The sequence below is a fragment of the Mus caroli genome, unplaced genomic scaffold (genome assembly GCF_978045245.1).
Source record: "Mus caroli unplaced genomic scaffold, Mus_caroli_1 scaffold_4, whole genome shotgun sequence".
Lineage (NCBI taxonomy): Eukaryota > Metazoa > Chordata > Mammalia > Rodentia > Muridae > Mus > Mus caroli.
Genome location: NW_028227259.1, coordinates 19,492,970 through 19,603,838, shown reverse-complemented (window position 1 = coordinate 19,603,838; position 110,869 = coordinate 19,492,970). Strand labels below are relative to the sequence as shown.

The 110,869-nt window shown below is 41.3% G+C and overlaps 2 protein-coding genes, 1 long non-coding RNA gene, 1 other non-coding gene and 1 pseudogene across 8 annotated transcripts; 3 read left to right on the top strand and 2 right to left on the bottom strand.

Moving 5' to 3' along the window:
• The first annotated feature begins 31,298 nt into the window (after nt 1-31,298).
• Nucleotides 31,299-48,361, top strand: Tmem243 (transmembrane protein 243). Its single transcript, XM_021162749.3, has 5 exons — nt 31,299-31,452; nt 31,816-31,994; nt 45,923-45,973; nt 46,945-47,049; nt 47,933-48,361. The coding sequence occupies exons 2-5, from the start codon at nt 31,917-31,919 to the stop codon at nt 48,053-48,055; spliced, it is 357 nt and encodes a 118-aa protein (XP_021018408.1). The 5' UTR covers nt 31,299-31,452; nt 31,816-31,916; the 3' UTR covers nt 48,056-48,361.
• LOC147004971 (U6 spliceosomal RNA) lies at nt 46,605-46,706 on the bottom strand. The gene has a single exon (XR_015047038.1). It is a non-coding gene; the product is annotated as a U6 spliceosomal RNA (small nuclear RNA).
• On the bottom strand, nt 48,287-89,419 carry Dmtf1 (cyclin D binding myb like transcription factor 1). Of its 5 annotated transcripts, XM_021162746.3 has the most exons (19): nt 89,279-89,419; nt 80,991-81,107; nt 79,713-79,840; nt 78,283-78,399; nt 76,798-76,920; nt 70,257-70,351; nt 66,961-67,075; nt 65,924-66,000; nt 62,228-62,385; nt 60,920-60,952; nt 60,015-60,124; nt 58,722-58,950; nt 57,507-57,658; nt 56,084-56,293; nt 53,969-54,054; nt 51,249-51,404; nt 50,558-50,935; nt 49,813-49,957; nt 48,287-49,623 (listed from the first exon to the last, which is right to left on the bottom strand). In XM_021162746.3, the coding sequence occupies exons 4-19, from the start codon at nt 78,389-78,391 to the stop codon at nt 49,514-49,516; spliced, it is 2,286 nt and encodes a 761-aa protein (XP_021018405.1). In that variant the 5' UTR covers nt 78,392-78,399; nt 79,713-79,840; nt 80,991-81,107; nt 89,279-89,419; the 3' UTR covers nt 48,287-49,513. The 5 variants fall into 5 exon arrangements, with proteins under 5 accessions (XP_021018405.1, XP_029333023.1, XP_029333024.1 ...); XM_029477163.2 differs by lacking the exon at nt 80,991-81,107; XM_029477164.2 differs by lacking the exon at nt 80,991-81,107 and having other exon boundaries at nt 62,255-62,385.
• On the top strand, nt 81,224-81,799 carry LOC147004970 (uncharacterized). The gene is made up of 3 exons (XR_015046892.1): nt 81,224-81,239; nt 81,397-81,493; nt 81,648-81,799. It is a non-coding gene; the product is annotated as an uncharacterized LOC147004970 (long non-coding RNA).
• Nucleotides 89,420-96,609: 7,190 nt separating the features above from the next.
• LOC115031250 (U2 spliceosomal RNA) lies at nt 96,610-96,738 on the top strand (annotated as a pseudogene).
• The last annotated feature ends 14,131 nt before the right edge of the window (nt 96,739-110,869 follow it).

The window sequence follows — 110,869 nt, the reverse complement described above, 5'->3', positions numbered from 1 at the left end:
TTGGGTTGGATATCTTTTCTAGTTTTATTTGTGGATCTTCCTATTAAATAGTTTACACTTGGGGGCTCAGTCCTGGGAATCCCTCAGAGAGAATAAAGCAAACTGCTGTGATAGCAGCAACTGCACCGTGGAAGATAAAGAAATACACTTAAAATCTGTTAAAACCCACAAAGATATCAGCGACGATCACAAAACACAAAATGGCAAACTAATGTGAACTGTGCTATGAAGTTAAAATGATTAGCAAAAGTATAGAAATAAGAATGGAGGGGATGAAGGAAGGGGTGAGGAAAATAGAAGGCAGGGGAGGTTGCATGAGATGAGAAGGAACAAGCGGGAAGAATGGGATAAAAGGGAAGCAAGGGGAAGAGATTAGACAGGTGGGAAACAAATGCCAAAAAATTCTAGTAATATAAATTTTCTAACCCAATTAGATAAATGTGAGAAGGGGAATTACAAATCACTCCTAGATTCTCCAGTGCTCCAGGACCTAAGTGGAACCTGACCCCTAGATTAGAACCCACACACAGTCACTGGCACCATACCTCCCAGTCCCTGGGGACCAGCACAGAGCTCACTCCCAGCACCTTGAGACAAAAATGGAGCTTGCTACTCAAGATAGAACCACATTTCCCTTCCTCGGCACCCTCTTCACAGCTGCCTGAGAACTGACATGGATGGAGCCTGTTTCCAGAGCCTTGGCATGGAGTGGCACTCATTCCCAGAGTTTTATTTCAGGTGACATCCCCAGTGCTCTGTCATCCTAACATGAATGTTAGGATGACATTCCTCATGTGGTCAGCTTGCCCCACCTCCCAGAGTTTGTTCATGTGCCTGTATCTGGTACATACATTCTGATTGTTAAACGAGGCCATATTCCCCCCCAAAAGGTTTTCTTTCCTTGCTTGCTTTGTTCCGTGACAAGGGCCAGCCATACTGCCCAGGGTGGCCTCAAACTCACAATCTTTTTGTGTTAAACTCCCAAGTAGCTGGGATTGCTGATGTGTCCACTGCTCCTAATTTCCTTTGAATGCCCCCGATGCTACTTGTGTAGCACATCAGGACACAGAATTGTCAAATATTCATGCTGCTCTTTGTTTTGTTGTGTTTTGTTTTATTACGTATTTTCCTCAATTACATTTCCAATGCTATCCCAAAAGTCCCCCATACCCCCTCCCCCACTTCCCTACCCACCCATTCCCATTCTTTTGGCCCTGGCATTCCCCTGTATTGGGGCATATAAAGTTTGCAAGTCCAATGGGCCTCTCTTTCCAGTGATGGCCGACTAGGCCATCTTTCAATACATATGCAGCTAGAGACAAGAGATCAGGAATTCAAGGCCCATACCTAAACATGATAAAAGCAATCTACAGCAAACCAGTAGCCAACATCAAAGTAAATGGTGAGAAGCTTGAAGCAATCCCACTAAAATCAGGGGCTAGACAAGGCTGTCCACTCTCTCCATACCTATTCAACATTGTACTTGAAGTCCTAGCCAGAGCAATTAGACAACAAAAGGAGATCAAAGGGATACAAATTGGAAAAGATGAAGTCAAAATATCACTTTTTGCAGATGATATGATAGTATATATAAGTGACCCTAAATATTCCACCAGAGAACTCCTAAACCTGATAAACAGCTTCGGTGAAGTAGCTGGATATAAAATTAACTCAAACAAGTCAATGGCCTTTCTCTACACAAAGAATAAACAGGCTGAGAAAGAAATTAGGGAAACAACACCCTTCTCAATAGTCACAAATAATATAAAATATCTTGGCGTGACTCTAACTAAGGAAGTGAAAGATCTGTATAATAAAAACTTCAAGTCTCTGAAGAAAGAAATTAAAGAAGATCTCAGAAGATGGAAAGATCTCCCATGCTCATGAATTGACAGGATCAACATTGTAAAAATGGCTATCTTGCCAAAAGCGATCTACAGATTCAATGCAATCCCCATCAAAATTCCAACTCAATTCTTCAACGAATTAGAAAGTGCAATCTGCAAATTCATCTGGAATAACAAAAAATCTAGGATAGCAAAAACTCTTCTCAAGGATAAAAGAACCTCTGGTAGAATCACCATGCCTGACCTAAAGCTTTACTACAGAGCAATTGTGATAAAAACTGCATGGTACTGGTATAGTGACAGACAAGTAGACCAATGGGATAGAATGGAAGACCCAGAAATAAAGCCACACACCTATGGTCACTTGATCTTCGACAAGGGAGCTAAAACCATCCAGTGGAAGAAAGACAGCATTTTCAACAAATGGTGCTGGCACAACTGGTGGTTATCATGTAGAAGAATGAGAATTGATCCATTCCTATCTCCTTGTTCTAAGGTCAAATCTAAGTGGATCAAGGAACTTCACATAAAACCAGAGACACTGAAACTTATAGAGGAGAAAGTGGGGGAAAGCCTTGAAGATATGCTGCTCTTTGTAATCAGCTTTTGTATGTGTGCCTGTGTTTCCAGAAAACCTAAGCAGCCTGGTCTTTTTCTTTCACTATTTCACCTGTAGGTGGTACCCTAAAGCCTAAAGTTTTCTGTAAGTCTGTTGTGTTAGCACTAGAGGGTGATCCAAGCCCAGACTTGTCACAAATAACCAATGAGCATATTACTCAGCAGGAGCTGGCACAGAACTAAAAGAGTTAGTCCGTCCCTGCAAGTGGGTACTAGAAGGCTCTTCCTGGGGCGATGATGCCTCACTCTTAACCAACGTATTTACAATACTGCTGGAGAAGGCCTAGCTTTTGGCAGCATCACAATAGAGGGAGCAACTGAGGCTCCTATGTCACAAGGGTGGCTATCAGTGCTGTGTCACTCTCTAATGTGATAGCCTACCAAGACCAGTCCAACCTGGTATTCCTACTGCTGAGATGGATTTGTGTCCCATACTGCTATACTTGGCCACAGGGGATGCTATTTCAAATAGAAAACTAGTACACTGATGCCTCATGTCTTCATTTAACATGCGGGCTCTTCTAGAGACTTCATCTGCAGGAAGGCCCAGTGGTAGGGGCTGCTCCGTGCTCGGTCTCAGCAGTCTGGTGATTAATTCCAAGGTAAAGACATGCGCTTACTACCCTTTGCTCTCCCCCAGAAAATGTATCTGTCTTCACCCTGTGCTACCAGAGGTTCGGACAGTGCTTGTGAAAGCAGTCCCTAAGCCACCAAGGCTGATTCTAAACTGTGTTACACACGAATCTCTAGATGTTATTACATCTATGCTATTTTGGCTGGTGATACAATTCTAAACTTCTGCCTGTCTCACTAGGGTAAAGGTAGTCACCCAGTGCTAGAGTAGCTAGCTTGTCAGTCTGGAGGCACTCACTTGTGGGTAGCCCTGCTGCTGGAGGCAGGGAAATGGAGGTAGGGAGCCTGGTGCCTGGTTCCTGTCTTTTCCTGTCACTTTTCATTCATGCCTAATTATATGGTTTGGGTTTTTGACAGTCCTTGAAACTTTGTATTTGAGGTTTCATAGAGGCCTGAATTTAAGATGTATTCCTTCCAGGTTGTATACCTGTCTGACAGAGCCTGAGGGCACTGCCAACCAGAGCCACTTTGAATTCTGGCTTTGAGAGTTTTTCATGTTCTAAACTACCTTTGTGGTAGGAAAGTAGGGCATGGGAAAAGAGGCAACAAGATTTACTACTACTACTAATAATAATAATTTTGAAAGACTGGTTGGCAGAAATACTAGTATCCTCTACCCTGGAGGGCTACATGTAAGGAACAGAACACAGACAAGAACAGTGTGTTTTACACGAGTGTGGGAGAAAGCAAGTGCTATATAAATGATGTATGAGAGGTTGTGAAGCTGGGAGGCCACAGATTTTGAGCCTTAGACCTGTCTAATTCATTCCTATCTTGGGAATGACATTCTTTTTATAAGTAAGATGTCTCTATTTCTGTAATTACACATGTGTCCCTCATCTACTCCTTTGTTCTGGGGACAGAAGAACAGAGGGTATCAGAGTGTACCCCTGGACTCTGACTTGTACCTAGCAAATCCTAATAATGCCCTGGAGGCTAAGGTCCTATCGGGAAGGCATTTTAAGACTATACATTTTTGTTGGTCTTAACTTTCCTTTTCATCAACCAACATCAAGGTTTGGAACAATCTATTTTCATTCTTTCCTTGGAGAAGCTTGCTATTTCTAATTTAAATTTAGAGTGGAGTTGTAGCCCTGCAGGATACCAGCTTAAGTGTAGAAGATGGGAATCTCATTTTATCCACTTCTCCCTGGATTCTGGATTCAGATCCTTCCCTGAAGCCTCATCCCTCACTATGTTCCTTCCTTTGACTGCTAACTTCATTGCATCAAGAGAAAGCACTTTATTCTTTGTGTATAAAATTTTTTCCTCCACACACCTTCCATATGCCTGGCTCACATTGGTACCTTGTGAATATTCCCTGAATAGGAAAAGGCAAGGCCCTTTGAAACTATAGATTTATGAAGTTTCAAATATGAAAATGTTCTCTTTTCTTTGAGAACATAGAAGCACCAGAGAGAAGCAAAAGTAAGAAAGAAATGCACTCAACTGTTCCTATGCAATTACCGAATTCTTGGAAACAAAAAGAAAGATGCTGCAAGGCCATTTCAAAGCAGAGGGAGTAGATCATTCTGATGTCTTTTCTCTCGTGGCTGCCAGATAATTATGCTGCAGAAGTCATTGCAAGGCTCAGATGTGGTGTGACTGTCAATCTCATTCATCTGTGCACTGGCACTAGCTCTATAGGGCTTGTGTTTGGCAGAGTGGGAGATAAAAGATCCACAAAAGCTAAGTGAGAAATAGTCACATTTGAAAGTGATTTTACTTCTCAAGGTGATCTACTGGAGGGTGGAATATAAAAAAGCAATAAGCCCTTGAAAACCAGTTCTACTTCACCAATCATCAAGACAAATCAAACTCTACAGCATCATTATGGTCAGACTGAATAGGCAGCCACCCTAGTCAGTGGTCTAGTGCTGTGAGGAGACACCATGATCATGGCAACTCTTATAAAGGAAAGCATTTAATTGGGGTTCGTTTACAATTTCAGAGGTTTAGTTCTTTATCCTCATGGAAGGAGCATGACAGCACACAGGCAGACATGGAGCTAGAGAGGCAGCTACGAGTTCTACATCTGGTTACACATGCAGCAGGAAGTGAGTACACTGGGCCAGACTTGAGCATTTGACACCCCAAAACCCACTCGCAGTGACTTCCTCCAACAGGACCACACCTTCTAACTCCTGCCAAGTAGTGACTCTTCCTATATGAGGAAGCATTCAAATATTCGAACCACCTCACCAGCTTTATGCTTTATAACCTAACATCCAGAGTTAGCTAAAATGTGGAGCATTGGTCACTCAAACACCAATATAGAAGATTCTGCCAAGAAAGTAATTTGACAAAGTTCTTTTATATCTTAAAAAGGTATACCTTATCCTGATGGTTAATGATTGGCTACAGGATCTAAAATCTCTAAAAAAAACCAAGCATATGAATGTGTCTGTGAAAGATCACCTACATTTAGTTAACCAAGGTTGGGGAGACCCATTGTAGATGTGGGTGTGACTGTTCTGTGGGCTGGAGTTCTAGACCAAACAAAACGGAAAGTAAGCTCAGGAAAGGTCGTCATTGTTCTTTGCTTCCTGAGTGTGGATGGATATGACCTGAAACTCCTGTCATACATCCTGCTTTCCCCACGATGAGGGACTTCCATCTGAACTATGATAAACCCTTTGTCCTCAGGTTGCGTTGATCAGGTATTTTATCACAGCAATAAAGAAAGTGAAAGGCAATTCCACTTGTACAAGTAGATTTAATAAAGTCGTTTTTTCCCAAGATTTTGCTACAAATCTGTTTTTTACATCAAAGCTGGACATAACCTAAATAATAATAATTTACATTTCATTGAGCATTTACTACATCCCAAGCACCTGCCTAATAGTGCATATAAATTAATTCATTTAAGTTCCACAAACAACTAACAGACAAGGTACTGAAGTGCACAGCTAGTAGGTAATCTAGTCACATACCAGGAGTGGGCAGTCAGCACTTCCCCTGGCACCCTCAGCATTAGTTCCTAGCCATTCACTCCACTCCCTAACACTCTGATCTAAACATCCAATGATGGAAAGTGTGTGGGTGTGAGCATGTATGCCAGACGGGGAGAAATATATCCTCGGTGTACAGAAATGACAGGACATAAAGGTATGGCCTATATTCCTTAGGAGTAATGCAGAAGAGGAAAGCAAGAGAACCACTGGGTTGTATGACTCCTAGCATTTTTTATACAAATGTAATCATTGAAAACTATAACGGTGGAAAGACAGTTCACAAAAGAAGAAACACAATGGTCAAGTAAGTACTTTGTGTTCAAGATCCTTAGCCACCAGAAAAACACCAATTAAAAATACTTTGACATTCTATGTCACCTCAGTCAAAATGCTATCATTTGTTAAGAAAGAGGAACCCTTTTTCATGGCTAACAGGAATGTAACCTAGTACATCCATGGTAATCAGTATAGAGTGTTCTAAAAACATTTAAAATCTGGACTACCAGACGACCCAGGTATATCTCCTGGACATACACCCCATGAGTTTATTGCATTATAGCAAGAAAATGCAACCAGTTTAGGAATCTATCAGCCTGTAAATGAATGATAAAGATATGGTAAACATACATAATTGGATTTTATTCAGCTGTAAAGAAAAATGAAATGAAATATGCAAGAAAATGTATAGATCTGTAAATTATATTAAGCAGGGTAACAGACTCAAAAGTCACGTTCTCTTCCATATACAGATTGACTTACAATGTTTATGTGTGCGGATATAAACAGAGGTGAGTGTGGGTGTGAGCAATGGAACTAGAAAGATCACAAGGGGAGGAAATAGAAGGTGGGGAAGACAGCAGAACACAGTCAACACAGAAGTGGAGGCTATGATCAGTGGTGGGTGTATAAATAATTCAGGAAAATGGGGGAGACATGAGAAGGAGAAGCAACAAAAACAAATTGTGTTAGAAAATGTCATAATGGGGCAGATGAAATGACTCCGCTGGTAAAGTTATCTTGACCTCCACACATGTGTATACACACACACACACACACACACACGGGGGGCGGGGAGAGAAAGAAAGTATATGTAATTTTAGAATGTTTCAAAGAAAATGCTACAATAAAACACAGTGTCGTGTATACTAATTTAAAACTTTTAAATGTCAAATGATGATGACTAACTATATATAGTTGTGTTAATAGTATCTTTGAGACTTTTATATTTTTATTTTTTGTATATATATACACATACATATATACATACACACACACATATACTTGAATACACCACACACACATACACACACATATGTCTATACATACATATACATTGCGAATGTGGGTACACTTATGCCAAGGTACCCATGTAAAACTCAGAGGTCCCAGAGACTGAACTTAATCATCAGGCATAGCAGCAAACACCACTACCCACTGAGTCATCTCTCACACACACTGACCCTAAGTCTTTGAAAAAAATAAAAATGTTAAGTCACAACCTTGCCCATCCATAAGAGGTCAAATGTCAGCTGGCTCCTACCAGTATAGCTGTGCAGGTGGGCATGGATTTCAGTATCATCTCAGTTGGTAAAGATCATATACATACACACACACACACACATTGCTGTACATAAACACATAGGAAACAAAAATGTCATGAAACAATATTCAATGTTTGTAAATATGCACTATTGTATTCAGGTCTATGCTCCATTCTTAAACCTCTAGGTGTTAGCTTCTCATTGATTTCGTCATCCTACGTTAATGCATTCTTAAGACAATCCTAAAGGAAAACCAAGGTTCTTGTCATTTATAAAGTATCCGAGAAAGCCGGGAGTGGTGGCGCACGCCTTTAATCCCAGCACTCGGGAGGCAGAGGCAGGCGGATTTCTGAGTTCGAGGCCAGCCTGGTCTACAAAGTGAGTTCCAGGACAGCCAGGGCTATACAGAGAAACCCTGTCTCGAAGAAAAAAACAAAACAAAAACAAAACAAAAAAAAAGTATCCAAGAGAGGGTACCACAATTCTAGCTAGCGCACACCATCCTGAGGGCCTGCCATTGGCGAGCAAGTGAAGGGATGCTGAAGCTGTTTGTGGGAATAGAAAAATGGACCAGGAATTGGCACCTAGCCCAGAGTAGCTAGTCTTACTCTTGCTATCAGAAAGCCCGGCCCTGTTATAGAATGATGGGCTCCACCAGACTCAGTGCCCTGTATAAATAGAAAGTATTGTAAGCCTTAGTTAGTTGGTGAAGTAGGAGAAGATGAATACCCTCAATATAGGAAAGGGGTGGAATGAAGGAAAATGCACTGGGAGAGCTGTGTTTATGGCAGAATGGTGGTGTGACTGTGACCAGGTGTGTTTCACACGTAATCTTTTTCTCCTGTAGATAAATGAATCCCAATGTCTTTTAGTGCAGTGAGGATTTTAAGGAACAAGACTGTTGACGTGCACCTGGCCTGCCAGTATGAAGTTGAATAGTCCTCTGAGGTAGGGATGGGGAGGATTATAGGAAAGATGACTCAGAGAGGGGAAAATATATATATATGGGCTGTCCAGTGAGTACTGCAGCAGCCTTGAGTTTAATTCTCATAGGTTTTATATACGTTATGGTGTCATGGGAAACAAAGTCCCAAGCTAGCAGAAACAATGGCTGATGTGCATTGGATATCTGTTCCCATCTGGAAGCTTCCCTGTTCTTTCACCAAGATTAATAGAATGTTCAGCCCCTCACCTTGAACGTATGTCAGCAGGCCAACAGACCTGAAATCTGCCAGCAGACCCCAACCTGCCTTGGCTCTGTCTGACAGGCAGGCTTCCACAGAATTAGACAAAATGGCTCCTGACATTAAAGACAACAGCTCAAGGTTGCCAACATACCCAGAAAATGTCCCAAGATTTTTGCAACAAGGAACTTTGGCTACAAGGAAATTTTGAGACAAGTGTCCTGAAGAATGATTTACATATGGAGCCACCCCAGCAGGGTAGAGAGGCCAGGGCCTCCTGGTGTTGGAAGCTAACTGTAGCTGAGGTAGAGGAGAGCAGAGAGCAGAGAGCAGAGCATTCCATCAGAGGGCTCACACATTTGAAAGAACTCAGTGGAGACTTTGTGATTTTTTTTTAATATAAAAAGTATGAAATGTTTGTTATGTAAAGAGGTGTAATTTGTGTTGATTATGAAGCATGGCAATAAAACAAATGCATATTTATAACTAAGCTTTAAAAACTAGAACATGAGCAATATCTTTGAGAATCTCACATGTCCCTGAATCTGTCACAGCCCTCCATTTCCAGATGGCACTTTGGACTTTCATGTTAATGTTTCACCTATGTAGATCTACCCTCTATAACAGGAATCTCACAACCACAGCACAGGGCAGCCCTAATCTAATTTGTGATGAGAGTCAGCATATAATAGAGTAAAAAGGCAACTTCAATGTATATGGCATAATACTAATACTTATTTAGATTTTTAGCCCTGCATAAGGAGGTTGTGGATTTAAGAAATGCAAAGCCTTTGTCTTTTGATGCTGCTATCATTGCAAATGATATTCTGAAAAAATTACAGGCCGTGTTGCCTTCATGGCCCTTGTTTACACCTCTCTATTGGGTGTAACAGGACTTGGCTTTATGATCCTTTTTTTTTTTTTTAAGATTTATTTATTATATGTAAATACACTGCAGCTGTCCTCAAACACTCCACAAGAGGGCGTCAGATCACATTATGGATGGTTGTGAGCCACCATGTGGTTGCTGGGACTTGAACTCAGGACCTTCAGAAGAGCAGTCAGTGCTCTTAACCGCTGAGCCATCTCTCCAGCGCCCTTATGATCCTTTTTATGGCATGTCTGTTACCTGTTCTTTGGAAAAGAATCATCAGAGCTTTTACAGATGTCAAAGCTGAGTTACACAAATCAAGCTCCAGAAGAAGTCTTTCCTAGCAGAAGTTGGTAGTCAATGACAGGTAAGATCATCTTGAAAACTTTCTAATTTATAGTGAGATAACCTTCTCAACCTAAGAAAGGCCATGAATACAAGATTACTCATGTGCCAATAAAGGTAAAAGCTGTGTTTTTAGATGGCAACCTAAGACAGGCACAACTTTCTGCTCTGTGACTGTGAAGGTGTGCAGCTCTTACAGATAAAGTCAGGTAAGATTCTCTCAGGGGTAGATCAACCTAAGATAGGGCACAAATGCTAGGATTCATGTACTGATGACGGATAAGGTCCACACCTCTGGAGGGGATGCCTAAGACAGGTACGGTCTTTCTGTGCCAATAGGTGAAACAGCTTTGGCTTATATAGATTAGAAAAGGGGGTGTGGGAGACATGTAGGGAGCACAGCTAGAGATAACTCTCACTGACTTCTTGCTTATGATTACTCCTGAAAGAGTCTACTAACATCTGTCTTCTGTTTTAATTAAGACATGAGTTATATTCTGCCAAGTTCCTCAGTTTACACATATGTCCTTGAGAGACTGTCCAAGCCTGAAGGAAATGGCCTTAGTCAAACATAGATATTATGTACCATAAACTTAAGCATTTGTGGTCATTGTTTCCTGGAATTGGTCATGCTTTCTGTTTCTTGCCTTTAAAAGATACTGAGGAAATACAGTCGCTGCTGGAGTAGTATTGATCAGTAGCCCTCCCATATCTGTCTCTTGCATCTTCTTTCTGCCTTTCCTATAATCATCCTCACTGATCCAGTCATGGTTTTCATGTTGACTGACCAGCAGGCTCTGAGAGCATCTTTACCACATGAACTCTGGGAAGATGTAAACATTCCATCTCTCATAGTTAACAAAGTTTTGATGTTTCACAAAACTTTACTCAGGCTCCTGAAACTTAAGAACCCTCTACCTTATATATCAAAGCTTGTTGTTGGTTGGTTTTCTCATCCTCCACCAACCCTGGGTAATGTCTGATCATCTTGGTCTGTCCTCAGCAAGAATCTATCCCAGTTTATAGCTGTTTGATCTATTTACTCCTGACAATACCACTTGGTGAATTTCTATTCACTGAGTTACATTCTGCTCCTTAGCTGTAAATCCCTACTTCGTACTTCGTAATGCATTCAGAACTGAGACCAGTCTTTCTCTCCCACTGAAGAACCCCATTATTGGTATACTTGATTCAGAATAAAATTTCCTCAGTTTGTGATTGAATAATCTTTCACAAGTCTTTGGGTTGGGAGGGCTAGAGGGGTTAGACATTGAACTCAAGACTGTACGTAGTGTAGGCAGCAGAAATCTACTACTGCTACATCTTCAACCCTTGGTGTATGGTTTTTTTTCACACAGCCACAATCACAGGTTTGGTGTGACAGATCTTTGAGGAGATCACAGTGTCAGAAAACCTGTTAGTGAAAGAAGGTGTTTGCATTAGAGATTTAGAGACTGTGCTTATATTGGTCTTAAAATGGGATGAGAAAATAGCATACTGGTGGTATAGATGGAGTTCCTCCCCTCCTGTATTCTCAGAACTAATAACTTTTCCCCAAATAAAGCTCAGGAACCTATGTTTGCTCTCACTGCAAAGCCACAGGAAGTCGTGCTAAGTAAGATTTTCACTGCTAAGAAGACAACTTAAGGAAACAAGTATGAATATTGCTGAACAGATTACAAAATAATTTCTTTTTAAAATCTCTCTGTGTGTGTGTACATGCGTGTGTGTGTGTGTGTGTGTGTGTGTGTGTGTGTGTGTGTGTAGAGGTCAGAATAGGGAAGCAGCCCCACAGGAGCTGGAGTTACAGGTAGCTGTGAGCCACCTGATACAGTGCTGAGAACTAAACTCTGTAACACATGCCCCTCTCCTGAGGGGGTCTTTGCTAACACCATGGCAGCAGAATGTTAATTCACATGAGGCAAGAAGGAAGCCTGGTTTAACACAGCTCAGTTTCGGGAATTAGTTTAAACTTCAAGCGTCTAACACTGGGATACTTAATTTTAGACATATTTAAACACAGCACAATCTGCACAAAAAATTTCCTGGTGACAAGTACTCAATTTCATGTGTACAACAAAGCTTAAGACCCAACTTCAGCTGGGCGTGGTGGCACACGCCTTTAATCCCAGCACTCGGGAGGCAGAGGCAGGTGGATTTCTGAGTTCGAGGCCAGCCTGGTCTACAAAGTGAGTTCCAGGACAGCCAGGGCTATACAGAGAAACCCTGTCTCGAAAAAAAACAAAACAAAACAAAAAAAAAGACCCAACTTCATCAACACTCCTTAAAGAGCAAGTGCCATCTTCCAGAAAGGTAGGTTCTATAGACTCACTGAGAAAGTGGGAGCAAGATAAACAATGCTTCGGACAAGAGGCTCGGGGAGTTTAACAATGACTAAGATGAACGAACTCAAGATAAAGGTCCGGAGTGCCCTGACCATACAGGCAGGACAGAAGTCACCAGGCTGTTAACCACTTCTACTCCCAGCCTCTGGGTAGAATCCAGGCTATAAATCTTCCCCTGTGGAGAGATAACAAGACATGTTTAACATTCGCAGTTCCCCCAGTGCTTGTCTGTGAGCACAGGAAGCTACAGGCCTCCTACAGTAACCACTGAGCCACCTCTCCAACCCCAGGAAAATCTGTTTGCTTTACTTCCCAATCTTATCATTCTTAAAAATTAATATCTCAACAGTTGTTAGGAAGATGAAACAAATCGACCTCAAAACCTGTTTTGCAATGTCTTATTTATTTTTAACTAAACAATCATTAGTAAAGATGGCAAAATATTGAGTTTTCACTCTGGGTTTCTTTGTTCCTTTGTTTTATTTTTCTGTATTTATATGTGGTGTGCTCTCTCTCTCTCTCTCTCTCTCTCTGTGTGTGTGTGTGTGTGTGGTGTGTGTATGTGGTTGCAGCTGTATGTGTAAGTATGGAGACCAGATATCAACTGGACTTTTCTTCCTCTATTGCTCTCCAACTTAAGTTTTGGAGCAGGATCTCTCACTGAACCTGGAGACCACTCATTCGTTAACCTGGATAGCTTGACCATTGAACCCCAAGGAATCTCTTGCCTCCTAGATGAGATTATAAGCATGTACCATCACACTCACTTATGTATCGATGCTAAGGAACAGAATTCGAGTCCTCGTATTTGAGTATTGAGCACTTTACCAACAGAGCCAGCCTCCCAGGTGCTGCTGTGCTGCATCTTTACACTTAGGAAGTCAAAGCGCTATGATGCCTCTCAGGTCACCTGCAGGCAGCCACAGAGGCTGAGAGCTGGTGACTGCAGCAGCCTGTCATGCTTAGAAGACTGTTTTGGAGCCATCCTTCTTAGTCTGTCCACCCCTTTCTTCAAGCCTTAGGGGTTAGGGATGTGACACATAGATGTCTCACTTATAGATGAGTACTCCACAGACCCCTTAGTCTCTGCCCTTTGACCAGATTGAACATCACAATATGGCAAGCAGTACCATTTACTTCTTTGTATTCATTTATATTTCACTATGAACATTGTTTTTTAAGCAGTAAGGTTGTATTGCCTTGTCATCTTAAAAATAAACAGGTGGCATTATCCTAAGAAAAGATGTGTGATTGCTCCATTGTTGTGTCTATTTAGAGAGTAACAGTGGGAAGGCAAGGCTGTCAGGTTTGGGCTTCACTGTGTTGTGCTGTTCCTTACTGTGCTTCAATATAAAAACATCAAGTTACAATGGAGAAATTGTTTTTGAAAGAGACTTTAAACACCCCTCAACTCAGAGAGGAGGGGAGAGAAGGGGAGAGGAGAGGAGGAGAGAGAAGAAAAGAGAGGACTTATTTAAAAGGTCTACTTAAGAGTCTATTTAGCCATATCTGTGAGCAAGGCAGAAAGAAAGAGGAGACTAAAGGGACCTGGGAAAATGGGGAAGTCCCTCAGCCTGAGAGATACTTTTCCTGGTGGCTGAGAGTCAAAAAACTTGAATACAGTCGATGAAGCCAAGATTGCCTGCAGAGATAATAATGCCTTCTTTCCCAAAGACATTTCAACAACAAATGAACTATGTTTCTATAGACCCAGCTTGTTCCTGCCCTTAAGTTTTATATGCATTCTTCTCTCATCTCTAAATCTTAAACAACATTCCTCACAAAACATCTTACAACTGCATTTACAACTGTAAACTGCATTTACAAACCTCACAAGATTAGCTTGCTTAATTTTCCAACCTTATTGAAATTCTATTCTCTGAGCAAGAAGCCTGCACCCATGTCTTGCTGTGTACTGTCTTCTCTCTCTCTCTCTCTGTCTCTCTCTCTCTCTCTGTCTCTCTCTCTCTGTCTCTCTCTCTGTCTCTCTGTCTCTCTGTCTCTGTCTCTGTCTCTGTCTCTCTCTCTCTCTCCTATGATGAAGTCTAAAGTCTGTACTATCACTTAACCTAATAAACGTAATGACTTTGCTTTACTTTGACTAATCCTGAAATTCTTTTCTGTAGCATAGTTAAGGACTTAGCTTATCCCAAGTGGTGTTCCCCCAGGGGTAACTCACATGTTGGAGTGGCCCACAGCTGCATCTTTTTAGTATGGCTGATAAAGGGAGTGGCTTCAATGAATACATTTTAAAAGTCAGACACTAAATGTCTTTTAATTGCCTTTCATCCATTGAGGCTGTTCTAGTGAGTAGCCATTCAGAGAATAAAACCACAGCTCACCTACTGTGTTCTGTTTTACTGGAACAACTGCCCTGGGAATGGAGGAACTTTCCTTCCTCTGTGATTGTAAAAGAAACAGCTCCGAGAGCTGTTCAGGGTTATAGTTCTTGCTATCCATCTGCCTCAGAGAGAAACTCCAGTAGAGTCTGCAGTATCAGTCTGCAGTAACAGAACAGCACTGAGCCTTAGCTTTGCTAAAAGCCCTGCTGTTTTCTAAGACACCCATGGTGGAGATGCTAGAGAAGGGTTTGCCAAACTCTACACTGTACAGGTTATTTTACAAAGTCGTCCCTCTATTCTCGTAGCATGGTTACACTTTAGATCTGGCTAGGTAATCTATAACCTTTCTTCTTAGAGATAAAGAAACTACCACCCAAGCAGACACTCCCAGATCAAACCACAATGGACTCCCCCAGTTAGTAAGCTGGCAGTGGTAGAGCACTTGCCTAGCTCTAGTCAGGCCCTGGGTAAAAAACAAAATGACTGGTCTGTTTTTTCCAAAGCAGCTATGTTACTTTCCAGGCTGTGCAGGAGGCTCACAGGCCCTGTCTGCCTTCAGTTGTACAGGTTGTTGCAATGCTAATATTTACTGCATCTGTCAGTCAGTTCCCCCAGACTGCATTTTGACTTTTGTATTTTATTTCATGGGGTCCACTGAGCAAGGCTGCCTACATCACAATCAGTGTATAAATGCTTTGAGACAATGTTGCTTTTGGGGGAAGATATAGCAGGTAGGTGAGAGACAGCAGGTCAGCAAATCTCAGGCACTTTTCCAGGTTTGCAAGCCTTGCATCCTTCAACTCCAGTAGCGGAACAGGGTTTGAGTGTGACCCTGCCAGTATCCAGCTGCTTGATATACTTATGTCACCAGGCAAGACTATGTGTGGTCAGATGGAATTGTGGCTTACCTGGTAGAGTCCTTGCCTATCATGTGTGAAGTCCTGGGTTTGATCCTCAGAACTGTCTCGTAAAACTCGAGTGGAAGTGTGTGCACTAAGGAGGAGAGGCAGAAGAATCAGAAATTCAAGGTCATCTTCAGCTACATGGTGAGTTCAAAGACAGCCTGGGCCATTTAAGATCCTGTCTCAAGAAACCAAAACACATCACCACCACCACCACCAATACCACCCATTACCACCCACCACCCACCATCCACCAGCAGCAACAACAACAAAATACAATAATAAACAAAAAGCAGAAGAGAACAGATTTCATGTGGCCAGTTGTTCCTCCCCAACGGAGTTTAACATTTGTCATTGACAGGGTTCTGATTTTTCTTTCACTCTGTCTGTTTCCTTTCCTGGCCTCTTCCTTCCTGTATTCACTTCCGTTTCAGTTTCTAAATACTCTTGCCCTTGACTACTGTGGGCCATTGATGTTACACACATGGATGTCTTTATGAAGACGAGGTACTTAGTGTGAAGTCTGCAAGGGTCCAGAATACAGAAACCCTGTCCCTGTGGAGTTGGGCATGCAGCTGGGATAGACACATGGGATGGGTTTGTAGCAGAATTCCTCTTAGGATTTTGTGTGTGTGTGTGTGTGTGTGTGTGTGTGTGTGTTTTTATTTAAACAATTTTTATTATTTTCTTCATTTACATTTCAAATGCTATCCCGAATGTCCCTTATACCCTCCCCCTGCCCTGCTCCCCAACTCACCCATTCCTGCTTCCTGGCCCCGGCAGTCCCCTGTATTAGGGCATATGATCTTTGCAAGACCAAGGGCCTCTCCTCCCAATGATGGTCAACTAGGCCATCTTCTGCTACATATGCAGCTAGAGACACGGGCTCTGGGGGTACTGGTTAGTTCATATTGTTCTTCCTCCTATAGGGTTGCAGACCCCTTCAGTTCCTTGGGTACTTTCTCTACCTTCTCCATTGGGGGCCCTGTGTTCCATCCAAGAGATGACTGTGAGGATCCACTTCTGTATTTGCCAGGCACTGGCATAGCCTCACAAGAGACAGCTATATCAGGGTCATGTCAGCAAAATCTTGCTGGTGTATGCAATAGTGTCTGTGTTTGGTGGCTGATTATGGGATGGACCCCCAGATGGGGCAGTCTCTGCATGGTCCTTCCTTCTGTCTCAGCTCCGAACTTTGTCTCTGTAACTCCTTACATGGGTATTTTATTCCCCATTCTAGGGCCTCTTAGGATTTTTAGGGAGGCTTCATCATACAAGTGTGGACATGTGTTCATTCATCCTGGGAGTTGCATACTTCTAACAATGACTTGGGCTTTTTGGTGATCAGCACCCATCCTCATGCTGTCTATATACTCACAAAAAGTCATCTGCTTAAAACAAAAGATCCTATATGGCCCAGGAAACTCAGAGACATTTAAAAGCAATATGTTATAAACTGTCTTAGTTAGGGTTTTACTGCTGTGAACAGACACCATGACCCAAGGCAAGTCTTATAAAAAAACAACATTTAATTGGGGCTGGCTTACAGGCTCAAAGGTTCAGTCCATTATCATCAAGGTGGAAGCATGACAGTATCCAGGCAGGCATGGTGCAGGCAGAGCTGAGAGTTCTACATCTTCATCCAAAGGCTGCTAGTGGAAGACTGACTTCCAGGCAACTAGGGTGAGGATCTTATGCCCACACCCACAGCAACCAGGTCACACCTATTCCAACAGGGCCACACCTCCAAATGGTGCCACTCCCTGGTCCAAGAATATACAAACCATCACATAAACTAACAGCACAGACTAAACATGTTTTGTTGTTGTTGTTCGTCAGAATATGCATTCATAGCTTATATATATGAGGGAGTGCAGTAGAGAAAATGCTGACCTGACCACTCCATTATTAGGAGAAGGTTTTAATTGTGATTATAGCCAGAGGCATCTGGAAGAGTCCAGAACAAAGAGAAAGCAAAGTGGACATGGCCAGGTCTAGGGGATCGATCAGGAGAGTGGGAAGGAATAGAGGCAATGACAGGAAATACAGAACAGAGCATATGAAGAGAAAGCAAGGAGATAGAAGGAGACAGAGAGAGGCTAGCAAGAGTGGGGTAGAGAGAAGGTGTGGGTGTGCAGGTCATGAGGACTATAAGGAAGATGGTAGCTGTGCAGCAGAAAGGCCCAAGGTGTTAGTGTGGACTTTGAAATGCTTGCCAGGTATTTGAGTGACACTGAGTGAGCCTGCAGGCCAGCATGGGCTTTGATGTGCTGATATATAGGCCTTATGTCCTTTCTGCCAAGAAAAGGGAAATATGACCCCTTGTGGTAGACAAGAACCAGCCTCACGAGTTCCTGAGAAGTGCTGGCTTTTATCTAAATATTGGAATCCTGCTATAGTTCAGCTTGAACTGAGTATAGCATTTGAAAAGTGAATGAAGAAAATATCTAATTAAAAAAAAAGCAAGTTAACTATAGTGTTAATTATATGCAGGTAGTTTCTTTTTTTTAATTTTCACAAAATTCTACAGGGTAATTAGTATTTGATAGTTTCAGAAAAATAAAAAGTAGATTACTAAAGATATAGAAATGTAATATAGCACTTACCTAACATTAGCACTGCAGAAAAGCTCCTGTCCGCTAAGTAACAGCGGGCAGTATCAAAAGCAACTTGCTGGGGAAAGGTTTGATTTTGCTTACAGTCCACATCAAAATTCATCATCAAAAGTAGTCAGGGCAAAAAAATCACGTTTCACCTACAGGCTGGAGCTGATACAGAGGCCATGGAGGAATGCTGCTTGCTCAGCCTGAATTCTTATAGAACTGAGAGATGGCCATGCCCACAGTGGACTGAGCCCTCCCACATCAATCACTAATTTAGGAAATGTCCTACCTGCTTGCCTACAGCCAGATCTTACGGACATCTTTTCAACTGAGGTTTCCTCCTCTCAGAAGACTCCAGTGGGTGTCAAGTTAACATGAAAATGCTCTAGGACATGTACAATTCACCGTGATTCAGCCTACACCACTGCCTTACCCGAGGAGGACCTGGGATCCACAGTCAATACAAGTCCAGCTTTAACCAGTAGCTCTCTATTTGGGCCACAAGTAAGTGTGTAAGGAGCTTTTAAAAATACTGATGTTTGAGCATTATATCCAGCAATTCTGATTTCATGGGTCTGATGTGTGGCCTTAGGCTATCAAATAGCTTGCCAAATATTTTAGTGTTTAGAATCTTCAGCCATTGCTTCCTACCAAGACAGCTCTGCTATTCCATGAAAATGGGAACACAGATAAAGTCTCACCTGAAATGCACACTTACTTGAATTCATTTCTAAAAGTCTTTTACAAATTGTATGTTTCCTGCCAAGCTGTTGGGGTCCAAGCATGTACGTCTGGAGTACATGTGGTTAAGTATGCAAAGTAGGTAGTGAAAAGAGCAAAGGTGCAGACTGGAGCCGGTGGGGTAACATTAAAGAGATACACAGAGAAGGTTGGAAGATCTGCAATAAAAGGTAATGCAAAGCGCTGCCAAGAGTCTAGATACGAGAAGGCCTAAATACATGTCCCCTGGTGTTGGCATTTATTTTCACTGCAGTCCTCATGGGAGGATACTTATGGGACCATGCACACACCCCTGATTCTGGTCATCTGAGGCAATTACAGAAAGTAAGGAAGTAGATATACTCTACAGTACTGAACATATCTTTTAATAGAGAATTTTACTTTAAAATATTATCAATGTTTGTAGCTGTATTCATAAGAATACTGAAATAAAGATGACTTATTTAACACACACACACACACACCATAAAACTAGAAGCCAGAGGAATGCAATTCACAGTTTTAGACTGGATGACTTCTTTGGGATATTCTTGAAAGTCTCTTATGATTATAAGATGTTGAAATCATGTCCAAGCGTCATGTTCTCACATGAAAATTCTCCTCAGATAGCCTTTTTATTTCACCAAAGAGAACGTGTTTCTGATTGCCCCAGTTTGCTTCTCTTTTGCTGTGATAAAACTTTTTGACCATCACCAACTTGAGGGAGGAAATGGTTATTTGGCTTACACTTCCATAGTCTACCAAAGAGGAAAAGACACAGCAGGAACTCAAATGAACTGGGAAGCAGAAACTGAAACAGAGATCATAGAGGAATACTATTTACAGGCCTGCCTTCTCAGGCTTGCCCCCACCCTGAGGCCTGCACCCACAGGCATGCACCCACAGGCCTGCTTTCTCAGGGTTGCTGGTTGCTCCCTCAGGTCTGGTCCCTCAGACTAGTCCCCCTCAGGTTACTCCTCTTCAGGGCTTCTCCCTCAGGACTGTACCTCCTCAGCCTTGTTCCCTCAGGCCTGCATCCTCAGGCCTGCCCCTCAGGCTAGTCCCCTTCAGGCCTGCCCCTCAGGCCTGCTCCTTCAGACTAGTCCCCCTCAGACTTGTCCTGAAAAGGTCAGCATAGGAACTTTGGGAAGGTCATGAAACACTCTCCCCTCCAGAAGGGAGAGGCTAATTAGCATTTCTCAGACCACAGGGTAGGAACGGACCTGCGGGTGGGGACACATTCCACAGGACTGACCTTTTGCTCACCTTCAGACAAGGGAAGTCCTTGTCACCTCATTCCCTAAAGACCAATCATATTGTGCCTAGTTGCTGATGCTTTGTTCTGCCCCTGGAAACCATATAAAAACTCACCGAACTGGTGCTGGTAGTTGCCACCTCTTCTGGTCTGGGATGACCCCAGTGCACTGGAACAATAAATTCCTCTTGGTTTTTGCATTGATCCTGGCTCTATGTGGTTCACTCAGGGGGTCCCTGGTATGCTAAGGCTCTCCGAAGTCTTACAGCCCCTCAGGCTTGTTCCCTCAGGCTAATCCTCCTCAGGCCTGTTCCCTCAAGATAGTTTACCTCAGGCTAGTCCCCCTTATGCCTGCTCCCTCAGGCTTGTTCCCTCAGGCTAGTCCCCCTTAGGCCTGCTCCCTCTGGCTAGTCCCTCTTTAGGCCTGCCTCCTAAGGCTAGTCCCCCTCAGGCCTGTTCTCTCAGGGTTGCTGGTTGCTCCCTCAAGCCAGCCCTCTTAGGCTCTCCCACCTTAAGCTTCCCCCGCTCCAGACTTGTTCCCTCAGGCTTGCTTATCCAGTCTATTTTTCACACAGTCCAACTCTACCTTCTTAAGGGTGGCACCTCATTCAGTATGTTAGGCCCTCCTACATCAATTAGCAGTTAAGAAAGTGCCTCACAGACATGGCCAAAGGCCAGTCTTACCTGGGCACTTCTTTAGTTGAGGTTCCCCTTTTTCAAGTGGCTCTAGGTTGGTGTCTAGGTTGACAGCTGATGCTAATTTATGACCCTGACACACCTCCTAAGGGTACAGACTTCCCTAGGGATTCCTTGGCTTACGCATTCAGCTCTCCCCTCAGCTTCAAGGAAAAGTTGAAGTCTAATATTTTCCTTGTACTAGGTAGGTGCTGTTTTCAAGGAAGGTTGAGAGGGACAAGATGGCAGTGTAAATAATCAAGAGTTCCACAGAGGATGCAAAGAGAGCACAAAGCATCTGAGGGGACAGCAACTCGGTGAAAGGTTTTTGCTTGTTTCTTTCTGGTTGAAACAACACTTTTAAAAGTCTGGTCACAGAAAATATTTACAGGGTGAGATTTCTATGATAATGAGACGCCATGGAATCTAAAAATATGAGATGGGTAGGCACGTCTCTTATTCTGATGGAAGGAGATGGAAGGAGAGATGGAAAGAGGTTGTTGGGGATCAAGGGAATTCCCATATGATGGCTTCTGTCCTCTTTTGGTCATTAGGTGCCTGAGTCATCTGCTGAATGGAGTGCCCAGAGGGTAAGTAGATGATGTGCCAGTGAGATTCCTGGAAAGAAGCACCTGCAAAGCCTGAATGACTGATTAGGACTGCAGTGACATGGAGATGTTAGAATGTTGCTGGCCCAGACACTTACTGTATCTCAGCTAAGCTTTGGCCATGTGAATAGCCACAGTGAATAGCCACAGTTCAGCTCTGTGGTAGAACTAATATCTTATAAGGAATAGACAAATTCCATTTGGGACCTACTAACTTAGCAGACCACTAGCTCTACTAACCCAGAAACTAAGAATGTCATCAGATACCATCTGAACCCTAGGAGAGAGTTCCCTGTAATTATGTACCCGCCTCTCTGATGTACCTCTCTGATGTATTTTAAACTTGCCTTGATTTATGGCTTTCTTTGTTCTGTAAAACTATAAAACTCTCATGAAACTCCTTGCACAGTGGAACATGGAATTTGGGGGTAACTTATATTCATGCTCCCAAGCCATGGTCCCTCAAATTTGGCTTTAGAATAAATTACCTCTTAAATCACTTTGAGGTAAGGGTTGTTTTTGTTTTTAGGTTTTTTTTGTTTTTGTTTTTGTTTTTGTTTTTCATCACAAAAGCTGTAAAGAGTTGCTTAGGCAATGCAGGAATTCCATATGTCTTTAAGCACACAGTTGAAGCTGGCTGTCTGATTAGGGAATGCTAAACTCTCCATCTTTAATGGATGTCTGGCCACAAATGCTGAGAACAGGGGTTACTGTTATAGGAGACTTTATGCACACACATGCATAAAGCAAATAGAAAAAAAAAAAAACTGGAGACTTGTGGGAAGAGAAAGCACAGTGATAGAACACCGAATCTCAATCAGAAGAAAGTGAAACCGTCGTGGCTCCTTCACGTACCACCAAAGGATGGGAGATAGACTGACATGGGTGGGAGGAAGTGCTGGGAAAGCTACTGCAGACAGGCTGAGATTCTGGGTGTTGACAAAGTTCAAAATGTGCAAAACATACAGCAGAGACACAATGCGGATGAAGAATCAGGATGCAGACCAAGAATCAAGGAGCTGAGGTGGTGGCCATGGCAGCGGCAGCAGCGGTGGTGGTGGTGGTGGTGGCAGTGGTTATGTGTGTGTCTTAGATGGAGGTAGGGGATCGGGGTGGTGATTATGTGACCTTAACCCATTTTGTAACAATGAAGTAAGTGATTTTCAAGCTTTGTATATCTGACTCCTCAGGAGAGTTAGTAACAGCAAATATAATTCATTCGTTTTAAGGTGAGACTGGAATTTCCGTCTGTCTTCTTCATTTGTATTATTGTATTAAGTGGAGTTATGAAAGGACCTTTTCATAATACTCTTCCAGCATATCCCCATCCCCCACCCCCTTTTCTTTCTCCTCCCTTTTTCCTGTTCTCCGTCCCCTTCATTCCCCTAGAGAGTTTCAGTTCTACTTTCTTGCCATCTATGTATCTGCATAAAATCTAGGACCATATTTCCTGAAACTGGCTTAACTCATTTCAGGTATTTACCTTCAGTTGCAGTCATTTGCATTGAAATAGCATAACTTCGTCTTTCTTTACAGCTGAAAATAATTCTTTGTGCTGTACAGGCTACATTTTCTTTACCTGTTCCTCTTTTGATGGGCAGTTCTATTGCCTCCATAACTTAGCTACAGTGATGCAGTAAACGTTGATGGGGAAGAAATTCTACATTTCTCACAAGCTATGACGCTAACATGGCTCATCTGGAGCCACCACACTGAGTGCCAAGACACTGCACATCCTGCCATTGACATCCATGTAATTCTCTCTTTCATCCAACAACACTCTACCACCATGTGCTGAAAGGAGTCGATTTTAAAAGATAACATTTCACCTGACCCCTGACATTATCTGGTAGGGAGGTGGGGGTGGAATGCACCTAAGAATCCATACCTAATCTGTACTGAGCTAATCAAAATTCGTTATGAGAAGGGACGGAGGTGCCACTCTGTGACAGAACCCTGTGCTCGCCAAGCTGGAGGCCCTGGGTTTCCTCCTCAGCACCAAGAACCAGACAGACAACTACAACATTTGCTTATGTGTGTGGCTCTCTGAGTAAGAATGGCCCCTGTAGGCTCATGTATTTGAATGCTTGGTTCTCAATTGATGGCTTACACTGTTTGGAAGATTAGAAAGTGTCGCCCTTTTTGAATAGGTGTGTCCTTGAGGGAGGAGGTGTGTCACAGAGAGTGGGCTTTGAAGTTTTCTTGGGGGGGAGGGCGGGGCTCAGATTTCAAGATAGGGTTTCTCTGTGTAGCCCAAAACTCTGTAGTTCAGGTGAGCCTAGAACTAAGAAATCCAATTACCTCTGCCTCTAGAGTGCTGGGATTAAAGGGCTGCACTATCACCAGCTCTTGTCTTTTAGGTTTTAAAATCCCTGGCAGGCCAGTCCCTTCTGCCTTGTGCCTGTGGGTCAGGATATAGCATTCAGCTACTTCTCCAGCCCCATGTCTGCCTCCATGCCATGATGATATTGGACTAGCTTTCTGAAACTATAAGCAAGTCCCCAATTAAGTGCTTTCTTTTACAAACATTGCCTCTATCATAGGGGGTCTCTTTACAGCAACAGAACAGTGACAAGGCAATGTCAATTGAAGTTGAAATCACATTGAGCTTGGCAACAGTGAGGCACCATAATATAGGTCCACTTACCCCAAATTTAGCACCCCAAAGTGAAAGCCAAATAGGGAAGTGTGGGAGGAGTAGGCATCATGAGAAAACTGGAATTTAAGGGGGAAAATGGTAGCAGCGTTTAGAAAATTGGTGACCCAGAGAAAAAACTATCAGTGAAGCAAGGTCATTGCCTCTGAGTCAACCTTTTCCCCAAGCCCACAGGATCTGGCCTGGACAGCCGCCTTCTTGATCTTCTCCTTTCATAGTCTCCTTTGGGGTCTTGAAGCCTTCTCTCACGAGGCTTTTCCCCTGTCACCTGAAGCCAGTTGGCATCCCTCACACATGCCATCATGCATACACTATCCAGGACTATTATCATAGCCAAATCAGCAGAATCTTTAGCTGCTGGGATGCTTCCAAAAGACTGTCACAGCGGGGCTTTTTGACTGTTTACCCGCCCTCATAAAGAACAACAGTGTGGAGAGAGGGACTTGAGGTCCTCACCTGAGTAACCAGCCATCTCTCCCACACAGTTGTAGATGATTCTGCCCTATTTGCAAATGGACTAGGTAGGGCTACCGAGGGAAAGGTTAGAGGATACATGTGGGGAAGAGGGAGAGGAAGGAGGCTCCATTTTCATAGCCATGGGGAGGCCATCATCAGTGCTGAGTGCAGACCTTTCATTCATTGTGGCTACATCAGGGTCATTTGTGCTCATGTTCGTAACCCCTCATCCACTGTAGAAGCCTAATAAACTCATTGGTTTCCTAGGGACACTTTGGTAGAATTGTAGCTCAGTTTATCACTGGGACATAAGGAGAAAGGGTTAGACATTGAGGATGTCTCACCAGGGAAAGAATTTTAGCAACATCAGATTTGTTAGTGTATTATGTCTTGTGGGGAGCACATCTGGAGTTCACTTTGGCTAGCTTGTGATTAATCATAAATGAGTCTGCCAGTATCTGTTGTTTTTAGTTAACTTTAAATCCTGCCAAACTCCTCTGCTTATGCATATGTCCTCGAGAGACTGTCCAAGCCGGAAGGGAATGGTCTTAGTTGAACATAGATACCGTATACTATAAACTCACCATGTAAGCATTTGTGGTCACTGTTTAACTTCCCAGAATTGGTCATGCTTTCTGTTGCTTGCCTTTGAAAGACACTGAGAAAATACACTTGCTACTGATGTGGTATTGACCAGCAGCCCTCCCATATCTGTTTCTTGCATCTTCTTTCTGCCTTTCCTATAATCATCCTCACTCTGGCAGACTCCAGGAAGTAGTGCCCAGTGTGAAGGCTCGGCTACGGGGACACAGTGAAGGACACTGGTGGAAGTGGAGTGCTCAGGAAAAGTGAAAATGTTGGCAGCGTTGAGTAACCTTCAAGAGTAAAAGACATAAGAAGACATAGAAAAGAGAACGAGGGAGCTTGGAAAAAAGAAAAATACATAGAAAAAATTAGAGAAGAAACATGAAAAAGGGGATATGGAAATGGCTGTATGCTCTTTGTACAAATGCTTAAGAACATGATTCGCTAAAGTAGGGAGCCAGCTTTTTAGGAACATAGCTTTTTAGATTTTGTAGAAAAGGTTTGTCCTTGGTTTTCTTAGGAAGGTATAATAAATTTAGCAACCTGGAAGAAAGTTGGAAAAGACTTCAAATATATTGTGATCTGAATGGACTAGGTAAAGTGCCTGTAGATAATTTTAGTCTTTGACCTTGAACAGGGCTTGGAGAGAGAAGTGGGTTGTGGAGAAGGGAAGTGAAGTAAGTGTCCCCAGAGCCAGGCGTGGATGCTTGCCACCACGATGGAAGTGTGCCTAGTGAGCGCCAATCGCTGGCATCGCCACTGGAGTGCCCACCATCCTCCAGAGGGGCAGGAGATGGAGGCAGCAACAGGAGGCAGAGATGGGAATGGTGTGTGGATGGAGGAGCCAGCCTGGAGCTGGAGGCAGGTTCCAGAGTGGCAACAGAGGCAGTAAAGTACAGAGTGCTACTGTGACCAGTGGACAGTAAAGCAGATTTGCAAGCTGTGGCATAGTGAATTATGATCCAACCCAGCAGGTTAAGAACTAAGAAAAATACAAGTGATGAAGGTTAGAGAATGTAAAAGAATGGTGATGATTTAGAATAAAAGTGCTTCAGATGAAAGATGTTTAAAGTTGGTAAATGTAGGTAAAGATGTCTAAAGTTGGTAAATGCAAGTTATAAATATTGCAGGGTATAAGAAGATGTTTTAAGGCATATAAATGCAAGTTATTAGAGATGTAGGAAATGATTTAAGGTGTAAAAAAGAGGAAGGAAGAAGTGGGAAATGTTTCATATTCTACCCCAAATGTTACTATTATTTCAAAGTTCAGAGTTTAACATTGACCAACAAAGTTCTGATAAGTTAATGGCACATTGGCAGTTTACAATTCATTCACAAGTTTCCCTTTGGTTTTCTTATGAAACGCTTCTCATCATGCTAAAAACATCTCTGTTCAATTTGTGTATCTAGTTCTCTGGATTGACGAAAAATGTTCTGTGCCTTTTAACCCAAACCTATAGCTTTTACTAGGTCTCAAAGGCACGAGTCTACTCTTGTCTAACAAACACTGTTAACTATATTTCTAAAATATGGATTTCAATACAATGTAAATACTAATGTACAACATTTTGTAAACTAAAGTTCGCATAAACTTCAGGAAATCAAGAGTCCTAAGACTTGGGCCCTCCTGTCACAGATCAAATGGATTCTGGATAAGTACACCTGCCTGTTCTTGAAAATGGGGTTTCCCTTTAGTCTTGGGATTTCTTACCTTCCCCAATTCTAGACAATTTTAACTTCTGTTCCTAGTCTGTATTTGTCTTAACAGATTTTCATCTGGCTGACAGACTCCATCCAGGGATCACCTGTGGAGCTGCTGAACTCTGGACTTGCTGAAAGCTAATGTTAACCAGGCCCGCTGATGTGATTGCTCCCTGTCTTTCATCTGGATCAGCTAATCAGATGCTTCTGAGAAATGCCCCATTGCCCAGCCTTTGAGTAGCCTGTCAGTCTTCCTGGGCCCCTTAATGTCATCAGTAAGTAGATACAGAAGAGAGATATGACATCCATTGTCTATAGGCTGAAATGCTAGGTCCAAAAGGGACCCCCCTGCATACACTTTGAAAACAACCCCATGTCCCTTGTCAGGTTTTTTAATGGCTTGTGTATTTTAAGCCTTACGTGTTGATGATTGGACAAATGAATGTTTCTATGTCTGGAGATTTGTTTAATGTAACCTGTGTCAATTGCACTGTTAGTAATTGTATGGGTCCAGATTAAATGTAATTTGCTATAGCTGTAACTTGACTAATTGTGTATCTGACATTGTATAAGGAATTTCTTCATCTTCATTTGTTATACTTACAGTTAATGCTTCCAAACCTTGGGATTTAGAGAGCGTCTTAAACGTGTTGGTTGAAATTCAAAAATCTTTGAGTAGACCTAAGAGACTGGTTTTATTGATCATTGCTGGAATTCTTGTTATAGTATCTATTATAGCCAGTGCTACTACTTCTGTATTAGCTTTAGCACAAGAGTTTTATTGATCATCTTGCCAAAAAAATGTAACAATGCCATGAGCTTACAAGGATAGATGGCTAGAACAAAAGGTAAATGCATTATATGATATAGTGCAGATCATGGGAGAGGAGATACAGGGAACAAAAGTCAAAAGACATAAGGAATGCCATGCTCAATAGCTATGGGTTTGTATTACTCCAAAAATGTATAGTTAGAGTCGGCATAATTAGACCAGACTAAAAAGGCACCTTCAAAGGATTTGGCATACTAATACTTCTTTAGAGTTGTTAATCCTGCATAAGGAGGTTTTACATTTAAGAAATATAAAGCTTTTTGTCTTTTGACACTGCTAGCATTGCAAATGATATTCTGAAAAAACTGCAGGTCGTCCAAGCCTGAAGGGAGTGGCCTTAGTTGGATATAGATACTGTATACTATAAACTCACCATGTAAGCATTTGTGGTCACTGTTTAATTTTCTGTAATTGATCATGCTTTCTGTTGTTTGCCTTTGAAAGACACTGAGAAAATACACTTGCCACTGGGGTGGTATTGACCAGCAGCCCTCCCATATCTGTCTCTTCCATCTTCTTTCTGCCTTTCCTATAATTATTCTCACCTTCCCAGTCATGGTTTTCCCACTCACTGACTGGCTGGCTTCGGAAATATACTCATGTCAAATATTTTAAATATAGTTGAAGTCATATATTTCCATTTATTATCATCTTTACTTTTGTTTGTTTCTTTGGTTTGGTTTGGTTTGGCTTTTCAAGGTAGGGATTCATTATGTAGCACTGTATATCCTGGAACTGAATATGTAGAGCAGGTTGGCCTTGAATCAACAGAAATGCAAATGACTCTGCTTGCCCAATCCCAGACCTATGCAGGCCTTTCACGTTCAGCCTTCGCACGGGAAGGAGTTCCAGCAAGACTAGATAACTTGTCCAAGGTCACACAGCTTGTAGGTGGTGGCTTTGGGTGTTAGGTCAAATGCCATCTATTTTAAAGCTTGTGTCTGTGCATTCTCCTTTTCCTAGATTGTATTTGCTCTGTCTTTTATTTCAGCCTCAAGACAGTGCCCTTGCTTATGGGTTGACCTGGTTCTGATCACAAGCCTAAGAAACACAATCCAAATGACCAGAACATTTAGTCTATAATCCCCCAGTTATAATTTCAAAAGGTGAAGATGAGAAATTTGGAAACATTGAAGGCTGTCTTAGCTAGGGTTTCTATTGCTGTGAATAGTCACCTTTAATTGGGGCTGTCTTACAGTTCAGGAGTTTATTAAATTATAGTCATGTTGTGAAGCATGGTGGCATGCCGGCAGATATGGTATTGGAGAGGTGGCTGAGAGTTCTACATCTAGATTGGCAAGGCAGCAGGAAGAGAGAGTGACACTGGGCCTGGCTTAAGCATCTGCAACCTCAAAGCCACCCCCAGTGACACACTTCCTCCTACAAGGCTACAGTAACTTCTAATAGTAACACTCCCTGTGAAGCCATGGCACCATTTTCATATAAACTACCACAAAGGTCACATTTTGAAAACTGCAGTTCCCAAGGAAAGAGGCTCCTGTATCAGGGAGAGAAATTTTAATTCCGGGAAGAAAGTTGACGGACTTTAGTAACAACAAAAATTTTAGTTTCAAAATACGTTGTTTGGGAGCCTGGAAACATGATTCAGCATTTAAGAGTGCTCACTACTCTTGTAGCAGACCTAAGTTTGGATCCCAGCACCGACGGTTGGATGGCTTTCAGCTGCTTGTGATTCCATATTTAAGGAGATTCACATCCTTCTGGCCTCCTTGGCTGGAAGCACATATGTATAAGCACATGCACGCACATGCGCGCACACAGTTAATAAAATCTTTTGAAATATGTCATTTAACTCTAACTGGCATTAGAGATGTCTGTGAACCACCATGTAGATGCTAGGAAACAAACCTAGGTCCTCGGCAAAAGCAATAAGCATGCTTAACTGATGAGCAGTCTCGCCAGCCCCTGAAATTTTTAGTAGTTTTTGGTGAACCGAAGTAATATTTGCCCGAGGAGCCAGTGAGGTTTCTGGTTTGAAAACAATTATGTACAAATAGAACACGAAGATACTTATTCTGTTCAGTCGACAACGATTTCTGCCCAGTCTGTGACCTATATATGAATATTCTAAATGCTTCCTCCCCACCCCAATCACCACAGCAGCATAGCACAGAGGTGAATATAATTTCCAAATATGTATGTTACCTATTTTACTATAAAACGTTGCCTATATGTTCTCTTATTTCTCAAATAACTATACTTAAAAAAATACTTGTATTTAAAGTCTTTATTTTTTCCCAGAATAATATTTCCAGAACGTTGACCTTTCAGAATTTTAGACTTTATGGATTTTGATTGCCTGTATATCAAATTTGGTATTATGGCATCTTTTGGGGTTGCTGACCAAGGCCCATAATTACTGTGTTATTTTGGTGGATAGTTGCTTAGCACACAGCAGATTCTCAAAGTATTGTTAGTTTTTATTCTATTATTTTGAGACAGGGTCTTGCTACTTAGTCTAGACTGTCCCTAATATTCAAAGGATTACAGCCTAGAGCTTCAAAAACATTTTTGTTGAATGAAACTGAATATAAGTAAGCGAGTTAATTTGTAGGACCTTTTAATATGAATCTTTAAATAGAACATTTTAATAGAAGTGGGTGCTGGCCGGGCGTGGTGGCGCACGCCTTTAATCCCAGCACTTGGGAGGCAGAGACAGGCGGATCTCTGAGTTCGAGGCCAGCCTGGTCTAGAGTGAGTTCCAGGACAGCTGGGCTACACAGAGAAACCCTGTCTCGAAAAACCAAAAAAAAAAAAAAAAAAAAAAAAAAAAAAGAAGTGGGTGCTGGATTATGTAGTATTGCTGTTAAGGTAAAGTCTCGAGTAAATAGCTAATTTGTAAAACACGTGTAATGATTGGACAATGGGAATATGTATAGTACTCAGCGCTGGAAGTTCGTTGTGGGGTTGTTATCCCATCCCTTGTTCTAAACTGTTGCGTGGCACTGGAACCCATGTCTAGATTCTAAGCGTTCGTGGCGGTATCGCTTCAGTTTAGTCTCCTGCACACTAACTCTTTCAGAACTTTCTTGAATCTAGGTATTAGTGTCAGCCCAATCCTATTAGTGTAGTTGTTTGGTTTTTAGCTTTTAGGAAGAACTTCAAATGTAGAGCGACGGTACTTGCGCAGCTTGTCCACTTCCATCCAGCTCTCTAAGCCCCAAGACTCCAAAGAGGCCCAAGATGCGAAGCTCTGGCCTGTGGCAGCAAACGTGTTTAGTCAGCACCTCCACTGGACCAGTCAACGAAATACCTAACTGTTTATGTAAACTAGGACCTCTTATTCTGTGTGTAATACAGAATAAAACACGCATACACAATTGCCTCCGATACTGTAAAGTGTCCACATCCAAATCCTGGAGTGGTCGAAGCAGGTTGACGGTTTTTAAGACGCCAAATTCGAGTCCGTCTTCAGAACCCTGATTTAGCTACTACGTGCAGCTCGCAGTCGCCAATTGCCAAGAGGCGGAGAAACGTTTGGCAGCGGGGACCCGCGCCTTGGTGGGACGACCCGCACCTCTGTAAATAAAGCTCAGCAGCCCAGGCGGCGCCTCTGCCCGTGGGATTGGCTGCCTGAGTCGTGACGCGATCTGGGCGGGCCCGACCGGTTTGCGACGGTGGCCGCAGGTCCCGGACCGGAGAGCCCAGGGAGGACTCGCCGCACGGCGCCGGGGTCCCGCCGGCGTGTGGGGGCCACGGCTCGGGGTCGCGGCCGCTGCCTGGATCCGCCGCGCGCGCGCGCGGCGCGGGACGCCGAGGTCTGGCTTGCGGGCGCAGCCGGGGCTGCGGGGAGCACGGGGACGGGACGCGAGCGGGCGGATGCGGAGCTCTCCGCCGAGCTAGGGTGGTGTGCGGGGGCGCCCGGCCCGCAACTTCACTCCTGCCGCCCCGCCGCGCGGGGGACTCGCGCCAGGCAAACTTTCTCCCCGTGGAGCCCCGGCCGAGATTGGGGGCGGCGGGCGCGGGCGGGGCGGCGGCCAAGCGCTGTTTGTTTCCTTTCACTTCCCGCGGCGGCCGCTGGAGATGAGGACGGCAGGGCTGGGGCGGAGCGGCCGGGGCCCCCGGGAGTGACAGTCGCCCCGTCGGGATTTCCCGCCCTCCCCACCCCCCTCCACCCCCAGGGCCCGGGCCATGCGTGCGCCGTGAGGGGCGGGCGTCCGGACCTCGCGAGCTGATGCGGACTCGCTTTTGAGCGCCTGGGGACGAGCGAAGCAGCCCTAAAATGGAGGACTTTGCTACCAGGACCTACGGGACCAGCGGCCTGGATAACAGACCTCTGTTCGGGGAGACGTCTGCCAAGGTGAGTGCGGGAGTGGGCCCCGGGCCAGAGTGCGAGAATCCCGCCTCCCTCCATCCCGCTGGCTCCTTGCAGCCTGCCTGGAGGGTACTTGGAAGTGAGAAGAACTGGTCCTGGCATCCCGTCTCCCTCTTGGGATGTTTGCCCTGCACTCTGCACCAAGAGCAGTTTGGAGTGGAGAAAAGTTCAGAAAGTTCTGGGCATTAGTTTGTGGGAAGCCCTTACGGAGAGTGCGGAAACCCCACGGTGGAGGGAAAGTCCTGCGAAGGTTGCATAAGCGCACTTTCCAGCTCCACACTTCAGGTGTGCGTCCAGGGCTTTAGTGGTTTCAGGAGTGCACCGAGAGCCCAGGGTTGCTTCTGATGATTGCTTACCTAGAGTTCTTAAGAGGAGGAGGATGTGAAGCAGTTCCATGAAGGTGGATGTTGGCCACAATCCCAGGAGGTGATTAAACAAAGGGTCCCAGCTCTCAAATAGGCAGAGGCACTAACCGTTTTCTAGAAGCTTGGCTAGATAGAGCCTCTGGCCTGCAGTCAACAAAAGCCTTTCTCTGTACTTAGCATTAACTTTCTGAAAGTTGCTACCCCCCCCCCCCCATCCCCCTTGCCTTGGGGACAATCAAGAAACTCTGTACTCAGCATAAAACTTTCTCAGAAGTCAGGGCAAGATTAACCTGCAGCCCCCCCCCCCCGCCCCCACTTGTAAATGACATTGGTGAACGTAGACCCCCTGACCCCTGATAAGAGCAGTAAGCCTTTGAAAAGTTGCTGTGGTTAGTGTAGAGCTGGGTTTCTTACCTTGTGGGAAGAGCCTGTACCACACACAGGGAACTTCTCCACCTGGCAGTCATGGGGAATCCTAAACTTGGAAGCTGCCGGTCTACCATGAAGATTACTTATTATTAAATTCCATATAGATTTTGATTTATCTTGGGGTGCTTTACTAAGACATTTCAAGCCGGGCGGTGGTGGCGCACGCCTTTAATCCCAGCACTCGGGAGGCAGAGGCAGGCGGATTTCTGAGTTCGAGGCTAGCCTGGTCTACAAAGTGAGTTCCAGGACAGCCAGGGCTATACAGAGAAACCCTGTCTTGAAAAACCAAAAAAAAAAAAAAGACATTTCAAGATGGATGTCTAGGTTCTTGTAACTTCACCTAATCTCAGCTCACCATGCTTGGGAGCTCAAGTTCACTAATGTTCCTCCCATTATTTGCAGGCCTTACTGAGCACTCGCTCGTGTGTGTCTATTTGGTGTTAAAGGAAAGCAGTCAGGAATGGGAGATCTGTGCATATCTCTGCATAAAGTGGAGATTCTGCTGGCTACGGCCTGTGTCACAGCACGGAGGGCATGCGTTTTGGGTACAAAGATGAAACTGGTCTCATTTATATGAAAAGTTTGTCCAGCTGTCCACAAATCAGGCTCACCGTCTCTTGCACATAGCTTTCTGAGCACTGATTGAGAGTCTGGGTGATTCAGACTTTTAACTTCATAGGCTCTGGAATACAGCAGCACTGGGCTTCCCAGTGGACTTGTCTGATGCAGACACTGAAGCTGGCTAGGCTGACTGAGATAGCTCACTGTGTTAGTTTCAGAGCTTGGGAGGCTGGGGTAGGAGGGTCACTTGATCATAATGTTTAAGATGAACCTGAGATACATAGTGCAATCTTGACCCCAAATCAAAACCAGGAGCCTTAATAGCAACCCCTCCCCCCCCCCCCCCCCCCGACAATGTGTAGCTATTGAGAAATAATTGATGTTATTGCCTGGCCAAATGCCTACTGCTTGAAAGTTTCCTACAATCATCCTTCATCCATTTGAAACCCATCCAAGGACATCAGTATCCAAATATCTCTCTGTTCATGACACACCTGAGTTCAAGTGTACGACGATTATAATGCGCTGCACTCCTTAGGCAGCTCCAGAACATTGCAGCACTGGTCACATAAGGGAAAAGTTAAGAATAATATATAAGTTTGCTACAACTTGTGAGGTGGACAAGTTACCTTGTGAGGAGGACAGGGCCATTGCATATACATTCCATGGAGTGGAGAAAGGAAAGAGATCCATGGTTTGATGTGGGGCAAGTCATGTTTCCAATAAATTGCAATGCCTAATCTGGAGAAGCATCTGTCTTTGTTTATAGCAAGAGCTTTACGTGTAGGCCTGAGTGGGGCAAGGAAGAGGAATGGAGTCTCAGTAATGATAGGACAGGCTTCAGTGCAGCCATTTCCTGGGATGGGGGGAACGGCTGCTGGAGTGGAGAAGTCAGTTTTGGGGATTCTGAGAAATCAATCTCTGTCTCCTCTCTCTTGCATGTGAGTGGCTCTGGCTTCCTCCTTTTCAGATTCCTGGAAACTAGACCACAGTAGCCACTTAAGTGGAAACTTGGTCATAGTGAGCTACTGTTAAACAAGCAGAGAAAATCTCGACAGGAGAAAGCCCATTCTCTTATGACAAATTCTTGGAGCTTTTAGCGGTCTCGTTTCTCTAGAATAATCAACATGGTATAGGCTCTCAGTTTTAGGGGTGATCTCTTAATTCTTAAGGCTAAGAGCACTGATGCCCAGATAGAGGGGCGTCCTGAGGGTTTGTGTTTCCTCAGTGCCAGGCAACAGGCTGGGCACTCAGTGTTCCTTGTTTGATCGATCGTCAGAGTCCTTTCTAAGACAGATGTTTGTATTTCTGTTGTACGGCTAAGGAAGTGACCTCCACGGTATTACTTTTCCAGCTACACGGCCAGTTCCCTGGCAGTATTTTGCCAGTTCCCTTTTGTGAGCTGAACAGTGGTGTGAATACTGACTTCGTCATGGAGCCCGTGTGGCAGGTTCTCACTTCTCGCCTCTTCCCAGGAAGTTGGGGTGAAGGGTTGCCCTAGCTCAGGTAGTGAGTTTTCACTTTTGAAACTTAAAACCTAGTGGACCTTGAGAAACACCCCGGCGGGCTGATCGCAGTGATTTCCAGATTGATTCAGTTTTTAGTGCTAGGTTTAGAAATAGCTTCCGCAATGGAGCCGCTAAAACAGTTCTTGTTCGAGTGAGGGATGACAGAAGGGATGGTGGTTGTATTTTGTAAGAAACTATACCTCATCGATGCCTTTGAAAATGTTATCAGTCTTGGTCCGAGTGTCAGAATGTTATTTTCACTGTCTTCAACTATTTCTTCCCATCAAGGAGGCAGTAAGAGTGCTGTGAATCTGAGGCCAGCTCTGGCTCCACAGTTCCAGGCCAGTCTGAGATACATCATGAGACCCTGCTTCAAACAAAACTAAAAACCAAAACATTCTTAAGTCCTCTTCCATGGTGCATTTCCTTCGGGTAAAAACCAAGCATGGCAGAGAGCAAAATAATACATGTCTGATGTTTATCTATGGCCATTTTGTAGTGTCTAAAACAGGGTTACCCATGTGTAGACCACAAGTGCAGGGGCTATGTGCTCGCCTAGCAGGCCACACCCTCTGCCCATCCCAACCCCAACCACCTATCCAGTTAACCAAGACTCCCAGAAAAGACTGACGCTTAGCGCTAGAGCACTTGCCGGACCTGGACAAAGCCCTGTGTATTTGATCCCTAGCACCAACACTCCCAAACACTCCCATTCATTCATTCATTCATATTCTCTCTCTCTCTCTCTCTCTTTCTGTGTGTGTGTGCGTGTGCAAAGAAATGTTTGGGCCTTAATGTCATTTAGAATTTCTTTGTAGACCTACAAAAATATTTAGACCCATAAATCCATTGTTTCACAACGGCCGAGCCCATCGCTGCTTGGACAGAGTGTTCAAAGCTGGTGGTTTCTGGTTATGGCATTTGTAGCTGTGTTTGAGAAACACCTTCTCTTGCGGTGAGAGTCTCAGAGGCTCAGTGCGCTGGTTTTCCTCTCTGATGCTAGTTGATGAGGGTGGGTACGTAGTACTTTAACTACTTTGGTAGTGTTTTATGCCCACCACAGGAACATTCCAAGACATGGCACTACAGAGAGATTTCTGGTGAACCCAGGGCTCTTTTCTTTGCTCTTCCACCTCCTTTCCTGCTGTCATGTGAACTAAAATCTGGAGATAGTCCCTCTGTCTAGTCCTTGGTTTTAGAGAAACACCAGTCTCTGCAGAAGAAGGGCGTTCAGTTGCCCAGGCTTGGGTGTCACCATTTCTTGACTTCGTAATTACTTGTTAGGTATCTTAAATCGGTTTCAATTGTCTAGACTGCATGGACCTGGGTGTGAAGAGACCGTGATTCTTTGAGTGGGAGAGAGCAAAGCATTTCCCTACAGCTAATGCAGATGGGCAGAGGACAAATTCCACTTGGTGGGATGCAATGAAAACTGGTTTCTAGACAGATGTGTTCCAAGGATGGTGACTTCGCTCAAAGTATGTAGTTAAATCTGAGAAGAGCATTGACGTCCTGTTACTCATGGTGGAAAGTGAGGCTGGGGAGTTGCTGCTGTGGACTCCAAAGCAGATGGGAAAGGAAAGGGAGGTTTTCTGCAGAGGTCAGTAGGCTCTGAGGCTTTGATACTGGTTCTAAGAGCAGGGTGCTCTTCCCATGTTCCTCAGTACATAAACAAGCGAAGAGAAGCCGCAAAACCAAGAAGTCTCTCATTACGTGCAGTGTCCCGGGCAGGTTGTTTGAACTGGGAGTTTGAATGGAAGAGGAGAAATGTAAGATACTCTTTATGCGATTTTTAGCCCCTTTAAATTTATTTATTTATTTGCTGATTTAAGGACAAAGCTGTGGCTAAGGTCTCTGTGTCTTTGCTGCCTTCTCTTGCTTAGGCCCCCACAAGGCTGCCCCTTAGGGCAGCGGAAGCTTCTAGTTTCTTTTGAAAGCCTAGTTTCTGTGATACCGTGAGCACATCTCTGTCTCCCTCAAAGGTACTACCTCTCCTAGCTTGCCAAATCACGTTCCCTTCTTGTGCCGGAGTTGTGGTTCTAAACAGATAGATGCAGCGACCTCTCCCTTTCTGCTCTCTTAAGTTTTCTTCCTCCTGTCTCAGGATCAGTGGACTTGGGATCCCTATGGATGGGCCTCAGCCAGTCACTGAATGTTTGGAAAGCTCTGCAGAAGACATCTGGAGAGAGTTGAGATGCACTAGTCATACCTTGCTCCGTGCCAGCTCTGTCCAAGGCCACCTTTCTTCACTGGCCTTTGGAGCCCTCCCTTTCTTATTGTGGGGATTGAATTTGGACATCAGGCTGTGTGGCAAGTGCTTTTCACTCATTGAACCGTTTCCTTGGCCTTGTTGCTAAGTGTCTCTCGATTTTTGTGGTCTTCCTGTAGTGCCTCCTCTCCCTGCAGACCTGAATCCTGTTCAGTCAGTCTGACAGCCCTGCTCAGTCTTTGCTTTCTTCCACTGAACCTGGCTGTCAAGGGGGCACGGTCTGTGTACTGTGAGGAACTTGGCTAGATGTGGCTGCTTCTAGAGTATGTCTTTCCTAAGCTCTTGACTCTTCCTGTGGATGGCTTTTAAATATATTCAGGTTTAGCTGTTGTGAGGGATTAACATCACCTAACATGACCTGTATGCTTGGGCGAATCTAAAACTACAGACTGCAAAGGCTTCTGTTGAGAAACTTGGGTCCACTGCTGCCCAAACAGGAAGTGGTGTTTTAAACTCTCAGGGTATTCAATTACTGTGTGTCTTCCTGTTGAGGTATATATAGCAGAGGCCAGTATTAAATGGTTGTATCATACAGTATTGTGTAAAAAACAAACTGAGCCTATCCTCTTGGAAGCTCTTATTCACGTTTACCATTCCCCGGGAAGACTGGACTTGAGCGCAGGTGTCGTAATGCCTACTTCTTATGAACTGAATAATTATTTTTCTTATAGTCATGTGTAGATATTTTAATAATATTTTCAGAACTCAGATTGCTGACAGACTTGAGTGGTCCTTGTGGGAAGTAAAATGAATTAAAAGTTGTTGGCTGCTTTAGAAATTGGGACTAAGCACGGAGGAGTCGGTTCAGCTCCCACTAAGCTCCGAGCAGTCTAATCAGTCCTTAAAGACTTCCATCAGACATGGCCACCATTGAGCAAGAATTCCTGTTGTGAGGACTTTTATTTCCTAATCTGTACGGCAACCTAGGAATCTGTACACAACTGGAAAAGTACATCTTAAAAGTTAAGTGACTTATCCAAACTTAGCAGTCAGTACATGGCAGAAGAGGTTTGTGAGTCAGGTCTGTCATGCTCCTGCCTCAGCATTTGTCCAGTCTGCTGTTGTGAAGCTTCAGTGCACGTCATTGTGTGCTGCTGTGGGTACTGATGAGAGTTGTTTTTCTCCCCTTAAACATGTAGACTGTGTTTGTGCTCTATTTTTACTTTAGTTTCCATAAATGGTGCTTCAGTGAACACAATCTATTTCAGGTACATTTTTATCTGTGAAGAGAATCTGGTAGGATGAATGTACAAAAATATTCATAACCTGAAGATGCTTCCGACTGTGAATATGGTGAAATAACAGGAAATTAACAAATGTCTGAATTAAGTTGATGAAAAAGAAGAGGTCGATTTTGTATTCAGATTCATGTGTGGCGATGGAAAATGTGTCAAATTGTCAGGGGGCAGGTCTCTCTGCATAGCCCTGGCTATTGTCAAACTATGTAGACCAGGCTGGCCTCTGACTCTGCCTCCTGTGTGCTGGGATTAAGGGAATGTGCCACCATGCTGGCCACCTGCAGTCTTGAGACTCCTCTCCATAAATTGTCTCTGTTTATAGTTCTGTTGGGAGTTGTACCAGTGGGTAGAGTTCACAGTTCACTGGAGTCAGCCAGTGAGGCAAGAAGTCTCACTTTCCACCCTTGTCCGGCTGGTTGTCTCTGGTGACCATATAAGGGGAAGATCCCATTTAGGCAGAGGCATACAGCTCAGAAGAAACAAACCCACTGACAGGGTGTGAGTTTTCTTACTTCATTAAGCAAAAGGAAACCTCCCATGTTTCATTTCTTCTCAGGGTTTTTTTTTCCCTCAGGGCTACCTTACCTAGCCATTTCTAGAGCTTGGATGACCTGAAGTTTTCCTCTGTGACTGGAAGAAAAGCCAAGTCATTTTTGAAAATCTATCTCTAACTTATAGCATGAAAATCCTTAAGTTTGGGAAATGGGAAACTAGGAGGATGTGGCTCCAGTTCTTACTGCCTCACTTAAAGTGAGCCGTGGGAAGAAGGGCTGCCTAGTGGGCTTTGCACATTGGCCTATTGCCTTGCTTCCCTTACTAGAAGGAGTACCCAGGACTCAGACATTTGTGGGCTAGGGAGCTAAGAACTCATAGATGTCAGGCTGGAGAGATGGCTCAGTGGTTAAGAGCACTGACTGCTCTTCCGAAAGTCCTGAGTTCAAATCCCAACCATCCGTAATGAGATCTGATGCCCTCTTCTGGTGCATCTGAAGACAGCTACAGTGTACTTAGATATACTAATAAAGAAATCTTTAAAAAAAAAAAAAAAAGAACTGATGTTATATTGTACCCTTTCAGAGTTGGGAGTTCTCAAGAATATCGGAACAGACTTCTGAGTCTTGACCTGGAAGCATGAGTAGAATGTTAGCTGGGCATGGTGACAGTGGATCTCAACAAGAGCCCAGTGCCAATCAGTGATGTGCACATCTACATCCCAGAAAATATGCTAGGTCACATCTTTTCTCATGGATCCCATGTGCTAAGAGGATGACCTATTGAAACCACATCAGCCACCATGTCGGGCTCCAAAGAGGACAGCACCTCTTAAGTCAGCCCTGGGGATTATTTCCATATTATATTTGGAGGTTGCCACTGTATACAGTGAGGTATAGCCTTTCAAGCTCATTTCTGTTTCATTTTTGGCCAATGCTGCATAATTTGTTGGCAACAGCTGTCTCTAGATTCTTGTATATTTCCTTGCTTTTCCTTAAAAAGGGCTTCTCAACTTTCACACTGCAGCGATTCCTCATTGCCCCCCCCGTCTGTGCCCTGGTCACTCTTCATCTACTATTTTGTATTCTCAGTCAATAGAAAGAGCAGAAAGTGAAAGCTTAAACTCTAAGTAGCAAGCGTGGTAGAAGGTGGGGGGGGGTGGTGCTCTTCTGACATTGGAGGGACTTGAGATTTTATGGACAGTGGTGTTCCTCATTGAGAACCAGTGACCAGCAGTGCAAACGGGGATAGCAGACTGAGGAAGGGCACAGGTACAGGAGGGACAGCAGTGCAGGCCACTTTGAGATCCTCTTTAGGATGGAATGGAAACTGGGCACTCCTTTCTCTCTCAGCATCTGCGTGTGGGGATGGCTAATGATATAATAATGGGGTTGAGGATAGGACTAAGAACCCAAGGATAGAGGGTGCCAGCCACTTCCTGGAGAGGTCAGAAGCAGTCAACTCAAAAGGCCAGTGAAGGGCCTGGTGAGATGGCTCAGCGGTTAAGAGCGCCGACGGCTCTTCCTAAGGTCCTGAGTTCAAATTCCAGCAACCACATGGTGGCTCACAACCATCTGTAATGAAATATGATGCCCTCTTCTGGAGTGTCTGAAGACAGCTACAGTATACTTACATATAATAAATAAATAAATACTAAAAAAAAAAAAAAAGACCAGTGAGGGGTTAGCTGAGGCTAGAAAACAGCAATCTAGCAAACCTTGTTTCTTCCTTTAACACCATCATGATAACTCTGGGTATTGTTGTTGGCAGAAGAATATGGTAAGATACAATGAAGCCACTGTGAACACTGGCAGTCCTCACAGGTTAGTGGCTTGATAGGAAAAGGTGCTCTTCTGGGAGGATGAGGGCATTATATCATGATACAAACTTAGAAAGTATACAACTGGGCTGGGCTTCTATTGTATGAAGTGGCTCATAGTCTGAAAATAAGAGCAGCTTTGGCCTTACCATCCCCAACATTGATGTCCAGGAAGAGATTAGTAGATTTAAGATATTTAGAATTATCCAGAACGAGGCTTAGTGCCTTAGGCACTCCGCAGTGGCTTTGGGGGTTTTTTAGACCATGTGGCTCAGGGTCAGGTCCCCAAGATGCTTCCTCCAGGGAGTCTTCAGTGCATTTCTGAGATTGCTAACCCCACAGTCTGCAGGGGAGGGCCACAAGTCACAGGTTTGCTGTAGCAGATTGGTTATGCTCTGGCTAATGAATGGGGTGCAGTTTTTGGGACAGAAGAAGAGAAGGTGAAAGACTAGTACAAGGGAGGATTTGGCATAGCAATTAGTTGAGATGAGAAAGGGGATTTGGTATGACTGAATTTGGTTTTAAGCTGGCCTGGCAAACAAAATGTCCAGCCTGGTGAAGTCTGTTCAGTCTAGGATTAGGACATAGGAGCATGAGCTGTTTGGGGGAGGTTTGGAATTGCCACGTATCTCAAAGTGTCTCATCTTTGAGATGCCTGAAGTGCGGTTCCAGGAAGCAGTACCAAGTCACAGATGAAGCTGTTCTGCTACATGCCCATCCCTCAAGCATAGAAGCCACTGTTGGCTGTGTACAGTTCAGGTCCCAAGTCAGAGATGAGCTCCCTCTACTGGTGAGAGGCTTTAAGGAAAATGCTGTTGGCCACTTATGGTTTAATTCCCTAGTGTGCAGTGCTGCAGGAGAGGCCACCTGTCCCACTATTAACTGCCAGACTTTATGAAAAAGGTAGTTTGTCTTACTTTGATGTAGTAAGTGTAAAATGGGTGATCTTTGGGGGTCTTGAAATGGGAATCTCCTGAGGGATGCTATCCAGAAAGGGTTTGAAATTGAAGAGATGTTGAGCTACAGATGAGGGATGGTCAAATTGGGAGCAGCTTCTCAACTATTTCACCTCTCAATTCACAGTCACTGTTTTGCGAATGGACCCATCATACCTTTAGCTTATTTTATGGACCAGAATGAGAACTGAGTGTGTATGAAAAACTGCATTTTTATATTCAATGTCATGTAACAAGTGCTGCCTAGAGCGAGAAGCTTCCCTCATTTGATGATCCAGGTTACATACTTTGAAGAGTGAGAATCTGCCACACATCTCAGAAGTGTCCTCTGTCTTCAAGAGACACCTAAAGTTCTGTATAGTAACATGTCTTTTCCTCGTAGCTAAGGACTAACCTCATACTGTGCTGTACCTCCCCTTTTGAGGAGCAACAGTAAAATGAGTATGAACGTTCCCTTTTGCAGAACTTCACAGAGATGTATTTATACAGCAGATGTTAACCCCAGCAACTCCCTCCTCCGCAACTTGAAGTTCTAGCATCCAAAGGCAGCACTCAGTGGCTAACCGTAATCAACACTCACTCTGTTATGTACAAGATTCACTGAACACAAATGCTCTTGAGATCTGACAGCTGAGTTGGCTACACCAACGAGCATGGGTACTGTGTAATGTCAGTGCTGTGAAAAGGATGATTCAGATCTTAGGTGGGCTGGAGCTAGACATGACTTTATTATGCTTCTCAGAATAATGTAGTTTAAATAAAACACATATACTGTTTATTTTGGAATTTCTCTTTTGGATTTCTGACCCACAGGTAACTTGAAGCCATGGAAAGCAAAGCCTCATTGAAGAGACAGGAGTTTAAATCAGAAATTATTTCATAGGCAATTTCACCCATAAATTCTCTTACCGCTTCCTACTTTTTAAGTGTTCTGGAAACTCTTTTAAAAGAGTTTCACCTTCATCTTTTTATTTTTACTGTTTCACACAAAATCTGCTTTGGGAATAAGGACATTAGTTGCTGTGGAAATAGAAGATTGAACATGATGCTTGTGAGCATTCTAAACTCTATAGCAACAGAGTGTTTCCCAAGAGTGGATGATGGCTGCTTGGCTCCTGGATGGTACTGTCCATATCCTGTTAAGGCCTTTACTACCTGGGTTTGAGTCAATGTGTACCTTCTAACAGTGTGCTGGACAATTAAATGAGTGGCCAGGCAAGACTGGGGACTTTGTAAGTTACAAGGTGACTAGTACTATCTAACCCCAAGTGTAGTCTGAAGCAGGTTCAGAATTATAAATTGTTGAAACTATAATTCAGTTTATTTCACTCTACCAAACAAAATGGGGTTAAAGGATCCACTTGGGGTCACATAGTGGCAGAGTAATCTAAGAACTAGGACAAAAAAACCCAAACCAAACCAAACAAACTTGGGGTTGTGGAATGGCTTCTGGGAAAGATAGCACTAGCTGCAGACAGAAATACTTGAGCTTCAGTTTGTCTTATAAATGACGAAGTTTAAATCCAGCATTTGTATCCAGGGACTATTTAGGTCCAATTTGGAGCGAATTCTAGCCTTAAATGCACTTTGACACCTTAACTAGTAATCGAACTATCAGTTCTTTGATTTGGAGATTGGCTAGAAGAACCTGCTGACCCCTGGAATATAATCTTTGTCCCAGACAAAGGATTTCTACCCTAGCTCTGAACTATCAGAGTGGCTTGCTCAAGACTCATACCAGATATTGTTAAAAATATTTTGACTCAGCAGATAGATAGATAGATAGATAGATAGATAGAGAGAGAGAGAGAGAGAGAGAGAGAGAGAGGGTGTGTTGATTTAAACCAGCTCTTAGGTGAGGCTAACACAGCTGGCCCATATACTTTATTAGAGTAACCAGGTCTGGATACAGCATTAGAAATGGGAAATTTCTAATGAACTCTGGTTCTTCTGACCTGGATTTTTGGTACTCAAAAGCAGGAGACCTGAGGGCCGGGCACTGGCTGCAAGGAAGCAAACACTGCTAAGCATTTCAGCCACATCTTAAACAGCTGACCTCAGGAACGGAGAGAGCTGCTGCACTTTAGCAGAGTAGCTGTTAAGGAAACTGTCGAGTGACTAGAAGCCAGGCAGGAGAATATCTATTTAGGTGTGCTTTCATTACATGATCACAACAGTTATGCTACCGTAATAGGCTAACAGGGCATGCTAATAGGCTTTGTGAGGTGCCATCTGTCAACTGACAGCAGGAGTGGCTTTTAGGATATGCTGTCTAGCAAGGAATGTGCAGCTTTTTATGGGGGGAGTAGGCCTGGCAATCTTGTTTCTTTTACTTAGACCTTGGGCACTTTGATTTTCCTGAGCCTTTTTCCATGTGCAGATCATACTGCAATTTCATCCATACATACGTACATATGTATGTCAGGGGTTGATGTTCAATCATTTCCCTTAACATTCTCCATCTATTTTTTGAGATAAGTTCTCTCATTCGGCTCCTCTGGCTGGACGCCCAGCTCTACAGACCACACCTCATCTAACTCTAGGGGAGGACTCAGATGCACACTGCTATGTCTAGCTTTCACAAAACAAAACACAACCGTGTGTGTATGCTGTGTATGACCAGAGGCCAGGAGAGGGTGTCAGACCCCCTGGAGCTAGAGTTACAAGTGTGAACTGCTTGAGAACGTGCTTGGACACCAAACTTGGGCCCAACTCTCCAGGCCTCACGTCCAGGTTTCTAAGTGAATGCTGGGGACTAGCCCAAACTCGGGTCCCCTGGCTAGTGTGGAAGGCACTTGACTAAGCAAGCCATCTCCCCACCCCCTCACCCCCACCCCCCGTTTTAGAAAGCATGTCTGGTCAGTTAGCTCTCCATCAGTTTTGATTTTTTTTTCCCCCCTCTCCTCTTTACTCTTGATTTTGGTGGACAAGCTGCTGTGACGTTTGGAAACTGCGATTTACCTTGTATACCTCTGTTAGTGACAGAGCTGTTAGGATACAAAGACCCATGGTAAATTTCTCCAATCTCTTGAGAGCAGATATTCTCAGAATAGACAGTTGACGGTTTCACAGACTGGTGCAGGTTTTATCCGTATGTACTCTGATAAACACATGTACAGTAGGCATGTGTGGAAGGAAGTTAAGCGAATAGTGAGTTGCTCTCAGGTCTCTTAACTCTTGGTGGGTTGGGTTGTTGCGACCTGTTGTTGAGTTCTTAGTGCAGTTGGGGTATGCTCTTGCATAGATCAGGCACACCCAAAACCCACTTTGTGTTTTTCAAAAGCATAGAGAACTGGAAAGAAAAGTTTTAGTGTGTTGCTGTTTCCATACCCTCTTTCTGTAGATACTAAAACAACCTTTCAAGGGCCAAGGTGGTATGGAGTCTGCCTAGCATCACGTGCAAGGCCATGGCTGAAAGACCAGCAGCCCCTGCTCCATAAATATGAATTCATTTCAGCTTTGGCTTCTCATAAATAAGTTGTTCTTGGTGACCCTGAAGTAGTTTCCTAATCAAGTCTTAAATCCCAGCCTTGCCTTGTTGTATATAATTTTTCCCCCTCTGAGGATGAGTGAGTGTGTTGAGAAATCAAACCTAGGTCCTGTGCACGCCAGGCAAGTGCTGCACTACTGAGCAACAACTCTTGCCCCCTGTTCTGTAATCTTATAAATAACTCGCCAACCTTATTACTTTGTAACATTGTTAAGCTTGGTTTCAGAATTTGTTGTAATTTTTGTAAGGTACTTTAAAACACACTGGGCCCACGTTTACCTTAACATGTAAAATTTAGGTTATCCCTACTTTTTTTTTTATTTTATGTTATATATATGTTTATAGAATAGGCTGGATTAGGGATGAAAATCCTAAGAAAACTCTTCAGTCAATAATTCTTTGTTTATATTACTAACGTCTTACTAAGTTGGAGAAGAAAAGCACTGGCCTACATGCCTTCGTCTCCCTCCAGCATGGCACTCTGGTCTTTTCTAACAGCACCAAGTATTTTTAGGTAGACAGGGCCGCTTCCATACATTCCTGTTTCTCAGGCGGAGCATCAACCCCGTTACTCCCCATGTTAGGACTAGTAATCCCCAATAGCACACACACTCCTCAGTTGCCCTCTCTTCCCAGAACCATTCCCACATTCCTAGTGCCACAGCTTTTTTATTTGGAAGACATCAAGGGCCAACTCTTGGTCTCTTCATTCTGTAAGATTCCATCTTCCATTCTGGCAGCAGCCCACTCCAAGACATCTGGCTTACAAACTGTTGTCTCTTTCAGGACCGAATCATCAATTTAGTTGTTGGCAGCTTAACCACCTTGTTGATTCTAGTAAGTACCTTTGTTTGTTTCGCCACATTTGTTCTGTTGGCCAGTTTTGAGAACTTTTAGTGTCAACTCTCCCCAAGATTTTAAAAGAGGGTACAAACATGTGTAGAGTATTTAAATCAGTCAACTGCACTCGACATTGTTGCCTGCACAGTAGTACACCTGTACAAGTGATAGCAGTAATAACCAAGTCCTCTACCAGCGATCATCACCTCTCCCATTTCTCTTAATGCCTTAAACTTACTTTTAATGCCTAAACAAGTTTTAAAAGGCTTATAGGATATTTTTAAATTCTGTATAGCACATTAGAATACATGTGATACACATTCTACATAGGTCTATCAGACTAAAAAGCTAGTTTCTAAAGTCTGATAAATACGGATTAAGTTTGTCAAGAGAGCAAATCTCAGTTTGTCCTTTGTTTAGTTTATTTTTTTGTCTTTAGAAACAAAATGGGGATCAGAAACCTATGTTCCATAAAACTAAGCCAAGCTAGCTCTTTGCACATATTCAGTTATTGTTTTCCTTCTAACTTTGTCCTTTTAATTTTCCATAGCATCTTGGCAATGCTGAAAACAAATAGCTATTAACCGTTTATGGCCACGTGTGTGCCGTAGCATTTTGGGATAGTTTTGATAAAGTGGAATGCTTTGTGAGTTTGCATGTCATCCTTGTGCTGGGCCATCCTAAGTCTTTATTGTCCCAGTTTCAGTGTATGTTCTGCTGAAGTGAGCACTGGTTACTTGGTAGGAATATTTATAATATCAAGATAATCACATTAATCTTGGGAATGGGATTTACTGTTAATGTTGATTGCTTGTCTTGCCTTCTTTCATACTTGCTGGAATAGTCAGAAAGAAGTGTTAACTGACTTGAAGATGACTTTGTGATGTAAGAAGTATTGCCTTGCCTTGCCCCTGTCTACTCACACCTTGGAACCCCACTCAAGGCCTTATATATTTCTCTCCACACAGGTCACACTCATCAGTGCTTTTGTGTTCCCTCAACTACCTCCCAAACCACTCAATATATTTTTTGCTGTCTGCATCTCTTTGAGTAGTATTACTGCCTGCATACTTGTGAGTACTATATAGAATTTAAATGTTTGTAAGCGCTTACATGGTAGTGCTTAGATTGCTAGCCCCTGGGTCTATAGAATAGGGTATCTCTCCTTTAATCTAACTCCCCCCCCCCCAATTTACTTCTAATAATTACACACGGGTCCACTTTGATTTGTGATCTTCCCAGAATATAGACAATTAACATCACATTTGTCAGGAAACAAAGAGAGACACCTTTGTGTACCAAAAACAGCCCCCACCCCAGAGGATGGTGATTGGTTCTCTGTTATTTAGGTTAACTGCTGGGTTTACTTTCACCTTAGGAAACAGTAAAACCTTGGTGTGGCGTTGTGGTTCAGTGGGAGAGATGATCTAAGATGCACAGGCCATAGGTTTGACTCTAATACCATTTTTTAAAAAGCAAGTTTTTTTTTTTTCTTTTAAAAACAAATCCTAAATTGTTGCAAACCAATATAGGTTTTAAGCATAACATTTGAGCAGAACTAGTCCTAGGTTGAATCTTTGAAGTTTTCTCATCTCGTGTGTTCTACAGCCCTGAGTGACCAAGGTTGAGATAGTTAAACTATGTATTTACTTATGTAAGCCCTCTTACAGACCTAATCTGAGTGCCTTCCCTTCTAATAACTCAAATATACTAAAAATGTATCCAGATATATATTCTTATCTAACTTTATACTACTTTGACATTAGAACCCAATAAATAACAAAACCAGGAGTACATATGGAAACGCTTGTTAGCGCTACTTGAATCATAAGGAATTAAACTGAAGACTATCTCAGGACAGTAAACTCTAATGCTATCCATATGAAAGAAGCATTAGTTGTATTTTACACTGTAACAGCTGGTCATACTTAAATTTTTATTTGATTCTTCTTTTAGATCTACTGGTATCGACAAGGAGACTTAGAACCGAAATTTAGAAATCTAATTTACTATATCTTATTTTCTATCATCATGTTATGTATATGTGCGAACTTGTACTTCCATGATGTGGGAAGGTGAGGCTGCAGAGACGAAATACTTACCAGGACTCTTGGAAATCTATGTGAATTTAACTGCTGCAAAAAAGTATGCTGAAGAATCATCTACAGAAGTCTGGTATATGATTTTTTTCATGTTAATTGCAAATCTGAATCTCCTCTTGCAAGGGAGCTTTATCATAGATCTCTGCTTTCCTTTAAAAAGCTGAAACATTCCAGCCCTCAAATAGCAAAGAATTTTCACTTTTGAAAGATTTTTTTTTTTTTTTTTTACAATTTAATTGCATGGCTCAAAATCTTGCATTTTAAGACAAATACTCTTTTATTTCTGTTAAACTGAATATACAATTATTGTTCCCCTAGGCAACCAACTTTTGCTTATTACTACAGTTTTACATTAATAAACAGATGGTGAAAAGACAACTTTGATTGTGAAGATCTAATTACAATAATAAATAAAATAATTTATACAAGTTTCCTTTTTTCTTTTTCCCCCTCCTTTTTTGGACTTTTCTGTAAGGATCATATCATTAAAGCCCTACAGGCTAGTTTTGGCTTTACCTTAGGAATGACTCGTGATTTGTTTTCTTTTGATACAGAAGCAAACTTTGTTTTTTAAAAGTGCCTGAGGGAGAAGCTATAGTGTACCCCCAGCAGGTAATGCACTAAGTGAACAGCATACTCTAATTAATGTCCCTCACTATCTTCTGGGCAATTTATATAGTAAGACATGTCATAAAAACATCATGGTTATCAGACACAGGCAATATTACCTCTCCCTCATTTAATTTCACTTCAAAGTGCTAACTGTAAACTAGTGACTGGTTTCTGATGAGAGTTGATAACTGCTTTGTTACCAGTGCGTTTTGTTACCACTTTAACCACGTTCCCTTTAAGAGTTAATAATCAAAGACCTGTAGTGAATTTTCTTGACTCTGTAATGCTTTGCTCTTTACCCTGCCTCAGTCAGCTCCCACTGCCAGCAATGGGTTAACCAGCACAACCACCCCCCATAATCTGGTATCTGGATGCTGGTCATGGTCATGTCATCAACTCACTCCTAAGTTAGTCTTTCTGAAAGTCACTGCTAACATAAGCTGGACCATGTTGATAATATAACCTGAATTAATCTCAGCCAGCCCAGCGTGAGTCTGGACAGAGCTGTGTCTAACTGCAGAGATGAGGGTTACTACTTATATTGAAACCAGAGTAGTTAAGCTTTGGTGATATAAGTAGCTAACAAGTGTGGGCCATTCACACATCCTGTCCTCCATCCTCCATCGTAACACACTGTTATAAAGTTGGACCTCAGATCTACTGAAAAGGAGGTAAAAGTAACAGCAGCAACAATGTGCATGGCTTAAGCATGGCAGCTAAGTACAAGCCAGAGGAATGGCAAACCACAACTCCTGGGATGGCTCCTTCCTTTGGAGACAATGTAGTCACAATGTGGCTTCTTGAAGTATGTCTTTCTAATAATCTAGTGACAGTTTACTGAGTCCTCGCCATCCTTTGAGTCTTCAGAAACAGGACTGCCCAAAGACGATCCAATCATATTTGATTCTTCCTGATGATGCTGGAATATGGGATCTGTAATGAGTTAAGTTTAAATAAAGTTAGTATTAAATGTATGTTTCTGACTCTCCATTCAGTCCAATAGTTTACCAAAGTGTAGGATTTACCCAATAAAAGAACACTGGTAGATCAAGAGAACAACAGCCTGATTCGCCCCATCCCCTTACTACTTATCAGGCTCGTGATGAAGTCTTAGTAGAGTACCTGTTAGTGTTGTCAAAGGCAAGACAGATTCAGTATCTATAACATCAGATGCCTGGATAAAGCCATGAGGTGAAGGAACGATAAGAATTGTTTCATCATCAATTGTCTGATGAACTTGGTGTACTATGCTGGGAGACTCTAAATCCTACATAATATTTAAAAAACAAAAAAAAAAAAAGGGAGAAACTGATTTACATTCCAAGTGTCCATGTTTGTTAGTACTTACTTAGTTTTCAAATATATTCCATCTGAAAATTAGGACATAAAGGTTTAGACCTTAGAGAAAAGAATTATGTTGCACTGTGGGATACATGTAATTTCTAAAATCTACCATTACCCATACCACCCAAAGGTGATCCAGGAGTTGATGGCAACAATTTGTTGCCTGTGAAAAGGGGACACTTCAGCAAGGAACTATGCCCAGGTGTCTCTGCCTGCTCATTTCTGTCAGCAACAAGAACTCATTAATTTATAATTTTTGAATTGAAACTCTGAGTCAAAAGAAAAGAAGGTACTAGAGCAACTGTTCTCAACCCCTTTGGGGTTGCACATCTGATATTTATATTCCAATTCATAACAGTAGCAAACATATAATTTTATGGCTGGTCATCACCATAACCTGAGGAATGAATGAAAGGGTCTTGGTGTTGGGAAGGTTGAGAAGCACTGTACTACAGCGTATCTCTCCTTTAAAGCACTCGTGAAGCCCAAGGCAACACAAGCTACAGTCTTCTACAGAGCTTACCTCAGTAACATAAGCACTGGCTAAGTCAGAAGGCGGTTCTTCCTGCTTCAGGTCGGCGTCGGCAATTTCTTCCTCTGTTCTGACCATGACACTGTTCATCAGCTCTGTGCTATTTTGGTCGCTGAATTTAGATACATGAGCATTACTAAATGATGGCTGTATAGTCATCTTAGGCGGAGGAATTTCGTCTGGGAAAGTGTCTGCTTCGAGTGCATCTGGAGGCTCGGGGAAATCAGATGAATGAAGATCACTATCAACTGTCAGTTCCGCTTGGGATAAAGAAGAAGTGATGTCCTCTGTAGCTACAGTTTGAATGATGACTCTTGGTGTGTGACACTGTACCGTGACATTATCGCTTGTGTTCAACAAATGTTCTGGCTGTAACACATTAAAAGAAACTATCAATGACAAAATGACAAAGAACTGTCTCCCTTCCCCACGCCTTTCACCTCTGCAGCTACTTCATCACTTTTCTACCTGTGTTTCCGACCCCTTCGAGTCCCTTCTTGTACATTTCCTATTTGAATGGGTATCACTCTCTGTTAAACAAACAGTGGCGATTACAGGTACACCCGGGGAAGAACCACATGCAGAAGACTGTACCGAGGACAGGTAGTATGAAATATTCTTGATACCCAAACAACTTTTATCAAGTAATCAGGCACTCAAAAATTATAAGTATATAACATACGGATAAAGCATGAACAATGATCTGTTCAGGAGAAGCAGGAGCAGCAGCTGCCAGGGTTACTGTGGGATTTGTGGTCAGTGTTAGGGGAAGGCCTTGACTTGAGCTTGTTTGAAGAAGGTAGGTGCCTGGAGTACCAGTGGGCTGTAAATGGAAAGACTAAAGAAGAGAAAGCAATTCAGCACAGACCCAAAAGCCCATCGATTAACTCCACATCTACATTTAACTTGCATTTAGTAGCCAGCAACTGCGCTTGCCCATCATGAAGGTACAAATGATAACGTGAGTATTCTTTATTATGTGAACCGTCTCCAACCATCTGAGATATAATGAATAAAGCAGTTCCTATGTCTTTTGTTCCCATGCATTTCTATGTTCTGGTTTCAACTAAGTATCAATACAGTAGATTCAGGAGCCACCATGGGCAATACAGGAACCCACTTTTCAATCACCTCTTTAAACTTTTTGCTGTAGTTTAAAAAAAAAAAAACAAACTAAACCAAAAAAAAAAACCAAAACAAAAAAAACCCAAAACCTCTTAAGACAAGCAAGATATCTTATCTTAGTGGGTTACGGCGTTTGCCAAACTGGAGTTTGCTCCCCAGGATCCACAGTAGAACAGACTCTTGCAAGTTATCCTTTGACCTCCAACACCATTAAGGCATGTCCCCTTGTCCCCATAACAAGATGCAGAAGTAATAGTTTAAGTTTCTGAAAAGGTGTATCAGCAGTGCTTATCTACTTGAGTGTTTTATGTTAGGAAATACTCATATATTCAGGAAAATGAAGACACTACTAGAAAACTGTGTCTCTGTGATGAGTCTGGGTTATTGTAATAACCTGCAGAATATGCATTTTTATACACTAGGTAGTGGGTAAGCTGGATGATCTATTTTTCAGTTTAATATTGTCTTGGCCAAAGTCTTTCCTGTGCTTCAAATCCCTGAATACAGGTTTTCTTATTGCTAACAAGGAGATAATCTCTGTCTCATGGAAAGGGCTGGCAGACATCCAAATTGTTAAAGTACCTGTTACCCACTGGGAAATGAAGTTTTTCTTTGCTTTTTTGAAAAGTGAAAAACAATTTTTCTAAATGTTTCAAGCATTTACTGCAAATAGCAAAGAATACTGAATGTATGTATATACATTTCAAGTGTTTTAATACACTTAAGTCTATATATTTCAAGAAAATTACTTGTATGGGTGTTTTGCCTGCTGTTTGTATGCCCAATGTATTGTTCCTGGTGTCCACCATGGAAAGAAAACGGTGTTAAATTTCACCCTGGAACTGAAATCACAGATGGTTGTGAGGTATAATGTAGGTGCTGGGAACAGAGCTTGGGTCCTTGGGAAGAACAGCTAGGGCTCATACTGCTGAGCAATCGCTCCAGCCCGAGCGAGATAAGACTCATAAAACATTTTGTAGAACCTCCTAGGTAAGAACCCTTAACACCCAATACATGTGTATATTTTTCCCCCCTTTAACTCCTTTCCCCAAGTTAAAATAACAAGTTCTTTTTCTATCATTGTTAAATACACTGTACATTCCCACTGTGAGACCACTTTAAGTTGGAGATGGAAAGAGAATCTATTGATACTCTGGTGATCTTCCAGGGAGCTAGCAAAAGGTATTGACTAAATTACTGTATTAATATCTAATTCTTTAAATCTTGAAGCGACATGAATAGTGTTTACATTTTCTTAATAAAATAGTGAGAACTAACTCCAGGCTCACTCTAGGAAGGAAGACCTGAACTGATCTTCATCGCCCCTAAAAGAAACCTTGTACATTTAAATTATGACCCGTTCCCCCCAGCTAGAGGCACCCAAAATTTACTTCTATCATATCCAGATGTTTATTTGGAGAATTTCAAATAAGTGAGAGCCCCAAGAGATGTTTCTGTCACTTATGGAGCTAAGCCAAAAGTGTATCTTTAATATGCGACTCACTGAAGATGAAGTAGGCACACTGTGGATGAGTACCTGTTTATCAGTGATTGTGTGGCCGACTGAAGCTGCAGCTTCTCCTACCCGGCACAGTAATCACGCTGCTAACCCAAAATTTGAAATGAAGCTTTCCTGCATGAGTTCTTATGTCAACAGATACTTTCCTTTCTCTTAGATTTGATCCTTTGATGGTTAAGTGTGTAGTGTGCACACATGTGAACATGCGAATGTAGGCCAGAGCCAACACAGGCGTCTTCCTCAGTCTCTCTTACTGACATGGCTAGACTGGCCATTAAATCCAGCAGGTAGGTATGTGCTGCCACACCCAGGTTTTTTACTTCAGTGTTGGGAATCTACGGTCCTTTCGCTTACACAGCCATCTCCCCAGCTCCTGATAAACTTTCACATTTTTACAAATAACAAGATTCACTAGTTAACCAGGAAGGACTGGAACTAGAAAGTTTGTATGCAGTGGCTAGTTTTAACTGCTTACTCAACATACTCAATAAACGCTACCAACAGCTCATGAAGGCTCCACCAGCTCTCAGTGATCAGTCAGCACAAAGTTAGACCGTCTACTCAGTACTCCTGTCATTTGGGGATGTAAACAAAGCATGGAGAAACAGCAGTATGACAATGACTGGTGGATGTCTCATTTGTCTAGACTGTCCATCTGGCCTCAGAATTCTAATTTCACAATAACAGTTCTAGTAAAGATACCTGAGCTTTGTTTTGCATAAGAACAGCCAATAACTATTATCTCAAGTATTACTCACTGGAAGAATCTCAAATGTTTGTAGTGTTCCACTGTTTAGTGTGATTGTTTCTGAGTCAACAGAAGCAGCAGGGGAGTCTGTTGAAGCTGTAATAAGAACAAGGACAAGAATAAAATGCTTTGTGAAGTTTCTCCAATGGATCCAGCTGTCAGGAAGGAAATCTCATAATGAATCATTTGCCTGTAAGCCTAAAGCTACATGATGGACCTATCTTTGATGGCACAAAGATCAACACAATAGCTAACATTAGCCCACTGCCAGCTTTACTAAAACAATCATGCCTACCATGTTTTTTTAGAATATATATGCTTTCCTACTTTCTAGAAAGCAATAGTAACACCATAAGCCTCATAAAGCCAAAGAAACTATTGGAACCGTACAAGAGGTTTGCTGTTAACTCTTGGTGTATATTAGAAAGTGTTGCAAGTGTTAGGAAGCAAGAACACACCAAGGCTAATGTGGAAGGAGAGAGAAGAAACTTGGAGAACCATGTTCTGGATACTTTTAGCAAGCACTATAGGTGCGGACTGGCCTTCTTGTAACATGAGATATCTAGTAACACCGCTTCTTCCATGGCCACTGAAAAGTAACTGAGTCCAAAGTGAACATTCAGATTTTATCTGTCCTACCTCTATAGTTGTTATGAGTAAAAGTAATTTTAAAATCAAATGATAGCATTTTTGTATTTTTTTAGAAGACAGTATTTTAGGGGGGTGTCTAATGAACAAAATTAAGAGACTAGGGTCAGAATGCTAACAATAATGGATGGGTTACAGAACTCTTACGTTACTCATATCTTGCAGTTAGTAATAAAACTCTTAAAATTACTAAAAGGAGATAGTATGAATAAGTATTAAAGTTCCATTTATAAAATATTTGCTGTCTTCTTAACGGATATTGTCATTCTAATGGTGGCTAACACTCTCCTGGACAATTTATTAGTAACATCTTATATATTTATTTAGACTAAAAACTGCTCTCACTTCAACTATAAAAAACATGGAGGGCCAAATAATAAGTAAAACAAGTAATTAGTTTAAATGTTTCTAAAGTAGCTTTGTGGTGCTGGGGATCAAATGCAGAACTTCACCCATGCAAGGCAAGTGCAGCCCCCCCTCAAAGGTAACTTTGATAGTTATTGCATATATAGACACATTATCGTCAAAGTATCAGTCCGTGCCCCTTGTTTCTAAACAAGGGTACCGAGAGGGTACATTTAGATATGCGTGTATTTATTTGTTTATTTATTTATTTATATTTGTCCCAATGACAGAAAACACTATTAGCATCTTATAGATGAAGTCAAGAAACACAGCATGTAATAGGAGGGTATCTTGCAAAAACTTATTCAAAATGTAGTAATAAAATGCTCAGGTGAACACCAAGTGTAGGCTTGTAGACAGTAACCTTTCATAGGCAAACAGCATCATGTAGGACCACCACCACCACCAAAAAAAAGGGGGGTGTATGGTAAATAAAGATGGCTCCAAGAACTGGAACTAATTCCTGTCACTACAATCAAAGAAATGTCAGAAGGGGGAGGAAGGTACACTTGGAACTGAAGTGAAGTCTTTCCTGTCTCTCTATTGCTGGGTTCCTGAAATCTAAGCACAAAACTGACAGGCAAAGATAACGGAGATTAGAAACATTTTCCTGCATCCAACTGTCCCTTTACTACCTTAATTTTTTTCCCAACCTTTATAAAGATGCCGTTTTTAAAATCCACTACCTCAGATCCACCCCTATGTTGTTTACATTCTGGATAAATTATAAATGGCATGTCACACTGAATTCTATCTCTGCATGTTAATTACGTTTTAGGAAAAAGTTTTCTACTAATCAGTGATTTAGATATCGATTTGATTAATTTCTATAAAATTCTTACCCTTAATTATAAAACCTAGAGATGATTTAGAAATACTTGTAGCTGCTAGGCGGCTGAAGCTCTTCCTGTCACGCATTCATTCTTGTGCAAATGTTAACGGAGGTAAACATAAAACGCCTTAGATCTCCCCATTCAATGTCCATCAACACTCTAGAAGACTAAAAGTCACTGGAGCCATTAACTAGATCCTAAGGCCCAATGGCAAGGAGTCTTGAGGTGCCAACACTTACAGACGTGGGTGATCTGGACTGGAATCTGCAACGCTGCCATGGGGCTTGGAGAGATGGCTGTATTATCTTCCAAGCGGGCGACTCTGATCTGAACATGCTGTACACTGGAATTGCAATTACTGTTTGGAACTCCAGATCCTGATTTATTCTCCAAAAGCACTGGGTTGTTTTTTTGGTTCTCATGTAACTGTTTAAGACCTTTTATTAGGACTGAAGGGAGATGGGTAGACAAAAAGAACATTGACTCTCCGACAGACCACCATCTAAGCAACAAGGGAAGTAGGGTAGGAGGAGGGTAAGGAGGGAAAGTATTTGGAGTAAATAGTTGTATACTGCACGTGAGAACTAGTAATAATATAACATCCATCATAACATTAAAAAAGGATTAAAAAATTTTTTTTTGGAGATGGGAGTGGTCTTGCTATATTGCCCAGGTTGGTCTCCAATTGTTAGACCTAGTGATCCTATAGCTCTCTCTGCTCCTCAGACAGCCTGGACGTAAGAGACATGTGCCACCATGCCTGCCCAGATTTTAAAAATACTAAAATCATACTGTTCTTGCCATTAGAACTATAACAAAATAGAAATGGGTGGACATTGTGAAGGGCATGGAAAGAGTATCTTCTGTGTCCTACGTCTTCTGGTACAATTTTTTAGGACATTTATTTTGAAATGAATAGTGTGCACTTTTCCACTAATGACTCAAGGGCTGCACTTGACTGCCAAATAGTAGTATGTACTCAAGGCCTTTCACTCTAGATTTTGCTCCTTTTGGCAAGTGTGAGGGAAGGGTGTCTGTCTGTCTGTAGTGATCTGCCTGCCTTTGCTTTCTTAGTGCTGAGATTAAGTGTGAACCACAATATCCAGCTTTTGCTCCTTCATAGTAATCTACATTAATCCTTTCTAACTGTGACCCTCAGCATTGAATTCTCCTTTGAAAACTGAGTTGGGAGTGCCGTAAGATGAGAAATTTGTTTGATAGCTTAAAGCAGACTCTGTAACTTGGGTTAGTACCTAAATGCAAAAATGCAAGTCCTTAAATGAATCCCATTTAAGATCTCTGGATTTAGTAACAAAAGTAGAAACCCATAAGAGCCTATTTTCTCCAAAACGGAGTACCAGATTTTTCTCCAAATAACAAACTTAACTCATTTTCAAGAAAGATTTGTACTAAATGAAACCATGTAAAATTTACTTCCTCTTTATAGTTTATGTGGAAGAACATGAACATATGTAAACGTGTCCTCCCCTTACAGCTTTGGGAATTACAGCTCACATGGATTCTTCTCTAGAGCAGAAGAGACAAGTACTCAAAGGAACAGGGCAGTTAACCGAAAGCCTGCCATAATGGCCTTTACTTGAGGCAAAGAGCTTCTAACCACTATTTTTTCAGAAGTAACACTGTAAGCAAGTAGTACATTACCAGGAAATGAAACATCCTTATGGTTTGCAATTTGCCTTTTGATGGTCCACCATTTACTTCGAAGCCACTGTGGTGAACGGACACTGCTCCATCCTTCAGCTAAAAGATCCCAGTTTATGTCATTTTCATCGGCCACATCAAGCTCAGCTATCCTACAGATTATAAGAGAAATCTATTAGATCTTAAATTTATTTATAAATCCTCCTCATACTATAGGTGACAGGACCAGCAATAAAGGAGAATGGTAGATTAGGCAATGAGGTCCCACTATTAAAGAGAAAGGACTTCAGCAGTGTAAATCAGCCTAAGAACGAAGACAAACTAAAGTGCAACAAGGTGCTCAACTGTAAATGGCTAGAAGCAGATCTAGCACCAAGAAGGAAAGGGAGCAGGCTAAAGTCGACAACCAGATCAAGGGCAGGTCTAGTTGCACAGTGGGGCACTGTTTTATATAGTTTGGTTTTTAATAAGTTATTTCTTGGCTCTGAGCTTTTCCATTTATAAAGAAACTAAATATGTTCAGAAATTCACCATATATAAAAATATATACCAAATTCACCATATATAAAATTATATATAAAAAATGACTTAGTTGAGAAAAAACAAAATGGAAAAATGAAACAAAACCCAGCATGACAATATAACTAAATCAGGTCTTAAAAGTCTACTATTTCCTAGCTTTTACTGTCACGAAGACTATAACTGTAATGTTCTGAAGATTTTCCCACGATGTTTTTGTTCATTAGTTTTTATGGTTGAAACAAATTTACATGCACACACACACACAGCACTGCCATTATCTTAAAGCTATCTGCTGAACGTCTGTGAGGCCGAAGTGTTTACTCTGGTCTAACCTGATGGTGCATGTGACTGTTACTACGTCCTTGTTGCCAACGACAGTAAGCAAGGTCGGACGCGCAGGAGGCTGAAACACACTTCTTCTAGCGCGTTCCCACAAGCTAGGGCTGAGGCACTCTGGAGGACAGTGCGAAAGCTTCACTGCCACTGCCTCAGTGTCTGCATCCTCATTGGTCCTTTGCTTGGGTACTACCGACATCAACCATAAAGGAACAAAGAGCTCACTGTAAACGACTCAGGGTCTTAAACATGGCTCTCCACAGAAAGGCGGCTTTTCATTAGGCACGCAAGAAAATCAAGAGGAAAGTCAATCAAGAACCGAGCAGGCTTTCGTTGCCAAAGATATGGGATACAAACCTTAGGATGAGATTGATTTCATCTTCCTTGGTCCACTCAGTACCCCCACTCTGCTTCCAGTTCAGGTAGTTGAGCCATTTAGAACGGCACTGCTTCTCTGAGCGGGTACCCACTCTTTCAGCTACAGCTGCCCAAGACACACCCTGTGTGACGATGTCACCTGGCTCCGTGCTTGTTAATTCATGAACTACCTCTGCAAGTCTCTTTTCTTCTTCTTCTGTCCATTTCCCTGAGAAAGCAATCATCCAGACTACATTGTTATCTTCTCAGTCATCATAGGATCTAGCCCTCTATGTCCAAGCACAAATGCAAAATATGAGTAGTTCTGTTGATAGATTATTTTACAACAGCACTCATCAGGAAACCACATGTACTCACAAGAATTAGAATTTATTGGCTTTTTAAGGATCGATATATTACCTAAATATAGCTACGAAGACTGCCTATAGCAGTGCACAGAACTCTGGAGCATCATCCAAAGCTTCTGCTTCCTTCCTTAAGCCACATCATGCTCTCGCTGTCTTATTGGTACTAACGGTGGTGAGTGAGACAGAGGACCTACCCTTGAGTTTTCATTAGTTAGGTAAGGGGGTAAAGAAAAACACTGTTTAGAAGCTAAACTAAACTTGGAAAAAATTTTCTTAATTAAAAGACTGAATATGGATTATGGATCCTTCAGGAGCATAAGACCAAAGAAGACCTATGAGAGAATCTACTGTAACTTGTTTTACAGAGGAATTAAGGGTCAGAAAAGATAGAGACAATGACAGACAGAGGGTTTCTACAGATTACTGTTTCTCACAAACATTAGGTCTGACATTGATCTTCAGTACATTTGTATATATAAGAGGTATGTGCAGACCTATCAGAATACTGAAATACTGAGAACTATAAATTTGTTTATGGAAAACTCTAATTCAAGTTTGAGATCCACAAATACATACAAACCACGGAAACATTCACAAGTTCTTCCTGACTTGGGGTTCTCCTGAGCCTTAAGCCTTCATAAACATAGGCTGCTGTCCAGTTAGATGGCCTTACGTCAAAACTACGTCTGTCTTAAAAAGGAATGGTTTCCCATGTGGAACAGTTTTAAACTGATACAAAACTGAAACATGCTAGAGTCAGACTTAGGTCCTTGCTATCAACATTCAATGTACTGTACTTTAAAGTTTAACACTCAGTTGGCTTTATCTTTTAAACCAAGGGAAGAAAGGAGTAGGAAATGATCCTCTGGGTTAGTGGGAGACCCACGGTGTCTGACAAGGGAGGCCCCCAGCACACTCACAGTACCTGTGTTGCAGGTATCCTTCATCAGCCGGCAGCGGTCTTTGACAGAAGAGGCACTTCTTCCTAGGGCCGCCCCTATTGTTGCCCAGTCATTGCCATGTTTTATCCGGAGCCTAGAACAAGAGTCTGCCGATCAGCATTTGGTTCAATTGTTTTCTCCCTTTTAATTTCACCATTTATTCTTCATTCTTCTTCTTCCCTTTTGACTGGTTTGGAAGTTGTGGGCAGCAATACTTTTGAGAGCCAAAGTTTGAAAGTGTGGCTTTTATTGTGTGAGGTCCACAGTTGTCTGTGGGTGAAAAAAAACAGGCAGCAATTGCCCTTTTCCTGGGTCAGAGAAAAAATAGGTAACTTGGATACGTGTTCAAAAAGACCAAATTTCCCCTCAGGCTACATAATTCCCAGGCAAGCCCCAAAGTTTTTCCTTTTGAGAATATTGTTAACAAGCATCTTTAGACATTTAAAAAAAGTCCAACAGTTCCTTATAAATAGGATCCACTTGCAATTGTCTTCAGATATACACAGACGTACACATAAAGTACACACTGCACTTCATGTTTATAGTCGTAGGTCAATGAAACAACATTATGCTTCTGGAAATACAGCCCTTCATTCCGGGGAACGTTCACCCCGTCTTAGTTTTACAGCAGGCCTTTGATCCTGGTATAAATTTCCTAAGTTTAGTGTTCAGGCCACTGAAGATATTCACTTAATTTCTTTTGGACTACCTACCTATTAGCGGCCTTAGCAAGCATCTGGTGACTAACAATAGGAGACTAATTTGTCTATTAGAGGTATACCTATGTATCTTCCAACAGAAATTCACGTTTTTAATAGCCAGATGAAATTATACCAGTCTTTCACAAAAGCTAACAAGTGCAGTCATAAAAACAAAGTTGAAAACTTACTCCTTGAGCTTCTCTATTTCTTCAGGAGTGTATCTAGAAATTCAGAACACGGGAGAGGAGATCAATTAAATACACTTTAGAGACCCGAACATTAACTCACACAGCACACAGATAATATTATTAAAGGGCTTTAAAGGGAGTTCTTTTTTTTTTTTTTTTGGTTTTTCGAGACAGGGTTTCTCTGTGTAGCCCTGGCTGTCCTGGAACTCACTTTGTAGACCAGGCTGGCCTCGAACTCAGAAATCCGCCTGCCTCTGCCTCCCAAGTGCTGGGATTAAAGGCGTGCGCCACCACGCCCGGCTAAAGGGAGTTCTTAAAAAGTTGAATGCTTCTATATTCTTAAAAGCTCTAATAATTATTTTTAGCTATAATATACATATATACTCTATCACTTTCTCTGTGAAAATCCAACATTTCCAACAGCTACTTGCCTTATGTTATCTAGTTAGGTCTCTGAAATTACAAATGCTCAATAGACTTATAAATAACAGTACATGACAGGTAAAGAGAAAAAAATTTCTAATTTTTTTTTCTAGTCAGGCAGATACTCTAACACATTTCTCTATTTTGACACAGCCAACACAATGTTTCTTTTATATGTTTTAAAAAAAACCCCAAAACCAAAACCATTTATCTGAACATTATATAAGGCTGTCCATTTTACAGCCAGTTGCACTACATGGAAGGTTTTTGAGAAGTTAGCCAAGTCATTCCTGAGCCAAACAACTTTCCTTTTGTCCCCCCACCCCCCATTGTAAAGTGTTTCTTCAGTGGCAGCGCGCTGATGGCTAGAGGAGGCTTCATTGTGACCTAACATCCCAGAGGCAAGAGCAGCTGCCGCCCATGGAGTACCTGCATGGAGCATCCCTGACAACTCTCGAGGAGGGCTGCCTTTCCACACAACCTATCTGTTACTAGCGAATTTACTTTCTACTCTGGTTTCATTTAAAATCAAATGACGTCACTATCCTATTATTACTATTATATTTCCAAATCAGGAAATAAAGAGTGAATTTGGACTTCTTTTATTAACACTTCGTAGATTTTTAACCACGCCAATGTTTAACCTACAAAACAAACTCTGACCTAGTCAATTCAATCAAGTTAACCTAAGTAAGATAGTTCAGATTCTAACTCTTAAAGAAGTCCTTATTACCAGGTTTCTCCACATATCAAATACTTACAAAATCACAAAATTATCAGTAAGGATTCATAGCTGCCTCCAATTCAGGAATTAAGTTTAAAAACTGATAGTTCCTTAACCACTCCCCTGTTACATGAAAGCATGCACAGTACAGGTTCTCATACTTCCCCACATGGTTCCTGTCATCATACATGCGCAGCACTCTTCTATAAACTGCAAACAAAGGCCGGTTCAGCCCCCACGCTATAGTCCTGTAGAAATCTTTTCTTTCGTCTTTTGACATCTCAAAGATGATTTCTGTAGCATCTTTTATTCCACGAGCCTAAAAGGGTTACATTTCTTTGATTTAGGGATGTCTGATACAATGTATATGGATATAGCATGCTTTAAATTAGTTTAATGTTAAAGGTCAACAATGACATTGAGAGACTCTATTGCTAGTAAGTCAGATATAAACTTAATGCTGCATTAATTATTCATGTGATACTTAAGGGCACAAAAATTAACCAACTCAAATAACTCAATTTCTGTTTAACTCATTTAAAAATCATTAAAAATTTAAAAGTATACTTGAGACAGGTACAAGAAAATCAAAAAAGCAAAATAACCAATCAAATAAATGGAAAGATAAGTTTAAAACTTGCTCTTTAAAAGGGTGAATTAAGAATAAATTTTGAAATGTTACATTCCTGGCAGAAAAAGGACACAAATACTAGAAATGAACAACAACCATGAGACACACACACACACACACACAAACAAATGAACAACAACCATGACACACACACACACAAATGAACAACCATGACACACACACACACACACACAAACAAATGAACAACAACCATGACACACACACACAAACAAATGAACAACAACCATGACACATACGCACAAATGAACAACAAGCATCACACACATACACACACACACACACACACACACAAGGCCTAAGCAGAGATGCTCCAAGACTGAACAACAAATGTGCACCAGGAAATAATCTTATAAAAGTGTGGATTTACATAAAATGACTAAATCCTGAACAATCAACTTACCAAAATGGATTCTGGAAAAGTGAAAATCAAATAGACACAAACCAAAAAATTAAAAAAAAAAAATCTATTACTACTGATGTTTTCATAGTGAAAGTGCCAGGCCCAAGTGATATTATCAGTAAAACACTACACATATTCAAGAGATAAATAACTGTGTTGGTAATTTCTGATTTTATTAGGCTAGCATAACCTCAATAACAAAACAAGTGAGAAAAACTTCAGAAAATAATTTTGGGCCAATGCTTAAAGCTTACTCAGTACTACTGATCCTGAAATCAGAGATGTCTAAGAAATTTATTTATCAACTTAAGTCCACCCAGCAGTAGTAGCTTGTTGAGTTTCAAAACAATCATTATTCCAATGACCCATATCAGAGTATTTATAGATAACATGTCAAATTTCAAAATATAAGCATAATACTCATAAATGATAAAACTTGTAATGAATCAGGGTTAGCTGCTGCCATAATAAAAGAACATGACAGAAATATATACTTGAAAATAATTATTTTCAGAGAATGCTTTATATATAGATAGCTAGAATTTTTTGAGAAAATAAACCAAGCAAACACCAAAGCACTGCATCAAGCTGCCAAATATGAAACAATCTATAGACATTTGCATTTCTCTACAAAGCATACAAAAGTCATGGAGAACATAAAATTAAAAATATTATAATACTTATACTGAGTTATTGTAGTTCCAATAAAAATTGTATCAAGATTTCATTCTCTACAAACTAAATTTTTAAGAGAAGAGTGCTAAAAATAGATATGACACTTATGAAGGGATCTGTCCTGTCAGGTATTACTGTTCAAGAGAGTGTTATACTGGTAAACGTAACAACAAAAAGATAAGCTAGAAAAAAATTGGAAAAGACTTTCCCACTATACACACTGTGGCAATTGTCATCCATACACAAAAAGAACTGAAGCCCTACCTCACTTCAATTGAGGGGATAAAATTCAAATGCAAAATTATAGAATGTGAAGGGCAGTAAGAGATTTCATACTTATAAGATATCATCTTATACAAGTGTGCAAGACAACATAAACAATGGATACTAAAATTAAGACTCTTTGCCCATTAAATGTTATGTAAAGAAAAGCGGGCCCTAAATTTTGACAAGGCATCTGTAATGAATAATCTATAAATCCTCACTATATATCATGTATTATGAACATCTGGCAGAAAAAAAAATCCATAGCCAAATGGGTAGAAAATACAAAGAAACATTTAAAAGGAGCTATAATGGTCAATAAGTATCTAAGATTATTTTACTTGAAAATCAACAGCATAAACATAAAAGAATGAAGATAAGCATTTCCTGTGTAGTAAACAACCTGAAATATATTTGTTCAGTAAAATAACAGCTACACAAGTCAATAAATGACGTCTAACAAAAACTACAACGCGGAGCAAGAGAAACTGCGTAAAATGTGGTCTCTTTACATACACATGAAAGCCAGGTAAAATTATAGTGGTATATATCTTCTAAAACGTTTAGAATCTCTTTTTCACTTATTCATAGTTTTAGTACTGCACACAATTAAAGCTGGATTTAGCAAACACCTATAATCCAAGCGCTGTTGGACAAGGTCAAGCATGCCGGCCCCTCTCAGGTGTGCTTGTGGCAGTTACTTTTGCTTATCACTGTGTGCAACATATGGACTATCTGACACTCAAAAGTGGCTCCTTGGCACTGTTCTAAGAGCACCACACAGCAAGATCAAGAATTAAAACCAACAAATTATCTCTTCTCCTTCCCAAGTATACTGTCAATTCCTGTCAGTCCTACCACTGTTCTCCAGATGACCTGAACTCAACTCTAAGCTACTGCAGCTCTTCCTGACTAGGACTGCACCTGCAGAGGACTTGCAGAGCTGCTTTCCCCGCCAGGTTGAGTTCCCACATGCCCTTTCAAATGTCTCAAAGCTTAGTCAGGACCACTCAAATGGAAGGGCCCCTGGAGATGCTCTAATCTGCTAAGCAAGAAACCTTCTTTATTTACTGACTTTTTGTTGCTATTGTTTCTTCAAAGTAGACTTTGCAAAAGCACTTCCATGTATCATTTGTAGAGAGTTTATAAAGAATAAGAGCTTTTAAAAAGCTCTTTCCGGTTTACAAAGCATACTTAGGAAGATTGCAGTTACCATTCAGTTTAGAAATATAGCCACAGTAGGCAGCAATGTGTTTATATGTATCAGATGATAATGGCTAACAAGAGTTATCATATCCTGCTACCCAAGCAATGCTAACAATCACATTTCAAACATGTACATCTAACTCCACCTCAAGGGTAAGGCAGCACGGCTCTGGAGAGGATTCTCCACCATCAACTCACCACTTTAAACTATCAGCTTCCCTTTAAAGCTTTATTACCTCCTATTTCTTGTACAATAAAGTTCTAATCTTTTGACCTGGACTTTATGCAGCTGCCTTGAGGCTATTTGCCTTGTTTCCAGTTAAAGGTTTAATGTTACACGTTTGTGTTGTAGATCTCTGGTCCTTTGCCACTCAGCATTTATGTATAGTGTTTACTATATGTGACCCACTCTTAGTTCACACCCTTCCAAGTTCATAGCCTTTCTCAGCTCACATACAAAAAGTACCTATGATCACAGTACCACAAGAGGAGAAGGGCAAGCTGTGACAAGTTCACAGACCTTGAAATTATAAAGGCAGCAATTTTCTGTTAAGAAAAATCAGTCAGACATTCGTAGTTTACACACAAAATACTACCTGGATACTCATGCCATCATCAGTAAACAAATTATTGAAATGTGAAAACATTATCATGGTGTACCTTCAGATAGCGCTCGATGTTGTTCATTAGAATATCAATTTCTTCCTTGGACCACATCCCCTGCTTCCATTTATGTCCTTTAAATGAGAACATTATTACATAAAGCATTGCCCTTTGAGATGAATAAAGCACAGTAGCCTTCCTTTGTAATGTGTGCCCCTAGGAACAGAACCAGGCTAATCTGCTGTTCCACTCATCCGAAATGTCCAAGTACTGAAGCTACTATAACCTTACTGAAAGAAGACAGATTTAAGTACTGCTTTTCTTTCAGAAGTAAAAAATTGCCAAGACAAAGGGAAAGACTCAAATCATACTCAAAAAATTTCCTTCATTACAAAATTATTTTTACAAGCAAAAAAACCCAAGGAGTAAAGATTCTGGGGCTGGGTAAGCATAGAACACTGGACGCCATGACTGAACCAGTGCTCACTTTGGCAGGTGGGGTTTACTCATGGATCTCTGCCGCCTTCCCTTAGTCATACAGCTATATTCCACAGTTCTTTGGTTTTTTGGTAACAGCTTCTCTCAGCTATGTGAATGCTATTCCACTTTAAGCTTCTAAAGGACTTTCAAACCAAAGTAAGAGTGACTTTCTCCTCTTAAAAGCAGTAACTGTATTGCCTCTCAAATACCACCACAATGCTGTGGTGGCGCACACCTTTAGTCCCAGCACTTGGGAGGCAGAGGCGGCGGATTTCTGAGTTCGAGACCAGGCTGGTCTACTAAGTTCCAGGACGGCCAAGGCTACACAGAGGAAACCCTGACTCAAAAAAACAAAACAAAACAAAACAAAACAAACCACCACAATATAATGTTCAGAACACAACAAAACTTCCTCTGTATCAGAAATAGAAAAGTAGTAATATTCCACAAGAAATAGCATTATGGTATCACTCAGGCTAAAATTTAAACCCATTAGTTAGAAAGATTACACTACTCTGTCCCACCAAGGAAGTCCTAATTCAGAATCTTGATGACAACAAGCCTTTCTAGACTCAAGGCTTCTGGGTTGGAATCTCAAAGTCAGACTGCGTTACCTTTGTTAGTGAGAGAATCCTTATCTTCTTTAGTTGTAAACCATGCTTGGCTAACTGCTGAAACTTCCTCAGTACCCAATGGAGATATTTCATCTAGTTGATCATTCTGTAAAATCTTTAAAAGAGAAGAGGGTGGGGGTTTGGGGTAGGCCGAGCGATAGAGAAAAAGGTTGGAGCTTGATTTAATACCCAAGCTGACCCACCTTTTTTGATGCTAGGAATTATAAAATTCTAACAAACACATTCACTTTTGTGTGCACACTGCCTTTTATCATCTGCATCAGTACTGCATTACTGAAGTCATTATAGGAAGCTGGATGTTGTGATGCATACATACCTATAATCCTGGCATTTGGGAGGCTAAAGCAGAAGGATGTTGAGTTTGCCAGCTGGGGCTATATGGTCAGATCTTGTTTCAAAAAAATGGAAGTAAGATATTCCAAGCCAAGTGGAGTACATAAGCCTTTAATCCCAGCATTCAGGAGGCAGAGGCAGGTGGATCTCTTTGAATTTAAGACCAGCCTTGTCTACAGAGTGAGGTCCAGGACAGCCAGAGCTGCACCGTGAGATCTTGTCTCAAAGAACAAAAACAAAACCAAGCAAGCAAACAAACAAAAATATATTCCAAAGTCATTTTGGTATTTCTGCAGGCAAAATGAACTTTTCCACACAGTTGGTGCCAGTTTCAGACAGATCTCCTGTCCTTGGGTGTTATGACTGGCCTATGTCCTCAGGGATTTTCTCTTACCTAGTATGACTTCTTCATAAAAGATTATCAGAGTAGATTAAAAGAAATCACTGCAGAATCACTGTTTGCTTTACCTCCTGATAATTTTTTGTTAGCCTGTGAAGATTCATTGCCTTCCTGGTGTTTCTGTTCCTCTCAAAGAATTATGATAGAAATAGTTATTATCACTGTGGCTACAGGGATCTTTATGCACCATCACTGGCTACAGCTTTAGTCCATTCAAGGTAATTAGGCATAGAACACAGACTTGACCATGGGCTTAAAGGGAGCTATACTAGAAAAAGGACAGACTTGGTAATAGTGCAACCACATGTATGAGGCTGTCATAGATACATCAGAGAGTCACATGATTAACTGTCATTCAGTTTACTCTCTGGCCTGAATAAATTACTCGCCTAAGTCACTGCTTGGAGTAAGTTCCAAGTATGAATGTACTGTTTCTCTTTTAAACAAAAAACTGAATTTCTAGTCTGAAGAATGGAATTCCATTTTTCATAGAAATAAAGCTGTCACTGAAAGATCCGAGCACAGTGAGAAGATACATGTCTCCATGGTTGCCTCTTTTGACACTATTCGTGGAAGTGATTTAAATCTAGCTAGAAATCACTGGATAGCCAGTGAGATGGCTCAGAAAATAAACTGTTTGGCATCAAACTTGCTGACCTGAATTCAATTCCTAGAACCCACATTGTGGAAGGAGAGCAAATCCATTTTTATAAGTTATCTTTTGACTTTCACATGTGTGCTATAGCATGCACAGATGCACACATGCACACACATGTAAACAAATAATATGCATGTGTGTGATTATATGAAAAACTATTGAAACAAGTGCAAGTCTTAACAGTTTTAACTGCATATTTGTTTGTTTGTTTGATTGATTGATTGAAGTTATGTTCCCTCTATTTCTAAAGTGTCTGGAACTTTTCTCATGAAGGCATGTTGAATTTTGTCAAATGCCTTTTCAGCACCAAGTAAATTAGTACTAACTAGATGATGAAAATTTATAAACTAGAATACTATTCAGCTCTAAAAAAATGAAGTAACAAAATTTGCAGGAAAATGGATAGACTTTGAATATATATCAAATTAGATCATACAATCTCAGAAAGACGAAAACTGCATGATCTCCCTCATATGCAGAATCCCGCCAATACTGTATGTAAATGAACATACATGTGAGTGAAGGTAGAACAGAAAGAGTAAGAAAGGCTGGCGCAAAGGGAGGAGGAAAGGCTGGATGCAGGTGATGGACAGGAGTCATAAAGCAGGATAGAAAGCAGCTCCCTAATCTCATCCTGTCAGAGAGCTTTCATTTTTGGTAGGTTAACATATATTTGATATTAAAGTGTAGAATCCAATGTGAAGCGTCATAGCTTCAGAATGGCTATCTTAGCTATAGTCTTTGAAATGTACAGACTGTTGAGTCTGGTAAACTTTGGTCTGTGATATTCATTTTATTTGCAAGACTTTTTATAATAAAGATCATACAATTTTTAAATTAAAGAGGTAGAATACTTGGACAAGACCCATTTGGAAGAAAGAATTTTTCTATTACTTTAAGAGCACTGAAAAAAATCCTCTCCATTCAAACAGAGCACATATGAGGTGTACTAAGTTCTTTTTTTTTTTTTTTTTTGGTTTTTCGACACAGGGTTTCTCTGTGTAGCCCTGGCTGTCCTCAAACTCAGAAATCCGCCTGCCTCTGCCTCCCAAGTGCTGGGATTAAAGGCGTGTGCCACCATGCCCAGCCTGTACTCAGTTCTTAATATTACATACCAACCTGGAACTCTTGTACTTCCTAAATGAAAGGTCACTGTATGCTTCATAAAAATGTTCAAATATTTTGAATTCAAAAATATTAAGGGCTGGAGAGATGGCTCAGTGGTTAAGAGCGCCGACTGCTCTTCTGAAGGTCCTGAGTTCAAATTCCAGCAACCACATGGTGGCTCACAATCATCTGTAATGAGATCTGACACCCTCTTCTGGTGCACCTGAAGACAACTACAGTGTACTTAGATATAATAATAAATAAATCTTTAAAAAAATTAAAAAAATATTAAATAGTTATTAAATAAAGATATGAAGTAAAAGAATAAGTGAACTAAAAGCAAAAGGCACAATCAGGCAGACATAAATTTAGAATACATACACATTAGATTCAGACCACATAAGACAGCAAAAGAAGTTCACATTAAGAACAGAAAGGCCTGGCTATTAGCCAATGTCACAACACATGAGAAAACGTATCTAGTTCTACAAGCACCAAATGGAATAGCACAACTGTAATCACTGCTATTAACAGCTCAAGATCTCTAGACACAGATGAAGGCACATCCATTACTTCCTATTCCAGCAGCCATGATCTCTACAGGGAACACATATTAAGAATCTATTTTTGTTTACATGTTGGGACAAAAATCCCTTAATTATAGGTCTTTAGTTTTATTGTCATTATGTTATCAAAGTATAGCCTCATCAGTTTTTACTTAAGCTGTGTATAATGACCATGTTCCACACTGAAGTCAGTTTAAAACATGTACTATACCTGAATTTGTGTCACAGTTCCCTCAGAAAGTTCATCATCTGCCACCTCTGTAGTTGCCGTCATGGTCACCTCAAAGCTCTGATCATTTTCTGAAACTTCAAGAAAATAATGATTCATCTGCACCATCATAATCATAGGCTCTAGTTCCCCTAACAAACATCCATAGAGCCTGATCATCTAATTTCCTAAGCCACGTTTTACCCATCATTATAATGCACATTAATTTGTTCAATAGACATGAATACCAGGTAGGAAACTCCTTTCATGGGGCTTACAGTCTAGAAATGGACAAGATACTATGTTGGGTGACACTCATAAGCCAAGGACAAAATAAAGCAGGAAAAAGAACGGAATAGGGTGAAGCAGTGTGTCTCAAATTTTAGGTATGAACTAGGGTGATAGGACTTGGGGTAAGGAAGGAAGCTAGTCTCGAAGTAAGGCACTTTCAGGAGAGACAAGCACAAAGGCTCTGTGATAGGGCGTGCGCACAAGTGTAACCAATTCATGTTGTCAGAGCAGATGAAGTAAGAGCAGAAGGAGACTGAGTGAGACCTCACAGCCCATAACAAAGATGGGACAAGAAAGCCCTGGATGACACTGAGCAGAAAATTGACATAAGCATCCTTCATTAACAGGATTGTTCTGGCTGCTGTCAGGAAAGCAATCTGAAGGGAAGAAGGGCTAGAGTGAGCACAGAGAGGCCAGGGGTTTCGACTAGGGGGAAGCATAAATAGTTCAAATTGTGAATGCATGTTAGTGATAGAGCCAATATGCTTCCAAGACAAATGAGATGTATAAAAAACTCCAAAGACAAGGATGACAGGTGCTCTGCCCCCTTTTGAAATTTACACAATAAGAATAGACTACTATTAAGCATTCGTGAGTTTTCAGTAAGTCACTTTTTTTTTTTTTTTTTTGGTTTTTCAAGACAGGGTTTCTCTGTATAGCCCTGGCTGTCCTGGAACTCACTCTGTAGACCAGGCTGGCCTCGAACTCAGAAATCCGCCTGCCTCTGCCTCCCGAGTGCTGGGATTAAAGGCGTGCGCCACCACGCCCGGCTCAGTAAGTCACTTTTAAATACATGACTAAGATAACTATTAAACATCAAAAATTGAGGGAAAAGGCTCTACTGTACCAAGCACTTCTAAGAGAAGTCTGGCTGAAATAAGTAGGACCATCATCACCAAAGTAAGTCACTTTTAAATACATGACTAAGATAACTATTAAACATCAAAAATTGAGGGAAAAGGCTCTACTGTACCAAGCACTTCTAAGAGAAGTCTGGCTGAAATAAGTAGGACCATCATCACCAAAAAGAAAAAACAGAAATTAGGATCCCCTAGGTAACAAGTGAGAACAGAAGAGGCGCTCTAAGAGTGGAGTCTTAGCCTTGGGGCTTCCGTACTTAGAGGCTGCTTTGACGTGCACAAGTCAAACTAAACGGTGGACATAAAAGACACACACAAAGACAGGAGGAGAGAAAGAAAGAAAGGATAGCACAAGGTCTCTGGAGACCTGGGAGATCACGGTGAAATTAAAGAATGTTAAAGAAAAATGAGAAAAGACATAGAGGCAAGGGCAGACAGTTGGATAGTGGCCAAAAATGGCTTCAGGGCTTTAGTTTATGGAAAAATATGTGTTTAACATTAATAGGAGTCATCCAGGTAGAGAATGAACAAGTAGTGATTCAGAGACCCAAGAACTTTCGAACATCTGGGAGTCTGCAAAGTCCTGAAGCTGGTAAGCAGAAAAGCAAGCCTTAGCTAGCTAAGGACACATGGACATATGCAAATGGAGTAATGGTAATAGGATGTATAGTATATTTTCTTGTAGTATAGTAAATTTTCTCTGAAATAGAAAGCAAGGATGTCCTCTGGGTAAGAAACATGTAGGAGTCAGATTTGGGGACACATGAAACAATCTTCTCAGAGTGGAAGAGAATATTAGTAAGTCTTGTGTGACATTTCCTGACAGATCATATATCCCACTCATGAGGAAGAAAGCCAAGTCAGATTATTCATTCTACCTTTCTCTAAGGCTGTTCAACTAGTTGTGTTAAGTATAAACAGGAAAAAACCCAATTGACCTAGGGTTATAGTTTTCCAAAGGACAATGAAAGGAAAGGGGGGAAAGGCATCTAAAGGCAATTGCAAGACAGTAAACATAGCAACCACAAAACTGCAACTGGGTAAGTAAGGAGAACAGGAACAATGACAAAGCGGCAAATCAGTGGGCTCAGAACTGAAAAGGATTACTGGAGTTCTGCAGAGACTGTGCTGCAGAGAGGAAGCAACAAGTCTGAAAGGTCACAAATGCACACCACTAACAAGTGACCCAAGAGAGCAAGAGAGAGAAGCAAATGGAGAACAGATGAGTGACTGGGGTTTCAATAGAATTGCCTTGGCAGCAGGTAATTATCATGATACTGTGAGAAGCAGCAGGTGACCACAAAGGAGTAAGCGAGAATGACTAACATGAGAGGATAGAATCAGCAACTTTGAGCCTGGCATGGTGGCGCACACCCCAGCAACTGGGGAGGCAGAGGCAGGCAGATTTCTAAGATCGAGGCCAGCCTGGTCTACAAAGGACAGTCAGGGCTACACAGAAAAACCCTGTCTCGAAAAACAAAACAATAAAATAAAAAAGTCTATTAGAGCCACTTGACTTATAGTTTATTGCCAATGTTTCTTTGTTGATTTTCTGATTTGTCCAGAGATCAAAGCGGGAAACTGGAACTCTCAACTATTACTTTATGCAGTATATTTCTCTTTATACTAACATTTGGTTTATGTAACGGGTGTTCCACTGCTGGGGGTGTATACATGTTTGCAACTATTATTTCACCTTGTTCAATCAATCCTTTATAATTATGGTTATCTTTGTAATTTCTTACCCCAGCCCTGAGTACACTGGCTCATGCCTTGCTGTCACTGACAATGAGACCACCTGGGGGGAGCCTTCCCACCTAGATGCTTCTATTGTTCTGTGACAATTCTACCTGCTGAGATTCCAGATACAGCAAGCAACCCAGTGATTGACACCTTCTTGCCAAACCAGTGCTGTCAGACAGATTGCTTACAGGCATCAAGAGTGGATCTGTGGTCTTTGTATATATTGGATATTAGTCCCCTATCAGATTTAGGATTGGTAAAAATCCTTTCCCAATCTGTGGGTGGCGTTTTTGTCTTATTGACGGTATCTCTTGCCTTACAGAAGCTTTGCAATTTTATGAGGTCCCATTTGTCGATTCTTGATTTTACAGCACAAGCCATTGCTGTTCTGTTTAGGAATTTTTCCCCTGTGCTTTTCCCCACTTTCTCCTTTATAAATTTCAGTGTCTCTGGTTTTATGTGGAGGTCTTTGATCCACTTGAGCTTTGTACAAGGAGGTAAGAATGAATCAATTTGCATTCTTCTGCATGATAACCACCAGTTGTGCCAGCACCATTTGTTGAAAATGCTGTCTTTTTTCCACTGGATGGTTTTAGCTCCCTTGTCAAAGATCAAGTGACCACAGGTGTGTGGATTCATTTCTGGGTCTTCAATTCTATTCCATTGATCTACCTGTCTGATGCTGTACCAGTACCATGCAGTTTTTAATCACAATTGCTCTGTAGTACAGCTTGAGGTCAGGCATGGTGATTCCACCAGAGGTTCTTTTATTGTTGAGAATAGTTTTTGCTATCCTAGGTTTTTTGTTATTCCAGATGAATTTGCAAATTGCCCCTTCTAACACAGTGAAGAATTGAGTTGGAATTTTGATGGGGATTGCACTGAATCTGTAGATTGCTTTCGGCAGGATAGCCGAAAATTTTAATATATTAATCCTGCCAGTCCATGAGCATGGGAGATCTTTTCATCTTCTGAGATCTTCTTCAATTTCTTTCTTCAGAGACTTGAAGTTCTTGTCATATAGATCTTTCACTTCCTTAGTGGGAGTCACACCAAGGTATTTTTATATTATTTGTGACTATTGTGAAGGGTGTTGTTTCCCTAATTTCTTTCTCATCTTGTTTATCCTTTGTGTAGATAAAGGCCACTGATTTGTTTGAGTTAATTTTATATCCAGCTACTGCACTGAAGCTGTTTATCAGGTTTAGGAGTTCTCTGGTGGAATTTTTAGGGTCACTTATATTTACTATCATATCATCTGCAAATAGTGACATTTTGACTTCTTCCTTTCCAGTTTGATATCCCCTTGATCTCCTTTTGTTGTCTAATTCCCCTGGCTAGGCCTTCAAGTACTATATTGAATAGGCAGGGAGAAAAGTGGGCAACCTTGTCTAGGCAGCCTTATTTATAATAGCCAGAAGCTGGAAAGAACTCAGATGTCCCTCAACAGAGGAATGGATACAGAAAATGTGGTACATTTACACAATGGCATACTACTCCGCTGTTAAAAACAATGAATTTGTGAAATTCTTGGGCAAATAGATGTATCTGGAGGATATCATCCTGAGTGAAGTAACCAAATCACAAAAGAAGTCACTTGATATGCACTCACTGATAAGTGGATATTAGCCCAGAAAGTTAGAATACCCAAGATACAATCTGCAAAACACAAGAAAATCAAGATGAAGGAAGACCAACTTGTGGATAGTTCATTCCTCCTTAGAATAGGGAACAAAACACCAATGGAAGGAGTTACAGAGACAATGTTTGGAGATAAGACAAAAGGATGGACCATCCAAAGACTACCCCACCCAGGGATCCATCCCATAATCAGCCACCAAATGCAGACAGTATTGCATACACCAGCAAGATTTTGCTGAAAGGACCCTGATATAGTTGTCTCTGTGAGGCTTTGCCATTGCCTGGCAAACACAGAAGTGGATGCTCACAGTCAGGTATTGGATGGAACACAGGGCCCCCAATGGAGAAGCTAGAGAAAGTACCCAAGCAGCTGAAGGGGTCTGTAACCCTATAGTTGGGACAACAATATGAACTAACCGGTACCCCCAGCTGCTTTTGCCCCTCAACTATTTAGGCCATGCAGCTTTGGCTACACATCAGAGCCAAGGGCTGAGAGGGGACTGAGTGGCCAAACTTTGTGCCTTTACTCTAGGTTTTATTTATTCTTAACAAAAGAGGAAAAAATATGCAAATGTTTCTGCCTCTTCTTTTGTTCTGTTTAAAACAATAAAGTACATTTATATGAATAAAAAAAAAAAAAGAGGAACATTCCTAAATTGATTTTATCAACAACTTTTACAAATGTGGAGAACAAGAGTCCAACTTAGTAAGTCCAGTCTTCTATTAGACTTCAGATTATGTTCCCAATGCAGTGAACAAACACAAACCACATGCACGCTAGTGCCACCATCTCCACAAATTATTAGATGATAAGACGAGCTTAATACCATAAAATAGAACAAAGTGCCAAGTAGACACTGAACCTATGAACCAAGTATTTTAATTAATGAACTAGCTAGTCACAATTTAGTCCAAAAGAGTTACTCAAAAACTCTTGCATATAAAATATTCATATAGGATTATATTTGTATAGATAAGCTAACTAAGTTTTTAAAAAGTGACAAAGAAACAGTAAGAAACACTTAAAAACATGAACCAACAGGAAGAAACTTCATTTAGTTAAAAATTTTAGGCACAGATATGTTACACTTGAAATTAATACTAGTCTTAATTGTTTTTTTTTTATGCACAATAAACTGAAATAAAATGATGTCTGTTCAGTTTGAGAAGCAATTGGCTCTGTACAATTTTCTATGCTAAATACCTAGTCCTAACTTCACTGACTAGATAAAGATTTGATTTCATTTGATACTTATGTGCAAAATCAAAGTTCTCAATAATGGCTACTCTGCTTGCAGTGACAGTACCTTCAACAGGCAGGTGGCTCATTTCTACCCCTACATATGAAGGCATCTAATAGGAACAGATTTCCAAATTCTTTACTAAGCAACAGAATCAGGATGTAATGTTGTTGCTGGTATGCCTGTCAATGACATTCATCTGAAATGTCTCTCTTCTCTGGAATCTAGCCGACTGTAAAGGATATCAAAACCTAAACATACTAAAAACCTTATTAGAGCAAGAAACCTAGGCATCTACCTAACTTCCATGCAGATCAACATGAGGGCTAAAGTGTGTCCTAGAGAAACTAGACTACCTGGGAATGTTTGAATGTCCTGTCTCTCTGAGCTTCATTTTCTTCATTGCAATGAATGATAATTGTACCTACTGCATAGCACTGGAGGAAGGTTGGGGGAAAGGTAGAGTTTAAATACCTTATACTGTTGAACAAAGTAGGGATGAATACATATCCATTTACAAATGAGGAGAGCGTCAATTAAAAGGTTCTCATAAAGTCTACTGCAGCAGGTTGAGAGTAAAGAAGTGTTGAAAAGATTGGACAATATGTAAAGGCAATGTGAGAGTTATGCTTGGCACACAAACCTTCATTGAGCATTAGCTTAAAAACCAATTTTTTTTTTCTTGACTAGATAAAAGTAGAGCTCAGGTCTCTCTAGAAATCCCAAATGACTCTTGCAAGCTAAAGTCCAATTCCTTAACAGACTTACGTGGGAGTGCCACGACTGATATGCATGGCGTAGCGTCATCAATGCTTTGATCATCCTCAGAGGACAAACAAAGCCTCTTATGTGGAGGTTCAGTACTGTCTTCTGAGTCTACTTCATCAGGGTCTAACGGAAGGGGAAAAGTAAACCAAACACAATGCTCAAAACCTCAGGCCAATTAATTTCAAATAACAAAACCTCTACCTACTACATCCATCTCTGCAGGATTTTCTTATCCATTAAAACCATCCTTCCACCCACTTGCTCACTTGGATTCACCCAGCTACACTAGGACTCAGGAGTCACTGCATTCTCCTTGCTTACAGCAGTACCCAGCTCCTGTTCTTATAACAAGAACTATGGTGGGCAAAAGTGGACCTTCTAACTAACTTGGTTTCCCAAAGATTTCACACACAGAGAAGGGCTGAGCATCGATTCATTCAAACATTTCCTAAATGTCTACAGTTGGTTCTAGGTCCTGGGAACAGAACAATGAAGGATGTCCTTCAAGGAAGTTCTGGTGGAGTAATAACTAAACCAACAATTTCATAATCGCGTACTCAGAGCTGTGACCATGGGATGAAGAGGTTGTTGTGAGCACACAGAGGACTTCTCTTTAGACTGGAAGTGAAGGGAGTTTTCCTAAGGAGCTTTCATGAACTTGAAAAAAAATGCAAGCAGGGAAACGTTTGTCTCTCCTGGCAGTTAGAGAAAAATGTGCAGTAGAACTGAAGACTAAAAGGAAGTGTTATAAAAATAAAACTGTGGACTACTGAAGAACATGAGCACATGGATTCTAACAACCATGGTCACTATGGCAAGCAAGAGGGAAGGCTAGGAGCAAGCAATGAAGTAATCAAAGCACCCAGGTATATATCCTAAAAAACACGCTAAGCTTTCAATACAGCCCCTGAGAGTGGGAAAACTGGAGTAAAGGCTGGAGTTACTCAGATGAGAAAAGACAATCTGATCTAATAAAGAGGGACGACCCAAAACAAGGGGAAATGGAGCTTTAGGGCAGCACACGACCAGTTAGGTCACAACACAAGGGATTTATTCCTAGCTAAAAAGGAAAAGTGAAGTTTAAGAAGTATCTGGAAAGAAGCCCTTGGGCCATGTAAAATCCAGGGTGCCTAATAGTAGTATAGAAAATTCGTAATAAAGACAGAAATGTGAGCCATCATAATAGGTAGATACTAGCTAAAATGAATGAATGAAATAACCCAGGAGAAATGACACAGCAGTGGGACAGAAAGTAGTAAGTAAAGCATATGAGCACATGCTTAGACTAAAATTCAGAGCTAATTAAGAAGTACTAAAGTACTTCTGAAACATAAATTATAAATTAAGATTAAACTATAGTACAGAGATTAATCTATAGTCCATGGCCTTTTCAAGCACATTAGACTAAATTATTTGTGGGTGTTGGATAAAGGGTGCAAGGGAACCGATAATCCCCAGTGTCAGTTAATTAGCAAATTCTCCTACCATTCTGAGGGCAATGAAGAATGAGGTTCCCGTCTGTGTCCTGAGTAAACGTCACAGAGTTCACAGTTTCTACTGTTACTGTGTCAGAATCCTCTTCAACTGTGCTCATACTCAAATCTGTATAAGAAGAGACTATGTAAGGACTTATAAAATTAATTCCAGATAGTACATGAAACTGACCTAGATATCTGTTTTATAGTCTTTATATAAAACTGCAAAAGGAGTTCAGATATCACAAACTGCCTTTCTTAGTCTCTCCCCACTGTTAAGAATTAGATTCAGGGGGCAGGGGATTAGATTCAATAACCTGCAAGAATCTGACCAACTCTTGAGTAGTTCTACCAACTTACAATATTTCCATTTTGTGGTGGTTACTCTTCACTGTCAAGCTGAGATTTAGAATCACCATAGAAATAGACCTCTGGGCTTGACTGTAAGGGATTTTCTAGACTAGGCTGAGCTGGGAAATGCACTTTAAATGTGAGTGGCATCATGCCATGGGCTGAGGTCTCAGACTATGTACAAAAAAAGTGAAGAGAAGGGAGTAGGAGCACACACATTTCCCTGCTGCCAGGATGAAGATACAACGTGGATGCATGGGACCGGCTGGCTCAGGCTCCTGCCATCACATCTTCTTGGCTGTGATGATTGGACCCACAACTTCCTATTTATACTTGACAAATGGTCTACCACTTAACTAGATTTCAAACCTGGTATTTTTAGCAGAAAATTAACCAAAACTTTCATCTTGATCTAATAATTCTAAGCACCTTTTGAGTATTTAATAAGCCCTGTTACCTGAAAAATAAGAACACTAAACAATTCTTTTCTCCCCCATAGTATTAAACAAACACACTTAACCACCACCAAGCAAACACGTTTGTATGGGTTTGGGGCCTACTCCTGACAAAGAGAATTCCAATTTAAAGTGCTGTCCGTCACTTGCAGTTTTGTATGTAACAGCACATATGGTGTGCTTGTTCTCAAACAAACAATTGGAGTCTTAGAACAAGGTCAGTATCTTGTGGCTAACAGAGATCAAAGTACTGGACTACTAATGCCTGATTGAAGTCTACAGAATCTTATAATATAGTTCTTGTTTCAACAGGTTTTCCCCATATACCTTTTACTGATAATACAGACAAAAGTCTTGAAGTATATTCAATTACTCAGTATATGACCCACATAGGTATCAATCCATTTATATATAGTTTAATTCCATTTAAAATTTTTCCTTTGGCAAAAAATACAACTATATTAATATTTACATGGTAAAGCTTCAATGAGTAGTATACGCTTACTGTATCAAAGAACTTAATTTTACGATTGTAATGACACCATTTTCAAGATAAAGATGAATGGAACTCATGGTGTAGTTATGACAGGTCTGCAAACCATTGGGTGGATTTCTGCAATAAAGGGAGACTTACCTAGACCATAGATGGATTAGCTACAGGCCTTCCCATAGAATCCCACCTCTGTGCTTTGGCCGCAGCATCACTCAAGTTATCCAAACTGCTTCTCCTCCATGCTTGTGCATCTGTGATCCTCTAGAACACTGACAGCATAATACGAGGCTTAGACACAGCAAGTAGTATCTGAGTACTGGTTATAATGCTATATATAGCACTCTGGCCTCACACCTGATACCTCACCCACAATAGAAAGACACAACTTTCTTCTGAATGCAGTTTATGGCAAGCAGCCTGAACACCAGTATTGTATAAACAAAGACAGAAACAATCCATTCTTTATCCACTTAGAGCTCCTAGAAAGTTTCTTTTTTTTTTTTTTTTTTTTTGGTTTTTTTCGAGACAGGGTTTCTCTGTGTAGCCTTTGCTGTCCTGGAACTCACTCTGTAGACCAGGCTGGCCTCGAACTCAGAAATCCGCCTGCCTCTGCCTCCCGAGTGCTGGGATTAAAGGCGTGCGCCACCACGCCCGGCTAGAGCTCCTAGAAAGTTTCTTAAACCAAGCAGCCACTCAGCAAACAGTCAGCTGTCCTCTGAAAACAGGTTTAGGTATACAAGTGGTTACAGTACACCTTGGAACCATTGTGCACTTACCACATATGAAAAACTAATTAACATTCCCAGTAATATATTAACACCCCTGAAATACCTTATTTCATCTTAAACCATTACAAATTATTTACATCATCTATTCAATCAGAAACCATGTAAGAGGACAGGTAAACAACCCTATAAAGGAACATGGGAACCAACCAACCTTTATATTATCAGGTCAGCAACATTTTCTGGGCATAGTTTATTTCTAACAGATCCCTGAGTATGGAGAAGAGAGAAGGTGTAAATTATAAAGACCTGTGTTTAGGAGGTGACTGTGGTTTGGAAACATCAGCACTCAAGGAGAGAGAGAATAGCTTTGCTTTGGGGGCAGAGCCAACTAGGCTTTATGACTGAAGAGAATTAGACTGAGAAGGGAACACCATCTCAGGATGATTCCTGGGCTTCTGGCTTCAACTCAAGGGATTTTATCATAAGCTCTTTTTATCAAGTATTAGTAATAGTGATACCTAAATGTAAGATATATGGTATTTAAGGTGCCAAGTGGATGGTTGAATATTAAGTTGTGCTCAGAAGGCATAATTAATACCTATAAATTTGACTTAGTATAGTATGCAAGTTGTTTTTAAAGATACCTAGAAATCGGAGGCTTAGACTCTAGTTCCAGAGTGCTCTTACTTACATATGGAAGACAAGGGCTGGCTCAGGTTAAGAGAAACTGGGTTCAGTTCCTGGCACCCACATGGCAGCTCACAACCCTCTGTAATTTCAGTTTCAGGACCCAGCAGTCTCTTTTGGCCTGTGGAATACAGACATACATGCAGGCAAAAAACACTCATAAAATAACAAATCAATCAATATTTTAAAAAAAGGAATGAGGAAGACAAGCAGAGGAGATGGAGGACTAGCTGGCGACACAGAAGGAAACCGAGTAAGTATCCAATGGGTATTAAAATGACTAACTGCCAGTAAAATGACAGAGAAGTACTTATTCTAGCAATATGGAGAACATTCATGACCTTAACAGAAAGTAATTTCAGGCTGGAGAGATGGCTCAGCTGTTAAGAGCACTGAATGTTCTTCCAAAGGTCCTGAGCTATAATCCCAGCAACCACATGGTGGATCACAACTATCCGTAATGAGATCTGACGCCCCCTGCTGGTGCTGTCTGAAGACAGCTACAGTGTACGTACATATAACGGTACAATACATAAAGCTTTGGGCCGGAGTGAGCAGAGGTCCTGAGTTCAATTCCCAGCAACCACATAATGGCTCACAACCATCTGTACAGCTACAGTGTACTCATATACATAAAATAAATAAATCTTTGTAATTTCAGTGGACTGGAGTGTAGAAGTAAAACAGAGAATCCAAAATACCTTTGGAAGACAAGACCTTTGAAGATAAAGATAATGGGAAAAGGAAATGGTCATGCCAGTGTTGGATGAGTATTTCAACATGTCTCTGTTTAAAGTCAAATACTCGTCTAAACAGGACACGTTGATGAATAAATCAAAGCAACTAGGGAGAAGAAACTTTGTGCTTTGATTCCCATTGACTAGACTCACAATTATGCTTGAACTCGAGTCCTTTACCTGCCTGCCACTGCTATCATGAACTCTCTGGAGCACATACACAGCACTAGCAGCCTCTTTTGAGCCCGTCCTCCCAATCAGTGGTGGTGTCAGTTTTACACTAATTAGAACTAAGAAGACAGAACGGAGGAAAGGCAGTAACATTAGTTACAGACAAACTGACTTTCTGGCATATTCCCATTCCTGATGAATTACCTTGAAACAATAAATACTTTAATAAATTAAAGAAAAAGAACCTGAAAATTGCATAAAATGTATAATGGCACTCTTGCGTATGCTCATATTTGAAAGATGAACCCTTCACTTACGGCTTACAGAGGGGATTAAGGGAGGAAGACATGGAACAGGGCATCATAATATAGCCCAGGCTGTCCTAAAATTGATTATCTTCCTATCTCTGCATACCCAGTGCTTAGACAACGTGCTTGTGTTACCATGCTGACCCAAGATGACCCTGCTTACAGGATACAATAACCTGGTGGAACAAACAAGGTAAGTTACAACATAACATTTGTGATTTAACACAAAATTAAATAAAGAAAGGACCCTCTCATGCTCCCATTGGGAAGATGGAGTGCAGTATTGATATAAAGTTCTTAGGCTCACATATCCATTGGGTCTTCTATTACTATCAATTTTAGGGCAGTTAAATGTCAAGAATTCCTTTAAAAAAAAATCCAGGAAGTCTCACGTCTTCCTTCCAGGTGAATTCTATTAACAGTTTCTAAGCACAGACACTACCTATGGTAATCATATAAAGCAGGAGGCAACGTAGGCTGACCAGAGATGACAAGGGTTGTTTGGGAAGATGGAGTGCAGTTATACATATATGACATAGGAAAACTCACTAGTGAGGATACTTTTAAAATGGGAAATACTGGGCTGGTGAGATGGCTCAGCGGTTAAGAGCACTGACTGTTCTTCTGAAGGTTCTGAGTTCAAATTCCAGCAACCACTGGGTGGCTCACAACCATTCATAGTGAGATCTGACGCCCTCTTCTGGTGTGTCTGAAGACAGCAACAATAATAAAGTAATTTATTTTTATTATTATTATTAATATTGGGCCGGAGCAAGCAGGGTTGGTCAGAGCCAGTGGGCCAACTGGAACAAGCAGAGCGGGGCTGGAGAAAGCAGAGGTCCTAAATTCAATTCCCACCAACCACATGAAGGCTCACAACCATCTGTACAGCTATACTATACTCATATAGATGAAATAAATCTTTAAAAAAAAAATGGGAAATACAGCCGGGCAGTGGTAGCATACACCTTTAATCCTAGCATTCCGAAGGCAGAGGCAGGTAAACTGGAGTTCAAGTCTAGTATGGTATACAGAGTTCCAGGACGGCCAGGGGTCTCAAAAATCCACTGGCATATACTACATAGAGATAAATGCAACTAAAGGCAACAGGACATATTTGAGATTTCCTGACCCAATATAGTATTAACAATTATCTATTTCTCTTTAACATTTTAACGATTACTTTTCACATTTTTGGTTATATTTCAGCATACTTTTTTGCTTTTACAATATTTTGAATTTTTTTTAAAGAAAGTCTCATTGTGTAGCCCAGGCTAGCCTTGACGTTATGATTCTCTTGACTTGGCCACTTGGCTTCTTCAGTGCTAGGCTCACGGGCTTGCATCATCATACCCAACTGCACATATCTTTTTTTTTTCTCCCTACCAATAATTATTTCTCACCTTTTTAAAAAAAAAGATTTATTTATTATTATATCTAAGTACACTGTAGTTGTCTTCAGACACACCAGAAGAGGGCATCAAATCTCATTACCGATGGTTGTGAGCTGCCATGTGGTTGCTGGGATTTGAACTCAGGACCTTCAGAAGAGCATTCAGTGCTCTTAATCGCTGAGCTGTCTCCAGCCCTATTCCTCACCATTTTAATAAGTATAAAATACCTGTCTAGTCAGGAAGTGTTGGGGGAGTGTTTAAGGTTACAGTATTTACAAAACTCCTTAACGAACACCTCTATACCTAACATATTCATCCTTCATTCTCCCTCCTCCCTCCCTCTGTCTGTCTCTCTCTCACACACACACACCACCTTAGGCAATATTTAAAAGAACATTTATCTATTAATGTGTAATTTAAAAAACACGTTTAATGTTTTTTCCCTAAAGGAAAAAAACTGCCAAGCAGCAAATTATTGGCAGATAATAAATTCCTAAATCTCATACCTAGGTACATATAAAAATGTTAGAAAACATACAAGCCTACACAATAATATCTTCAGAAGTACTTACAATTTCATATAGGAACACTTTGGACTTAATGTAGAATGCTTTGGAATGGTTATGAGGCAGATCAGAGAGACCCACCTCTTCCTAGGCCATTGGGTTAAGAGTTAACCACTGTGAGACACTGTTAATTTTAAGGGTATCTATACTGTGAGCACCCCTTTTATGTTTATTTTTCCTTCAATTCGACTCTCTAATTAGACAACTATTAGACTCTTCCCTAGTGCCATCACTATTGTGAGCCAAGTCAGCTGAGTGCATATTGCCACTACCAATTGTTTTGAACACTCTATTCTAAATGCAGGAGCTTTGACAAAGCTTTAAGTCAACTAACCTGCTTGCTTAAGTACAACCTCCAGACTCTGCCATCACAAGCTCTGATGAACTCTTCATGACCCCACAGTTGTTCCAACCCAGGCCAGGAGGGAGCGTCTGTCTCCCCCCCCCCCCCCGCCCCCCACCCCAGCACAAACATTTTCCTTGTTTGTGTGGATTGCTGTGAATGAGACACAGCCTACCACATTTGTGAGACATCTAAGAGGCATCCCTATACTATCACCAGCATCATTACCCAACAATAGGTTTCCCCAGTGTCCTCTTCTCTTACATTTATTTTAGTTGGTAACACACACAAAGTCAATTCCAAGTGGAGGTGGAGACAAAGCCAGAAGCAGTGTCAGTAGTAAGGAGACCTGAAGGGTTCTAGAGCTAACAGAGGTGAGAGCCAAAAGGGGGTTCCAGCTGTTTAAAGAGTCCCAGGAAGCTGCCAAACAGCGGAGACTCTTAACCTCTTTGGACAATGAAAACCGCTAACACTTGTCACTGTCAACAGGATGAAGACCCCATTCATCTTCAGGTTCTAGCCGCTGCTGTGGAGTCAAGGGTTCTGACACCCTAACCCTGTAACAAGCTAAATGCCTAACAGTACTGCTTACCTCTGAACCAGATCACCAAAGCTGCCAAGTGCTGGGGCCACTGGCAGTTAAAATCAGGAGCATTCATTCAGCCTCTAGCCTGAAGGCCTGGCTGGGAGAACTGTCTTGGGTTAAAATCAAAGCTTGGTCAATAGGCCTCTAGTGCCTGGGGTTCCTCATATGTCAGTCCAGACCCTAAGTCTTGGGTACTCCAGAATCCAGCATCGCTGGCAATAGACTCTTTGCCTATTCAGGATTCCTATCCAGGTAGAGCAAAAGATTCCCTACTAGCAGTAACAGCTCTGGACTCTTGGAAATCCTTTTGTATACTTTGTGAGAAAGTCTGAAAAGTAGATTTATAAATCAAGATAAATATTGAACTAACGTACATAAGTACTATTAAAAGATGGTAAGCCAATACTAACATATCATCAAGTGTCAATAGGTTGTTAAATGGAATTTAATGTAATGCTTTAATCGCCTTAAGTGTTGATTTAATTATCAATGATGCTGTAATTGAATAAAGCAAATTACATGGTAATGTGGATGATTTTAAATAAAGTATGTAACTTCATACATGGCCTGACAATAAAATTGAATTGCCTATCTAATCTACTTAGCAATGATATAAGAACTTAAGTGTTTGATTATATTCTAAGATATCTTTTCAAAATAGCACTTTTGTAAAACACAATCTGATTTTTAAATACAAATTATCACCATGTTCTTTCCACTAGTTTATATTGAAATCACATTTCCATACCAAATACTAAAATACACTAGGCAATAAATAAACCTAAAACACATTAACAAAACACATTTCTTTGACATAAAACACCTTACAGTGAGGGAAGGGTTAGATCTAAACACCGCTGTTAGAAGGAATGGCCTCACTGTTGGTATAGCCAAAAATGGTGTTTTAAAAGGTATGACGTAAAAAAGTGTATATAGGACCTGTCACGATACTTGTTCTTGACAACTTCTTTCTGGAATTTAATTATGGAGTGGGCTATCTTTCCACAAACTAGAAAAAAAGGCAGACACAATAAATAGATTCCTTTTATTGAAGTTGAACCAATTTACCCTTATGGTATCAAAGCAAACAAACTGATTTTTATTAATTTTGATTACAAGAATTCTCTGCACAAAGCAAAATTACCATCAAGACAAATGTAAAAATGATACAAAAGGCATTAAACTCCACATGTCTCTGTACTTCACTCAGGTAACATTTGGCTCTAGGTTTATGTACCACCTTTGTTGAAACTGTCTCATTTAAGCATACACATTCCAATTCCTTTCAAGTGGAGTATGGCAAGAAAAGAATGTACTCAGTTAGTACAATGAGAACTCCGGGCTTGAGAGAACATTAGCATAGTCTCTACAAACACAGGAGGTTGGTTGTGTAGAGATGGCTCTGGTGATCACTACAGAATCCTCCCTAATCTGGATGCTCTTCTAAAGTCTTGGTATGTTTGCAACTGACAGAAACTTACACAAAGTCTCCCAGTTCCTCAATACTTTCCAAAAACACTTGGCTCTCTCCTTAACCTAATGTGTACAGCCAGGCTGTACATACTTAGTTGGGATGCGTATTTCTTATTAAGCATGTATCCTCACCGATGCTAATATAAACCACTGCAAATCAAGAGACTAAGATGATAACTGTGGAGTTTTCTGACAATATTCCATCTTTGAAGAGACTGAACTTTTGCTAGTTCTTGCAGCCACGCTACAGACATTTAACACTATGTACTTAGCCGCTATCCTACTGTGCGCTCAGCCGGTTTAAGTTTAATCCTCCCTTATGATAATAATGTAGCCAACGGGGCTGGTGAGATGGCTCAGCAGGTAAGAGCACTGACTGCTCTTCCAAAGGTCCTGAGTTCAAATCCCAGCAACATGGTGGCTCACAACCATCCGCAACGAGATCCGATGCCCTCTTCTGGAGTGTCTGAAGACAGCTACAGTGTACTTACATATAACAATAAATAAATCTTTAAAAACAACAACAACAACAAAACCAATGTAGCCAACCTTATAATGCTGTGGATTTCCCATGCAATTAGCTATTCCAACATAAGCTGAATGCATAATTTTAATCATATTATGTATTTGTCCATGGTCCTGACCCAGAATAATTTGTGAATATTCTGATAATCATTGCTGAAAGCAACCAACAGGTTGAAAGCAACCCCAAATAAAACATATTTACTATAAATATTGAATGCTAAATATGGATATAGTTTGATAACATGGTTTGGTTTTGCCTCTCAGGGTCACTAATGTAGCTTCTTTCCAGGTCAAACTGTTTCTACAAAACCTTATCCTTCATTTCTTTCCCAAACATTTTCTGTGCTATTTAATAAATGCAAAGCAAGGCCTTTGTTTGGGACAGACACAGAATGATATAGGCAAGCACAACTTGAAAGAGAGAAAGAAAGGAAGAAAAGACCGACCAACCAGAGGACACAAGTAACTATTTTCCAGATACACTCTATTTCCAACCTCAAACCTTAAGACTAAAACTGATTTCCTCCTTCGAAAAGTTAAAACCTGAATACTTGGAAAAAATTGTATTTTGTATGTATCCCCCAAACTGCTAAACATACCGATATGACAAGAAAATGGTAACAATACCAGGTGTTTCCCTCAACTGAAAGATTCAGTGGCCCAGGCGGGTTTCTAGATCATCCCCCTGAACAACAGTTTGGGCAAGACTATCATAATCTAAAGTAATGAAACGTTAGCTTATTTGGTGGCACTCAAAAGCACCAGAGAAAGACAGTAGTGGGATAAAAGCATAAAGTAATAATTTTCTTCATATAGGAGTGTTTTTTCACTTCTGTGGAGAATATCATTAGTCTCTCGCTAACCTGGTACACGCAACATAACAATCTTTGAAATGGATTTTAAGTTTGTCTAAGTTTAACCAAATATACAAAATTGTATCACTATTCTACCACAGTAAAAAGCTAGTAATATTTTGTTATTATAGTTGTTTTAAATATTATAGTAAATTACTCGAATTATTAAGGTACATTTAAGACTGGCCTAAAGAAATTTGCAGTACCAGAAATAGAAAATCTATAAGGAAAATAGCCTTTGATGTTTGTAAAACTTTCAATATAATCAAAGGTCTTTTCTTTCTTAATTTACAGCGTAAAAGCCACAAAAGTTATTTACAATACGAAAATATAGCTCTAATTAATAAAAGTCAGCACATCTAGCTTAAGACATACCACATCATAAACAGTATGAAATGCATTTTTCTTTCGAGGATGTCCCAAAGGAAGTCTAGCTGTCAGAAAGAGGTACAAGAGCCGAGAAAAGCAATCACGAGAATTCGGCCTGGGAAAGAGACCTAATGTACATTTCACGGGCTATCACTCTTTCTCTAGCTACACCGAAGTCTTTAACTATAAAAACATATGCTGTATCACTGAACAGCACAGGATGGCACTGGACCACTTCTTTCGGAGTAAAACTCGTTAAGGTTGCGGGGAGATTCTCCAAAAAAAAGTTCTTGCTAGAGGGCCAAAGAGGGTTTTGAAACGCTAAAGGTCTGCTCCGCAGGATCCTGACAATTACTAGTTGGCTGGGCCAGGACTCTCCCCGCACCCCAGGCCACGTCCCGCGCGGTCTCTAAAGAGAAAGTCCGGCTGGCAACCATGACTTCCTTCGCTGAGTCCAACCGGCGAGGGGCTCACGGGCCAAACGAGCGGAGGAGAAATGGTGGGCTTGGGACGACCCCCGCCCCCACTGCCCTGCCAACCCCACCCACGCAGCCGAGGGGGCTCAGTCCACCGCCGCCCCAGCCAAGCCAGGCTGGCAGCTCCGCCGCCCAGCACGCACACGCCCGCGGGGCCCCCGGCGCTGTCCTCCGCGACTCGGGCCCACCCCCAGGGGTCCCGGCGCCATTTAGTTCCTCCAGCCCGCCGCCATTTTCCGCCCCCGCCGGCTCGCCGCTGCGCCCCAGCGATCGCTCGGGAGTTCCAGCCGCCAGCGGCCGCTTGAGCCGGCGACGGAGACCGCGGGCGCGGCGTGCGCGGCCTGCCGCGGCGGCTAAGCGAAGCCCGGACTCAGACCCCGCCCGCGGCACCCAGCCGGCGACAGCCAAGGCCTGCGAAGGGGCCGGCTCGGCCGCACTGGGCGGAGCGGCTGCGGCGGAGGCCCGGACCTGAAGGTTCCATCGCACTTACTTCCTGTTTTGGGTCCGGGCACTTTGGAAGAACCAGGATGGAGGCTCCAAAAAATACCAGGATGGAGGAAGCAGCCGCGGGAGAGAGTGGCTGCAGCTGGGGTGAGCGAGCGCAACCAGCCACCGGAAACGGAGCCGCGAGGCCGCGCCCCGCCCCCGCCCTCCCAGCACCCCCCCTCCGGCCCGCCTCTCCCGGGGGGCGGGCCCGCGCGCCACCCTCGACGTCACTTCCGCCTGCGTCGGCACGCTGATGGCTTGCTGCGGAATCGAGCTCCATTCTCCGCGAGCGATAGGGTCGGACGGTCGCCGCCGAGCTGTGGCGGATGATAGACATAAAGGAGGGTCTTTCCCTTGGCAGGCGTCTGCACCATCTGTCTCTTAGTTTCCGCAGTCTCCGAAGCGAAGAGGGAGCGGTGTGTCTCTATAATTCTTGTGAAAGGTGACCTCCGTGAGTGTGACCTCTCTTTTAGGAGACTACAGTTCTTTATGCATTTAAAGTTCAGTGCTGGTAGCTACGCCGATTGCAGCTCTATTTTTGGATTCTTAGACATGAACAAAATAGAAGCCCTGTTCCCATGCCAATCTTTAAGAATCAGGTTCATACATGAATAGATGCATTTTGACCATATTTACTCCTTCCTATCCACTCCAACTCCTCCCCGTGTTTTCCCTGACATGCCCCCGACTCAAATTCATGTCCTATTGTAGGTGTGTATTCCTGGGTACACACATGTAGCCCAGATGTACTTCAGTGTAGGGCTGCGCCCCGCTTGAACGTGGGAAAACAATCTGATCTCTTCAGGAAGGAAGTTGAAGCCTTGACTGCCTGTAGCTCCCTAGCTAGAGATGGAACCTTGTTAGCCATCCATGCTGGAATGTTGAGTGGAGTGGTGGTATGCATGGGACCACAGCTGCTGAGTGATGGGTGTTAAAACAGAAGTCTTCCCATTCCCCTGGCTCTTTCAAGTTTTCTGTCCCCCCACCTCCCCCCATCTTCAGCAATGCTCCTATACACCTTTGGTGTAAGGATTGCATTATAAATAATCCCACTTAGGGATAGGCATTCTACAGTCACTTAACTGCACACTGGTCAGATGTGGTTTTCAGCCATAAACGCTGCTACAAAAAGTGCAGACTCTAGATGAAAACATCAAAAAAGCTGCCTTTTGCCCCATGCTGGGCACAATTGTTCGAACCTATTAATTTCAGCACAGAAGAGGCTGAGGCAGAAAGAAGACTGGATTTTGAGGCAGTGTTGGCTACATAGAACACATCTCAACCAAACCAAACCAAACAAGAAGTTGTAAGATACACGATTCTGGGCGCTGGGGTTCCTATTGGGGTTCCTTTTATGATTCAACAGATACATTTATACTTTGCTTTCCTTTCACTACTAGTGATACACAAAGTCCCATTCCTAATCAAGAAGCTGTTTGCAAATGATCGATCTTGGGAAAGGGAAAATCAGTTTGTTTTCCCCCCAGGGGAGTGAAATTAGATGTATCAGGCATACTCTTAAACCAAGCAAGGCTCATAGGAGTTGATGGCCAATGCAATTTGGACTCACAAGTTTTTTACAGCAGCTTTATTCACATTTGCCAAAACATGCAACCAACCAAGAGGCAAACCAGGAGGTGAATGGATAAACAAACAGGCACATCCATTCAACAGAACTTTATTTTGCGCTAAAGTAGTGAAGATTAAAATATATATTACTTAGTAAAGAAAATCATCCAAAAATCGATGTATGCTAAGACTATGACATTCTCATTGTCTTATTTTTCTACTGTTATGAAGAGACACCATGGTGAAGGCATTTTACAGAAGAAACTTAATTGGGGCTTGCTTACAATTTTAAATGATGAATCTATAATCATGGAGGGGAGCATGGCAGCAGGCAGGTAGGAATGGGGCTAGAACAGTCCTTGAGAGCTTACATTAATTGCCAAGCCATTTGGGTATGTGTAGGCTTCTGAAAGCTCAAAGTCTGCACCCAGTGACATGCCATTTCCAACAAGGCCACACCTAATCCTTCCCAAAGAATTTCACCAACCAGAGACCAGACATTCAAACATATTAGCCTACAGGGGCCATTCTCATTCACTCTGCCGTGGTGATATTCTGTAAAGGGCATTGCTATGGAGACAGTAAAATTAGTGCATCCAGGGGTGGAGAAAATGAATAGTGTGCGGGGGTTCCTATAGCATCAAGGGCTCTATGTGCTGCTGAAATAGCATGCCTTTATAGTTGCAGCAAAACCCACAGGTCTGATAGATAAAATAGTCAGAATTAACTCTAACATAAACTATATCTTCTGTATTAATGATGTGTCAGTATAGGTTCATTCGTTATAACAAATGCCCACTCTTGATTGTGTGTGTGAAGCCCTGAGGTATGTAGGAATTTTCTGTACTTCCTGCTTAATTTTGTGAATGTTAAAAAAAAAAAGTCTTTGTTAAAAAATGCTAAGGAAGGGCTAAATAACCCTGAGCTTGAATAACGTAAGTCAACATTCTCTGTCCCTGTGTGTTGTTCATATGTGTTAAACTCATGGAATCAAATAGTTCACTGAAGGTGCTACAAGTGAGTAACCCAGGAACCAAAGTGCAGTTGTAGAGTGTGTCCAGGTCACACAAGCAAGGGGTACACTCAGAATTGTAGCCTATTCACCCTGCTCTATTTCAAAAATATACTTTGGCAAGTGTCACCTCATGATGAAAACAAAACATAGCCAGGAGCTGGAGAGATGGCTTATGGTTAAGAGCACTGACTGCTCTTAATATATATATTTATAAATATCTTCACTAAGCCAAAGTAGTAGTCACACTTAAATTTCAGACTTCCAGCTTATTCTTATTCACAGAATCTTAGGTAAGCTTGCACTCTACTGACATACAAGATACACGGAGGGAGACATATGGAGGACAGGGTATAGAGCTTCCATGCCATCTTTAGATGTGTCACATTCTGAAATTGTATATATCTTAAGATATCCAGAAGCAATTCAGAACCCTACCCTGGGTTTATGGAGGCCATATCCAAATGTGTGATTGTGCAAAAGGGTATGGTCAGAGACTAAAACTCTTGAGTCAGACAATCTAGCAAGGCTTGTAGATTTAGTTCTTTTTGTTTCTTTTTTTTTTTAATGCAAAAATTTATTTGACCAAAATGTAGAAAAAGTGATACTATTATGTATGATACAATAGCAAGAACCTAAAGAACAGAGTAGAATTTATCAATTACACAGTTTGCTCAAAGTTCATCTCCCTGGTAGTGTGATGCTTAATAAATAGGAGTGAGGCGCAGGGGTTCAGATAAGCTAGAAGCAGGGTGACTTTCAGTCAGGACTGTAAACTTGATTTGCCCCCGCACTGCTGGGGAATGTGGAATGTTAGAGTGTGAGATGTTAACTGAGAAAGGAAAACTACAAAGCCAAAAAAGAAAAAAGAAAAAAAAAAGTGCAGACTACAGAGCACCCCACATCCAGTTCAATCCAAGGTCTTTTATTAGTGTTATTCCCGAAGGAATTCAAGTCTTGGCAAAGTCAAGCTTCCATTCGTTGTTCCCTGAACAATGGAGATGAAGTTAAGCCAATTTCTTTTTCCTTCACTACTTTGCTGCTGGAAAGACCTTTTGTTGCCCAACACTTGGTAATACAGCGATGCTCAATGTATTGAAGGCTACTAACCTTCGCTGTGTAGCCCTGGCTGAAAAGGGTTGGACTCTGCCATAGTCCCTGCTGGGCATATCACTAGACCACAGCAGAAAAAAGTCCAGGGATAAGACGCTTGCTCCTCAAAGAACAATTCTGGAGCAAAGGGAAGATGTAACATGGAACAGCATTAAAGCTCAGTCAGAAGGCACATGGGCAACAATGATCACCCCAGCATTCTCGTTTGGAATGCTTAAAGGACAATCTGTTCTGCACGGGGGAGTGTGGAGCAGGCTCAGTATGATCAGGCTAATCTAATTGTGCTTTATAACTTCCCATAGGAGACTTAATTTTTGCTCTGGGTGGAAAATTTCTACATGTTTTCTTGTGACAACCCCTAGCCTCACAAAACTTCCCCAACAGCAGCCAGCTAAGATTAGATACTTGAGCCTGTGCTTCAAAGTGTGGGGCTGACTAATTCCCAAGAACCAAATGCCCTCAGCCTTAAGCAACTATACTCAGTGTGAAATTCCCTGCCTATTTTAGGAATAAATGCAATTTAAGAATAAGAATAATCAGAGTAGCTGGTGTATGGCATTATTTTTTTATGGCCCTTGAAATGGGATCCTTCAGATAGGGGTCTTATTTTTTATTTCAAATAAAGTAGAGAAAAAAATTTATTTCTGTCTGGAAAACAGAAAGGCGAGGAAAGATTATTGTTTTGAGACAGTTTTCTCTGTAGCTCTCCGGACAGCTCATTGAGATAGCTCAGCTCTCAAAGACCAAAGCCCAGTCTTTTATTTACATATCAGTTTAGTCATTTACTCTTGCCTCCATTTTGACTAGCCCACAAATCAACATTCCTTGTCCCCAGCCCACTGATTGGAAAAAAAAAACAAAACAAACAAACAAAAAAAACATGCAGTGGTGGTGGGGGAGCAGGGCCCCGGGTTGAGGAAAAAAAAAATGACAAACACATTTTTTTTTAAACATTGCAAATGAATTCGGAGAACTGCTTACCTCTGTAAGCACAGACAATAAACTTATCTGGGTGACATCCCATCCAGAGATTACCATTCTGACCATGTCTGGACCTAAATTCACTATGCCCCAGGCCGACCTTGAACTCAGGAATCCGCCCGCCTTTGTATATGCCGGCCCTTTTTATCTTTCTGAGGAGCTGGCTCGTAGTGCAGCTGCCTCGGTTCTTTAAGGTCTATGAAGCCAAGCCCTTCCTATAATTCATATTGCATCCTTATATTTTGCACAGTCGATAAATTATATATTTTTGAACTCATGTTTTCAGAGTTCATTCCCATAGCCTGAAGGACTGAACTGATAGTCACGTGTTTACTTTTTTTTTTTTTTTGCTAAGGACATAGACCTACCCTCACCTCTCAGACTCGTGCTGTTTCTGATTATTATGGAGTCGTTAACCTTGGTAGAGAGGACATTCCCCGTTAATCATGGCAGGGAGAATTTTTCCCAATAACCTTGGCAGGGAGACTATTTCCTGAAGGAGAAACATGAACTAATATATCTATATATTTTTATACAAACAAGCCTCGTGCCCAACAATCCTCAACACTCATGGAGGCCCACACCCTCCTGGCTCTGCTCCAGGGTCGAGAAAACATGTCACACTGTCTCTTCCATGCAGGACTGTGCAGGACTCAACATCGCCTGATATTGGGAAGACAAATTCTAGTTTTTACCAACTGCCTTGGATTGGGAGTTTTGACTAAGGAAGCATAACAAAACATGAAGTCATAATAATGATATTTAAAATGTAAATCTAGCATTACAGTAATACCTCTAGACTTTTAACCTGAATAATTATTATAAAGATTTTCTAGAATGTGATTTGAATTCCGGAATACCTGTCTGTAGTGACACCTACTTTCCTTCTTAGTCAGTGTGCAGTGAGATTATGCATACAATTTTAAATATACTTGAATTTAAGTAGGGTTTAGGTGTCTTATAGAAAAAATAAAGATGAGAAATACTACCTTCTCTAGCAGAAATTATGGCATAAAACCATTCCCAGCACATTAATGGCCTTTGCTCTGTGTGATTTCCTGTGTTCCCTGTGTTGGATAAGACTCATGAACATCATCATGGATTCAATGCTGTTGGCGTTTCCTCCCTTACAATATTTTCTCTTCTCTTCACCGCCGTCACCACCCCGACTCCACTTGATTTTGAGATACGTTGTTCCTCAGAGCTGAGACTGTTGTTGAAGTCAGGATCCTCTTGCCTCAGTCTCCTGAATGCTAGTGTTACAGGCCCATGTCCCCATACACATTAACTTTCTCTTTTTAAAAGTTAAGTCATTAATATAAAAGTACCTGGACTACGAAGGTGTGGATTCTGTTTCATGTTCTTTACTATGTATTCAAACATGGACGTAGATGGTACGTTACAGACAAAAGATATTTTTCAAAGTAAAAGAAAACTCCTATGTAATTTTTCTTTCTGTACAGTGTATGAATCCTGTTACTATGCTGTTGGCATTCCAAAGCTTTGGGGGAGCTGATGCGGATCCTAATGCCTGTGCAGCCATGAGCACTTTGCTCTGTGCAGCCCCCACCTCACTCTGGCTCAACTCTAGCTCATAGTCTTCAGGAAGGCTTTCCTCTGGGCTGTAAATGAATTCCAGCTCAAAACTCTTTTTCTCCAAATCCTTTTTTGTGTCTCTGTCTCATTTCTATACTCTATTTAATCCTTTAACCTGGGAAAAAAACCTCCCTTTACCCTTTTCAGTTCCTTTTCTTTTGCAGTAGATGATGCTGAGAGTGATTGGGTTATTAAGAAAGAAAATTGTTGAAATATGTTCCAGTTGTTCAACAACTGGAAAATTTCAGTTGTCATGGGAATGGAGGTCTAAGGTTTCATACACTTCTATCCAGTGAGGAGTAAAGCAGGGATAGTATGAAATTATACTGTACACAGAGAACATCAGGCCTTGCTGAGAAAGGATTGAAGCAGAGTCTAGAAAAATGAGCACAGATATCACAGAAGGGGCTGGGAGATGGAAGATGTTTGTCTATACTAGTGCAATAAAAACATATTTATAGAAAATTACTTTCCTATATAGCACAAAATAACAACGGCACACCTCATGCAAGTGATAGACCAAGTCCTGTTCAGATATTACCTGATTTTAAAATTTATTTGCCTTTGAAAAGAACAGAAGATCAACCATCTTGCTAAATTCTTTTAGTATGAATGTATGAAGCCCTATGGCTTAGTATGACTTAGTATGACTATGAAGCACTTAATTTACTATTAATGTATGAAGCGCTCTCTCTCTCTCTCTCTCTCTCTCTCTCTCTCTCTCTCTCTCTCTCTCTCTCTCTCACACACACACACACACACACACACACGTATGTGTTCAATCCTGTACAGAATGTTTCTGGAGCTTAGTCATCTATCTTAAGATTTTATGCCCATTAATGAGTAATTCCCATTTCCTCTTTCCCTCAACCCCTTGTGACTACAATATTGCTCTTTGATTTTATGAATCTTTAATTCTACAAGTTTGACTATTTTAGACACTTTATTTAAGTACAATAATGCATTTGTTTCTGTGGCTGACTAACTTCATTTTACATCATATATGCAAAGTTTATCCATGTTGTTAGATGTTGCAGAACTGCCTTCCTTTTAAAGGGCAGTGTATCACTTCTCGGCCTTTGGGCTAAGATCAAGTGTGGTATCTGTTCTTACCAGTTTAAAGGACAGTATTCGTAAGACTAGAGCTGAGCACATGCCCTGACAGAGCCAAGATGATAGATCACCCACCTCTATCATGTGAGAGCTTTAATTTGCCAGCATATGACACAATATTTCAACTTGTTGGATACTTAAAAAAGTTGTCTTTAACCAAAAGAATTAGAAACTAAACATTTTTTTTTTTTTTGCAGTAGTACCTGTCTGCAGAACACAGTCTTTTTTTTTTTATTATTGGGTATTTATTTCATTTACATTTCCAATGCTATCACAAAAGTCCCCCACACCCTCCCACACCCACTCCCCCACCCACCCACTCCCACCTCTTGGCCCTGGCGTTCCCCTGTACTGAGGCATATAAAGTCTGCACGAACAATGGGCCTCTCTTTCCACTGATGGCCGACTAGGCCAACTTCTGATACATATGCAGCTAGAGACACGAGCTCTGCGGGGGTACTGGTTAGTTCATATTGTTGCAGAACACAGTCTTTTTTGTGTTTTTGAGTATCACCATTTTAAGAAAGAAAATAAATGCTGTCATTTACTATTCTTCAAAAAGAAGGTCAGTTTTAACAGTATGTCACATCTGCTGGCTAATTCTTGTTGATTTAGATGTAACATTTAAAAGCATATCATTTAACCAGCAGGTGTCCCCATTGTTCAGTGAGATCTTTTTCACAGTAGTAGCATTACCAGTAGATGGAATTATGGAGGCTTGAATTGCTAGTGATATGTATAGAACAGAGAAGAACTCAGGCCCAAACTCAATAATAAAACCCTAAGAGTAGGTCTTGTGCTCTGAATCCAAATAAGGCAAAGATGTGTTGCAGATTGCTGCTCTTTTCTTTCAGTCTGTTTCATGTGCAGCAGAAGAGAAAGAAATGGATGCCTTCACCACTTTCAGGAGCTCACACATTTATGATATGCGTACTCACTCATTCTATTTAGCAGATATTCCTAAGAACCTACTTAGTGCTGAGCATTATTTTAGACACGGAGAATATGGTTGCACTCAAGATAGATGAAAATTCTGCCTTCATAGAATCTACATTCTAGGGGACAGCTCACATTGTGACATGTTGCTGGTAGTTTTTGGCTGTCTGCTTTGTGCTACCACCTGGTTGCATGTGCGCACACAGGAACTATCTTGGATCTGCAGATGAAAGACACACACACACACACACACACACACACACACACACGATCATTTTAACCTGCCTTATTGGCTCTGTGGCTGGGCTCTCTAGCTTTCCCTTATCTTTCCTCCTAGCTCAATACCTCTAAATCTGCTCTCTGCTTGGTTGTCCAGTTACCTTTACTCTTAGCTCAATACCTTAAAATCTGCCCTTCTCTTGGTTGCCTATTTACCTTCTCTTAAGCTCATGGGCCACTTTCCTTTTCCACCTACATTTTGGAAGATCTCCCCTGCAGCTCCGAGTCTGTTCTGTCCCTCTCCCCACTAAGTATCTCAATTCTTCTTCTCTTCTCTCATAGCCTGTAGGAACCTGGATATCCGTCCTCTTTCTTTCTGCCCAGTCATTAGCCACTGGCATCTTTATTGACTGATCAAGAACCAATTGGGGACAAGGACCTTCAGCATCAGTACTCGCAGATTCTTGATTAAATCAAAGTATCAGAACCACTCCTCTACAGTGACATACCTAGATCATACCATGCAATATCTTGTGTTTAAGATGCCAGTTTACTACATCACTAGCAACTGTCTATAAACGTTTTCCTAATTAACTTAATGAGAAACAATGACAATATATGAATCAAATTACTCGCTGCCTTTACATGAAGCCAAACTACAAATATTAGAAAAGATGGTCAGCGTCCACTGCTCTTGTTTAGTTAGGGTGTTGTGAGTTGTCGCCTGTGTTCTGAGGTGTTAGAGATCATTTGTTTTCACACAAAACATCAATCATGGGACAATAGAACTGTTGTGTTTGATGCTGCTGCTGCTGCTGCTGACGTGTGTGTGTGTGTGTGTGCATGTAAGTGTGCTTGTGTGTGTATCACATGTCCAGGGCTGAAGTGTGGTGCAGGTGGGTGCATGTGAAGACTGGAGGTCAAGTGTGTTTCTCCATCACTCTCTGTTTTGTTTTTAGCCTGGCTCCCTCTCACCTGGAGCTCACTAATTTGATTAGATTGACTTGTCAGTGAGCCCAAAGTTCCTCCTCTTTCTGCTTCCTAGGTACCTATTAGAGGTGCCCTGCCTTAACTCCCTGATTTTTTGTTTTGATTTTACATGATAGTGACAGTAAAATTTATAACTTTATACTGTGGCCAGCACTTTACCAACTAAGCCATCTCTGCAAATCTCAACCTGGGTTTTAATACTTCTCTAGTAATTTATGAATGTCTATATTTTATTAAATATAACCATATTAAATTAAACTTCAAAGCATAATGCTTTTTTTACACTGAATATTAAGTAGGTAGTGAAGACAAATAATAAACAGTTACTTAATTGAATGATATTGCACTAACAGGATTAGAAATGTGGCATTTCAATGTGCCATCATTTGAAACTTGAAGAACACACACACACACATATAATCATATTTTATAGTTATAGTCATTGTCTCAGTACTATAGCTGTTTGAGTAAGCCTGGGCAAGGAAATAAGTGACTTCAGCAGTAAGAAAAATTGCTAACTTTCTCCTATATCTATTTATATTTCAAATGAAGGTTTGTAGAACTTTGCTCTTTGTATTGGTTCAACCTGGTGTAGAACGATAAAAGGCTATCATAGGCACTACCTGAAATAAGGTGAATTTCCTTTCTCTATTCCACTGCACTAGATAGGCTGTGCTTTTGGCTGTTGTTGGGTTGTTTTTACATAGCCTCTTTCACATGATGCTTTACTCTTTTCTTTCTTTAACATTGCCAAAGAATTGTATGCGGTGGTGTAATTCTCTATTAATGACATTATTGATCTTGATTAAACTTTCTTGACTCTCTTCTGAGAGGAAACTCATTCCACCTTACCATTGCTAATCAACTGAAGGAAACATATCTAATAATACAACAATGCCCTATACAGCATAGTACATTGTTTGAAGTGGTAACAGTAAATAAAGTACTCTTAATGGCTGACTGATGCAGAGGATATAAGTGAGACTATGTGTCCCTACCTGTCTTTTTTTACCATAACAACATTTTGATAAAATTAAGAGTTAGAGAATTTCAGTATTCCTTACCCTTGCACATTGTTCATAGGAATATAAATTAGATTACGTGTTATAGAGAACCGACTAGATGAAGCAGTCCTACTACAGGAATACAAAGGGAAGGTAATCAGCCTGTCAAAGTGACATTGACCCTCATAGTTACCGTACTGCTGCACATGATAGCCAAAAAATAGAAACTAGCCAAGTTTTCATGGAACAGTAAGTGAAGAGAGATAATGTGGGAAAATACTACTCAACATAAAAATTAAAATGTCACTTGTGACAACATAGATGGAGCTGGAAATTATTATGTTAGGTGAAATAAAAAGACACAGAAAGACAAGAACCATTTGCTCTTAGTCATATGTGAAACTGGAAATAGTTGCATGAAATACATATATATATATATGGAATTTATTGTGATATGTAGATAATGTAATAGTTATATCAGGGTAAATGGCATATCTGTCACCTCAGATAGGCAGTATTTTTTTGCACTAAAATTATACTCAATCTTGGAATTTCTGTCTTCAACATTCTATCACAGAAGTAGAGATTGGAAGGGATATGTGCCTGGGAATTACTAGTGTTTTTAGAAGATAAACAATATGTAGAATAACCTAGAGTGTAAAGATGCCTCTGAATTCTCAAAGAACAATTACTTGAGTACTTTCCGGGGTTGCAGAGATTAGATCAGAGTGGTATTAGGCATAACTCAGTGATATTGAATCTAGTCCCCCCCCCCCCCACAGGTGTTTGGAAAAAGTTATGTTTGAGGCATAACATTATTACATATATTTTAAATATATTTTAAATATAATTGACACAAGTGCTTGCAAGCCATAGTCTGTGCAGGAAACAAACACCTGAAACACAGGTGTGTATTCCTTTGTTATGTCACTACAAATTCAAGCAGTCACAGAAGTGACTTCACAGCTCTATGCTAATAATTAGTAGACTGAACTTCCCTATCTAGGCAGATGATTGAAGAGTCATTAACAGCTCAAACAGGATAGGATATTGTTCTTGGCTGATGAGACAGTCTCAGTTCCTCTTCTACAATGTATTTAAAGAGTGTGCTGACTTGTCTAAATCTGAGCCTCTACACCTTGCCCAGTCAACTAACAAAGATCATTTTTCCATCTCAGGGACTTACCTAGGGTGATGAGGCTTGGTTTACGCTTCTTTGAGTCTAGCTAAGTTTTCTCCTTGAGAGTTTCTAAGGGTAATGAGGCCTATTAGGCAATGAATTACTTTGTAATTAGGCATGTCTCAGTCTGTCAGAGTGCTTAGTCGTCCATCTGTTGTATAATTTTCACTCAAAGGATAAACTATATAGTCTCTTCAGGCTCTTTTGGAAAGAGTAGAAATTGACCAATTCATTTTGTTTTCCCTATTGATTAATCATGATCAGAACACAAAATACAGTAGTAAAAATTTGGAAATATTCTTAAAATCTGGCCACATTTAGTCTACATTTCAGCCAAGGTAGAGATTCGTATTTATCAGTGGCTAAAACTAATACTATGTTAATCCTAACTGAAGTGCTCATAAATTGCTGACTCTATGGCTGCTGCAAGAAGTATAATTGTGACTTTGTGCCCACTTCCCCTTCAATTATACTTCTTACTTAACTGCAGGGGAGGGGAATTCATGAGTTTTCTTCAATGGAATGGCACTGGGCACCTCAACCACACTCCAGGGCAGGCCATGCATTCAAGGGCAAGGACAGCACAGCATAGATTCCATAGTATTTTGTCTGATCTTTGTTATCATTTGGTGTTTCCTCTCTCTTTTTGGCTTTTCTTTTACTGGCTTTTTTGTTTTGCTGAGAGAGAGAGAGGGAGGCAGAGAACATGAAATTGGGAAGGCAGAGAGGTGGGAGGATCTGGGAGGACTTAGGGAAGAAGAAGGAATATGATGAAATTACAGTGTATGAAAAATTGAAGAAACAGAAATGTAGAAACAGTATCACTGGGATGCTGTGCTGTTCTTGTTAAAAGACATTTAAGTTTTATTTGTACTTTTAGTCCTGCTTTCAGTACTATTGGGTTTTGATGGTATTTAGTGTCAGCCAGTGTCGCATATATCTTACTTCATAAAATCAATGTGATATTTTCTTAATATCTAAACACAAAGTCCAGAGTCCCTCAGTGAGGTACCTATTTTTCTGCTGGTTTTCAAGGCGTACTGGGATCATAGCTATCTTCCCGCTAATTCTTGCACTGGGGCATATGCTAACTTTAGAAACTGGGTCTTTTTTTTCTCTATGAAGCTACTCATTCAAAGTATTTAGAATAAATCTATGAGAATAAAACTCTTCAAAGGAGGGATCACCTCCTACCATTTGTCTTGCTTCTTTCATGATGATCCTGCTGTCTCTCAAGAGTGACAGCAGCTCATCTTCTTGCCCTGTCCATGGCATTCTGTGTGAAATAATGCCTCTACTGATTCCCACATTTTACGTCCTTCCACAGTAAGAGAGTATGTGAGTGCCAGATACTGATTAGATTCTGCAGCGCCCGCCCTGTGAATCCAAGTGTAACTGTCTCACCAATGTGATCTAGGCAAAGCTGAAGAGCACACGATTTTATCCGGAAGGAATGTGTCTGCCTTTCTAATTCACCTTTCCTTTTTTTCTGGCTGTAACGTGGTGGGTGTGGTGTAATAAAACATTTTGTACTCTATAGATAATGGCACCAGGAATTGGAAAAAAAAAACTAGATTTCTGGAGTCCTCGAACCATCTCTGGATGATTATATCTTGCCTGTTATGTGAAACAGAGGTAAATTTCACTGTTTTAATATTTTCATATTTTGAGTGCCTGTGGCTGAGTTTCTAGCTCAATCAATGTAATAATCTTCAGACGATCTCTCTTAACATCGACATACCTCTCAAAAATAGGATTGTTATTCTAAGAGGAAATCAAGGAAACCAAACTTTATCCTCCTTTTTACATTGATATGTAACTTTCTGTAAGCAGGTAAGATGAACGATACTTTCTTTAAGGAAATTCATGTTTAAAGGAACTTCATCAAGAAGAAATATTGTGAGTGAGCATCGAGGAAGATCTAAGTATCTCCAAGGAAAAACGGAGAATGGTATCTCGAAGTCCTAGCCTTCTCTGTAAGATGCACAGAAAATTACCAAAGCTGCTATCAAACGTTTGGGGAGGGAGTCAGTTTTCTCCAGGCAAGCAGATATGAGGAGCTACCTGTGCTCCACCTGAGGGTTGCTTACCCATGTACAAACTGGCAGCACTAAATCAACTCTTATGTACGAGAAAAGGGAAAGAGAACATGAGGTTGGAGGGGGAAATGGTGGCACAATTAAAGGGAAATGTATTTGATCAAAACACATGAATGCATGAATATTAAAATATTTTCTTTATTTTAATTTTTAATATTTTTTATTACATATTTTCCTCAATTACATTTCCAATGCTATCCCAAAAGTCCCCCATACCGCCCCCCACTTCCCTACCCACCCATTCCCATTCTTTTGGCCCTGGCATTCCCCTATATTGGGGCTTATAAAGTTTGCAAGTCCAATGGGCCTCTCTTTCCAGTGATGGCCGACTAGGCCATCTTTCGATACATATGCAGCTAGAGACAAGATCTCAGGGGTACTGGTTAGTTCATCATGTTGTTCCAACAATAGGGTTGCAGATCCCTTTAGCTCCATGGGTACTTTCTCTAGCTTCTCCATTGGGAGCCCTGTGATCCATCCAATAGCTGACTGTGAGCATCCACTCCTGTGTTTGCTAGGCCCTGGCATAGTCTCACAAGAGACAGCTATATTTGGGTCCTTTCAGCAAAATCTTGCTAGTGTATGCAATGGTGTCAGCGTTTAGAAGCTGATTATGGGATGGATCCCTGGATACGGCAGTCTCTAGATGGTCCATCCTTTCATCACAGCTCGAAACTTTGTCTCTGTAACTTCCATGGGTGTTTTGTTCCCAATTCTAAGAAGGGGCATATTGTCCACATTTTGGTCTTCATTCTTTTTGAGTTTCATGCGTTTAGCAAATTGTATCTTATATCTTGGGTATCCTAAGTTTTGGGCTAATATCCACTTATCAGTGAATACATATTGTGTGAGTTCCTTTGTGATTGTGTTACCTCACTCAAGATGATGCCCTCCAGGTCCATCCATTTGGCTAGAAATTTCATAAATTCATTCTTTTTAATAGCTGAGTAGTACTCCATTGTGTAAATGTACCATAATTTCTGTATCCATTCCTCTGTTGAGGGACATCTGGGTTCTTTCCAGCTTCTGGCTATTATAAATAGGGCTGCTATGAACATAGTGGAGCATGTGTCCTTCTTACGGGTTGGGACATCTTCTGGATATATGCCCAGGAGAGGTATTGCTGGATCCTCTGGTAGTACTATGTCCAATTTTCTGAGGAACAGCCAGACTGATTTCCAGAGTGGTTGTACAAGCTTGCAATCCCACCAACAATGGAGGAGTGTTCCTCTTTCTCCACATCCTTGCCAGCATCTGCTGTCACCTGAATTTTTGATCTTAGCCATTCTGACTGGTGTGAGGTGGAATCTCAGGGTTGTTTTGATTTGCATTTCCCTGATGATTAAGGATGTTGAACATTTTTTCAGGTGCTTCTCTGCCATTCAGTATTCCTCAGGTGAGAATTCTTTGTTCAGTTCTGAGCCCCATTTTTAAATGGGGTTATTTGACTTTCTGGAGTCCACCTTCTTGAGTTCTTTATATATATTGGATATTAGTCCCTTGTCTGATTTAGGATAGGTAAAGATCCTTTCCCAATCTGTTGGTGTTTTTTTTGTCTTATTGATGGTGTCTTTTGCCTTGCAGAAGCTTTGTAGTTTCATGAGGTCCCACTTGTCAATTCTCGATCTTACAGCACAAGCCATTGCTGTTCTATTCAAGAATTTTTCCCCTGTGCCCATATCTTCAAGGCTTTTCCCCACTTTCTCCTCTATAAGTTTCAGTGTCTCTGGTTTTATGTGAAGTTCCTTGATCCACTTAGACTTGACCTTAGTACAAGGAGATAGGAATGGATCGATTCGCATTCTTCTACATGTTAACAACCAGTTGTGCCAGCACCATTTGTTGAAAATGCTGTCTTTCTTCCACTGGATGGTTTTAGCTCCCTTGTCGAAGATCAAGTGACCGTAGGTGTGTGGGTTCATTTCTGGGTCTTCAATTCTATTCCATTGGTCTATTTGTCTGTCACTATACCAGTACCATGCAGTTTTTATCACAATTGCTCTGTAGTAAAGCTTTAGGTCCGGCATGGTGATTCAAAAGGAATAAAAATTCATTCTGTTTGGATAGAACATTGTGAAATTGTAGATATCAAAGACTGAAATTGGTGGATAAAGAAATAGAAAGATCTGTCAGATTTGATGCTTTATTGTATAACAAAATACCCCAACGTTTAGTATTCCCAAATTATTATGAGTCACCTAAAAGATAAACTGGGATTGGATGGCCACATTCACATGTCTACTTGATAGGCTAACCATAACGTCACTCCAGTGCACAGGTTTATTTGTATGGCAGCAATGTTCCAAGAGCAACACAGAAGACATGTTTTTATGCAGAAGTATTTTTAAAACTCTGTAACAATTTTACATGAACAGTTATTGACAAAGCTTATATATAAGAACTGGAAGGAAGCCCTCACTGTTCCATAGGAAAACTTGAAAATCATCAATGGACAATATTTTTAGAGTTCTAGTTTTTGCGATACTAAGAGAGATGGACTTTTAATTGGTGTTTAGTGAAGAAAGCAGAACCCAGACTTGGAGCTCACCCACAGAATCCTGCCCCCAGCTTTGCCCTTTTATATGAATAGACTTCATTTATTAGAAAAGTGAGCTTTTAGGAGTTGGTTTAGTGGGTAAAAGCAATTGCTCTGCACGAGGACCTGAGTTTGGATCCATAGCATCCAGGTCAAAAGCTAGGCATGGTTGTTCTTGCCTCTTACTCCACCATTCTCACTGACCAGCCAGCCTACCTTGAAAGGTGAGTTTCTGATACAGGAATCCTGGCTCAAAGCAATAAGGTGGAGGGAGCAATAGAGGGTGACACCCATCATCCTGCTCTGGCCCCCACATGCTCCTGAATGGGAACAAGTATCTTCACATCCACAAGCGTGTTCACACACATTCATCCCTGCATACTCACAAAGGAAGCACAGGTCCCAATGCCCACATCTGATATCACTCATTCTGAAGATCTTTGTAGTATGGCACGTTTGCTATAATTAATGAATCAGTGCTGACAGAGTTAGTAACAGAAGCCTGTGCTGCATCTAGGTTTTAGAGTTCACACAGACCCTTTTCAGCTCTAGAATCCTACCCAGGATACACAGTACGCTTAGCTATCACATCTGTTCTTAGCAATGGTAGGTCTTTCAGACCTTCTGCATGTCTGGTAACTTTGAGTATTTTCAGGAGTGATGTCAAAACACTGTGTTGGTTTCTGCTTTATTGGAATTCATCAGGAACTCTTGTGATTAGATTCGGATGATGATTTTGGGAAGAAAGACCACAGAGGTAAAGGGCCGCTTTCATCACATTTTAGATGTAGGTGCTCTCCTACTTATGCCTTGTCGGTGTTACTCTTGATCACTTGGCCCAGGGAGTTTGCTTATGTTTCCCCATAATCTCCCACCTCCCCTTTCCTGAGCTCTTTGGAAGGGCCATGTTTCTACTTAGTCTCCATTTAACAAGTGGTAATTTATTCTATACTTTCATCCCCGATAGTGGAGAATCTGTATTAATTATTAGGACTTATTCTACACTGGAGATTTATTTTTTCCTGCCAATTCATTAATTTACTCACTTATTTACATCAATGCAAATTCACAGATGTTTATTACACACATTAGGCTATAGTCTTTTTTGTTTTGTTTTGCTTTTTGAGACAGGGTTTCTCTGTGTAGCCCTGGCTGTCCTGGAACTCACTTTGTAGACCAGGTTGGCCTCGAACTCAGAAATCTGCCTGCCTCTGCCTCCCAAGTGCTGGGATTAAAGGCATGTGCCACCACAAAGGCAGGCTATAGTCTTATACTACATTATTTTGTTTTCTTGCTTAAATTGTTCCAGGTGTGCAATATATTAGTACAGCTGTATAATGAAAAAAATCCACACAATTTTGCCTTCAGATTTTCATAGTTTTTAAAACCCCATCATGCCCCACTGCTCTGTTTACTTTCCCTGAATTTACTGACTCACCCCATTTTATATCACCCAACTAAAGCCAGTTTCTCTTCTCAATGCTCACTGATTAATGCCGATCATAGGGTAGCTTACTTGGAAAACATGCAGGTGCTAAGACTCAAATAGTGCTTCAAATATGGAAATACTCTCAAGGGAAGGGGAAGGAGGGAACATTTTTTAGGAAAATACTGCTTGCCATCATTCCCTGGTCTGTCCACCATGCAATAATTGTAACACACCAGGTAGCTGGTGGAGACACAGTATAAGAGAAAGCAAAATCTACTAATCAGTTAACAATGGTCTAAAATATTGTTATTAAGGAATAGCCCAAATTCTTTTTTTTTGTGTGTGTGTGGTTTTTCTAGACAGGGTTTCTCTGTGTAGCTCTGGCTGTCCTGGAACTCACTTTGTAGACCAGGCTGGCCTCGAACTCAGAAATTCGCCTGCCTCTGCCTCCCGAGTGCTGGGATTAAAGGTGTGCGCCACCACGCCCGGCCCAAATTCTTATTACATCACCACAGGGATAAAAGTGATGGGAGATCATGGAGACCTCATGCAGATAATATAGCTTAAAAGCTAGAGTAAGAAAGAGGTGACATTGGGCAAAAAGGAGGTTACATGAAGACCACTAACGTGTAATGATAGAAAAAGTCTTAGCTCTCATTACATGACTTGGTGAAACTAAGCCAATTATAGCATATTTCAAGCAGGGAAAGGCATTTTTAACCATTATTACATCGTTTGAAAATGGAGAGTTTTTATGTATGAGCAAAAATGTGATAGAACTCAATAGAAAGAGAGAGAATGTTTGACAGAGGTAGCGAATGGTGAGAGAGGGAAGGAGAAAGTCAAAACTCAGTACCTTCAACCAAAAGGACACTCACTGCTCCCACACGGGCCTCTCAAGATGAATCTGAGAGGTAAGCACATGAATGAAAGATGTGACAAAAGGCAAATCAGTGACTAAGTGCTCACACAACTCTCTGAGAGAAGAATGAGTGAAGAGCATATGCTGCTTGTTTGCGCTGTCAGGCCTTAGATGAGCTGTTAACAAAAAAGGAGAAAGATATTAAGACAAGGATTGTGTAGACTGTTCAGAGAATATGGTAGAAACACGAGTGCTTTCCATGTTAAATTGGTGAAGTCATGATGCAAACTCCTTTCCCCTCTTATTAAGTGATAGAATCTGAATACAGTTTCCCCTCCCTCTGCTCTTCTCCACCCCTCTCAAATCCTTTAATAGTATAAAAAATGTACTGAGGGGCAGCCAATAATTAAAATAATTTTCATTTTAGGAAAGAACTGTAATGTTTCTTTCCTCTGTAGGATTTTTTTTTTTTTAATTCCCAGACATTTTCCCATTCTCTTGATTTGAGTTGTTTCATTTAGGGAAAATAATAGAAAGTGGAATGTGGGGGACATGTTGTGAGAAACTTACGGTTAAACCGGAAAGAGCACCTCTCCCCATCCTTGCTGCCCCTCATCTCTCCAGCACTTCCCACCATCACTGAAGAACTGGATTCAGGTTAAGCTAAATCCAAAGAGATCAAAGATTCCCATGTGCCTGCTTTGAATAACACAATGAGACTGGAATCAGAAACTCAATTTAAACTCAACTTTGAAGAACAGAGCACTTGGAAGTTTTAGATGAAGAACTGGACCATTTTAAATGACCCCAAATCATATAGTAGAAATACCCCCTGCAATGAAGTATCTTTACAAATCTAGTCTAGAAATTTCCAATGGTTATTTAATGTTCTATTTTGTCACACTAGTTATATGTCCTCTAATGTGTGTCACTAGTTATTTGTCCTTAATTCAGTTAAAGTCAGTGTCCAAATCCATACAATTTCGTAAACTAAGGACTAATTTCTGCATATGGATTTCCTCCATCTCCTCTGGTGACAGCATTGCAGGTACAGGATAGTGAGGTACACTGTGAACTGTAACAAGTCACTTGAGACTAGGCTGCTGCTTGATCTCTCCTCGCCCCATGAGCACCAATACACATTTCCTACAGTGATGTTTCCTACACAATTTTAATTGCTACATTATTATTCAATTCTCAGATTTCATTCTGGTTTCACAAATTACTCTTTATGTCTCCTATTATAAATTCAGTACAAAACCACAGATGTTAATTGTTACACCTCTTCAGTCTATTTCAATAAAGCAAGAGTTCTTTGACTCTCACATCCTTGACATGTGTACTGGCTATTTTTGTGTCAACTTGACACAGCTGGAGTTATCACAGAGAAAGGAGCTTCAGTTGAGGAAATGCCTCCATGAGATCCAACTGTAAGGCATTTTCTCAATTAGTGATCAAGGGGGAAAGGCCCCTTGTGGGTGGGACCATACCTGGGCTGGTAGTCTTGGGTTCTATAAGAGAGCAGGCTGAGCAAGCCAGGGGAGGCAAGCCAGTAAAGAACATCCCTCCATGGCCTCTGTATCAGCTCCTGCTCCCTGACCTGTCTGAGTTCCAGTCCTGACTTCCTTTGGTGATGAACAGCAGCATGGAAGTGTAAGCCGAATAAACCCTTTCCTCCCCAACTTGCTTCTTGGTCATGATGTTTGTGCAGGAATAGAAACCCTGACTAAGACAACATGAAAATTACAAACATTGTTGTACTGGCTAGTTTTGTGCCAACTTGACACAGGCTGGAGTTATCACAGAGAGAAATGGAGTTATCATTTCAGTTGGGAAATGCCTCCACCAGATCCAGCTGTGGGGCATTTTCGCAATTAGTGATCAAGGGGGAAAGACCCCTTGTGGATGGGACCATCTCTGAGCTGGCAGTCTTGGGTTCTATAAAAGAGCAGGCTGAGCAAGCCAGGGGAGGCAAGCCAGTAAAGAACATCCCTCCATGGCTTCTGCATCAGCTCCTGCTTCCTGACCTGCTTGAATTCCAGTCCTGACTTCCTTGATGATGAACAGCAGTATGGAAGTGTAAGCCGAATAAACCCTTTCCTCCCCAACTTGTTTCTTGGTCATGATCTTTGTGCAGGAATAGAAACCCTGACTAAAACAAATTGGTACTAGCATAGTGGGGTATTCCTGTGACAACCTGACCATGTTTTGGGAGGCCTGTGGAAGGATTTTGGAACTTTGAGCTAGAAGATCAGTGTTAAGTGCTCTGTCAGACGTTGTGTAGGAGCTTGGAAGATAATGTTGAGAACAGTGCAAAAGATGGAGGCCTGGTTTGTGAAATTTCAGAGGGAAACTTAAAGACTCTTTTCCAGGCCATTGCTATTTTGATGGTGAAGATTCTATGGTTCTGGTTAGCTGCAGCTGAAGAATCAGCTGTGATTAACAAGATACTAGAACTACTAAAGCAAAAACTTTGCATTACTGGGACTATTGATGCTGGTTAGCTGGAGCTAAGAAATTAGCGGTGATTAAGAAGAGACCAGCATCATTGAGCTGACATCTTCTGGGAAGTGTTTTCTGAGAGCACAGAGGCTGTGTTCCAGAGATAACCAAGGTTGTACCTTGTGCTGTGCCTGGACTTGGTAATGTGTAAGAGTTACCCAGATGGTATTGGTTTTGAAGGCATGAAGGGGTCATGCAGAGCAGCTGAGGCTCGGCACTGTGAGAGGCCATGGAAGGCCATTGGTGAAGGTGCAGCCTCAGTTGCAATTGATGGCCCAGGACTGAAGGGGTCATGCAAAGGAGTTGAGGCTTGGCACCATGAAGAGAGTCTATGAGAGTCTATTGGTGAAGCCAAGTTACAGTAAAGACAGCAGCATTTTGGAGAAGCTAGTATTATGAGATGACCACCAAGAACAGCAGCAGCAGCTGGAGCCTAGAAGACATCGTGTGTGCT

Bases quoted from the DNA above. Each gene is read 5' to 3' on its own strand.
- Tmem243 (XM_021162749.3), top strand. From the start codon at position 31,917: ATGGAGGACTTTGCTACCAGGACCTACGGGACCAGCGGCCTGGATAAC. The intron at 31,995-45,922 runs GTGAGTGCGGGA...TGTCTCTTTCAG, and splicing joins TCGGGGAGACGTCTGCCAAG to GACCGAATCATCAATTTAGT. The intron at 45,974-46,944 runs GTAAGTACCTTT...CTCTCCACACAG, and splicing joins TAACCACCTTGTTGATTCTA to GTCACACTCATCAGTGCTTT.
- Dmtf1 (XM_021162746.3), bottom strand. From the start codon at position 78,391: ATGAGCACAGTTGAAGAGGATTCTGACACAGTAACAGTAGAAACTGTG. The intron at 76,921-78,282 runs GTAGGAGAATTT...CCCTTCCGTTAG, and splicing joins TCTTCATTGCCCTCAGAATG to ACCCTGATGAAGTAGACTCA. The intron at 70,352-76,797 runs GTAAGTCTGTTA...ATTTTCTTGAAG, and splicing joins ATCAGTCGTGGCACTCCCAC to TTTCAGAAAATGATCAGAGC.